We start from the raw sequence: 133,026 nt of genomic DNA, 5'->3' as shown, positions 1-133,026 counted from the left end.
TTTCTGATAGATATATGCAATTTAGATAATTTCTGATAGATATATGCAATTTAGATAATTTCTGATAGATATATGTAATTTAGAGAATTTCTGATAGATATATGCAATTTACAGAATTTCCGATATATATATGTAATTTAGAGAATTTCTAATAAATAAATGTATTAATTTACACGGTAAGGAGAATGACTACGTTGATACGCAGCCACAACTCTACCATTGGCTAGGTAGGGCTAAGCCTTTATATCTTTTTATAATTGAATTGAAAAGTATTCAATGGCGACCCAGCCATATGAAAAAGGGTGCGTGATATTATTAGCCCAGGGGCGCCTGAAAGCTACGTGGCGCGAGTATCACGGTCGAATTGACCCGACTGGGGGGAATGAAAACAATCGCCGGCGGAAAGACGTCAGTTTCAGGGAACCAATCAGATACCGGGTTGATTTGAACTTTTTTAGGAGGAGCAGTAATACTGTTGGAGCGTACAGGGGCTGAAATAAGGATTTTTTAGAACTGCCCAAATACAAACTGAACCCCCATTTGATTTCTCGAGATTCGCTCCGAATCTGTCTCTGACGTCATAGATCTCGCCCCAATCGACTAGAGTAAAACTGCAAATGGAACATTCCATCAAAGATAATTTAAACTTCGTACCCTAGATTCGAAATCACTCTCTCGCGCGTTGCCGATAGCGTTTACCCACTTCCCGCCGGAACTCGGAAAAAATTCGCTCCAATGGTGGCGTACTATAGAAACTAATTTTTTTTTTGGAAGTTGCGGTGCGTAATTTGACGCGTTTTGCGTTCAACTCGAAGTTCTAAAACATGGTGGACCACAATTAAAGCACTAAAAAAGTTTCAAATCGAAAGAAAAAACCTAGACTTACTAAAGGTGAGTAATATAATCTTACAATCGATTCAAGCATAATTTGACTAAACTTAATAGTTCATTCAATTTCATTTACCATTTTAATAGGGTTCGTATTTAACATCGACATTCTTAAGGAATATTTGCCTGAAATTTTAGAAATTCTTCAAGATTGGCATCATTACCGAAAGAAGATATTCAAGCACCAGAATTACCATTTGTTAAAGTAAGTTTTTATTGGAAATATATGATTTACAATTAAGCGTGTTTCTATAAATACTCTTGTTTTAAATAAAACAAATCTAGGCCTAAATATGGCGCCTTACCGCAACCGATGGAGCCGATTTTTCTGAGGTCACGTGCCGGAAGAGGGTAAACGCTTCGTAACAAAACCGTGAATGGGAAAGCTCTCAGTATTCGAATCTAGGGTACGAAGTTTAAATTATCTTTGATTCCATGAACATATTCCCGCGCTTTGTTTTTCGTCTGCTAGTAATATGAATTTTCGCGTCTTGGTCTGCCATTTTGCCAAAAAATCTAAAAGTAACACTCAAAAATTTGCTCGATCTCGATTCGTTGATCTGTCGATATCGGCAGATCGGTTTTGGGCGATCTCGGAGCACCCGAGAGCGGGAAATTTAACACGCGAAACTTGATCGGAGCAGATCCGAGCACGCAAATGGAACATAAAATGTTGATCGGAGCGATTTAGAGCGCTTGAGAGCAGTCAAATTCTGAGATAAAAAAGGGCTGTAAATAAGTAACTTATAGTTCAGCAAAATGGGCGGCGTTGGTCGATATGTACCGGAAAGACCCGCAACTGCGACATCTCCCATTAGTTAATCAGCTATTTTAAATTTGTCATACTTTTTTGCGATAAATAGCACTGCCAAAATCCGAATTTAGAACTGCAAATCAGAGTTTTAGAACTGCCAGAACTGGCCACTATTTTAGGCCTTCATGGTAGCGTAGTCTTTCTCCCTAAGTTGAAATAAATACATTCTTAGATATGCTTAAGAGAAAATACGGTGTTTATTCACGCGTGATAACTTGGTCAATGTCGATGCGAAAGTGCACAGGCCCTGGGGTATCCTGAAATGTTGGGTCTCTCTCTCACTCTTTTTGTAGCGTCTAAAAAAGCGTCATGTCCAGGAAAGTATAACGGAAATGTAGACTAGTAATTAAAAGGCGGTGATGGAGGAAAAAGTGGGCTAATTATTCGATTCAGCGAATAAAAACGACTAGATAAATATCGCAGTCACCGAAACCAGACTCGCGAGAAAAAAAGGGAATTGTAGCGCGTTGGAATTCCTACTATGATAATGTAGGAATTGGACTTAAATTCGCGGTTTCCCCCTTACGCGTGTATTACGGGCGTGTAGTTTTTAATTGACACGATAGTGGACGTACAAGGAGCTGCGATATAATTAAAAAGTGACCCATTGATACACTTAATGTCCTGGCAACTGAATATTCGCTGAAAAACAAAACCTGGCGATACAATGGATTCAAAATAACACTGAAATTTCGTGATTTGCGAGTGAAAATGTTTAATTAATATTCAAAAGGCGTAGAAATATCAAATGTTTTAGATTGTTAGATTATCCGTTGCGGTGAATTTTTTTCAATTAATTTCTGGCATTTTAGTTTCGACAATTATGGTCAATAGGTGTTCCCTTATCTGGAACCCGTTGCCTTTGCAATGGCAACGGTTTTAGCTACTTTTAAGAGTAAAGACCCACTAAAAATATGGCGTTGTTAAGTTCAAAATGTTGTCTTTATAACAAATTTGAGGTGCAATAAACGTTTTTTAGCTTCTTTAAAGAAGTTTATTAATTTAATTAATAATAATCAGCTAGGCTTATACCGAAGGCACCACCTTAGGCTTAAGTCATCAAGCAACTTTTAAAGCCAATTATTAATTACAGACCTTTAAAATAACGTAGGCAACGGATTATATGGTATTTTCAGAAGTATATAATATATATCTTTTGAGAGAAGTATTTTCGCAGGGTTGAGGTAGTTTCCAATGAGCGCGAATTCACAGCATCGACTCAAAGGTTACGTCGTTTTTTTGTTCGTTTAACGACGTAAAATGTCAAAATTACACCACGTAGGAATGTGCTCTTATTTATTCAATCATATTTTCTCAATCGAATAGTTTAAGAAACTCAATATTCGGTGTTTCCTCGTAGCTAGGCCCCGCCTTAAAACGGCCGCCATGACATTATTTCTCGTCAAGGATCACGAGGCCAAACGCAAACCGATCCCGCGAAATTATCAGGAGACCATCATGGGCATCTTAATGTCATGGCCGACCTAAACGTGTTACCATGGCAACGAACACAGGCCACAGCCCGAGCAAGCTAAGAATATGATGTATTTAACCTCACACGCTACTTTTTTCTGCAAAACTCTTTTGAAAATCAGCGGAAGCTTACGAAGTTGCATGTTTCAAGCGAATAACATCTCGTAACCGATATGATATATTTCCGAGGGGTAAGACACTCTCCGAACACTTCCGTACCTTTGACAGTACTAAATGGAACTCGCGAAATCTTGAAAATACGTACCTTTAACAGTGCTAAATGCACGAACTCGGTGTACAGATTATCTGAGACTGTCTTACCCCTCGTATATTTCTGCTATTCGCAAATCAAGTCTCAAAACAAGTTTCGCCCGTTTCCTGAAAACAAAAAATATTTCTGTAAAACAAATTACCTACTACAAAATCTAAATGATTTTCTGCTAGATTTTGTTAAACCTAAGCTCCCTTTAAGCGAAAAATCGCAGACCTACCAATAATAGGATGTAAGTACGAAGTCTAAACATAGACGGGTAACCTCAACCCAACGCGTGAATCTTTTTCTCGGTCGATTTTACGATAAACTTGAAAATCTTGTTTATAAATATGGAAGCTTAACGAGATTCTATTCGGTTCATTGATGAAATCGCCACTTTGCGACAAAAATAAACAAGCAAATATCTCGGATGAGGGGGTAATTAACTAAGATTTATGCCGAATTGATAATTTAATTGGCCCGGATCTGAATCGATCAAGTGGGAATATATTTAAAAATCGGAGCGCGCCGGGGTTTACTAACCCTAAAAATCTCGAAGCTCCGAATATATTCATTAATAAATATATTCCTCGTTTTTCAATAAATAAACGAGTGAGAAAGAAACCTTAATACGAGAAATGCAATTAGACTATGAAAGGCCGCTGATTTCCGATTTAGTTAAGCGATAGTTCCTTCCTTTCGACGGCGGCGTATGGCCCCAATTCCAAGGCGAATCGACCAAAATCGAAACCAAATGATCTGGAAATGATGACATCGATACGCTGCACCCCCCACAGACGCGAACAGTATCATTCTATAAGTCTATCGACGCCAAATTATTCCGGACCCGAGAAAGGACAATCTTTTCAAATGATACTTTTATCACTTCAAAATTTGCTTAAGATGTCGGCCACGCTTCAAAGGCAGGGTTAGATGGTGAGAATGACGTAACGTTTACTAATATCGAGACAAACGGGGTTTTCCGTGTTGCCAGGCTATTAGGTATAGCTCTGACTTTACTAAATTTTCACTTTAAAATAAAATTTGCTTAAAGGGAATATGAACTTAAATGTTTATGGTGGATCAATGAATTTTGCATTTCTGCCACCAGGTATAACAGACGCTAGGGATGATTGGCGCTAGTTACGTTGACAAACAAGTTGTAGTGAGTGTTAGAAGGCGATTTTTCAATTTAGTTGATAATTCCTTTAAGATGTCGGCCACGCTTCAAGGGCAGAGTTAGATGGTGAGAATGACGTCAATTAACTTTACTAATAACGAGACAAAGGCGGGATTAGGTATACCTTTGACTTTATACATTTTCACCGCGAAATTTGCTTAAGATGTCGGCCACGAAGAGATATGACTCTAGGCTACCGCTATAGATATTTTTTCGTCAAGATAATGCTACCATTGCTCTTTTCGTTTATTAATAACAATTCTTATTATTAGAGCAGGTTAAGCCAGTAGCCAAAAAACCACGAGAAAACGTGAACGGGGGAACTTGTAAGAGGTGCAGGCTGTACACACAAAGGTACGACTACACTCGTACAAGTTCCCCCATCACGTTTTAAGGCGATCGGCTTAACCTCTCTATTTTGAAGCTCGTGTTTATAATCCCCACATGATTCAAGACATCGCGAGATGTGAGGTCACCAGAAGACTAAACAAAGGGAGGTTAGCTTAGATGTAGTTTTGAATGCGCTTAATTGTTACCCTCCTGAAATTGAACATAGCCTACTGGAGGTCACTGACATAAATACAGTCCAGTCACGGAAGTTTAATCGCGGCCACAACAACAATTTCATTTCTTTTCAACCTTCAGCAGCCTAAAGTCGCAAATATTTTACGGAAACAATTTTCGTATCGGTACCACACCAACAAATCATTTATGAAATTGATTACAAATAACAGTCGATTCGTAATTAAATTTATTGAACATGCCAAAAAATAAGCGCCATCAAACGGTAGAAACGTTAAACAAATCTTTAAAAGTTTAATTTTTAAAGAAAGTCATACGTAAAATTTTTTGGTATGTTATGTTTTTATATATTTATACTTTTTTAATAGAAAAAATATTAATTTATTAAACTTAATTTAATATTATTGTGATAGTGTTATTAATTCTCCGACTAGAAAATTGTAAAAACAATTAAATACTTAGACTAGAACACATTTTTAACCTAGGCTTAGTGAAGAAGCCCTTATGTTTGGACCACGGCCCACCTCGATCGCGGAAGCGCGTTATAGAAGTTGGCAGTGCTATGACGAATTTCCGGGAACATTTTAACAACTTAGCTAAGTACAAAACAATTTATGTCATCGCCTATTCAGCCCAAGAAATATTAAAACAATTTATTCTGAACTAAATAACTACACTCAAGCCTTAACTAAATAACAGCATCGCGTTCTTATCAACCCATTTTCTCAATTGAAGCTTCTCTCGCGAAGCATTTGGAAACAATGTTAGGACCAAGAATATATTGATTTATACTGTAGAGGGAAGTACTACGTGGAGACGATACGCGGCCATCATGATCCAATCCCCCCCCCGCCCCGAGAGGGAGGGGGCGCTTCAATCGCGACGGAAGACGTCAGCTTTAATTAACCAATGAGATACCGGGCTAGTTTGATTTCTTAAGGGGGGAGGAGACTACAGTTAGAGCATGATGGGGACAGGGAGCCACGCTAAAAATCGTCTCAACGTAGGCATTCTCTCTAAGTTTAAATAAATACGTTCTTGGTAAAACAAAGCGTGAAAGAAAACAAAAGCTCCGCAACGAGAAACTCGGCCGAAACAAAAGACACCTCCGTAAATATCAAAAGAAGTGATTCATGTCTTCATTGTTACCATTCCCAGCGCAAAATAGGGGAAGCCGGAAAAGACCAAATCCACATTTCTCTTACAAGTTAGTTATCATCGTAAGTAACGTAAAAGAGTAAGTATGTAAGTTTTTAAATTTCTTTCAATTTGTTTAGGGTTTAGCTTTTTTTCCCTTTTCATTATGGACTAATGTACTTATTCGCTAATTTTATCATCCATTGCAATGCGGTCCATAGCCGTGGTTTCTTTTAACTTAACGTTTCGTATATACTATTTTCCACTACTCTCCCACTATTCGGCTTTCCGTTGCTACGCAACGCGTTTTGAAATTTTTAATGTTTAGGCTTAGTTTTTCTTTCCGATGTTTTGACCGATTTCAAAATTACGTTTTTGCACGCGACAATACCTTTACATTATGAGGTATAGCAGGCTTATTTACTAGCTTTTATACCCTAACATGGCGGCGTATTTTCACGCGCAAAATGAATTTTAAAATCCACCAATTGTCGCAAGCCAGATTTCCTGCACAGTACTGATGAGTCCCAAATAGGACGAAACAGGTCCATCGTTGGAATTTCCGCTATTTTATTTAATTTAATTTTTCACTCGAAGATCTATTTGGTCCGAGTTTCGCGTCTTTTTGTTTGCTCGAAGACCTATTGGTACGAGCTATTTGTAAGTTTTTAAATTTCTTCAAATTTGTTTATAGGGTTTAGCTTTTTTATCCCTTTTCATAATGGACTAATCTACTTATTCGCTAATTTTATCATCCTTTGTAATGCAGTCCATAGGTGGTTTCTTTTAATATAACTTTTTAATGATAGTCTGTTTCGCCAATGACCATATAAATCATTACGTAGCTTCGGATTGAGAACTATGGTTTTTGGGAGTGTCGGGTAACGGGGTCGCCGACGACCGCCTATTTTAAAGAACCGCCAAGGCTTACTGCAAATTGAAACGCTTTCAGCAGTAGAAGTTATTTTAGAATTTGACACCCACACCCGTTTTCGTTAGAATTTATCGCCATCACAGTAGCCTGACCGAAATTTTGCTAACGAAGATAGTAAGTAGGCTGTGTGATTTTCCTATTCCGAAATTCCGTGACAAACTACCATTAACCGAGATCCTTCGTGCTTACGTTTCTTATGTTACTTATGGTTATAGAAATAAAGCTAGCGTTGTTTTCTGAATCTTTAGCCGCCAGACGAGGCTGAAGGTTTTATTATAAGTTTGGATACTTCCTGAGCAGACAACCCTGCTCGAAAAACTGTTTTGTAAGGACGACTGGTAACAATTTTCAGCGCAGACATGATCTTCATGCAGGAGCGGCGCGTAATCGGAATTGAAATATTGAAATTAAAATTAATTGATGCGGGTTAAATTCAGTCCCCAAATTTTCAAAGTACTCACCGCCGTTGACACTGACCGACTTCGTATTTGGCCCTTGTGATTCCGAGATTAAGCCTCACGTTTCTCAATTTGAATCTTGGCTTTTATAAGTGTTAGTTCAAAGTCTTCAAACGGGGAGAAAAGCCTACACGTTTACGTACAGAAACGTGGTGCTTAATCTTGTCTTATATATTGGCGTGTAAAGAAATTATAGTGTCATTCTTTAAACTAATACCTCCAAATCATTTCTCACACTCAAAATAATTTTAGTATTGTTTTTTATCGAAGTCAAAACATTTAGTTGTGGAACTACAACCGTGTTCGCAATATACTCTTAAGAAAGAAGTATTCAGTTCTCTATACTGTTAGTGTTATTGCGCGTGAACCATGTTCCTTAGCAGGTTTCCTTTTGTCATTTTATAAATCCTTCAGGAAGTCGAAGTAGTGGCTCAGGGTGACCACCGAATATTTTAAAATCCATTAAAGAAATTATTAGGAAATGTATCAGTGACATATAGGAAGAAAATTGGGGGGAAATGGGGAAAATAGGAGAAAATTAATTATACAATAAGAGAAAACGGTGGTAAAAATTGTTTGAAGGCGGTATAACATTAAAAATAAAGATAGAAAACTATCGGCGAACAGTGAACATTGGAAATAAGCATCTTTAAAAACTAGGACGTGTTAAGACTTGTTAGGGTAAAATATCAACTATTTTTATTTCTTTAGACTTTTGAGTTAAAATATAGGGTATTATAGGAAATTTAATGAAATTATAGGAGAACAAGTTGGCAAGCCAAAATATACCTCTCGGGTTCGAATCCCGCCCGATAGTAACGCAAATTGGAAAAAATGTGTACTACACCCAATGACAAAAAGAGGGCTCTTTTGGACAAAACCTTTTCCTTAATTCCAAGAAACTGCGTACGCAGCGATTACATTTTGCCCCGAAAACGCGTACGCGTTCGCAGCCCAGACAGACAGACCCACAGACACACACACCCACCGACAGACATAGTGATTGTAAAACCCCTCCTACGGGAGTAACGGGACTATGTCCCCTCGCGGAGAGGTAAAAAGGGAGGACGTTAAATTATAGGAACTGTGGGCACCCTGAGTACGTCATGTAGTACGTTTCTTAAACTATTATACCGGGAAAATATGGTTTATTCCTACGCAATGTAATGTTTAATTTTTACATCGTTAGGATGTGATGACGAATTCACATCTTCGGTTTTTCGAGTAATTCGTGGTCATTGGAAACTGCCTCAATCCTACAAAGTTACGCGTTTATTGTTTTAAGGCCTTTAGACACGAGTAATTTTAATATTTGTCAATCGAATTTTGGTAGCTCTATATGTCGTTACAATACTAATAACAGCAATTTTTAAACTGAATTTTTGAAGAAAATTAAAATAATTTCCAGGACCAGTTATTTAGACAGCACCGGGTAACGTGTACGGGGAACTTTTCGTTAGTGCAGGCTGTACACACAAAGGTACGTCTATATATATATATACTCTTACAAGTTCCCCCATCACGTTTTAAGGCGCTGACTGAACCTCTCTATTAATCTACGCGTTTCTTTTGGTGTAGCGAGTTCTATTTTCCATTTCGTTTTGAAGTGGGGGAAGGAGGCGAATATTTGTGTTCAGTGTTACACGATGGAGAGTGAGTAGGTACGGAGGGAGGCTAAGGAAGGCAACGCGTGGACCAGAACTTCCAGTATGACGCCGCTGGCAAAGTGAATGCTCGGAAACTGTGTCAAAATTTGGCCCGCTAAACACACAACTATGTATACGCTGGGCCTTCGAGAGCGCCGACAGATTTGAGAGAGAAAAAAAAAGATATTTAAGCGCTTTAAAAAGCGATTAAGAGAGATGTTAGAAGAGAAGGGGAAGAAACGCGCGTTCAAAACTTTGCTTGGAATCGTTGTTCGGGGATTACGAAAGAAATTCGCGCGTTTGGTCCAGATTTACACAATATAGCCGGGAAATTTTAAAAAATGAAAGCAATGATTAAAAAAATGATTTATATATGTATTTTTTAACCGTCAGCTTCACCTGTCACGGTGGAATAACTTCCAAATCGTTATTAGCCGTTGAGCATCCTTAGCGGAGAAAAATAGCTATTGCCAAGAGATAATTCTGAATTGGTCACATTTTTAATAGCATAGAAATTCATAGTATTTAATTTCAAAAGAGAATTCTATTGACAATGACATTAATAAAATTCATTAGAATGATATCTATATGTCAATAATAGGTAAATAACACGACGAATATTTCGTGGTTTTAAAAACATTTTATTTTAACGTTCCAATTTTAAACGTTAAAGTTCTAAAATCTTCGAAGCCCCTTCTCAAGCGACTTAATCTGAACTAAATTTTACAATCCACTTTAAAAACTTTTTCAATTCCCTTATCACCAACTCCTTTTTGCATTCATTGAATTTTATCTAGATGTATTTTAGAAATTTTTACAACAGATGTCTTGCGTACATGACGTAAAAGAGAATCACTGAAAAAATGAATATATTTGCGCGCATCGCTAAATTCACGTTGAAATTAAATTACATTTAATTTTAGCTGTTGAGTTGCTAGCAGCGGCGGCGATCGGAAAACATGCCTGTGGGGGCCCGGGCCATTATTTTTAGCTCTAAATCTTTATTACTATGTATATTTTTTAAGTGTTCTTGTTCCGTCAATGAAATCATTGATAACAAAATTTAAGTCGCTGTTTTCAGAAAAATCTGGGTACATGGCTAATTCATTAAGTCTAGGTATTTTAGGCTATCTAACATAAATTGGGTAAAACAGGGTACAAGACGAGTCGATTTTCTCTTTGGACGAATCTATCGAAAATTTAATGTTACTTGCCTCTTCAATATCAAAATAACTTCAGTAAAAAGACTAAATTTGAACGAAAATAAAAATCAGTGAGATGAGAATTTTTTTCTCCGATTGTTATTTCTCCTAAATTTAATTTCTGTGGAGGCTCGAGCCTCAGAGCCTCCACGGGATCGCTGCCACTGGTTGCTAGTGTATTTAGCGTCTTCAACTGGTCATCACCATCCAGATTGTGATCTTGAACCATTGAGCTTGCGAGGGATTATTTGCCGCGTTGTTCGCGTTATCAGCACACTCCTACGCGCGGATGGCATTGGCACTAAAGTAGTTCGACGACTTAAGACTTGGCGTATAACGAAAATTGAGCTTTTGTCGAAGTTATTTAGATCGAAACAACCGCGAAACACGTGAAGTTTGAGTTGAAAATTCTGGGAGCTCGAGCCATTTCGGGATGAAATTTTCCTCGTAGGAAGAAAAAATGGGAGCTGGACCCATATTGGTCCGCGTTAACGGAATCGCTTAACGAAGACCTTTAAAGAATCCGCATCCAAGCGTACACGACGTCAACTCGATAGCACGCAACACCCCCCTTCCCGACAAATTACACGCGGATTACTCTCCCCTCCGTACAATAATTATCGTAATAAGATGGACAGCGTATCGTAGTCCGTCCGGCGTGGAATACGTACAAAGTGTAAAATTGGGGTCACGGCAATCACCTACTTAAAAAAACGCGATCTATGTCCGCCATTTTGTCAACTGGGTGAAACCGGGTCTATTCGAATGAGGAAAAAAACACGAGAAAAAATCTAGGAAAAGGGAGTGAGTGAGAACGATAAAGCAGAAATTTACGAAGACGCGTGCAGTTGGTTGCGCGAGGGAGATAAATTCATCCTTGGTTTCTGGTTTAAGGTGATCGAAAGCGAGCGGTGGTATTCGGCTGGCAGCCTGAGCTGGGCTAGAAAGTGCGCCTCTTCCGAGTCTCGCTGGTTCATTTTGCGACGCGCTCTGGTCGGACACGCGCGCTCTCCTACGAAGATCGCACCCCGACACTTTTTCGACAAAACTTCTGACAGAGAAAAAACTTTCAAACACACGCGTTCCGTCTCTTCGAAAAAGAAGATTTTTTATTCGTTCATTGTGTTTCTTCTATTTTGATCTTGGATATTTTTGGGATTGTTTCAAACTTGATTTGATTTACAGAGGAGGTGATCATGAATAGGTAAGTTCGAAAAACGAGCGCTTCTTTACTTTCATTTCATTTGAGTTTATTTCAAAAAAGTGTTCGAAATAATTTTAATTTTGTTTAAAACAATGGTTTGAAATAATTTTAATTTTGTTTAAAACAATGGTTTGAAATAATTTTAATTTTGTTTAATGGTTTTAAATAATTTTAATTTTGTTTAATGGTTTTAAATAATTTTAATTTTATTTAAAACAATTGTTAGAAATATTTTTTAATTTTATTTAAGAAGATTGCACGACATAATTTTAATTTTATTTAAAACAATTGTTCGAAATAATTTTATTTTTTATTAAAAACAATTGTTCGTAATAATTTTAATTTTCTTTAAGAAAATTGTTAGAATTATTTTTTAATTTTATTTAAGAAGATTGCACGGCAGAATTTTAATTTGGTTTAAAACAATTGTTCGAAATAATTTTATTTTTATTTCAGAAAATTGTTAGAATTATTTTTAATTTTATTTAAGAAAATTGCACGACATAATTTTAATTTTGTTTAAAACAATTGTTCGAAATTGTTTTAAATTTACTTAGGAAAGTGCTCGATAGAATTTTAATTATACTTAGGAAAGGGCTTGATAGAATTTTAATTTATGCTGAGGAAAAATTTACGATACAGTTCAATTTAACACAAATAAATTTAAATTTGATTATAAAGCCTCGTGATAGTATTATAATATGAATTTATAAAAAAACTCCTAACTAAACACATTGGGTTACTTTTGTTTATAGGACAATATTTTGTCACTTAAGGACCTTTTCTATGAGTATAAACCGATTTCTTCGTAATTTTGTTTATTACAATTTTTTTATGGTTTTTTCCCATTTTTCGTACATTTAATGCGAACAAGATCAGAATCGTTTTTAACGTAATACGCGACTCCCATATAAAGAAAAAATAAAACACCGCTAAATGCTTTAAATCGTGGGACGTTCGAAAAGTAGTTAAATTTCATAAACAGCTTCTTAAAAAAGAAAGCTCCTTAATATGATTGTAGTCAAAAAGCCGAAACAATTTGCAGACAGATTTAAAAAGCTGGTAACTATATATACTTAAATATTATAGATAAAAAATAACACCTCGAAAGAAAGCAATTATTCTATCTATAATGGTTTCAAGTTCTATTCAACCCGGACTTCTCTAAATAGTTTCAGCCCATCCACCCTCGCGCTCGCAAGATCATCCCGAAGAGAAATACTTAACCTTTTAGCAAAAAACCCGACACGCTGACCCACTATAAATATAGGTTCTTTTCTCTCAACGTGGAATAATTTCACTTCATTACGTCCGAAAATATGAGGCAGGCTTGTTTTGCACGATACATCGTTAACCCTTCTGCATTCTTTATTATGTTTTAAATATTTTTCCGAGAAATTCATAACTGTTAGGCGAACATCGAGTATAACGGGTGAAACTGGTCACTTATTAATGCGTATATATAATGAAAAGTGGGAGATAAAACAGAAAAAATAGCTTCGATGGAAACCAGACGAACCAGTTTTTTCCCGAGCATTAAATCGGGATAAGAAAGAGTTTTATTTTTATGTTTATTATTCCGATAGTAAGAAACAGGCGTTAGATACGACCGGCAGCGTGGTTCGCGTACCGGTACGGCGGTTAAAAACTGGTTATCGTTCTCCAGACTAAAAAGATTTATTCGTTATCTTGATGTTTATACATTTTTTGTTAAAGTTAAGATTCGAGCCGAAACGTAAATTCGGAACGATTTGAAATTCTACATTGAACAGAAATATTCGGTTTTTAAGGCCAATAGACGTTTTCATATTAGTTAGAGCCATTTATTGGTGGGTGTAGAATAACGGCTAAAATACGGTGAATTCTGTCAAAACACGTCAATAAACTTGTTATTAGACTATGCGGCTAATATATTATTACTATAATAAAGAGGCAATTGGGAGTTTGAACCCACTAAAAGACTGCGCTTTCAGTTTTCGTATTCTTAAAATAAGCCCAAAAACATTTTATTACCAAAGGCACAATAAATGGTTTTTTCTTGAGGTTTGTTTATTACGACGTCGTCTAATTTCGGGGGCCCCTGAACAAGTACGATTCCCCAAAATTATGTTTTATCAAGAAAATTAGAGATATAAGCCCTTGGTATAATAAAAGTCTTTCAACATTTTCAGAATTGACTTAATTTTGTTTATTTGCCTTTGTTCAACAAACAGTGTAACATAATTAATTACGTTTAAAAGAAATTCAGCTTTATATTTAAAATCTGGGTTATTTGATTTAAACCAATTTGATTAAAATTTGCGATTTTTTTTAAATATCAATGTTCTATATACTTATGAAAATGTACAAAAATAGTTTCTGTAACAATGGCCAAATCATAGAAAAATAAATTACAAGTACAATATTATTTTAAATTTAAATTTACAATGTACGAAAGTTTTCCTGGAAAAATATAATATATTTAAAATTTATTTATTATAAATTTTATTAAAAAAATCAAATACAAATTAGATACAAAATGTGTAGGAATTTACAATATGAGCGCAGTGTCTCTATTTTTAATTTATTTAATTTTAAACGAATAGTTTGTAACGAGGGAATACGGACGCCACTGAACGATCGCTTAAAACCGGCATTATCGGGCCAGTTAAAAATTGGGACTCTAAAAATAAAATAAGAACGCGTAAATAAATAGGAAATGGCGAAGTTATTAAAAGAAACATCCAACACACGCAGTCTTAGAGACAATGTCGTCGCCTTTCCTTACGACAAACAAAAAGCCGAAACGAAAAGCTAAAACCTACGGTTCCGGAGTGGGTTTTGCAACATCGTTCTAATGACTATCTGATAAATAATACCCACGTAGTTTCCGAGAAAATTATAGGAAAACATTGCTACGTAATTCAGCCCAAAATGAAAGCGATAGTCGAGTAAAGTTCGAAAACTTGGGACGAAAATAAAATATTAAAACATCCTTTGGGCTAAAAACCGAAAGATATTGCGAAACTTGAAAAATCAGTTCTCTCTCTGTCTTGGAATAAAATAATCTTCCTGGCTTTTAAGTTGAGGACAATGTTAGCCGCGGGGGCTTCCGAATTACTAGCAGAAAGCAAAGTCGACTTAATTAATCGAATCGCCGCCCACCCCCTTTTCGCGAAATATTTTAAAATATTACGTACGCGCGCAGAGAGAGGAAACGATACGCGATTTAAAATTAAACGAGAAAAACACGTAGCGAAATCTCTTTATCGGAAGGAAATTTGAGGTTTTCTGGTGGATTAAATCGCGCAGTTTCCGCGAGACGCGGAAAGAAATCTCGATCCTCGGGCGACGAAACTAGCAATACGTGTAGAACAGGAAGCTACATTACCCGTTGTTTCTTTTTTTGTGTTGAGTAACTAGGCTTCTAACCAATTTTGGGAAAATTATACATTTTTTTTATCTTTTTCTCTAATTGATTGAGAAAAAAACTCACATTTTATGAACGTCACGAGAGTAAAAGAGAGTTTAAAGGCCCATCCACACTCTCCAACTTTAGTCAGCTGACAACTTGGAAGATTTTTGTCGGACGAACAAGGCGGGTAATGTGAACGTGTCAGTTGGTTAGTGTGAATGCCAAATAAGTGAGGCTGACTAGTCTGCCTAATTTGGTCAGCTGACTAAAGTTGGATAGTTAGAATGAGCCTTAAGCCCTACAAGGGGGATTTCGATTACGCGCGTAGACCTTTCGGTTTATATTTTTACCTACCCTTTGTGTAGACCTTTAGGTTTATGTTTTTACCAACCTTGTCCGTAGACCTTGAGGTTTATGTTTTTAAGAACATTGTGCGTAGACATTTCCGTCTATATTTTTACCAACCTTGCGGTTTGATCCTTTCAGTTTATATTTTTACCAACCTTGCGGTTTGATCCTTTCAGTTTATATTTTTACCAACCTTGCGGTTGGACCCTTTCAGTTTATATTTTTACGAACCTTGCGGTTGGACCCTTTCAGTTTATATTTTTACGAACCTTGCGGTTTGACCCTTTCAGTTTATATTTTTACGAACCTTACGGTTTGACCCTTTCAGTTTATATTTTTACCAACCTGGCGGTTAGACCCTTTCAGTTTATATTTTTACCAACCTTGCGGTTTCAGTTTATACTTTTACCAACCTTGCGAATTTACGCGTAGACTTTTTAGTTTTTATTTTTAACAATCTGGCGCGCAGACCTTTCAGGTTATATTTTACCAATATTATGGGTAGATGTCTCAGGTTATGTTTTTACCAGCCTTGCGCGTAGATCTCTCAGTTTATGTTTTTATCAACCTTGCCAGTAGAACTCTCAGTTTATGATTTTCTCAACGTTACGAAGTTGCGCGTATACCTTTAGGTTTTTATTTTTAACAATCTTTCCAGGAGACCTTTCAGGTTATATTTTACCAACATTGCGCGTAAACCTATTCTTTTTATATTTATACCCCAACCTGGCGGTTAGATCCTTGCAGTTTATATTTTTACCAACTTTGAGCATAAACTTATAGTGTAAGTACTAAATTTAATCTGCTATGACAGTAATTTACACGAGGGATCGGACATATACCAAAATCCCGTACACTTTGTCTAAAATCTCAAAATCTTTTAACTCTCTCTATGGTAAATTAGCATTGAAATCCCAAAATCACTTCAAAAAGTAATGATAAAATCGCCAAAATCTCTACGAAATCCCAAAATCCCGTACAAAATAATGGCAAGTGTCCGACCCCTCGAATTTACAGCAGGTTGAATTTAAAGTACATTTTTGTACTTCTTTTAAAGTATTTATTTATCTTATTACCTTAAAGATTTGTATGTTTTCCGCAACCAAGGGTGGGATCGTCTATTCGTCTTATTGGTCGTTGGATTATGTCGCGCGGATGACGTAAAGTGTGACGAGTGCGCTTCGTCCAAAAGGTGCATTTGCGTAAGGTTCCCAAAGCCTAAATGACTGTCGCTTATTTCGAGTGAAATAAAAGTAGATCAGTGAAACGCGTCTTTGTCAAAGAAACTGGCAAAGAAAGAAGAATCGAGGCCGTGGGTCGTTCGTTCACACTCCCTCCGCCGCAAGAGGATGTCTGCGCAGCGTGGTTCCACCGACAACATCCACGAGAGACCACACCATTAGAGAGAAATAGAAAATCCAGAAGAAAAACGATGTGGCTTTTTCAAAAGCGGTTCCCCAACCCTGCTAATTTTACGACGGTATTACCAAAACGGATACCTTTTATTTATATTCGACTTTGAGGACGCGCAACCCGAATAAATATTACAGAGATTAAGCACGTGTAAAAGAACGCGTACGACCTAGAATGAATTCGGGTACTTAAGAATATGAGAAATCAAAGATTCTAAGCCCATCTTCGCGTAATCTGTAGCGAAAGTTCGTCCGCTTCCGATTTTTCGTGACACCCTTTAACACTGACAGTCACCATCTATGTTGGCGTCTTGCGATTAAAAAGCGGATGAACTTACAATACGAACTATACAAGAATGCTACCAGACGCGTTCTTGGTAATGTGCTTAATCACGTACTATTCGTACTATACAATATTAGATACGTTAAGCCTGCCCCTAGGTAACGTGTAGGGGAAACTTGTAGATTGTACTCAATAAAACTAGGTCCAACAAGTTCCTTCCTAACCGTTATCTAGGGCCGGCTTAACCTCTCTAATGGCTGCAAGTTATTCTGTACGGGGTTATCTTTGGAAGTGCCGAGCCTGAAGAAATTACAATATTGTTTCGCGTGTAAACGCGTCTAAATTCACCGATCGTAAGCGTAAGTCCGTAACGGAAACGTACTCAGCGGGTTAACTTTTTCTGGCCAACTCAAGAGGCCTCGAGCCAGCGGTATCCGCTGGTTTATAATACCCAACCAAACACGTAAATATCAAACAGGGAAACATGTCTAAGAAAAACTATCAAAATGCATATTTTAAATTCTTCTTTTGGCCGGTGTTGGAACGTCATAAAATAGGTCAAGGAGGACAAGATACTCAGGCCAAACACCGTGCCCAAAACAATCATTTGAATTACTTCATTATAATTAACCACGTTATATTTAATTCTACGGTATTTAAGTCGTAGAGATTGACGTTATCTTGACTACGGGTATTGTGGAGATACAAAGCGTATACCCCTTTATGCAATAAATCGCTCGGGTACCCGGTCAGACAAAGGTGACCCAGATATCGCGAAGAGAGTACAAATAGCGGTTATCCGTTGAGGGCAAAGGTCAGTGGGCTACAGGGAACGCGGTGTTGTAAATCGCGAACAGAAAGGTTGCGAGGATTGAAATTGGAGACTAGAAAAAGTGTACGCGACCCAATTTTCCAGATTGAGCTTCCCTGGTTTGACGAGGTGGAATTCCTTTGAGCCCGTGTAAAAAGTGGGCTGGTTTTCGATCGCACGTACTAGCATCGCGGATTAAGAGCGATCTGGAGAGAGAGAGAGATAGAAAAGGGTGTAGCATTAACCTTCTCAAGGAGAATGAAGGTTACGAGACACCATGTCGTTTGGCTGCGCGCTTATTAATTTCTCGACAGCAATCCGCCCTTAAAATTTTATTATTATTCTTCCGTTTATCCGTGATATAGTTTGGAAAAATCCTTCGTTCTTTTTTCAAGGTCGTAACCGCGATTTAAAAGGAGAAAAATCAGCATAACACGGAGTCATGCAGATCGAACGAGCTAAATTTATTTTCTACACAGAGATCAGGTTTGGTCGGTTTACTGATAAATATCAAAAAGTTTAAAATAATATACTCATATTATATCGATAGATATGTGGCCATGTACTAATTAAAACAGATAATACTTTGGTTGCCAATGGTTGCTAGGAGTCTATAAAATATGCTTTAAAAGGTCACATAATCATTTGAAAAATTCGACCCGAGTTTCAAGTGGCCTTCCTCGTGATAGCGGATTCCACTAATCAAATTCTGGAGAAATTACGGAAATTCAAACGATTATGTGTCCATTTAATTGAAGTTTTACGGCTCGTAAAATCTCCATACCAGAATCTCAATTAGGTATAAATAGGACACACCTGAAAACGTAGCTGTGATTTTGACGACGACTCGCTTTCCGGTGATTACTACAAAATTGCTACTTTTTCACGCGTTGGCTGCTTAATCGTATCAAACTACGGCTGTAGCGTTAATTTATTAATTTAGTTTTGAGTGAAATTTCATTTAATTAATTAATTAAGCATTTATTTCGCGGTAACATAATCGAGTGAAATAGACGTATATCTGATATTTTTGTTCTTGTGTAAATCAAAAGATATTAAGTTGTTTAAGCATTCTTCCTCTCAGAACGAGACGCCACTTGGTGCAAAAATAGCAGTTCCTGATATATGAACTACAGTATACGGACACAAATATATCTTCTTTATTAATAGTAAAGGCGTATTCGGGTAGATTTCTTATCGACTCAATTTGAATATTAGAAAGAGTGTCACCATAAAGACAACCACGCTACCTATCTTCTGAAAATGTATTTTTCCTCGGTGACCTTTGCACCTCGCGCGAGATTTACGAGGACACGATAGTATTTCTTCCCTGTTGAGAAAACTATTTAGGTCTTCTTTGGAACATTTTTTCGAAAGTTTAAGGGAACTTCGCCATATCCAATTGAAAAAGTGACAAAAGAAAATAGCGAGTTTTCACGGCACCCAGAAAAAGTTACAAACGGGTTAATGACATTCTCACACCGCGTTTTTCGAACGCCCATAAAACGGGAAAAAAGTCCAAAATTTAAAAAAAATTCGAGCGTTATTTTAAGATTACATTTAGAAAAACATTTAGGTTTATTGACATTCGAAAGACAGACACGGAGAGATATATTGTGGGATATCAAATACACGCGGACGTAGTGGGTGTAAAAGTCTTTCCCACAACATTGGGCCGTTACGAAAAATGACAACAAATTAAAAACTTTCGAAGGGCCTTTTACATTTTAGACGCTTCCCGCCCAATGACAGAGCTGTTCGGGTATATAGATCCATATATATTCAGGCATACGCAGGATTACCACAGATTTTTCAGATTCAAATTCCCTAACTTTCCCTGACCATTTATAGAGATTTAACCTGAATTATTTTAGCAATTTTTTTACCTATATTTTAGCAAAGATAATATAGAACTCCGTACCCTACATTCGAGTTCAGAAAGCTTTCCTATTTACGGTTTTGTATCGTAGCGTTTACCCACTTCTGGTAAGTGACCTCCGAAAAATCGACCTCCGTTGGTAGCTGCCATAGTCCTATCACGCCCAACTTTGAGACGCGCCGTTGCGTGAATAGCGCGTCATCAAAGTTGGCCGTTGTCTTATCTTTAGTTTGTCACCATGGTAGCTATGGAACTTATTTTTTCTGAGTTCCGGCAGGAAGTGGGTAAACACTATGGACTGACGCCAGACAGTTATTACGAATCTAGGGTACGAGGCTTATATTATATTTGATTTTAGCAAACGTTTTCCATTGGCAACCAAAATGAATTTCTCTGACTTTTAGATCCATTTTCAAATTAACTGATGTTTCACTGAATTTTAGATCCAGTTTCAAATTCTCTGAAGTTTCACTGAATTTTAGATCCAGTTTCAAATTCTCTGAAGTTTCACTGAATTTTAGATCCATTTTCAAATTCCCTGAAGTTTCCCTGAATTTTAGATCCATTTTCAAATTCCCTGAAGTTTCACTGAATTTTAGATCAATTTTCAAATTACCTGAAGTTTCACTGAATTTTAGATCAATTTTCAAATTCCCTGATGATTCCCTGAATTTTAGATCCATTTTCGAATTCCCCGAAGTTTCCCTGAATTATATATCCATTTTCAAATTCCCTGAAGTTTCCCGGAATTCTAGATCAATTTTCAAATTCCCTGACTTTTCCAGGTACTATGGGAATCCTGAGTATATTACATACGTTTCACATTATTTAAGTCGTTTCCTTTTTACTGTTTTTGGGATGCCCTCGGAACGTTGGTGATCTGGTAATTTCAATTAGGAACAGAACATGAAATATAATACTTAATAATCTTAGAAATCTCCGATACCACAAAAAGAAAAGGACACAAAAACATTACTTTTTTGAATCTGTCCTCTCAAGGGTCAGAAATTAAGCCTACGCTAAAAACCGTGAGACAAACTGTACGCAACAAAGCTACACTGCCGCACGATTTTCTTTGGCAATTTCTTAATCCCTCCGGAATAACACGTGCACTCTGTATTTTTTAAGAAAGTAAAACGGGGGTTAGTTTAGACACGTGATCCCGTTCCCCGGGACGATTAAACCCTCCGGGAAAAACATTTTTAATTGATTCTCGGTAATACGCTCTTATGCCAGGTTTAATAAGTCCAAGTTAGTTTTTAACTATCACCGTGTATTGTTTTGGCATTAAAAACATTGGATCGTCAGAAGAGCGTATAATTTGTCTCTTGGGTGTTTTAATGAATTTCACAATTCCGCCGACAGATTTAAGAGAACTTAGAGGTGATGGACGCTAGTTACGTTAAGAACAAGTCGTAGCGTTTGTTAGCGGGCTATTTTTGTATTTAGTTCATACTCCCTTTAATGAGCGGATTTCGGTCGGTCGGTTCAGAACGGGAAAACCGAACCAACCCCAGAAATAGTACTTAGGAGATTTCCACACGGGCTTGGTAAAACGCCCAAAATTTGCTTAATCGCGGCATGTATTGTTTTTAGAACTCTACCGTGAGAAGTATTGTTTGGCGTTCACTGATAGATTAAGGTTGTGCCCATTCCTCGAGGCGATCCCCGGGATGTGTAACGAGCGTTTTAGGGCTGAATAATGAGCATCGGCATTGCAAAAAGCGAAGCGACACAAAGAGAGAAAGTTCACCTAGAAATGGAAAACAGTACGCGGGGAAACACCCGCGATGGGTATGCTTTTACTCTCTGAGTCAGTGAGTTTTTCCAAATTCTCACACCCAAAGCCTTCGTTTTAACACAAATTTCTCTCCGGGGGTGGTTTTCCTAAAGATCTCATAAGTATGTAGGTTGGGAAAGTCGTGGGTCACGCGGGGGTACCGGAAACCCAAGGAGGTTACTCGAAGATAATACATATCTGATTGGATCAGATGCTCGGCCAACTCTGGAACGGGTTAAGAAATAATGTTTTTATTTTAATTATTATTGGTCCTCTAGAACCAGTTTCCAATAATAGAACTTGATGCTTGGATACTAGCTAAATGGGTTTTCCCTCGAGTTCTTCGGTTTCCCCTTTCGATAAAAACGTGCCGCAGTTAACGGTAATAGTAAGTGTAGGGAGCTGTTCGCTCGTATGCCGTGAAGGGCTTGCCACCACCCTCCTACGCGTTATAACCCGGCCACCTCGGATAAAGGCATTAAGAGTCACTTGGGCCTAAGGTGGTGTTATTAGCCTAGCTGATTATTACTATTATTATCAATAACGAAACGAAAATTTTAAGCAGTGGCCTTTAGTTTTCGAATAAATAAACTGGTTATTAATAGAGTTGATTTCTATCCTAAGAGAGCATCCCAGCCGACTCGGTAACGTAATTAAACAATCATATTCGAACTAGGAATATAATGCTTTTAATGTTAAATAAAGGATTAATCGGTGTTTTAGGAAATTTGGTATTTTGACGCTACGGTAAAATTTTGCGGGAAGTCAAAGGTTTTTTTTTAAATATAAGCTATTGTAGCAGGACTAATGTAGGTCTTAAGTTCAAGATCAAAATTTAACGCCGAGTAACCGCTGTCTTACAATAAAATAAATAAAGAGAATAATGTAAGAAAAGCTACTTGGTTTTCCTCAAAGCAACCGTGTATTTATTGATACTTAGTTAGAATGACTATATGTTGCTAGCATTTCTCTCCGTCCATTTCAAGCTCTAACGGCAAGCTCCTCCCCCGTAAACCCAATCAAATCAGACAGGTATCTCATTGGTTCCCTAAAACTGACGTCTTCGTTTTTAATCGCCTCCTCTCGTGAAGGAGGAAAACTAACCCATAGTACCCGCGCGGATCGTCTCAAGTACAAATTAATTAATTCTTACTCAAAAGAATACCTTTTTTTAATTTGAGCAAAGTAGAGTCGCAAGTTGAGAAATTTCAAATAGTGGTGACATTACTCCAGCGTGCGTGACATTATTAGTGCTTTCATAAATTCGGATATTGGAAATAAAATTGTCGATGTAGGACCTAATCAGCTACGAAACAAGCAGGGTGATTAGAGATAAAATGGTCAATGTAGGACTTAACCAGCTACGAAACAAGCAGGGTGATTAGAGATAAAATGGTCAATGTAGGACTTAACCAGGTACGAAACAAGCAGGGTGATTAGAGTACGGAGTATAAAGAGACTATAGTAGTCGTCACGCATTACACGCTTCTTAGAATCCCTATCAAGAACTAATAGTTCTTTCGGTAACTCGAGCGTAGAATAGTTGTCAGAAAAATTCGTTGGGTTTTGGTTCTTTTTTCAACGGTAGAAAATAACGCAAAAAAAGGCCTTTTGTTGGCGAAACAGAAATCAGCTTCCGAACAGCGTTCGTAACGATTCGTTGGATGATTTAATGGACTGCGAGAGCTTCCAAATTGTGGGCGAAAAATGCCGGAATGATCGAGTTTCTACTTGGAGGTCATTCTGGAGGTTTTTGCGGTACGTTCCTAATAAGAACGCTTACCATTCTCTTTTAATTGGGTCGAAATTATTAGATCAGAAATCTCCCCCAAAAATTCCAATAATATTTCTGCGCCTGAAAGATAAAATTGGAAATCCCATAAAGAAAGGTTGTTTGTTTTGACAGTTTATTTAAAAGGCGGAAAATATGATTGATGTGTAACTAACAATTACGTTATTACTGTATAATGGAGAGGTTAAGCAACGTACTGTAGACGATTTAAAAGGTAATGCTTTAATAGCTCTGCTTGGAGTAAAGTCTGTAACGCAGTCTGTGAAATCGTAGACGTACCCGTTGGCGTCGGTTGATTAATCTGTTTAATTCGAGTGGTTTCGAGAGGAATTAAGTACAGCATGGTACAGTCCCATATGTATTTTGTATCCCATTTAATTATTCGAAATTGAAAATTGTGCTTTATTTTGCGCGATTTTTAAAAACGTTGAATGGCAAATTATTGTTCCCTTTTCTGAGAGTCTTCAGATTTCCGAATTTTTCGATCTTTTAATTTTGAGATTCAGGTTGACCAAATGAAAATTTTGTGAAATATTTTTCTTTAAATAATTCATATAAACAAATACACCATTTTTGAGAATGGAGTGGACGAAAAGTCAAGTGTCAACTTTTATCCTCCCCTGCCTTGTGCAGTAGATCAGAGAAGGCTGAAATGCGTACCCTTGAGATGTTCTACAAGTGACTGACCTATTTTGATCTACTCTTAAGATCTTTGGATGGTGCGTTATATTCAATTGCTATAATGGTTCGTTTTATAAAATAACCTTGGCCATCTTGTTGAAATGTTGCCTCCCCGCTTTAGCTGTGGATCCGTTTTATCTCCCACTGAAGAGTTTATGAACTCATTCTTAGGCATTGGCTGAACTATTCCAGGGCAACATTTCAACAAGCTGTGCAAGCGTAAAGACATTTTATAAAATCAACTATTGACTAAAATGAAAATATATATTTAGGGCGAGACATTTGAAAATTTTGTGTATGTAATTTGAAATCCCAGTGATTTCAGAAATGAGAAAGTGATTTAGAGATTTCAGAGCACGATTTTCGTGTCAACTTTTAGATTTTTATTCTGAATTCGAGATTTTGGAACTGATTTTCCACCAGATTTCAAGATTTATAAAACTATTTTTCTCTAGAGTGTACGGTATTTGTACGAATGCCAGACCCCTCAATTTAGGGTCACTCACTTTAAAATTTCTATTTGATGACTTAGGCCTAAGGTGGTGATTATTATTATTAATTAAGCCTGAAAAGGTACTTGTTTCAAACGAATAACAGTAGCGACCGCCATGACATTATTTGACGTAACAGCTAGATCACGAGGCAAAACACAAGCCGATCCTGCGAAATAAGCACGTGACCACCATCGGCGTCTTATTATCACGGCCGAACTAAACACTTTACCATGGCAACGAGCACAGGCCACACCTGGTTTAGACAGGCTAAGCCACCCTTTTAAAAACGTGTAGCCTAGGTGACTTTGTAGGATCGTATAATGTGCAAACGTTTTCGATGGGTGGCTTAGTTTGTCCAATAAGCTTCGAGCTTAGGAAATATAGCACCATCTGCTTTAATATCCGTCAACTAAATATGTGTAGAAATAGCAGACGACTTTTGAATATCAATGTTTTTCGGTTGAAATTTTAAGCTGTCGTGTAGAGAGAATTTCTAACAAGCAGATAGCTTTCATATATTCAATTTAAAACTCGGTCAGAAGGCGGCGATACTTGCGACCAAAATTTTAACTACGTACGAAGCCTATATATACTTCTCATAAAACAATGTTTCTTAAATTAAACAAAGATTTCAATTGTTTCGACTGGAGGTACAGACGACATAGAGGAAGTAAATAAATCTAATGATCAAATATCCTCTAAAATGTCAGTTTCTCTGTACGTATTAAATCACGGATTAATAAACTAAGTTCGTTAAAAGATGTACCTCAAATTGTAGATCTCTACACCGAGTTCGCGTTGATTTTGGTGGCAACGCTGGATCAAACTATCTCTGTTCGTAACTATGATGGTTTTGTTGGTTACAAAAAAATCAGGCGTTCGTAACAGAAAGCTATAGCCTATTTTATGGCTTTGAGGCAGGGGCGTAGGAACCAGGGGGGGCAGGGGGGCAATGCCCCTCCCTAGAATTTTTGCTAGGCTCAAATTCTCATTTTAAAAGCATATAAATCGTATAGAACCTCAACTGTGTTTAAATTTCAGTCTTTTCCCGTCAATTTACACAGTAGTAAAAAGTACACATGCATTCGAAGAAGGTACACTCCATTAAAAATTCAAAATCATTCTCCAGACCAATTTTCGTTTCTCTTGGCCCCATCCAACTTCTAGAACGTTCCTACGCCCCTGCTTTGAGGTATATCAATTTAGTTAATTAATTCATGTTGTGTATGTCAAATTTGTACGGCAATTTTCCAAGTCCGAATAGCGGTATCATTTTTATTTCCGTTAAATGCCCTCACTTTCAATCATTTATAAAATATGTAAAGAGGCAACAGCGTAAGCAGACACGAGAGAGAGAGAGAGAGACGAAGGATGGAGGCCTACAAATTGACGAGTTCCTGGTATCAACTGAAAATGCCCTTCGCTCGCAACAGGCGCGCGAACCTGTTCTCTCAATCGAATAAAAACCAGTTCCATATAATTTGGCCTACAATACAAGGCCCGAAATATTACCGAGAGAGAGAGAATATAAAGGTTCGATCGGAGAAATATCCAAGAGGCAATTAAGGAGTGTGAGCGGAGCATTCTTCCCCTCGATTCCCCAAAAAGTGGGTCAGTGGTGTATTTAAAAACTTCCGTAATTGACTGGAGAAACTTGTTTGAAACATCCAGAATTGGCGTCGCTCCCAGCGGTCTTACGTCGATTTCTCTCGATAACAATTATGATATCGCCGCAGTTTCTCTACCAGCGAAAACGTCCTCGGCTGATAGTTCCGACAAAGGCGGCCCGAACGAAGTATCAGCCCGCGTTACTTTTACGTTAAAACCAGCTTTTGTACGTACTACCGAGTAACGAGGGTTGAATGTGGTACCGTTCGAAATTGGAAAGTCACGCTGGGTGGATGCTATCGGGGGGAAAAAGGGGTTTTTAAAACATTTGTAGAAAATGATTATTAAAAATGTGGACAACGCCTCTATCGTTTCCCGAGAAATTCCCGCGGGACAAAGTCGCCGTAAAATTACTTTCGATACATTCCGATGTATTTTCCACTTCCGATCATTTCTTTTCTTTCGGGAAATTTTCCTTTTTTTTTAGTATTGAAATTATTTTGAAATTACTTGACGAGTATGGAGCTAAAGAGATATTTTAATTTGAGAAGCGAAGAGTTAAAATATGAAAGCAAAACAAGCTGGAAGCAGGGGTGTATCTCACGTGAAAGAAACGTGAAACATTTAATCTCGCTAATAAAAATACATTTACAAGTTTAGAACAAGCACCAGTAACAGTTTACGTGGTCTACCAGTATAATCTTCACGTTTTTGTTTAAATCTTAATCTCACTAATAAAAATTCATTTACACGTTCAAAACAAGCACCAGTAACAGTTCACGTGGTCTACCAGTATAATCTTCACGTTTTTGTTTAAATCTTAATCTCACTAATAAAAATTCATTTACACGTTCAAAACAAGCACCAGTAACAGTTTACGTGGTCTACCAGTATAATCTTCACGTTTTTGTTTTAATCTTAATCTCACTAATAAAAATTCATTTACACGTTTAAAACAAGCACCAGTAACAGTTTACGTGGTCTACCAGTATAATCTTCACGTTTTTGTTTAAATCTTAATCTCACTAATAAAAATTCATTTACACGTTCAAAACAAGCACCAGTAACAGTTCACGTGGTCTACCAGTATAATCTTCACGTTTTTGTTTAAATCTTAATCTCACTAATAAAAATTCATTTACACGTTCAAAACAAGCACCAGTAACAGTTCACGTGGTCTACCAGTATAATCTTCACGTTTTTGTTTAAATCTTAATCTCACTAATAAAAATTCATTTACACGTTCAAAACAAGCACCAGTAACAGTTTACGTGGTCTACCAGTATAATCTTCACGTTTTTGTTTAAATCTTAATCTCACTAATAAAAATACATTTACAAGTTTAGAACAAGCACCAGTAACAGTTTACGTGGTCTACCAGTATAATCTTCACGTTTTTGTTTAAATCTTAATCTCACTAATAAAAATTCATTTACACGTTCAAAACAAGCACCAGTAACAGTTCACGTGGTCTACCAGTATAATCTTCACGTTTTTGTTTAAATCTTAATCTCACTAATAAAAATTCATTTACACGTTCAAAACAAGCACCAGTAACAGTTTACGTGGTCTACCAGTATAATCTTCACGTTTTTGTTTTAATCTTAATCTCACTAATAAAAATTCATTTACACGTTTAAAACAAGCACCAGTAACAGTTTACGTGGTCTACCAGTATAATCTTCACGTTTTTGTTTAAATCTTAATCTCACTAATAAAAATTCATTTACACGTTCAAAACAAGCACCAGTAACAGTTCACGTGGTCTACCAGTATAATCTTCACGTTTTTGTTTAAATCTTAATCTCACTAATAAAAATTCATTTACACGTTCAAAACAAGCACCAGTAACAGTTCACGTGGTCTACCAGTATAATCTTCACGTTTTTGTTTAAATCTTAATCTCACTAATAAAAATTCATTTACACGTTCAAAACAAGCACCAGTAACAGTTTACGTGGTCTACCAGTATAATCTTCACGTTTTTGTTTAAATCTTAATCTCACTAATAAAAATACATTTACAAGTTTAGAACAAGCACCAGTAACAGTTTACGTGGTCTACCAGTATAATCTTCACGTTTTTGTTTAAATCTTAATCTCACTAATAAAAATTCATTTACACGTTCAAAACAAGCACCAGTAACAGTTCACGTGGTCTACCAGTATAATCTTCACGTTTTTGTTTAAATCTTAATCTCACTAATAAAAATTCATTTACACGTTCAAAACAAGCACCAGTAACAGTTTACGTGGTCTACCAGTATAATCTTCACGTTTTTGTTTTAATCTTAATCTCACTAATAAAAATTCATTTACACGTTTAAAACAAGCACCAGTAACAGTTTACGTGGTCTACCAGTATAATCTTCACGTTTTTGTTTAAATCTTAATCTCACTAATAAAAATTCATTTACACGTTCAAAACAAGCACCAGTAACAGTTCACGTGGTCTACCAGTATAATCTTCACGTTTTTGTTTAAATCTTAATCTCACTAATAAAAATTCATTTACACGTTCAAAACAAGCACCAGTAACAGTTCACGTGGTCTACCAGTATAATCTTCACGTTTTTGTTTAAATCTTAATCTCACTAATAAAAATTCATTTACACGTTCAAAACAAGCACCAGTAACAGTTTACGTGGTCTACCAGTATAATCTTCACGTTTTTGTTTAAATCTTAATCTCACTAATAAAAATACATTTACAAGTTTAGAACAAGCACCAGTAACAGTTTACGTGGTCTACCAGTATAATCTTCACGTTTTTGTTTAAATCTTAATCTCACTAATAAAAATTCATTTACACGTTCAAAACAAGCACCAGTAACAGTTCACGTGGTCTACCAGTATAATCTTCACGTTTTTGTTTAAATCTTAATCTCACTAATAAAAATTCATTTACACGTTCAAAACAAGCACCAGTAACAGTTTACGTGGTCTACCAGTATAATCTTCACGTTTTTGTTTTAATCTTAATCTCACTAATAAAAATTCATTTACACGTTTAAAACAAGCACCAGTAACAGTTTACGTGGTCTACCAGTATAATCTTCACGTTTTTGTTTAAATCTTAATCTCACTAATAAAAATTCATTTACACGTTCAAAACAAGCACCAGTAACAGTTCACGTGGTCTACCAGTATAATCTTCACGTTTTTGTTTAAATCTTAATCTCACTAATAAAAATTCATTTACACGTTCAAAACAAGCACCAGTAACAGTTTACGTGGTCTACCAGTATAATCTTCACGTTTTTGTTTTAATCTTAATCTCACTAATAAAAATTCATTTACACGTTTAAAACAAGCACCAGTAACAGTTTACGTGGTCTACCAGTATAATCTTCACGTTTTTGTTTAAATCTTAATCTCACTAATAAAAATTCATTTACACGTTCAAAACAAGCACCAGTAACAGTTCACGTGGTCTACCAGTATAATCTTCACGTTTTTGTTTTACTCTTAATCTCACTAATAAAAATTCATTTACACGTTTAAAACAAGCACCAGTAACAGTTCACGTGGTCTACCAGTATAATCTTCACGTTTTTGTTTAAATCTTAATCTCACTAATAAAAATTCATTTACACGTTCAAAACAAGCACCAGTAACAGTTCACGTGGTCTACCAGTATAATCTTCACGTTTTTGTTTAAATCTTAATCTCACTAATAAAAATTCATTTACACGTTCAAAACAAGCACCAGTAACAGTTTACGTGGTCTACCAGTATAATCTTCACGTTTTTGTTTAAATCTTAATCTCACTAATAAAAATTCATTTACACGTTCAAAACAAGCACCAGTAACAGTTCACGTGGTCTACCAGTATAATCTTCACGTTTTTGTTTAAATCTTAATCTCACTAATAAAAATTCATTTACACGTTCAAAACAAGCACCAGTAACAGTTTACGTGGTCTACCAGTATAATCTTCACGTTTTTGTTTTAATCTTAATCTCACTAATAAAAATTCATTTACACGTTTAAAACAAGCACCAGTAACAGTTTACGTGGTCTACCAGTATAATCTTCACGTTTTTGTTTAAATCTTAATCTCACTAATAAAAATTCATTTACACGTTCAAAACAAGCACCAGTAACAGTTCACGTGGTCTACCAGTATAATCTTCACGTTTTTGTTTAAATCTTAATCTCACTAATAAAAATTCATTTACACGTTCAAAACAAGCACCAGTAACAGTTTACGTGGTCTACCAGTATAATCTTCACGTTTTTGTTTTAATCTTAATCTCACTAATAAAAATTCATTTACACGTTTAAAACAAGCACCAGTAACAGTTTACGTGGTCTACCAGTATAATCTTCACGTTTTTGTTTAAATCTTAATCTCACTAATAAAAATTCATTTACACGTTCAAAACAAGCACCAGTAACAGTTCACGTGGTCTACCAGTATAATCTTCACGTTTTTGTTTAAATCTTAATCTCACTAATAAAAATTCATTTACACGTTCAAAACAAGCACCAGTAACAGTTTACGTGGTCTACCAGTATAATCTTCACGTTTTTGTTTTAATCTTAATCTCACTAATAAAAATTCATTTACACGTTTAAAACAAGCACCAGTAACAGTTTACGTGGTCTACCAGTATAATCTTCACGTTTTTGTTTAAATCTTAATCTCACTAATAAAAATTCATTTACACGTTCAAAACAAGCACCAGTAACAGTTTACGTGGTCTACCAGTATAATCTTCACGTTTTTGTTTAAATCTTAATCTCACTAATAAAAATTCATTTACACGTTCAAAACAAGCACCAGTAACAGTTCACGTGGTCTACCAGTATAATCTTCACGTTTTTGTTTAAATCTTAATCTCACTAATAAAAATTCATTTACACGTTCAAAACAAGCACCAGTAACAGTTTACGTGGTCTACCAGTATAATCTTCACGTTTTTGTTTAAATCTTAATCTCACTAATAAAAATTCATTTACACGTTCAAAACAAGCACCAGTAACAGTTCACGTGGTCTACCAGTATAATCTTCACGTTTTTGTTTTAATCTTAATCTCACTAATAAAAATTCATTTACACGTTCAAAACAAGCACCAGTAACAGTTCACGTGGTCTACCAGTATAATCTTCACGTTTTTGTTTTACTCTTAATCTCACTAATAAAAATTCATTTACACGTTTAAAATAAGCACCAGTAACAGTTTTAGGTGGTCTACCAGTATAATCTTCGCGTTTTTGTTTTAATCTTAATCTCACTAATAAAAATTCATTTACACGTTCAAAACAAGCACCAGTAACAGTTTACGTGGTCTACCAGTATAATCTTCACGTTTTTGTTTAAATCTTAATCTCACTAATAAAAATTCATTTACACGTTCAAAACAAGCACCAGTAACAGTTCACGTGGTCTACCAGTATAATCTTCACGTTTTTGTTTAAATCTTAATCTCACTAATAAAAATTCATTTACACGTTCAAAACAAGCACCAGTAACAGTTTACGTGGTCTACCAGTATAATCTTCACGTTTTTGTTTTAATCTTAATCTCACTAATAAAAATTCATTTACACGTTTAAAACAAGCACCAGTAACAGTTTACGTGGTCTACCAGTATAATCTTCACGTTTTTGTTTAAATCTTAATCTCACTAATAAAAATTCATTTACACGTTCAAAACAAGCACCAGTAACAGTTCACGTGGTCTACCAGTATAATCTTCACGTTTTTGTTTTACTCTTAATCTCACTAATAAAAATTCATTTACACGTTTAAAACAAGCACCAGTAACAGTTCACGTGGTCTACCAGTATAATCTTCACGTTTTTGTTTAAATCTTAATCTCACTAATAAAAATTCATTTACACGTTCAAAACAAGCACCAGTAACAGTTCACGTGGTCTACCAGTATAATCTTCACGTTTTTGTTTAAATCTTAATCTCACTAATAAAAATTCATTTACACGTTCAAAACAAGCACCAGTAACAGTTTACGTGGTCTACCAGTATAATCTTCACGTTTTTGTTTAAATCTTAATCTCACTAATAAAAATTCATTTACACGTTCAAAACAAGCACCAGTAACAGTTCACGTGGTCTACCAGTATAATCTTCACGTTTTTGTTTAAATCTTAATCTCACTAATAAAAATTCATTTACACGTTCAAAACAAGCACCAGTAACAGTTTACGTGGTCTACCAGTATAATCTTCACGTTTTTGTTTTAATCTTAATCTCACTAATAAAAATTCATTTACACGTTTAAAACAAGCACCAGTAACAGTTTACGTGGTCTACCAGTATAATCTTCACGTTTTTGTTTAAATCTTAATCTCACTAATAAAAATTCATTTACACGTTCAAAACAAGCACCAGTAACAGTTCACGTGGTCTACCAGTATAATCTTCACGTTTTTGTTTAAATCTTAATCTCACTAATAAAAATTCATTTACACGTTCAAAACAAGCACCAGTAACAGTTTACGTGGTCTACCAGTATAATCTTCACGTTTTTGTTTTAATCTTAATCTCACTAATAAAAATTCATTTACACGTTTAAAACAAGCACCAGTAACAGTTTACGTGGTCTACCAGTATAATCTTCACGTTTTTGTTTAAATCTTAATCTCACTAATAAAAATTCATTTACACGTTCAAAACAAGCACCAGTAACAGTTCACGTGGTCTACCAGTATAATCTTCACGTTTTTGTTTTACTCTTAATCTCACTAATAAAAATTCATTTACACGTTTAAAACAAGCACCAGTAACAGTTCACGTGGTCTACCAGTATAATCTTCACGTTTTTGTTTTACTCTTAATCTCACTAATAAAAATTCATTTACACGTTTAAAACAAGCACCAGTAACAGTTCACGTGGTCTACCAGTATAATCTTCACGTTTTTGTTTAAATCTTAATCTCACTAATAAAAATTCATTTACACGTTCAAAACAAGCACCAGTAACAGTTCACGTGGTCTACCAGTATAATCTTCACGTTTTTGTTTTAATCTTAATCTCACTAATAAAAATTCATTTACACGTTCAAAACAAGCACCAGTAACAGTTCACGTGGTCTACCAGTATAATCTTCACGTTTTTGTTTTACTCTTAATCTCACTAATAAAAATTCATTTACACGTTTAAAATAAGCACCAGTAACAGTTTTAGGTGGTCTACCAGTATAATCTTCGCGTTTTTGTTTTAATCTTAATCTCACTAATAAAAATTCATTTACACGTTCAAAACAAGCACCAGTAACAGTTTACGTGGTCTACCAGTATAATCTTCACGTTTTTGTTTAAATCTTAATCTCACTAATAAAAATTCATTTACACGTTCAAAACAAGCACCAGTAACAGTTCACGTGGTCTACCAGTATAATCTTCACGTTTTTGTTTAAATCTTAATCTCACTAATAAAAATTCATTTACACGTTCAAAACAAGCACCAGTAACAGTTTACGTGGTCTACCAGTATAATCTTCACGTTTTTGTTTTAATCTTAATCTCACTAATAAAAATTCATTTACACGTTTAAAACAAGCACCAGTAACAGTTTACGTGGTCTACCAGTATAATCTTCACGTTTTTGTTTAAATCTTAATCTCACTAATAAAAATTCATTTACACGTTCAAAACAAGCACCAGTAACAGTTCACGTGGTCTACCAGTATAATCTTCACGTTTTTGTTTTACTCTTAATCTCACTAATAAAAATTCATTTACACGTTTAAAACAAGCACCAGTAACAGTTCACGTGGTCTACCAGTATAATCTTCACGTTTTTGTTTAAATCTTAATCTCACTAATAAAAATTCATTTACACGTTCAAAACAAGCACCAGTAACAGTTCACGTGGTCTACCAGTATAATCTTCACGTTTTTGTTTAAATCTTAATCTCACTAATAAAAATTCATTTACACGTTCAAAACAAGCACCAGTAACAGTTTACGTGGTCTACCAGTATAATCTTCACGTTTTTGTTTAAATCTTAATCTCACTAATAAAAATTCATTTACACGTTCAAAACAAGCACCAGTAACAGTTCACGTGGTCTACCAGTATAATCTTCACGTTTTTGTTTAAATCTTAATCTCACTAATAAAAATTCATTTACACGTTCAAAACAAGCACCAGTAACAGTTTACGTGGTCTACCAGTATAATCTTCACGTTTTTGTTTTAATCTTAATCTCACTAATAAAAATTCATTTACACGTTTAAAACAAGCACCAGTAACAGTTTACGTGGTCTACCAGTATAATCTTCACGTTTTTGTTTAAATCTTAATCTCACTAATAAAAATTCATTTACACGTTCAAAACAAGCACCAGTAACAGTTCACGTGGTCTACCAGTATAATCTTCACGTTTTTGTTTAAATCTTAATCTCACTAATAAAAATTCATTTACACGTTCAAAACAAGCACCAGTAACAGTTTACGTGGTCTACCAGTATAATCTTCACGTTTTTGTTTTAATCTTAATCTCACTAATAAAAATTCATTTACACGTTTAAAACAAGCACCAGTAACAGTTTACGTGGTCTACCAGTATAATCTTCACGTTTTTGTTTAAATCTTAATCTCACTAATAAAAATTCATTTACACGTTCAAAACAAGCACCAGTAACAGTTCACGTGGTCTACCAGTATAATCTTCACGTTTTTGTTTAAATCTTAATCTCACTAATAAAAATTCATTTACACGTTCAAAACAAGCACCAGTAACAGTTTACGTGGTCTACCAGTATAATCTTCACGTTTTTGTTTTAATCTTAATCTCACTAATAAAAATTCATTTACACGTTTAAAACAAGCACCAGTAACAGTTTACGTGGTCTACCAGTATAATCTTCACGTTTTTGTTTAAATCTTAATCTCACTAATAAAAATTCATTTACACGTTCAAAACAAGCACCAGTAACAGTTCACGTGGTCTACCAGTATAATCTTCACGTTTTTGTTTAAATCTTAATCTCACTAATAAAAATTCATTTACACGTTCAAAACAAGCACCAGTAACAGTTTACGTGGTCTACCAGTATAATCTTCACGTTTTTGTTTTAATCTTAATCTCACTAATAAAAATTCATTTACACGTTTAAAACAAGCACCAGTAACAGTTTACGTGGTCTACCAGTATAATCTTCACGTTTTTGTTTAAATCTTAATCTCACTAATAAAAATTCATTTACACGTTCAAAACAAGCACCAGTAACAGTTTACGTGGTCTACCAGTATAATCTTCACGTTTTTGTTTTACTCTTAATCTCACTAATAAAAATTCATTTACACGTTTAAAACAAGCACCAGTAACAGTTCACGTGGTCTACCAGTATAATCTTCACGTTTTTGTTTAAATCTTAATCTCACTAATAAAAATTCATTTACACGTTCAAAACAAGCACCAGTAACAGTTCACGTGGTCTACCAGTATAATCTTCACGTTTTTGTTTAAATCTTAATCTCACTAATAAAAATTCATTTACACGTTCAAAACAAGCACCAGTAACAGTTTACGTGGTCTACCAGTATAATCTTCACGTTTTTGTTTAAATCTTAATCTCACTAATAAAAATTCATTTACACGTTCAAAACAAGCACCAGTAACAGTTCACGTGGTCTACCAGTATAATCTTCACGTTTTTGTTTAAATCTTAATCTCACTAATAAAAATTCATTTACACGTTCAAAACAAGCACCAGTAACAGTTCACGTGGTCTACCAGTATAATCTTCACGTTTTTGTTTAAATCTTAATCTCACTAATAAAAATTCATTTACACGTTCAAAACAAGCACCAGTAACAGTTTACGTGGTCTACCAGTATAATCTTCACGTTTTTGTTTTAATCTTAATCTCACTAATAAAAATTCATTTACACGTTTAAAACAAGCACCAGTAACAGTTTACGTGGTCTACCAGTATAATCTTCACGTTTTTGTTTAAATCTTAATCTCACTAATAAAAATTCATTTACACGTTCAAAACAAGCACCAGTAACAGTTCACGTGGTCTACCAGTATAATCTTCACGTTTTTGTTTTACTCTTAATCTCACTAATAAAAATTCATTTACACGTTTAAAACAAGCACCAGTAACAGTTCACGTGGTCTACCAGTATAATCTTCACGTTTTTGTTTAAATCTTAATCTCACTAATAAAAATTCATTTACACGTTCAAAACAAGCACCAGTAACAGTTCACGTGGTCTACCAGTATAATCTTCACGTTTTTGTTTTAATCTTAATCTCACTAATAAAAATTCATTTACACGTTCAAAACAAGCACCAGTAACAGTTCACGTGGTCTACCAGTATAATCTTCACGTTTTTGTTTTACTCTTAATCTCACTAATAAAAATTCATTTACACGTTTAAAATAAGCACCAGTAACAGTTTTAGGTGGTCTACCAGTATAATCTTCGCGTTTTTGTTTTAATCTTAATCTCACTAATGAAAAAAACAGCCTTTACACGTTTAAATCAAGTATTAGAAGGATTTCACGTGGTCTACGAGTTTCCGCTAGACGTTCATTTGTGACTCGCTTAAACTCTCTTAATTATTTGTTTCCTTCCCAAATGTTCTCGATTCTGCGAGTTAAAAATCAGGTGAAAACCAAAACCAGAATGAAATGAGGGCTGCTATCTCCAAAGGTTTTCGGCTTACTTTTTACCAGGAGAGCAAAAAAGCGAATCCCCTTTGCAAATGTTGAAAAGGTCAACAGCGCGAGGCAACGCACGCTTTAGAGCCCCCGCCTACGCGACCCCTTCTTCTCTGTCAAAAAAACAATTTCAGCTTAGACAGTTTCGGAAAATCAAAAGTAGGACGGATAAGATTTCTGGGCTAAATTTGGGGGTTTCCACACCAATAATTATCGAATTTATCTGAAATTTCATCAAGCGCATTCGTAAAATTTAATTCCGGTATCGCTTGTTTTGAAAATTCGACAACATCAACCTGTTGTAATTTTCCATTGTGTGTTTTTTTTCTTACTTCTTGGTAATTATTTCGCGAAGTCGGTAGCCGATGCCGGTAGTTACGTGTAGATAATTCGAATAATGAATATTAAATTATAAATTATGGTAAATAACGGATGGATTTGGGTCATATCTCTTTTGGATTATTTCTTTTTAATGTAGCGTATCAATATTTTTAATTCCTGTCTAGGTTCAGCTGGAAAACGCTGCTTTGGGTGTTGTCTCTGGTGGTGCAGCTCGTCGTCTCGGCGCCCCAAGGCAACGGCCAATTCCCGGACAACTACAGCGTCTACGTTCGAGCCTTGCAAAACCAAAATCAACCGGCTGCGACTCCCAGCCCTTACTCCTCCCCGATTCAACCTCAGAACCACGGCGGTTACAGCCCGCCATTGATTCCCCAAGCTCAACCTTACAGGTGAGTTTATCGACAGCCCTGATTTCCGGTTACGATTAAAATGATATTTATCGTTTTGGTTTCGCGAAGGCCTCCTCTGATTCCTCACATCCAACCAGACTTCAACCACCACCAAGGCAACTACGGTCGTCCTCAACCCCATATTCCGCAGCCATCGCAGCAACAGCCACCGCAACCGCAAGTCAGGAACTTCCCCCAGTACCAACCTCCCCTCTCCAATCCTTACAAGCCGGCGCAGCCTTCCCAACCGCAACACAACCAGCATAACAATAACCAACAAGTGCGTTGAGCGAACGAATCGTATTACTATATCACGAATATTTATATTTTATTTATTCCGTATAGGTAATCTACGTTGGCGGTCAGCAAAGCCGTCCTTACAACCATCAACCTCCGCAACCATCGTCTAACGGCGGACAGGCGCCTCATCAGCACCAGCAGCAACCGTCTTCCAACTCGAATGGACAGCCCGTTTCTTTCTCGACGTCCTTCACTTCGGACGCCGCCCGACAGGGAAAAGTGGTTTCGGGGCAAGCTCCGGCTCAGGCTATCCAGAAAGCGCCGGCTTCCGAGATCCAGTTCGATAAAGGAGCGGTCGCCAAGGACAAGGACGCCAGCAACAAGAAGAAGGACGACGAGTACGTCATCTACTACTACTACTATTACGACGACGAAAACAAGAAGAAGGAGAACAACCTGACTCTAAATTTCGACGACATTCCCAACTTGGAGCAGTACGACAGCATCAACAAGACCCAAGGAGGAAGAAGCAACGTCGTGGCCAACGGAGTACCTAATAGTCTTCAAAGCAGACCAGCCGCTCCGGCCGCTTCCCATCAATCAGGGGCCGTTCATAACGTTTTGCCAGGTCACAACGACTACTTGACTACCGCTTCGCCGAGGTAGTATGCGATTGTTAAACTGCCGCATCGAGAAGCGTCATTTATTTTAATCGCTAATATTTTGCCATTACAGATCAGCTACCGCCGTATCCGTGTCCGTTTCCGTTTCGGAAGGACCCCAACAATCCCCGGTTCCGAATGTCTACCGTTATGGCAACAGCGAAATCCCCAGATCTCCCATTATCAAACACGGCTCCGGCGATCTTCGCAAGCCGTCGGTCTCGGTTACTAACGGAGTTCCAGTTGAAAACCACGCCAACACGGTTGTGTCCATCGAAACCAAGGCGCCTTTGACCGAAGTCTCGAGCACCACTCCGTCGGCCCTCCACGAGGACATTTCGGAAGTCTCTCTGGAGAAACCCGGCGAGGATGCCAACGACGTCGGCGACACCAAGAAAATCGAAATCAAGAAAGCCGAAACTTTGGAACCCGAAACGACCACCACTACCGAAGCCAGCACGACCGAAGAACCAACTACGACCACAGAAACTAGTCGACGACCCGGATACGGAAACAGGAGACGTTACGGTGGCGGATCCAACCGTATCTCCCCAACCAGGCGTCCAAGCACCACCTCGACAACCACCGAAGGCGCAGCCAGTTCCACAAGGCGCACCCCACGTCCTCGCGGAAGACGACCCGGGGAAAGCAGTCGCATCAGGCCAACTAGGTGAGTCTACATTGATTTCGAGAAAATTCCGTTGTCTAAGACTTACAGGCGTTCTTTTAAAAATAGGCCACGAGCCCGTACGACGCCAGCCCCGAAGGAAGAAGAAGAAGAAGAAGAGACCAACGAAGAAGCCGTGAAGAGCAGTTCGACCACGCAAGAGCCAGACTCTACCACCGCTACTTCCAGGAGATTCGGAGGATCCAACAGAAGATTCACCCCATCCAGATCGGGATCTCGATCCAGCACCACCCCAGCCCCGACCGAAAAGAGCCCAGTTAGACCTATCACCCCGAGACCAAGGCCCGGTGGAGTTTCCCCGAGAGGATCCAGCTTGTTCGGGCGTACTCGCCCTCCCGGAGGACGCATCCCGGGAAGACGCGCGCCCTTCTCCAGAGCCAAGCCAGTCGTCGAAGAGAAGACGGAGGCGGCGGAGGAAGAGGACAGGGAAGTCCCGGTCAGCAGCTCGACGCCCGAAGCCGAGGAAGCGTCCAAGACGACGGAAAGCGGAGTTAGTCAAAGCTCGACGCAAGCCACCTCGGCCGCCGCCACTCCAGAAGTGAGCGAGCCCGAGGAAGCCGACAAGGAGGAATCGGAAGCCACCGAAGCGCCGGTGTCCTCGACCACGGAGGCCTCACGAAGGAACCCCCTCTTCCGTACCAGAACCAGGGCTCCTCTCTTCAGCAACAACAGAGCGAGGCCCAACCCGCTCAGCAGAAGCCGCCCAACCCCGGCGTCCTCAAAGTGAACGCGTTAATCCAACACCTGACGAACTATTTTTCCGCGAGTACGAATACGAACGAATAGCGAGCTCCCGTATATCACGCGCAAGATTACTGCCAAGACATTCCACATTTATATATTTTTTAAAAGAAAACGAAATCGACGAGAGAGAAAAAATTTAATGTTTATTTTTCAGGGCTTCATCAGTTATAAAAATATTAACGGAGCTATAGACGCGCCATTTTTACATCATATTTTTTTACAATTTACATCAACCTCTCTCTGTTCTCAAATCTCTGCCATTCTTACCGTATAATAGAAAGCAATCTGATCGTATTTGTAACAATGAAAGAGTGAAATGATTTAACTGATGGGAAACCCGTGTTAGAAATCGTAATATTTTTCCCGGATAGGTGGTTCATTACACCGACAACAGCTATAAGGACTGTATCTTCAAATTAAGAATATTAAGCCCAGGGCTTTTCTACTTAATACTTAATAACGCGCCAAGCTAGATGGACAATTGATGGAGCCTGCGGTTAGTTTTCTACCATTTACCCAGATAGTTCCCTTAAATCCGTAACATTTAATAATAATTGTTATTTCCGTCCGAGACTTGTGTAAATATTTTCCGATTACAGTCGACATTTCTTTCTATTTATTCGATGAAACTACCAATTGTTTTTAAAAATTAAATTGACCAACATTTTCCCCAAAGCCCAAGAAAATGAACGTATTGTGTTGATAAAATGAGCTACGAAAAATTAGAGAGGTTAAGCCCACGGATGCGATGTTTTTTTTTTGTTTAATTATTCGCCCATCCAAAAATTAGCCAAAGGGTTTTTTACCGTCTCTGTTTTGTTTGTGCATTATTCTGTGTAATTCTTTTGATAAGTTTCATTAAATAAAGCGAGAAATATTTACATAAAAATGAAATGGTATTAACTATTTACTTTCAAAAACATTGAATCTCCAGAGTTGAAAACGCGTAAGAGAAACGTGTAGGGCAAACCAGCTGCGCGCAATAAAGCTACACGTTATCCGTTCGCATTTCCTTTGGCCTTTTTAAACACAATCTCAACGGGATTTGCGTGTACTGGGCCCAAGTTAAACAATTAGGTTTAGGCGAGGGGTCCGTCATTTCGAGGAATCGTATACGAGATTTCGAATTCAGGAATCTGCACTCAAGATTCTTGATTCTACTAAGATTCCGTGATTCCGTCATGATATCTTAATTCTACTCCGGGTCTAGGTCGCCAGGAAATATCATGCCCTACGATTTCGCTTGTATTCATAAATATTAAGTGAGATTTCTGGCCAATCCGCGGGACATCATAAATATTGTGGTATTTGAATTTCGTACCAATTGATACAGGCGCCATCTAACTCGTTTCGCTACTTAATTTCCAAAACCAGATAACTCTAAAAATTCGGATTGTCTAAAAATTAATTTAAATTAAGGCTTTCGCGTTTCACTACCTTATTTCCAAAACCAGATAACTCTAAAAATTTGGATTGTCTTAAAATTAATTTAAATTAAGGCTTTCGCGTTTCACTACCTTATTTCCAAAACCAGATAACTCTAAAAATTCGGATTGTTTAAAAATTAATTTAAATTAAGGCTTTCGCGTTTCACTACCTTATTTCCAAAACCAGATAACTCTAAAAATTCGGATTGTTTAAAAATTAATTTAAATTAAGGCTTTCGCGTTTCACTACCTTATTTCCAAAACCAGGTAACTCTAAAAATTCGGATTGTTTAAAAATTAATTTAAATTAAGGCTTTCGCGTTTCACTACCTTATTTCCAAAACCAGATAACTCTAAAAATTTGGATTGTCTTAAAATTAATTTAAATTAAGGCTTTCGCGTTTCACTACCTTATTTCCAAAACCAGATAACTCTAAAAATTCGGATTGTTTAAAAATTAATTTAAATTAAGGCTTTCGCGTTTCACTACCTTATTTCCAAAACCAGATAACTCTAAAAATTCGGATTGTTTAAAAATTAATTTAAATTAAGGCTTTCGCGTTTCACTACCTTATTTCCAAAACCAGATAACTCTAAAAATTCGGATTGTCTTAAAATTAATTTAAATTAAGGCTTTCGCGTTTCACTACCTTATTTCCAAAACCAGATAACTCTAAAAATTCGGATTGTTTAAAAATTAATTTAAATTAAGGCTTTCGCGTTTCACTACCTTATTTCCAAAACCAGATAACTCTAAAAATTCGGATTGTTTAAAAATTAATTTAAATTAAGGCTTTCGCGTTTCACTACCTTATTTCCAAAACCAGATAACTCTAAAAATTCGGATTGTCTTAAAATTAATTTAAATTAAGGCTTTCGCGTTTCACTACCTTATTTCCAAAACCAGATAACTCTAAAAATTCGGATTGTTAAAAATTAATTTAAATTAAGGCTTTCGCGTTTCACTACCTTATTTCCAAAACCAGATAACTCTAAAAATTCGGATTGTTTAAAAATTAATTTAAATTAAGGCTTTCGCGTTTCACTACCTTATTTCCAAAACCAGGTAACTCTAAAAATTCGGATTGTTTAAAAATTAATTTAAATTAAGGCTTTCGCGTTTCACTACCTTATTTCCAAAACCAGATAACTCTAAAAATTCGGATTGTCTTAAAATTAATTTAAATTAAGGCTTTCGCGTTTCACTACCTTATTTCCAAAACCAGATAACTCTAAAAATTCGGATTGTCTTAAAATTAATTTAAATTAAGGCTTTCGCGTTTCACTACCTTATTTCCAAAACCAGATAACTCTAAAAATTCGGATTGTTTAAAAATTAATTTAAATTAAGGCTTTCGCGTTTCACTACCTTATTTCCAAAACCAGATAACTCTAAAAATTCGGATTGTTTAAAAATTAATTTAAATTAAGGCTTTCGCGTTTCACTACCTTATTTCCAAAACCAGGTAACTCTAAAAATTCGGATTGTTTAAAAATTAATTTAAATTAAGGCTTTCGCGTTTCACTACCTTATTTCCAAAACCAGATAACTCTAAAAATTCGGATTGTCTTAAAATTAATTTAAATTAAGGCTTTCGCGTTTCACTACCTTATTTCCAAAACCAGATAACTCTAAAAATTCGGATTGTCTTAAAATTAATTTAAATTAAGGCTTTCGCGTTTCACTACCTTATTTCCAAAACCAGATAACTCTAAAAATTCGGATTGTTTAAAAATTAATTTAAATTAAGGCTTTCGCGTTTCACTACCTTATTTCCAAAACCAGATAACTCTAAAAATTCGGATTGTCTTAAAATTAATTTAAATTAAGGCTTTCGCGTTTCACTACCTTATTTCCAAAACCAGATAACTCTAAAAATTCGGATTGTTTAAAAATTAATTTAAATTAAGGCTTTCGCGTTTCACTACCTTATTTCCAAAACCAGATAACTCTAAAAATTCGGATTGTTTAAAAATTAATTTAAATTAAGGCTTTCGCGTTTCACTACCTTATTTCCAAAACCAGATAACTCTAAAAATTCGGATTGTTTAAAAATTAATTTAAATTAAGGCTTTCGCGTTTCACTACCTTATTTCCAAAACCAGATAACTCTAAAAATTCGGATTGTCTTAAAATTAATTTAAATTAAGGCTTTCGCGTTTCACTACCTTATTTCCAAAACCAGATAACTCTAAAAATTCGGATTGTTTAAAAATTAATTTAAATTAAGGCTTTCGCGTTTCACTACCTTATTTCCAAAACCAGATAACTCTAAAAATTCGGATTGTTTAAAAATTAATTTAAATTAAGGCTTTCGCGTTTCACTACCTTATTTCCAAAACCAGATAACTCTAAAAATTCGGATTGTCTTAAAATTAATTTAAATTAAGGCTTTCGCGTTTCACTACCTTATTTCCAAAACCAGATAACTCTAAAAATTCGGATTGTCTAAAAATTAATTTAAATTAAGGTTTTCGCGTTTCACTACCTTATTTCCAAAACCAGATAACTCTAAAAATTCGGATTGTCTAAAAATTAATTTAAATTAAGGCTTTCGCGTTTCACAACCTTATTTCCAAAACCAGATAACTCTAAAAATTCGGATTGTCTTAAAATTAATTTAAATTAAGGTTTTCGCGTTTCACTACCTTATTTCCAAAACCAGATAACTCTAAAAATTCGGATTGTCTAAAAATTAATTTAAATTAAGGCTTTCGCGTTTCACTACCTTATTTCCAAAACCAGATAACTCTAAAAATTCGGATTGTTTAAAAATTAATTTAAATTAAGGCTTTCGCGTTTCACTACCTTATTTCCAAAACCAGGTAACTCTAAAAATTCGGATTGTTTAAAAATTAATTTAAATTAAGGCTTTCGCGTTTCACTACCTTATTTCCAAAACCAGATAACTCTAAAAATTCGGATTGTCTTAAAATTAATTTAAATTAAGGCTTTCGCGTTTCACTACCTTATTTCCAAAACCAGATAACTCTAAAAATTCGGATTGTTTAAAAATTAATTTAAATTAAGGCTTTCGCGTTTCACTACCTTATTTCCAAAACCAGATAACTCTAAAAATTCGGATTGTCTAAAAATTAATTTAAATTAAGGCTTTCGCGTTTCACTACCTTATTTCCAAAACCAGATAACTCTAAAAATTCGGATTGTTTAAAAATTAATTTAAATTAAGGCTTTCGCGTTTCACTACCTTATTTCCAAAACCAGGTAACTCTAAAAATTCGGATTGTTTAAAAATTAATTTAAATTAAGGCTTTCGCGTTTCACTACCTTATTTCCAAAACCAGATAACTCTAAAAATTCGGATTGTCTTAAAATTAATTTAAATTAAGGCTTTCGCGTTTCACTACCTTATTTCCAAAACCAGATAACTCTAAAAATTCGGATTGTTTAAAAATTAATTTAAATTAAGGCTTTCGCGTTTCACTACCTTATTTCCAAAACCAGATAACTCTAAAAATTCGGATTGTTTAAAAATTAATTTAAATTAAGGCTTTCGCGTTTCACTACCTTATTTCCAAAACCAGATAACTCTAAAAATTCGGATTGTCTTAAAATTAATTTAAATTAAGGCTTTCGCGTTTCACTACCTTATTTCCAAAACCAGATAACTCTAAAAATTCGGATTGTTTAAAAATTAATTTAAATTAAGGCTTTCGCGTTTCACTACCTTATTTCCAAAACCAGATAACTCTAAAAATTCGGATTGTTTAAAAATTAATTTAAATTAAGGCTTTCGCGTTTCACTACCTTATTTCCAAAACCAGATAACTCTAAAAATTCGGATTGTTTAAAAATTAATTTAAATTAAGGCTTTCGCGTTTCACTACCTTATTTCCAAAACCAGATAACTCTAAAAATTCGGATTGTTTAAAAATTAATTTAAATTAAGGCTTTCGCGTTTCACTACCTTATTTCCAAAACCAGATAACTCTAAAAATTCGGATTGTTTAAAAATTAATTTAAATTAAGGCTTTCGCGTTTCACTACCTTATTTCCAAAACCAGATAACTCTAAAAATTCGGATTGTCTTAAAATTAATTTAAATTAAGGCTTTCGCGTTTCACTACCTTATTTCCAAAACCAGATAACTCTAAAAATTCGGATTGTTTAAAAATTAATTTAAATTAAGGCTTTCGCGTTTCACTACCTTATTTCCAAAACCAGATAACTCTAAAAATTTGGATTGTCTTAAAATTAATTTAAATTAAGGCTTTCGCGTTTCACTACCTTATTTCCAAAACCAGATAACTCTAAAAATTCGGATTGTTTAAAAATTAATTTAAATTAAGGCTTTCGCGTTTCACTACCTTATTTCCAAAACCAGATAACTCTAAAAATTCGGATTGTTTAAAAATTAATTTAAATTAAGGCTTTCGCGTTTCACTACCTTATTTCCAAAACCAGATAACTCTAAAAATTCGGATTGTTTAAAAATTAATTTAAATTAAGGCTTTCGCGTTTCACTACCTTATTTCCAAAACCAGATAACTCTAAAAATTCGGATTGTCTTAAAATTAATTTAAATTAAGGCTTTCGCGTTTCACTACCTTATTTCCAAAACCAGATAACTCTAAAAATTCGGATTGTTTAAAAATTAATTTAAATTAAGGCTTTCGCGTTTCACTACCTTATTTCCAAAACCAGATAACTCTAAAAATTTGGATTGTCTTAAAATTAATTTAAATTAAGGCTTTCGCGTTTCACTACCTTATTTCCAAAACCAGATAACTCTAAAAATTCGGATTGTTTAAAAATTAATTTAAATTAAGGCTTTCGCGTTTCACTACCTTATTTCCAAAACCAGATAACTCTAAAAATTCGGATTGTCTTAAAATTAATTTAAATTAAGGTTTTCGCGTTTCACTACCTTATTTCCAAAACCAGATAACTCTAAAAATTCGGATTGTCTAAAAATTAATTTAAATTAAGGCTTTCGCGTTTCACTACCTTATTTCCAAAACCAGATAACTCTAAAAATTTGGATTGTCTTAAAATTAATTTAAATTAAGGCTTTCGCGTTTCACTACCTTATTTCCAAAACCAGATAACTCTAAAAATTCGGATTGTCTAAAAATTAATTTAAATTAAGGCTTTCGCGTTTCACTACCTTATTTCCAAAACCAGATAACTCTAAAAATTCGGATTGTCTTAAAATTAATTTAAATTAAGGCTTTCGCGTTTCACAACCTTATTTCCAAAACCAGATAACTCTAAAAATTCGGATTGTCTTAAAATTAATTTAAATTAAGGCTTTCGCGTTTCACTACCTTATTTCCAAAACCAGATAACTCTAAAAATTCGGATTGTCTTAAAATTAATTTAAATTAAGGCTTTCGCGTTTCACAACCTTATTTCCAAAACCAGATAACTCTAAAAATTCGGATTGTCTTAAAATTAATTTAAATTAAGGCTTTCGCGTTTCACAACCTTATTTCCAAAACCAGATAACTCTAAAAATTCGGATTGTCTTAAAATTAATTTAAATTAAGGCTTTCGCGTTTCACTACCTTATTTCCAAAACCAGATAACTCTAAAAATTCGGATTGTCTAAAAATTAATTTAAATTAAGATTTTCGCGTTTCACTACCTTATTTCCAAAACCAGATAACTCTAAAAATTCGGATTGTTTAAAAATTAATTTAAATTAAGGCTTTCGCGTTTCACTACCTTATTTCCAAAACCAGATAACTCTAAAAATTCGGATTGTTTAAAAATTAATTTAAATTAAGGCTTTCGCGTTTCACTACCTTATTTCCAAAACCAGATAACTCTAAAAATTCGGATTGTCTAAAAATTAATTTAAATTAAGGTTTTCGCGTTTCACTACCTTATTTCCAAAACCAGATAACTCTAAAAATTCGGATTGTCTAAAAATTAATTTAAATTAAGGCTTTCGCGTTTCACAACCTTATTTCCAAAACCAGATAACTCTAAAAATTCGGATTGTCTTAAAATTAATTTAAATTAAGGTTTTCGCGTTTCACTACCTTATTTCCAAAACCAGATAACTCTAAAAATTCGGATTGTCTAAAAATTAATTTAAATTAAGGCTTTCGCGTTTCACTACCTTATTTCCAAAACCAGATAACTCTAAAAATTCGGATTGTTTAAAAATTAATTTAAATTAAGGTTTTCGCGTTTCACTACCTTATTTCCAAAACCAGATAACTCTAAAAATTCGGATTGTTTAAAAATTAATTTAAATTAAGGCTTTCGCGTTTCACTACCTTATTTCCAAAACCAGATAACTCTAAAAATTCGGATTGTCTTAAAATTAATTTAAATTAAGGTTTTCGCGTTTCACTACCTTATTTCCAAAACCAGATAACTCTAAAAATTCGGATTGTCTAAAAATTAATTTAAATTAAGGCTTTCGCGTTTCACTACCTTATTTCCAAAACCAGATAACTCTAAAAATTCGGATTGTCTTAAAATTAATTTAAATTAAGGCTTTCGCGTTTCACAACCTTATTTCCAAAACCAGATAACTCTAAAAATTCGGATTGTTTAAAAATTAATTTAAATTAAGGCTTTCGCGTTTCACTACCTTATTTCCAAAACCAGGTAAATTTGAAAAATTCATTTCATATAAATTAATGTACAAGATGATTGAAAATTTGTTGAAATTTGAATTTTATATTTAAAATATATTTAATACATCGGGGGGATGGTTTGTACTTAAATGTCCGTGACATCTTGTTAACTTTCTATTTTACTTTTATCACAAGTTAAGAAATTTTTACGTTAGTATAAAGGTTATGATTTAAAAAAATATTAATTATTAATTATTGGTACGTTTACAAAACCATAGTTTTTTTAGATTACCATAAACAAACAATTCTTTTAATTTCCTTACAAATTCTTAAAATTCCTCGACTTTTTAAGCCTTTTTGAAATTACCTATCAAAAATTCTAGAATTTGGCTTTTATAGACATTATAAATGGTAAATCCAAAAATGAAAATCAAAAATCCAGCACGCCACATGTCCGACCACTCAATTACACCCGTAACATTGAGTATTTGCAAACTTCGTAACAAAGACTATGTAAGCTAGAATTTATATAGTCTTTGCTTCGTAAGCTGCAGCAGCTCTCCCTCGACACTCGTGAGAGATGTTTGAAGGATATATATATCGGCTGATGGAGACTAAGTCGCCATCTGTTGGCCAAAATATTGTTGTTTATTCTCTGGCGTTGCAGAAAACGAAACGGGATGCCAAAAATCCATAGGGACGGAGTATTTGAAACGCAAAAAGATACGCCACTAGTTTTAATACTATGATAGGTAGTACAGTATAGGTATTTCTAAAAACAAATTAAAATTTCCGTAATGATATAAATTTTTTGTTATTTCCAAAGCAATCATCGTAAATTTCAAACATTAACTTTTAAAACTATATCGATTTGACTTCCTAAGCGTAAAATTATCATATTTGTGTAGATAAAGATTTTGCGAAATGAGGCATTCGCGCGTCGTCCTGCCTTATCTGGTCGAAAATGATGAGCCGTTACGCAGTTAATCTTTGTTAGGCATAATACGCCGCAGTCAGCTATCGCGCGTTTAGAATCACCGCCTCTACATCCTCTGCCATTGATATCAAAGAAGAAAGGACACGCTGGCTTCTTCAATAATAAAAATTGATCGTCGTTATGTCTCTTTATATTAAGGATTCTCGAAGAAAAAAGTAGTTAAGGAGCGAGGATCCATCGGGCGAGGGCTGCTTCGTCCGTCGCCGCTATTTCACGCTATACCGCGAGCGCCCGTTTGGGCAACTTGCCCAAAATTTCGCATCCCGCGGAACGAAAAAGAATTAAAAATAGCTCTGAAAGAGAGGAAGATGTCGGAGTTGGCCAAATGCGAGGAAGGATGCTGCGAAGAGCAGGGAGGAGACGAGAGAGAGAGGATGATAGTGATAGAAATAGCATCGCGGGGACATCATCCAAAAGTTGATCTTGAAGCTACTCCGTTGCCAGGAAGGGGCACCCATCAGGACCATGACACTATCCAACCACTAACGGATTACGTAAGTACATTTAATCGACGAAATTATCCCCGTATTTCGATGATTTTAATATCATAAATATTCAAAATTAACGAGTATATAACGCGTTTTTTTAAAATTAAGTAATAATTAATAACCGTAAACTTTCCGGTTGCCTATGATGGGAGTGTGGACGGGCTTGGAATAACTTTAGTCTCGGAGATATCGATTTAGCTTCTACACGCCTGACGTCTGGATAACAGGCACATCTCGCGCGACTTAACGGCTTAGAAGCTTATATCAACACCCCTCATTTGTCCATAGACTTTTCAAAACTAAAACTCACGTCCAAGTATATTTTTCCCAATTAAGGGGGTCTTAGGAATTATTTTGCAAGCGCGTTTTAGAATTTCTGACACGATGTTGTTTACACCTTGTTTCGCGCTTAGAGAATCTCTATTCAAACCTCGTATAAACCTTCTTTCGTATCTCGATAATAGATAAAAGAATTTATTTCTGATACTTATGATAAAATGTAACGATTATAACGGCAGTTGAAACCCGCGGAAGAGACGCCTTATAAAAAACATGGGTAGCGAGTCCGACATGGAGTTCGAACCCATCCGGGTGATGGTACCCTACGGGGTACTGGCTCTCAACACCATCCTTTTCCAATTAATTCGAAGAATCAGCCGCCTATTGCCGTTACCGAGGGGATTAGCGACGATTATATTGGAGTTCTTAGCGACCGTGGAACTTATCACCGATTGTGCCGAATTAGGTACGTGTTTCCAGTGACAGTTACGACGATAACCGTTGGAGGTCGAGTTACGAGTCAACCCGAATATTTTACAGACATAGTTTACGAGTTGCACGGGGCTTGGGCGTACGGCGCTGTTCTGTTCTTTCTCTGTTTCTGGTGGGGCCGATGTTGGTGCGGGGCGGATGCCTGCCCCAGCGATTTCCTCGAAGGGCACATTTTGGACTACGACTACAGCTACATCACGACCATTTGCAAACTCATCGGAGAAATGCTCGCTGCCCGATACGCTTACTCGTTAGTTACCACGTGGGGGAAAAGTAAGGAGTCGTGTTGTAAAAGCATTTTTAAGCGTCACCGTCACGCTAGCGGAAGAATGGTGGTTGACAAAAAAGTGGCAAACACCGCGTCTTTATCGCCCGTAAAGCATTAATATGACGCCCAAGAGAGAACGTTAACCATACGTTCATCAGAAACATCGAATATTAATCGATGTCATCATTTTCTAACGTATGCCTTTTGCGTTTCCAAACTTCAAAGTCAACTAGAAGATATACATTTTTTGATGGTATGACATCACACGCGTTGTTGATAGATTTTGCTATTACACGCGCGGAAAAAGACCAGGTGTCCCCTCTCTGATACATTAAAATTGTTTTACAGCACGTCACCTTACTTAACTCCATGATGACATCTTTTCACAAATGTAGGCATAAAGAATTATATTTAAAAGTTTACTTTGAATTAGGTACACGCAAACCATTTGGTCATACGGAAGCATGCCGCATCATTTGAGGTACCTGAGGGGTGGCTGTGACGGCTCTCTCCAGGTAACATAAGTCTGCCATATTGTACCATAAGTATGCCACTTAGTATTCTTCAAACGCAAAATTGTTACTGAGAGTTATTCGCCGCCTATAGCGGGTTTGGTCAACGTTATGCGTCGGTTAGCTCACGTATTTGACCTTGGACTAATAAACTATAAGGACGTTTCGTTGATACTGAATTTCCTCAGCTAGAGCAAACACTTATACCCATCCCTCTATCGGGAAATATAGCCCTTACAGCGATTGCGCATGTGCGAAAGCATCACAAGGAGCGACCACGTTTAAAACACAAATGTTACCGTAAAGAGTTGCTTCGTGTGATGCCTTGGCACAAGCGCGGAGATAGTTACCCATTTTTTCGTCGGTAGAGGGATGGGAATGAATATTTATTCGTTTTAAGGTAACCAAAACGTCCCTATAATTAAAGGGAGTATGAAGTTCCATGTTTATGGTGTATCAGCAAATTTACATTTCTATACCACCAAGCTTTAGCAGAAGCCAGGTGTGAGTGACGCTAGTTACGTTAAACACAAGCAGTTGAGCGTGTAATTAGTCCAAGCTTTGACAGTTCCTCGCTAGAGGGTGATTTTCTTTCCGTGATGACGCCTTTCTGTAAAACATTTCAAAAGAGGCTTACCGAGGGGATAATCACTGTCAGATGGCCTGTACACCGATTACGCGTCCTCAACACTGATAAAGGTACAGACTCTAAAGATAACGCGTACTCTCATTAGTACAGTCAAAGGTACGGCCTTGTACACCGATTACGCAATGTGACTAGCCCCTCGTCGCTTACTTTTGGAACAATATTATAGACTTACGAGGTAATAATAGTTAAAATATTTGATATCGCCTTTAACGGATTTGCGTTTTTGTTCGAAACGTAGGTATCGATTTTGAAGGGAGCGGGTGTCGAAGGTTTCATTACGTTCATCAGTCGCTTCGTGGCGCTCAACTCCGGCTACCTCTCCGACCGAATCGCCAATCCGGTCAACGCTCTGACCACCGTCATCTTGGTCTTATCAGGTACCGTATAACTCCTCGACCATTTGAAAAAGGTGTCTGACTTACCCTTGATCTTGGACAGCGGCTTCCTCAACCGGCGGATTCTTCAACCCCATTCTGGCAGCGGGCCTCAAGTTCCAATGCGAGGGTCTCTCCAACTTGGGTCATATATTCGTTTACTGGATCGCTTCGTTTGTTGGTGGAATCGTCGCTCGATACCTGCATTTGTCTATCAAAGAGATCAGGGACAAGAAATTCCTTTAATTCACACTCAAAAAGCATTATTAATTATCAATATGTCTTCCATTAGCCAAAGATTTAAAGCGAGTGGCCGCTCCAATGTAGTACCTGGATGGTACGATAGATAGTAACTGATGTATATTTGAAATGGGGTACGTTGCGTTGCTATTCAAATGCTAGCATCATCTTATCATCGAGGCTTAACCTCGAATTTTAATCGTAAATTATAGTAAACATCGTTTCGATTAAACAAAAATAAGTTAAAATCATGTTTATCAACAGAGATTGTACTAGAGTACTTATTTTGCAAAGAGTTACAAAATTCAGTTTATAAGATTAAAATATTTCGCGGTGCGGTTACGATAGGGGGCGATATTTTACGGGGTCTTTTTGGTGTAATACGGAAAAGCATCAAAGGGGATTTCTTTGGAGCCACCACTTGCTTTAATTTAATTCGAGCGCCAGAGCATTATTGATATTCGTATCCATATGTCTTCCATTAGCTAAAGAGTTGGCCCCCACCATTGCCATCTCAAATTGTAATTTTCGACTAATTCTGGCAATGGTGGGCAGACTTCTAAGCATATAAGCGCCTAAAATACTGCCATATTGCGTGCCTTAGATCAATGTTACTTCCTGTTTTACCATATAAATTTATGCCAAAAATGTACATCGCTATATCCATTATTGGCGGACTTAAAACGCTAGAGAACTTTAGAGGGAGTGAAAAGTTCCACATTTAAGGTGGATCACATAATTTCATATTTTCTGCCACTGGAGAAGCTAGGGTAGCTGGCGCTAGTTACGTTGGAAACAAGTTGCAGCGCCTATTAGCGGAAGAGTTTACTTCCTTTAAATTAACATTTTATTGTACGAAACAAAATAAATTCGTTTACGTTTTTTGTTATACAATAATGAGTTTTTTTTCATCTGCGGAATTCACTATTTTTCGCGTCTTTCTTTGGCAATCGTTCGTCCGCCATTAACTGCGTCCTTCGATGGGGTCTTCAGTTTGCGGTCTTTGGGTGCAGGATATGGAAAATGGGGTTACAAGGGGGAAACCCGAGAGGCTGATCACTCACTAGCTGTAATCGTCGTACAATCCTGTAGCTTTGCCTGTACTTGTAGAATTTGCTATATTTGCGGGATTCTACCAGACCGCGGGAGAACTTTTGGTTCTACGCTCGCTACCTATGCTATAATTAGACTGACTATAGTTTTTAATAATTTTATATTTTTATAAATTTTGAGGGACTACTATGAATTACTCTATCGCGCATTACGTGCTATGACTATTACTATTATACTATATTCTAAAATAATACTACAAGGTGGTTTTAAGTTTTAAAGTTTACTATTTTATTTTTTTTGCCCTATGGTTGGGACATTTTCTGTCCCCATAGACAATATTGTCTATGCTGTCCCATGACTAACCGCTCCCAGATCTTGTTTTAATCTGCTATACATTTCTCGCACGAAACCCAAGTCGTCCTTTTGGCGCGTAAATGGTGGTCAGCGCGCTCGGGAAAACCAGGGCGACTTTGGAAATTTTCCAAAACGCACCTGCGTTTCCTTCTATAGAGCGCTTTCGATACGACCTGGGTTTTTTCTACATTGTCTGAGAACGGATATTGGAATTTTACAAAAAAATACAAAACTTGGAAAATACATACATGAAAATACTATTACAATACTAAAATTATTATTAAAATACACTAAAAATATTACACATTGAAATTATTCATTTTATACACTATTTTAAGTTTTAAATTTTATTAGCTCGTTGGCTAAGTTTTCTACAGTACTAAAGTGACTACGTAATCAAATTCAGACTTTGCACTAACAAAGACTGTACTCGCTATACCGAAATTAAGGAAGTGGTTAACTCCTCGGGGGGAAATTTAACATAGACGCGCTCAAAGAATTTCGATTAAAAATAGTGTAGAACCCAGAATGCATTTATTTAAAATTATAATTTTTGTATTATTTTAATATAATATACAGGGTGTCCACTAAAAACAAAATATTAAAAATAACTGAAAACTTGTGTAAAATTAAATGACCTTGAACCATGTCTTCAAGGTCATTCAAAATATATCTCGAGAACCGTTGGGTTTACGGATTTGGTTTCAATAGGTCTTTCAATAAAAGTTACGTCCCCCTTCCATCCCGCCCGGCGCGTAAAACCGGAAATAGGTGATTTAATTTCTGTTATACGGCTGTAACGGCTACCAGATTTTATCGGGTAGTTGTACAGCCAACCCTCTTTGAAGCAGCCAACTTCAATCCAAGATTTCGCTTTAAACTGTAAGCCGCGGCACACGCGTTACCGTTCTCTGTGGTCCTTCGTTAAGATATTTAACGTTGGGTAAGTTAAAATTTTAATTAAATGAAATAAATCTAATGTAAATAACTTAATAATTTCTAGTTTTCAGTTAAATAGAGAAGATATGGAGCCACTAGACGGTAATAAAACCCCAAAACCAGCAAAAGTACAGTTAATGCTCAAACCTCCGAATATATTGAAGGAAAATTCAAAACGAGAAAAACTGATCCCATTAGAACTCAACGTATTACTTTCACAATCCGGAATGCAACAAGTGTTTATTTTAACCCACGTAGCTTTTTTAGGCATTTTAGAATAATGAAATCCCGACTTATTATCTATATCTATGATCCCGAATTCCAACTTAGGCCTAACGTTTACAACGTTAAAAATATTTCCTTATTTCAGGCAACAAGCGACCACAAGTGACAAAGACTATACAAAAAGGGGTCTGTTAGTCCAGGCGCGGAATGTTAATACTCCTTGGCGAGTGCTAAACAGGTTTCATTGAAAGGCTTATTATAAAGTTTTTGCTCTAGTCTTATCTGGAAGATTTGTTATAAAAAACGACAACATATCAAATGGGGTGGCGGAGTGGTTAGCACTTTCGCCTCGCAGCAAAAGGAGCCGGGTTCGATCCCTGCTTGTGGCACTGGGTGAAAACTCGGAACAACTCCTTCTGCGTTCAGTTTGCAAGTTCTCTTCCCACTGGTTTAAGGGGTTTTCCCCCGAGCTCTTCGGTTTCCCCTTCCGTAAAAACTTGTTGAGGTTAACGGTATTAGTTAGTGTAGGGAGCTGTTGGCTCGATCGCGTGGCATGCAGGGCTTGCCACCACCCTCCTACGCAGTGTAACCCGGCCCCCTGAATTAAAGGCTTCAAAAGTCGCTTGATGACTTAGGCCTAAGGTGGTGCCTTGGGTATTAGCCTAGCTGATTATTATTATTATGAATAGGTTTATAATGGTTAAAATATAAAATTTCCATAGACGTGAGCTATAAATGAAAATACTTCAGTTCAGAAACCGAATGTATTTATTCGTCATATGTTCAAACGTTCGTTGAAATTGATTAATTAGTTCTATATTTACTCATGAAAAAAATTACATAAATAATGAGTGAAGCATGTTCATTTGGGCTTCACCGAACTTGTTTTGTTTCTATAGAAACCTTTTTGTTGTCGTTTGGCGCTACCTTGAGTGAACTTCATCGTACGATTTGGTTTCGTACTTTTGATTTATATGTTTTTACGATGTCAACACAAAGTAATTTAAGTAAATTACATGTCCGGTTTACGTAATGAAATAGTTTTGAACGGTCAAAAAATACTAAAAGAAACGAATGAGCCTATCACTTTGGATAAGAAAGGTAAAGTCGATATGTATATTAAAAAAAGCACAAGGCCTAAGAATCCGGCAAAAGCCAGCACGTAAATTTTGAATAACATAATTTCGCAAAGAAAACATTTAATAGTAATTGAGTACATTTTAATTGAAACGTCTAACTTACCACCCAATATAAAGATTTGCACTGTTTCTCCTTTTATTTTGCTGTCTTTATGCACTAACAAAGTAACAAGGAATGACGATTTTAACTTTACAAAATTATGGCGCCTTTTTTCCAAATTAATTTACGTTCTGCTACAGATTCTGCTTCTGAATAGTAATCTTCTCTTTTTAATTATTTTTAATCGAAATATTGATACAGTTTTATAAACAGCTTTACTTAGGTTATTTGTAAACATAATTCAATATTTTTTTTAAATTACCGGAACAAATTGTTACGTAACCATGGTAGATGTCAGCCATTGCGAAATTATAAAGGCATGAACACAGCGGGAAATTTGAAACCAACTTTATAGACTTTAAACTAGAGTTGTTAATTTTCCGGAAAAATTAAATGCGGAACATTTTCCGCAAATCTTAAATATCAAAAATTGAAACATGTATTTCTTTTTCATGGCTTTTATTCTAGACTAGTCTAGAGGTTTAGTTTTACTTTGGGATTCGATAAAATGAGACGAAATTTAAGTTTGCGAACAATATTAGGCTAATCATGGAATTTAATAAATTAGCTCGAAAAATTTCCGGAAAAAAGGCCTTGGTTATTTTCCGACTTACAACTCTACTTTAAACTATATGCATTCGAAACGTGTTGCTATCATTTACGGAGATTCCGTGGGGACTCAGGGGCTCGAGCCCCCACAGGGAAAAACATACGGGGGCACCTTTTAAAGAAATATAGTAAAAAATATTTAGAGCTGTACATTTTCTATCACAGGGATGAGGGGTGGAAATGAGGGAAGTGAATTTGCACTACTTTCTTTGGTGAACGTAGCCAAAAAAAGAAGTTTGTAAAGCGGCCGCTATGCCCAAGCACTTAAGACTATCAGCGCCAAATTCTTACTGTGGATTTTTGGAAAAACATAAAAACCAAAAACTGGGCCGTTTTCTTTTCTACCCCTCATCCCTGTGATGGACCCCTTTAAGTTTTAAGTATAATTAATTTTGGAATTAATAATAATAGCCTGGGCCCCAACGGGAATTTTTTCTGATCGCCGCTGCTGGTTGCTAAGATATATACAATTTTTTTTAATTAGAAATCTTACATTATGCTAAATACTTGGGAATCTGTGCTGATGAAGAACCGCATCTTTTATGGATAGCTACCAAAGGGTATTTGAGTGGACTTCCTCCAGAATGGCTTCCCATGTAATATCAATGTAGTTCGTAAGTTTGAAAGATAAACGTACCTACTTAAAATTACTTTTTTGGTGCGTATTTAGCGAGGATGTAAAGGGGAGAATATATTATTATAATATCTCAAAAAGTGTCTCTTCGTGGATTCATCCAGCGGACATTGAATGTAAACGGTTACTGAAAAAATCTAGAAAGAATCCATCTTCAATTATCAGAGATTTCGAACACTTTAAAGATTTTATAGTAGGCGATTTAATTTTTTTTATTAATTAATTACGTTATAAATACATTTATTTTCAGCGAAATAAATACCCCGATATGAATTCCGAAAATGCTCAAAAAGTGTGTATATATTGCAAGTGCTGGTTAACTTAAAACTAAGACTCGTAAATGTTCTATAGAAATTTGTATCTGTACATGAAAAACGTTCAGTCCGTTTTGATCTGGATACTACCAAAGTAGAGGTAATTAACTGATTGACAAACTAATCCCTTTGGACTATAAAATTTCGATGTAAATTATCTAAATTATAGTTTTCATACGAAAGTGAAACTGGATCAGACTCTGATATGGACGATTTGGCGGATAAATTTGGGCTCATGGATGCTGAAAGTTTATCTCCCGCTTTCGTTAGATCGCCAGAGGTTTGATAATTTATAATCTGGATCCCCCAATTTTAATTTCAAATAATTAAGGGTGATTTTAATTTTTGAACTTCAGCCCGACGAAGTTAATTCCCTGTTAAGATTAACTAGTATGGATCCACAACCTATGAAATCGTTGATTCGAAGGTATGGGCTAAACGAGTGTGCGTTTTAATCTTGGACGAATAAACTAGTGCAGCGGTTCCCAAAAGGTGGGTTCCGCGGAAGGGTCCCAGGGGTTCCGAGAATTCGCAGCGCGGCCATCTTTGTTTGTGTCAAGAGTTTAAGATGAGTAAAAAAAAATGAGTTGGGGTTCCGCGAAAATTAGGTGGATAATTTAGGGTTCCATAGAAAAACAAAATTAGGAACCGTTGAACTAGTGAACCAGAATCTACATTGCGCGCTTAGTTCTTTTAGAGCCACGGTGTTCGATATTGAAAATATTTCCACCCAAAATGTTGTGGTGGAGTGGTTAGCCAGTTCTCTCCTCACATCCTCACTGTTTGAAGTGGTTTTCCCCCTTCTATAACAACTACTTGTTGAGGTTAACGTATATATGTAGGTAATAGTAAGTGCAAGGAGCTGTAGGCACCGGTGGCATGAAGGGCTTGCAGTATAACCCGGCCACCGAAATTATTCACATTAAAAGTCGCTAGAAGACTTAGCCTAAGGTGGTGCTTAACTGTTGATTCTTATATTATACACGTGTGCAACAATGTTAATTAATATGTTTAGCTCTAAAGTTTTTATGCACGTGGGTGGAAATATTTCTCGATTATCTCGGTAGGTGCGCTAGTGGGCTATGCTATGAGAATAATCAGGGCCGCCTTATCCATAAGGCAGACTAGGCAAAGTGCCTAGGGCCTACGATTCCATATAATAGGGCCTACGAAGGTCCGAACAGTCGGTAAATGAGAAATTTTTGCAAGACCTACGGAAAGGTTAAAACGGCCCTGAGAATAATATGGATTTTCCTTATGATTCGGGCGCAATAGTTTATTGGTCCAAACTTTAATAATATTGAAGTGTTAATGTTTGCCAAATGTGAATAGCCCTAGCTCTCTTAGTCCGTTACCATCTATGGATATGTCTGAAAAACGGATGAACTTTCTGAAACCTCTTTCGCCAATCGCCAAATTGCCGACTCAAAATTCTCCTAAGAACGACCTGTTAAAAGTCAAAGACATTAAGACCATCGAGGTTATCGCTGACCCTTTACTGTCCACTTTGTCCGATTCAACAATGAAACAAACTTTGGCGAAACCGCCGATGCCGCAAAAGTTAAATTCGGTCCAAAGACCGACTCCACCAAAATCCAATCCGACCATTCTGAAGACTACTATGGAACCTTTTCAATTATCGGATGAAGAATTGAAATTAAAGTTAGAAAAATTTCGTATTTAATGATTTACTTAATGGGAGTTTAAGATTTTTTTATTCATTATCTTTCGCAGAGTGGATCACGAAATGGCTCTAATCGATATTAGAAATCGTTACGAAGATGAAAGAGAAACGGAAGAAGAGAAGTTGCAAGAAGAACTTGAAGAGTACAAAGCGCATTTAGCTGAAGAGCAGGAAAAGCTTCAGGCCGAGTACGAAGCTGATCTCGCGAAGATAAAAAAGGAGTTGGAGATCCATAAAAAAGACGTTCGCATTATTATATATTTCTTTAAAACTATAAAAATTAATCACTCTTACAATAAACATCACACGGAAAACGCGCAATTGATACGTTATTCATTACGTTAATTAATATTATCAATAATTTATTTATTTCTACTAATTAGGGACCCGATTTTTAGTGATCATCAAAATTCCACTATTGCTCGAAGGGTCAAAAAATAAATAAAATCAGCCCGGTTACTCATTTGCTCCCTAAATCTGACGTTTTCGGGCGCAATTGAAGTACCAGCCGGTGACGTTTTTCCTTCCCCCCTCTCGTGTCGGGGAAAATTTCGACCATGATGCTCCCCGATCGCCTCGAAATAGTATTTAGAAGCAATTCTCTTAATTTACGTGTACTCCCAATCTCCCTACTCGTAGGTTGCTCGTGGGTGTGGCTTATTTTCGTTTCCACGGGAACAAGTTTACGTCCGCCAGGGCCGGCGTTAGGGCAAGGCGAGCGTAGCCTGCGCTTTCCGGGGGGGCTGGGGTAACTTTCAGTGTCTCTTTCTGCAAACAGTAACGACGGGCCTACTCTGTGGTAACATTAAGACGCCCATGGTGGTCACGTGGTTATTTACGAGATAGAATTGTGTTGTGTTTAGTTTTGTGGTCAGTTATACGTTTTATAATTTTATTATTAGCTACCACTTAAGACCTTCGAGCAAGCCCCGAGCTCGTTTTAATATCGGAATTAATAGAGGGGTTAAGCCAGCTCTAGGAAACGAGTGGAGAGAACATGTAGGAGTGTAGACTACCCTTACAATCCTGTACGTTATCCCTACACGTTTTCTAGAGTGGGCTTAACCTCTCTAATCTCCCTAATTTAGTTTTTTAATTGATCGAATTTGAAGCGACACTACTACTACATTTCTTGGGCAAAGAGTCTTACCTGCTTTTTTCACCTTAAAATTTTAATCCATAAAATGAAAATTAACAGCTCTTAATTAAGTAAATTTATTTCAGGAAATTAAAAAAATCGAGTCCCAAAATAATTCCGATTTGAAGAAGATTCTAGAAAATTGTAAAAATGAAGTCACCAAAGATCATGAAAAAGTAATTTAAATAATGCTTTAATTATCGCTTCTAATTCAAGAGATATTTTCGTAGGAGATTGACACTTTGAAAGAGAGTTTAAAGAAGAAGCACAATGAATCTTTATCTAACTTGAGAAACGAACTTGAAAAGGAATTCACTACGGTAATTTAAATAACTGGCGTAATTTACAAAACATTTTGGTTTACCGTTGCCCGTTTTATATCTAGAATAAAAGAGCGATTGATAATGAATATTCCGCAAAGAAAGACGAGCAAAAAGGTCTGCACGAGAAAGAAATGACTGAAATGAAAAAGAAATACACAGTAGAGCTAGCCAAAACGAAATTAGACGTAAGCCAAAAACTATTATCATAAGTTTATAATTATTTTTCACGTAAGTGTGTCAGTTTCCTATCGTCCGCGTTGGAAATATTTCACCTGATTTAAAAAGCAGTAAACGTAGCTAGCTGACTTGGGCCTAAGGTGGTGCCTTGGCTGTTTAATGAGTGCCCCATAAAATCGTGCCAATTATTAATAATTTGTTTTAAGTGGGGGAGCTTATCGTTCTGAATATGAAGTAAATTTTACGTCACTCCAAACAGCTAATTATTTAGTAATACACTTATACTAAATCGAAAACCACCTCTTCTGGCATGCCCTGTAGGTAAGTTGCGCCAATAAACCTAGCTTCTATTAAACCTGGTGGCGGAAATGTGAAATTAGGAGATACATCATAAATATATGGAGCTATCTTTAAGGAACATAATTATAGACTTATGCTATTACCGAAACTCTTATAGTTAAATAATGGGTTTAACTCTTTAGCTCGAAAAAGACCTCCATAAGAAAATAGCCGATATGAAGAAAGAAAATGACGCCCAAATTAAAGCTCTTGAGAAAGAACTGCAAAAGACTCAGAAAACTGCTGAACAAGAAGTTACACAAAAAGTAATAAGAATTTTGTAAGCGCCTAGAATTTTCTTACGACTCGAAAAATTTGTCAACTAGCTCGAAGAATGGAAGAGGAGTGAGGAGGCGAAACTAATAGAAGCCGAGCTACAATCCCTCCGCGATCAAATAAAATCGAAGACGAACGAATTGGAACTACAAAATCAGAAAGTTTCGGAACTGGGAAAGACAAAGGAAACTTTGGAGGGCGAAGTGAACGCGTTGGAGTTGAAAGCTAAGGCTTTATCCAAAGTACCCGAAAACGTGATAGACGAAACAGATCCCAAATCTGAAGAAAACTTACAACATCTTCATGAAAAAGTTGACAGCTATATCCAGTATGTTTCTTTAAAGGGCTCCACTGGGGTTTGAATTTTACGATATTTAAATTAAATTATTACATTTCAAAGAAATACTTTGGGCCTTTTATTTTTTATTTAGTAAGTACAATTTGCAGATTTAAACTAAATCTTGCTTATATTTTTATCTTATAGAACATTCAATGAACAGCTACAATCCCTATATAAGATTGTCGAAGCTACTCAACAACGCGAACACTCGGCTCCGGTACATTCAAAGAGTCAATTGGAAGAAAATTACAATTCTACTTCTACGGACTCAATACCCAAAACCTTACGAGCTGCTCCATCTGCTGATTTCTACGCGGAAGAGTTTTCAGACTTGAAAGAGCTTCTCAAACATTGTAAACAGAAGTTGAGAGATTTAGAGCGGAAACGTTTCGAAGTCCACGCTTATGAAGCTTTCGACGTGACAACTAACCCAGGCTCTTCTTCCGCTTATAACAGGTTGCAGCATGAATATGTTAATGTCTACAATGAATATCTAATTGCAAGGATGGGCCATGGATGGATGGGCGGTATCGTTCTACTCGTTTTAAGCCAATGAGGCAGATACGTGAAAGTGACGAACGCAGGTTAAAAACATTGCGTTCGAAGAAACGTTCCCGGGATTTCGCGCATTAACTGGTAAAAAAAATGGTACCAAATTTGTTGATTACCAATAATACTAATAATCAGATAAGGTATTACCCAAGGCTCCACCATAGGCCTAAGTTAACTAGCTACTTGTAGAGCCAATTACCGGTGGCCGGGTTTGAACGCGTAGGAGGATGGTGGCAAGCCCTTCATGCCATGCGAGCCAACAGCTCCCTACCCTAACTATTACCAAAAGTAGCATAAGACCCAAAAGTGTGTCAGCTGTAACTTCGCACCTATTAAAATTTCTAGTGAGACCTAGTCACACTATAGACTGCATAACCTACTAGTTGGAATAGTACTAGCAACTTTATATTTAGTCTATAGTCTGGCGTGATTGTCTCTCTTCGATTTACTCGCCCGTAGACATACGTTCTAAAACGCCTCACTCGGCGGCGCTGGAGTACCTCAATTTTGATGACGTATTTTCCAACCCCCCTTCGTTTCCCTTTTTTACTTTGCGACAAACTCTCATTAACTACTATACCGTTTTGACACACTTTTGAGTCTTATGCTACTTTTGCTATTACCGTTAACTTCAACAAGTTTTTATGGAAGAGTAAATCGAAGATCTCGGGGGTAAAAGAACGATTAAACTTGAAAAAGACGGACCCGTGAAAACTTCTGCACGGTCCTGGGGGGTGTCACAAAACACTGCCGCCGCCCCGGGGACCCAGCCTTCTTAAGCCGCCACTGGGTACACCCCTTTCACTCAACGAAGAAGGAGTTGTTCAGAGTTTTCACTCAGTGCCAAGAGCTGGGATCGAACCCAGCTGCTCTTGCTGCGAGCCTGCGAGGCGAGAATGCTAACCACTCCGCCACCCCACTATACAAACGTATAATATTCTAACTTAGTTTTGTTTAAAATTTTACAAAATAAAATTTTTGCAAAATCGCTTTGGGTCGCAACAATGAAGTAGTGGTCAGACTACCTAGTGCAGTTAGATATTCATAGTTGCAGTGAATTGTTACAAAACAGTTATATTAATGAGCGTAGTTTCATCTTAAAGTTATTGGAATGAGAGTATGGCCAGGAAGAAGGCATCTTTGAAGAAAGCCCAAAGATTCTTGGGCATTAGTACTGCTAAACGGAAAAGACATCTCCCACGATATCAATACGGAGATTATGGTCAAGAGGTAAATAGTAAAGTCAACAACATTATTGGTTTCTAGTTCGCCATTTCAATTGGAGTAATGTTTTAGAGTATTAGCATTGCGAAAATGGCCGAGAAATTGACGAAGCAGCTAGATCACGAAGCTAAAGAATTACAAAAAATGGAAGCACATTTGAGAGAATCTTGTCAACCCGAAGTCCTCATGGTAGTATATGACGCGCTTATAAGTATGAACTGACTTAATTTATGACTGTAATTAGAGAAATCACGAAGATTCAGAAAGTAGTGGAGCCAGTTCCAGCAGTTCCAGCCAGTCTGGAATAACGGAAGGTTATAATCGAAAATATTTACGGAGTAAAGTGGTATACTAGTATTTTCTAACTTTTGAAAGCATCTAATTTTTTCCATTCGCAATAGACGAGGACGACTTCTACCAACCGTACATTCCATATGTGCCTTTAACAATTCAATTAAAACAACATCAACAAATGCATTCCCAACATTTATCACCCCAAAGAAATGATAAGCAAATGTTTAATGTTGAGACAAGAGTAAAACAAGCGTGGGCGGAATGTTTCGGGGGTAACTTCGAAAAAATTACGTGTCTTTTAAGTTATGGTATAAAGTATTTTTAATATTCCAGAACGGTCTGCCCCAGTAATAGCTCGAAATGTTAACCAGAGTAGTGAAGAATTACATGGAACAGATCACGCAAAATGGATGGAGAAAATAAGAGAAATGAAACAAAGGATACAACAAACAGATTCCAAACACAGGGATAAAAGGTTTCCGAATAGGTGAAATAGGACCAATGTGATCAATTCGAAAAACTGTTATTGTTATTGACCAATATGTTTGGGTTGTAAAATCTCTAATAAAACGTCTGCATAATACGTGTTCTTTACGCGTTTAAGTTTTATGACGCGTCATAAATCGTCCAATTACTCAAGTAATCAGCGAAAACATCGAGGAAATTAGATTTTATTGCAGATACACTCAAAACGCTACAGACCAAAAATTGCTTTTTGATCAACTTACAGCGTGAAAAACTCCAACTGCTTCGATTTGGCATTGAACCTTTTGGTTACCGTCCCAACGACACTACCACTGGACTAGCTAGGCTACCACCAATCGACTCCTACAGAGCTCTGATCGCCCGAGGCCTCGATAATCCAATCATAGTGGCGTTGGAAAGGTAACCCAAAGGTTGGTGGTTCAATTCCACCTCAAGGCAATTGAAGTTATGAACGAGTACGTGAAGTGCAGAGCTCTCTTTATCAAAACAGATATTCAAATGAAATCATTGATGTCTTGCAAGGATATCTTTTGACGGGTAATAAAAATAATTTTCGGTCCGGGAACCTTAGTCTCCGCGGGTGTAAACAGGCGCAGCGGGTATTATTAGATCCAACTTCTGTGACAGTGCCAACTCAAATAATCTATTTATAAATCGTTGCGTAACGCCGCGAAAGCCAGAAAATCTAGCCAATCCATTTCTTTTAAAATCAAGAATAATTAAAAATTACTTCCCTATTCGTGTAATACCTGACGCGTTAATTTATGTTATATAAATGTCAGATAAACTAATTTAGTAATGATAAGGTAATTATATAACGATGAGTACGTTGTAGCTGGGATTTAACCGTTGTGTAGACAGACGACGGAGATATAAGATGTGGGCCTACTTGCCTGATGTGCTGTTGGAGGATGTTTTTTCTCATCTTAATATCCTCGACCGCTACACTGCGTCTCAAGTAGGTGGTCTTCAACATTTAGATGCCGTTCTCTAGATGGGTTACTTTAGGATTCGAATCTTTTAAAAGGTATGCCGAAATTGGTACAGAATTTTTCACTCGTCCCGTGTGTGGAGATGCTTTCAATTCAACGATCGAACGCTGACGCGGCGACGTTTCAACTACTATCTGGGTTACCAATATATCCTTGACCATGGACGTACTCAAATTTGTTTGCACCGAATGGGTCGAAACTTCCGCAGAGTTATTCTGTCACCCGTCAACAACTTTTTCAACCTCTTCGAATTCATGAACATGCTCTCTTACTTTTCAGAGTTTTACGACGATAATCCATTAGCCATGGTAAACTAGTTTAAAATCGATTTACGTTTCAATATTAATTTTCACATATTACAGGTGTACCAGTTAGACTTTACGTTCGCTTGCCATTTACCGGCAGGTGCTTCGGAACAGGACCTGGTCTTTGGAACGGGTGGCAAGCTTTTAGGGTCTTTAAAGCGTTTGATGCGGAATTTACCAGGACTTCGGCACTTGGCACTCCGCGACTTGCTATTAGAACGAAGTGAAGCCATGTACTTATTGGATGATATCGTAGAAAATTGCGGGGAAAAACTGGAAACGTTAGTGGTCCTGAATTGTACCAAAGAACCATATCCTATTTTGCACTTTGGGGTCTTCCTTAAGTTGAGAACTCTGGTCGTTTCTCCGCAGCAAATTAATGAAGACGTTCTGCTTCTATTGGGGTATACAACTCTACGCGATTTGCACATAGTTCAATCACAGGTATTTTGTCATATGTCCCATATAGAGTGCGTGGTATTGTCAAGGTTAAGTAACCTGTTCAGAGTTTAATTTAAGTACACGGAAACGGCGATATCAATACCGACAGCCTCGTGGCGAGAATGCCGAAAGAACTCTCCGAAACTTCGAGTCCATTTGGCAATCGAAGGAAGGGTTAAAAAGGAGGTACTGAAATAATATAAGGTGTAAACTTTGTTATTATAGAGTCAGGACTGTTATATATTTCAGATTATATGGCAAGACGGTGCTCCAGTGAAAAGCATCGTTTATAATTCTCCTTATAATCGCGTGACGATCGAGTCCGTGATGATGGCAGCCACACTTTATCCAACTTATTTGGAATCGTACATCTACTGTGGTCTTCCACGATTTCATATGTCGAAACAGTTTCAAGAACGCGGAGATTCTCCTGTGGCACGTATTAAGGATTAAGTCCTCATTGTTTATGTAATTGTTATTAATCCTCCGCGATATTTACAGGTTCTCCTTTGCCGAAACTGTCCCAATCTCAGAACTTTGGTTATAAGGGAGCTCATATCTACGGCTACGGTTCTTTTGATCGCGACCTTGTGTCCGAAAATAGAACGTTTCGTGGTTCGTAAGAATGGGATAATTAAGAAGTGCGATTGGCCGAGAAATGTCGGCTGGACCGATGATTTCTACATATGGTTGAAGACGGCTTCACGTTCCTATGAAACGACCGCTAAAGAGGTGTCTTCCATTCTCGGTTTCAACTGGTCACCCATGACAGATGAAGAATTTAAACTCCTTAAGTTACCCGACGCGGTTTCATGGTCTGTTTAATTCCCTTCCAGAGTAACAACAATGAATAGACAAATGACAACAAACCATTAAAGAACAGTCGAGAAGGGTGGTCTGATGTACATACAATCGTACTTTTAATTAATGAATCATATCGGTCTCCCATTTCGAGTTCAAGTTCCAGCCTCGACCTTTTTAGGTCCTAGGCTAAGCCAGCCTCTAATTTGTTTCATTAGCTGATGTGATTTTACTCAACGCCATTCCTCCACATGCCTTTGGTACAAGTAACCCCTCTCTTAGTATACCTTTGATCTTTCGTTTTAAAGCGATTGGAAAGTTTTTTAGCCTTTTTGTTATATTTATTAACGTCTGTCTTTTCACTGGCCAAAAAAAAACGAAAGTTTTGTCTAAGAAATATGTTGTAGATAAACACATACCTGCATTATATGTTGAATATTTTTAAACAATAAATATTTGGGAAATTTATGACTACCATTTTATGTAGATGGGATATTATAAATTTAGACAACACTCAACAGGTAACCAGGCTTGCTCATATCCTATGTATTCCTCCCCTACCAGAGGTGATGGTAAAAGTGGACAGTTAACCTGCTCAAATTCAAGCACAAAACTTTCGAAACTATTCAACCTAAGTATTGAACGCCTTTTATAGCGATACCAGAGTTGAATTGTGTAAAAATATATTTTGTTGACGTCGCTAGAGGGTTGAAGTAAAATATTTACAAAAGTTACTCTTATAAGTAGTTTATTTGTAAAGAATAGGCTATGGAAATATTTGAATATCCAAATTAGTGATGTAAATAACTATTAAGCAAACCAATGGGCACCCATACATTCCCTTGTCCATTCTGATTGGCAAACCCAACACCAATGATAACAACATTGGGGTCTACTACAGACCATATGCATACAACCACCTATAAGATCAAATAGAAAGTTTACACTAAATATCATGACTTAAAGGAGAACAAAAGTGGCATTTGGAAAGCTAAGTTACAGAATGTACTGAAACTGCACTGGAAGACTGAACATCATACTTCTAGTGTAGAACAAACACTTAGAACTACATTCTTCAGTTTCCCCTTTCTTTGGTGACACTGTCATTTTAGCAGTTCTGCAATGTAGTTTTACCAACTATTGTTGCCCTTTAATGAAAAACATTTACCATCTTTCTCGGTTGGTGTACGACACTTTGGACATGGTTTTGTTGTTCCTTTTATAGTGTTTTTGGAAGCAGTTTCTTCCCACCTTGACATTTCTCCTAGGGCTCCATTTACAAAAAAGTCATTCTGGTTTTTTTAGAGAAAAAAATTGTTTTTTTTTTCTGGATCTTGGTACACCTACTTTTTAATAATAATGCATACTTTGCCAGTTGTGTTTGAATCACTCAAGTACTCTTCTACACATTCTCCAATGTGATAACCTTGTAAACAATTTCTACAGAAGACAAACTAAAAAAAACAAGAAAAATTGTAAATCAAACAAATTTGATAATTTTTAGTTTAAATGAATATTTTACCCCACATCCTTGTCCTCCTTGTTCTCTACCCACACAAGTAATTTTTCTACAGTCAGGGTCTGGAATAATTCCCTCACCACAACCTATTTGAGGGCACAATACTCCTCCCAAGGCTAAAAGGCACTCTTCGGCTCCAAATTTTTGGAATCTTTCGTACTAAAGATAAAACAACTGTCTAGGCTGATAAAATAATTTTATATTTTTTTTACCTGATCTTGATCTAAAAGTTTAAAGTGATGAGGTTCACTAATGAAAGAGTTTTCACACTGAACTAATACAAAATCATTTTTAAAATAGAATTAACCAATATACAAAATACTTGGCTTACTTGGGCAAGAAAGAGTGTAGCCGTAATTTTCTGATAACACAAAGCTACGTTCCTGTAATCGAGAACTGCAAAAATCTTGAAAACAGTCTAAGCATATGACATGTCCTTGTTCACAAGGAAAAACTAAAATAACTTGACTGAAGAAAACAAAAAAAATATGAAAAACCTGCAAATGTTTTTGGTATAAACATAAGATTATAATTATGTTTCACATAAGTATGTCAATTTCCTATCTATTGCAAAATGTTTACTGATATGTGAGAGGAAATGACAACACATTTTTAGTCATTGTCATACAGAGAGAGGTGCCAAGGCGTAAGACCACCGTATGGTTATTGATTATTAAGTTGCGTAATTTTATCACTAGAGGCATGTTATCTTTCTAGGTATGATGGATATTCACTTCACTTATCAGATATTATTTCCACAAGCTGACACACTTACTGAACATAATTAAAAACTTATGGTACATGTTTAGTCTAAACATGTACCATAAGTTTAGAACTTATAATCAATACCTTATATCTGTGCAAGCTAAACATGGCACTGATTTAAAATTATTTTTAATGTGCTGTAAAGGTATACATTTTCCTTCTTCAATATTCATTAAGTTTGAAGAATTATCTTGTTGATGATAAGAAGCACATTTGAAGTAAAATTCCGCAAAGTTCCCATCGCAGTGTTCACTGTGACAAATTCCATCAATTTTCAAAGGATTTAAAACATCATCCCAACAATCAGGATCCTATATACGTTAAACAAATTCCTATTTATTTGTTGATTATTTAATTCAAGCATATATTAAAAGAACTTGCCTTATTAACTGTTAGCGTTCCCTGTTTGCATTTATTACACCTTACTCTTAGCTTACCAGGGCAAATTTTGTTACATTTTGTATTACTACAATACACAAAAAAGTGTATTTTCTTAGGGTCTGTAAAATTTTTTAGGTGATTTAGTTGAATGCAATATAAGTGATCAATAGAAAAGACTACCATTTAATTTTATATCGCTTCTTTCCTCATCAGTGTGCTGTAACCTAAGAACTGACTCGACTAGAGGGTGAATACATTTTAAAGTTTCTTCAGAGTCAAATTCAGTTTGACTGGTACTAGGTTGATCAGTTTGATTGTTTGATGAATCTGTGTGGTTTTTCTCTTTGGCACAAACAGCATTTAGAATGGTATGGTTCCCAACATCGCATTCCTATAATTGAAAATATCTGCACTATAGTCTTGAAAAATAGCTAAGGCAGTTTAAAGTAAGTACTCTTATATACTTGAATTTGAAGAGAGTCGTCAAGCTGTTTGCCTGCAAAAATGATTTTTAACTGTCCAGCAGGTACATTTAATTCCGATTGGAGATGTTCTTTAACCTCTTTCACTGTCCAATGTGGTTGAATGTTAAGAGAAACAACTTTTAATTTCCCGTACTTTATATTAACTCGCAATCCATTTTGAATTTGTTTGTTACTGTTTGTGGGCAAAAATAACGACATAATTCTATTAAAAACACTCACTAAAAAAGAAAATATAGTCATGCTAAACTATATGGCCTTCGCCATTAAACATGTGCTTATGTTTATTGTTTATGTTTGGAATCGAAGAAAAAATCCAATGAACGACTAGACAAATTGAAGTAACCAATAATTAAGCCAGGAGTAGTGGCGTACTCCTGTAATCCCATGCGTCTGGGAGGCCGTGTCAAGTATACTTGTTTTATTCCTCCAAGGCCGTGTGAGGACGACCACTAATACCCCAACGGGTGGTTGTCATACTTCCGCCACGGGTGTCCCGTCCATATCCCCAAATATCCCCCTGTTGGCGTGGCCGAAACCAGCCTTGGAAATAACGGTTTATTAATTGCCCAGACCAGTTTATTTATTCAAAATTTGGGGGGGGGGGGGGGGCACTGGTCACCGTGTCCAGTTTATTAATTCGAAATAATAACAAAAAAGTAGAAGGTGACCAGTTTAATAATTCCAAATAATATAAAATCATTGAGTTGGGAATAAATTCAAGGAGGATAGGAAGGGAGGCGAAGTAGGAGGGATGAACGCGCCAGCATCCTTGTAAGAAGTTTAGCGCGCGCTCGGCTCGAAAATTTCGGAAAAATGGCGGCAAGAGCGCTAAACTTCTTACAAGGATGCTGGCGCGTTCATCCCCCCTACTTCGGCTCCCTTCCTATCCTCCTTGATAAATAGAGATACAACTAAATCTGGCTGGCGCGGGACCAATTTCGTTCAATTTGGAGACTTTTTCAACTATATCGTTCAACCGTGGCGGCATCTGTCTCTAGTGGTGGCAACTATATTGCAATTGAATTTTTGCGCGAATCATATAACTTTACAAAATATAGATGGCGCTACCGCCTAATTATAAAGATGAATTTCGTACAGTCTTCTCAGAACAGGTCCCGCGTAACCATGGCAACCGAAATCGTAATTGTAATTCTAGCAGTATTATTCCCAATTCAATGTATAAAATAATAGGAGATGACCAGTTTATTAATTCAAAGATGCTATTAATTTTGATTTCCCTATAAACCGGATTTCTATGTACCGCGGCTGCACGTCGAGGCTTTATGCAGAGTCCCTCACTCGCATCCCACGAACGAGTCGAAACTGTCGAACCCCCTCTGCCCTCAAAGCCTCAATCCTCTAGTTCCCTTTCCCCCGATTACGGTAGGCTACGCGGTAACGGACCGGGGACTCTGGAGCTACGGGGCCTAGAGTAGAGAGAGAGATAATACGGTAAATTACGAGGTTCTTCTAGGCTATGGCAGTAGTCTTAGGTGAGATAGTACTATATTGTACTATTCTTGTGATACTCATAAAATAAAGTTAACTATTTTGAATACGTGTAAAATTAATGTTACCAACATAATCTAACTTCTAAACATGTAGTATAAGTTTTTTAAGCTTATAAAATGACCTTAGAACATTTTGTATGAGACCAGTTTAATAATTAATAAGCTAGGGGGTCACTGGTCACAAGGACCAGTTTAATAATTAATAATCTAAGGGGTCACTGGTCATAAGGACCATTTAAAAAAATAGCTTATTTCCAAGGCTGGCCCAAAGACTATCTATTACATGTAGAGTACCACTAGCTTCCTTAAGGTCAAGTTATGACAGCAATGCTATTTAAATTTAAAACATGTTTTTTTAGTAAAAGAGTCAATTCTAAGTTTTTCTCGAGTATAAATGGCAAAGAAAATAGCCATTTCTCAAAATTTTGCGAAAAATTAAATAATCGCAGTGTGTTAGAAGTTCGTGGTAATGAAACTGCAACTTTTCTGCAAGGGTTAATAACAAATGACATACACCATTTGACAAATGGTAACAAAAGTAGCGTTCAGTTACAATGTATTTACTCTATGATGTTAAACACCCAAGGTCGTGTATTATATGACATTTTTCTTTACAAAGATAAAGAAAATCCGCAGAATAAGTTATTTTTAGAATGTGATAGTCGTATTAGTGAAAATATAGTTAAGCATCTGAAAATCTATAGAGTTCGTAAGAAAATAGATATTTATGTTAGTCACACCTTAGATGTGTGGTCAATGTCCAAGGATGTTACTGATAACTTTGACAAATACCAGGATATATTAATAACCAAAGATCCCCGAATTCGTTCATTGGGCTGCAGAATCATTGCTCCTAAAGAGATAGATATACCAAATATTTCAAATTTACCCCAAGTTAAAGGAAAGTACACGCAGCATATTTATGAAGCGGGAGTTGGTGAGGGTATTGATAATCATCCCCCTGGAAACTGTTTCCCATTGGAATGTAATGGAGATTATCTTAATGGTGTTAGCTTTTTTAAAGGCTGCTATATTGGACAGGTATTCATTTTATAAAATATTTTTTAATTTAAAGTAATTATTTCTATTTGTTATTACTTAAGGAATTGACCAGCAGAGTGCATCATACCGGGGTTGTTAGAAAAAGAATAATGCCTTTCACTTTAAACTCTGATTCATCGCAAGCAATCAAAAATATAAATAATATGAAAACAGAAATTCAAAATGAATTGGGCAAAAGTGTAGGAAAAGTTAGAGGTTTTGTTGGAGGTGTTGGAATTGGTTTGATGCGAATAACTGAGACTCTAGCCTCTAAAAGTCTTTTTTTAAACACTGAAACTGAAAAAATAGAAATAGTAGTCAAAAAGCCTTCATGGTGGCCTATTGAAGTTGCTAAGTAATTTAAATTCATAAGTAATGTTGATTTTATTGTCATTTAAAATATTTTGCCCAGAACTCATTTAGGTTACTATTGTATAATAAAAATAAGTTGCTTAAAAAATTGTATTTGTAATGTTTAGTAATTTTGAGGTATTTTACTTGGGGTGGAAGGTGAGGGAAGTAGTGCAACCCAGTGTTGCCAATGTTTGAGGAGCGAAAATCCCACAGCCCAGTTACAAAATTTTCAGCCAAACCCCCTCCCAAAACTCAGAGCAAAACTTGCCAAATATTTTTGAGTTTCGTAGACTAAAATACTTTTAGAAATTACAATTTTTTTTATTCAATTTGATTCCCAAAAAAGCTAATAGTCAGTTAATATTCGAGGATTTCGAATAAATTGTGTCTAGCTATGTTTAGGCTAGCACTAGCCTAAGGGGCGGCTGCCAGCGTAGAAAAATGTGGTTTTTCAAGGTCAAAAATCCCACAAAATCAATGACTTTCGCTTAAAAATCGCTTTATCCCACATAGCAAAAAAAATCGTTAAACCCACACATTGGCAACACTGGTGCAACCCAAAAGTGTGTCAGAAAGGTAAATCTTTCAGTCAAGGATACTGTATTTTAAAACACAGTATCTTTGGTTCAGTGGGAGCTTGCTGCCAGGGGGAGGAAAAATGGCGGCAAGATTGCGGCCGCTACGTATTTTTATCTACGAACCTTGCCGCTACGCTACGTGTTGCCGCCATTTTTCCGAAATTTTCCCGCCGAGCGCGCGCTAAGCTTCTTACAAGGATGCTGGCGCGTTCGTCCCTCTTACTTCGCCTCCCTTCCTATCATAGAAATCTCATAGGTAACTAGAATGCTGCCGCCTACGGCCGAGCTTGACGCCAGTTCGCCTTGAACCTTCAGCCAATGAGAGGCCGTAGAGTGGTTCCGCCAAGGAGGATAATAATCCTCCTTGGTGTAGGGTTCTGAACAGTATCTTAATGATTGTATATTTAAGGTGGTTTTTTTTTCGCTTGTCCGGGGACAAAAAGTGTAAACTTTTTACCCTAAAACGTTTTATTCGCCTGTTCTCGGGGTAAGATTTACCCTGTCCCGAATTTTGTTCGCTTGTTCCGGAGTATTAGGGTTACACTTTTTACTCCTCCTCGAAAGGAGGTGTAGAGGGAGTAATCTAGTTTTGTCGTCTGCTTAAATTTCGTTTCACGAAAATATGATGGGAAACTTTTTATTAATAACCTTTAACCTTTAAAAACTCTCTTTCTACTCCAACTCGTTTTTTTCGTCAAGACAGAATTGTAGTAAAATGACGTCATATGGCTACACTTTTTAACCTGCTCAAAAAACCCAGAACAGGCGAAAAAAAACCACCTATAGATAGGCTTATTATTGGCCCTGTTATTTTGGGACAGAAATATTAGCAGACGCCGATAGTTGGATTTGGAGTTTTAGTTTTAGTTTTAGATCAGATTTTGGAACAGTACAAAAGCCATATAACGGAGATGAATAAAATTAGTGTTTACTTTAAATCTCACTCATGTTTATTAAACCGATAAACATTACAATGGCGACGGAGATGTTTTTTCTTGCTCGTCCTGGGGAATGTATGTAACTTTATCTGTATACGACGTACGACGTAGATATTGGACCGGCAGTTTATCACACCACTCAGAGGTTGCATATAGAGTATTTTTGCCTTTTGATATTTTATTATGGCTTTATCGTTACCGGCTGTATTGCCATTTGACACTCACTCCGACCCGGAAAATCTCAATGCTGCTTGGAAGAAATGGTGCAATCGTTTTGATAACTATCTATTAGCTTCAGGAGTTCGAGATACCATTCGTCAGAAAGCTCTGCTCCTTCACTGCGTGGGTGAGACTGTCGAAGTTATTTTTTATGCATTACCTGGTAGTAGTGAGGTTACGGTTTATGACCACGCCAAAACCTTATTGACTGACTACTTTGCGCCAAAACATAACGTAGATTATGAAATATTTAAATTCAGAGAAGCTAAACAAAATCAAGGTTAATCAATCGATGAGTATCACATTCGCTTACGCACACTTTCTACCTTCTGCGAATTTGAGGACTTGGATCTGGAAATAAAACGGCATATTGTGCAAACGTGCTCTTCCAAAAGCTTACGTCGTAAAGCTTTACAAGACCCTACTTTGAATCTCACCAATCTTTTACAAAAAGGACGATTAATGGAACAATCGGAATCGCAGGCTAACAAAACATTGAAAAAACAAGCCATCTCGCTACCACCAATAAGGAAGATACTCTTTTTGTTCGATCTAAACGTGGCTTTCGACAAACACAGAGTTCTGCATCCAACCAATCAAAATCATCTTATAACAGCAATCGCAATTCTAACCAACAAACTGTTAAATGTGGATTATGTGGAGGTACCTATCCGCACCCTCAAAATCGAACCTGTCCAGCCAATGGGAAAACCTGTCACAACTGTGGGAAACCAAACCACTTCAGCACCGTCTGCCGCTCAGCTCATATGAAACCACTTCCGGCTAAAAAGAAGTTTGGCTACAAATCTTCGTCTCGAGTCAATACCGTTCAAACTCAGCAACTCAACCAGAGTCCCGATGATGTGGAATTTCTTTTCAGTCTCCTGTGTCACCATGGCACTATAGAATATCTACCAAGCTCTAGTCCTTTACCTCGAGTAACCATACATATAGGTACTAATCCTATTGCGTTCATATTGGACACTGGGGCAAGTGTCAATATTTTAAATCAACCAACCTACCACGCGCTAGTCAATAAACCATTTTTGGAACGAACGAAGCTTGAGATATTTCCATATGGTTCTAAAAAGCCGTTACCACTACTTGGACAATTTACCTCTCCTGTTTCAATACCATGTAGTCAAACCCTAGCTACTTTTTATGTGGTTCGGACTTCACATACAGTATCACCATCGATCATTGGCTACAAAACATTACGCGAATTGAACATTCTACCTAGTGACGCCTATCTACGTCCAACTATCAACCTATTGACGTCTCAAGCTATTGTTCAAAGATATCCAAAGCTGTTCACTGGCATTGGCAAAGCCAAAAATATTAAGGTTAAACTCGCTATTGACGAATCCGTCCAACCAGTTGCTCAACCCCATCATCGCATTCCATTTCACCTCAGGGAAGCACTTGAAGAAGAATTAGCACAACATTTACAGGATGATATTATTGAACCGGTCACTGGACCTACACCGTGGGTGTCCCCGGTTGTGATAATCCTAAAGAAGGCTACTTCTGAACCGAATCTCGATGTTAACGGTCGAATTGATTTTGTTGCGAATACCGCAATAATCAGAGAGCGCCACGTGATGCCTACCATCGATGACATAGTACATAAATTAAATGGCTCAACGGTATTTACCAAGCTAGATCTTAACAAAGGATATCGCCAATTAGAATTGGATAAATCGTCGAGATCGATAACGACTTTTAGCACCCACAAAGGTCTATTTCGTTATAAGAGACTCAGCTTTGGAATAAGCTCCGCTGCAGAAATCTTCCACCACACCATACGACGCCTAATTCATGACATCGATCAATCCGTCAACGCCACAGACGACCTCTTAGTATTCGGAACAAGCGACGCCGAACACGACGAAGCCTTAGAAAAAGTCCTGAAACGACTTGAGGAGAACAACATTACCTTAAATTTATCTAAGTGTCTGTTTAAACAACCTGAATTGCAGTTTTATGGACATGTGTTTAGTCGTGAAGGTGTAAAAGTAAACCCCTCGAGAGGCACTTCATCAAATCAAAACACCAACAACGCCCGATGAAATCAGAAGTTTAATGGGCCTGGCAACTTACTGTGAAAGGTTCATTCCTAATTTTTCGGATGTCCTTGAACCTTTGAGAGCGCTAACAAAGAAAAATGCAACCTGGGCTTGGGGTAACCAACAAGATCACGCTCTACAGTTATTGAGAGGTCACTTATCCAAGGAAACGGTGTTAGCGTATTTCGACCGCAACAAGACCACTGTTCTCTATGTAGATGCCAGTCCAACGGGTTTGGGAGCGATTCTAGCTCAAGTTGATACTCCAGGAAATCATTACATCATATCATTTGGAAGCAAAGCCTTAACCGATGTCGAAATGCGGTATTCACAAACCGAACGTGAAGCCCTGGCGGTAGTGTTGGCCTGTGAACATTATCATTTGTACCTTTATGGTGCTGAGTTCAAGGTAGTAACTGATCATATACCGCTTCTAACATTACTCGGAAAACCACAAGCTAAGACATCAGCACGAATTGAACGATGGAATCTGAGGCTTGCTCCTTACAACCTAACCCTAGAATACCAACCGGGAAAACTAAATCCAGCCGATTATCTATCCAGACATCCGTTACCACACACATCACAAAAATGTTTGTCACCTGCCACAGAGAGTCATGTTCGCATGTTGCTCATTCATGCAATTCCCAAGGCAATCACTCACGAAGAGGTTGTTAAAGCGTCATCCCAAGACACCACGACTCAGTACGCAGTAAGCTGTTTAATCAAGAACCGTTGGGAATTTGACCCTTTATGTCAGAACAAGAACATTGACTGGGATACCATCAAATCCTTGGCGCTTGTCAAACACGAACTGACCGTCGTGGATACAGTAATTCTGAAGGGCCATCGCCTTTACTTACCCCCTACCCTACAGAAACGTGCAATTGAAATTGCACATGAAGGGCATCTCGGTCTTGTAAAAACGAAGCAACTGTTGCGAACGAAAGTTTGGTTCCCAAAAATGGATCAAATGGTAGAGAAAGTAGTACGCTCGTGTATGTCTTGCCTAGCCGTAACACCTCAATATGTTACTGAACCACTGAAAATGACGCCGTTACCTGATAGCGTGTGGACTCATCTTGCTGCGGATCACTTGGGACCATTCAAGAATGGAAAGTATCTGCTCGTTGTAATTGACGAACATTCCCGGTATCCGATTGCTGAAGTTGTATCGTCAACATCCCTTGACGTAAATATCAAAGTATTTGCCCGCATATTCGCCCTCTTTGGCCTACCTACCGAACTGAAGACAGACAATGGCCCGCCTTTTAATTCTTATGCTTTTTCCAACTATCTATCGCAACTCGGAATTCATCACAGGAAAATAACCCCAATTTGGCCAAGGGCTAATGGCAATGCCGAAAGATTTATGGCGTCTCTCGACAAATGTCTTCGTATCTCAGAAATCACTGGGGGAAATTGGAAGGATCAACTTCAAACATTCTTATCCGACTATCGACTAGCTCCTCATCGCACCACGGGTATTCCTCCGTCCCAGATCATGTTCGGTCGCTCACTTCGGAATAAACTCCCTTCGTTAGTTCAAGAGAATGCTTCCACCAACCCTGATTTCACTGCGTTGCACGCCAAAGATGCCGCATCCAAAGAGAAGATGAAGACTGATCATGACCGAAAAGTGTTGAAGTTTTGTAGCAGCAGCGCTTCGCAGTGATGATCAAGAGACTCGAATAAACGATAAACTGGTTATATTTATTAAAATAATGAGAACAAGTTACATGATTGAAAGCTGGTAAATTAGTGACACACTGATACGCAGTGTAAAAGGTTTTTATATTAAAAACCGAGCGGAAAACATTTAAAAAACATATAAAATAAAGCGGAGAGATAAAGTAAAGAACATCTCTCCGTGGTTTTGTTCTCTTTCCCGCTGTGTTGGAAAACAATCTTCGTCGGTTATCTTCAACAAAAAGCAAACGTCAAACACCGAAATCTGTCTTTCGGCGACAAGGTTCTTGTTAAAGTACAACGTCAGAATAAACTATCTCCGTACTTTCAACCAGAACCATTCAGCATTATCGCTATAAATGGACCTATGGTCACCGCTGAACGCGATGAAAAAACTATTACAAGGAATGTGTCGTTCTACAAGGCAATACTTACTTACTTTACTTTAAATCTCACTCATGTTTATTAAACCGATAAACATTACACTTGGTTCCGTTACTATAGTGGGAGATAGGTGACGTCATTCTCTCCGGTGACATTAAATTCTTGGCAGAACCGCTCTTTGAGCTCTGATTGGCTGAGATCTGGCTTCGTCTGCCACGGCGTTTGGGCCATTTGCCAGTTACACGGCAGCATTCTAGTTACCTATGAGATTTCTATGCTTCCTATCCTCCTTGACGAAATCCCGTGACCTCTCGTATTTTATATAAAGAGCTATTTGAGGGGGGGGGGGGAGATAAAAGTGACATACGAGCTACGTCATCAAAATTTTAAATTTTCTCCACTCCAGCGCCGTCGAGTGAGGCGTTTTAGAATTAGGACGTATGTCTATGGGAGAGTAAATCGAAGCATGAAGGAATAGTCCTTTAAATATAACATCATTCATAGCCGATTATAGAGTTTGTGCTGCTGCGACTGGTCATAAAGCATGTTTGTCTATGGTTTCTCTTCATACTGCCTATGGTGAGAATTTTCTATGCATAGATCTGCTAGCATTTTTCAACAGGACGGCAAGACAGTCAGAGAGGGGTTTATTTATTATTTAAAGGGCAACGCAAGTGAGCTGGCATTTGTGTGAATATGTATGCAAAGTGCGAAATTTACGGTAAACTCTGCGTGGTCTCGCCAGTACTGAGGGGGGTGTAGGGGGTTAAAAAGCACGTTACTTTTTCTTTATTTTGCCACAGAGCTTGCGTTGCCCTTTAACCGCCTATTCCTTCCAATGAGGTAGAATAAATAGAGATCCAAACAAATCTGAAATTCGCGGGACACGTTTTTATTGAGTAGGAGAATTAGGATTAAAGGCCAACGCAAGTGAGCTGGCATTTGTGTGAATATGTATGCAAAGTGCGAAATTTACGGTAAACTCTGCGTGGTCTCGCCAGTACTGAGGGGGGTGTAGGGGGTTAAAAAGCACGTTAATTTTTCTTTATTTTGCCACAGAGCTTGCGTTGCCCTTTAAAGGGATCCCTCACTCAAAACAGGGGAAGGCATAGGGGTCACCAAAAAATTGGTTTTGAAGCACACTGCAAGTCTGGATTTTATGTTACCCCTATGCCTCCCCCTGTTGTGAGTGATGGATCCCTTTAAGTTTCAACTTTATCCAATCGTGTTGGCTCTATCTGTTTCTACAAGAAGACACTTTTGCGAAATATATTAAGGTTTAGTTTTTCAATAACACGATAGATGATGCCAACACGATTTAATTATGTTCAATTACTAGGCCCAACTCTCCAACTCAATAAATACTGTCCCGCGATCGGTAGGTCCTGGAAGGCGGATTTGGATCTCTATTATTTTATTCTACCTCATTGATTCCTTCAAAGAGTCAAAATCGCCCCAGACCATAGACTAAATATAAAGTTGCTAGTACTATTCCAACTAGTAGGTTATGTAGTCTATAGTGAGACTAGCTCTCGCTAGATGTTTTAGCAAGCGATAAGGTATAATTTACTCACTTTTTATACTTATGTGACTTTTGGTATCACACATAATGAGTGTGGAGTCTGTGGACTGTTGGATGCATAACGAAGCTACTACACATCTCCGAATTCTCCTTTCTCCGAATTCCCATATCACCGAATTCCCCTTTCTCCGCATTCCCATATCACCGAATTCCCTTTTCACCGAATTGACATATTCTTGCTTTTACTCCGAAAGCTCATATCACCGAAGTCCCATTTCTCCGAAATGTATTTAGTTACATTATACAGAGATAAACCATGGACTCTATTAGGTATAATAGAGTCCATGGATAAACCTTCTACGTGTCACGCCCGCTTGTGGCTAAATCAAGATTATTTAAATTAAATAATCTTGACTAAAGTTTTCCCTTTATTTTAATTTTTGGTCGTAATTAAATATGATGTTTTATTACAGTATAAGAAAATTGTTTGCTAGCATATTTTATTGTTACAATACAAATTCTATAATGTAGATGGCGTTGTGTTTTCCGTCCTCTGTCAGAAGGGAACAGAAGAATGAATTTTTAATATAAAAAACACATATTAAGCTTTCAATATCCATGTCAGCTACATAATTAGATAAAAGCCGGAGCCGCGGAATTGGGGGGCAGGTAGGGCCAAATGCACCTCATTTAGCATGGTAATGTAGGGTTCTTTATGCTTAAGTCGTAGGAGCCTAGGAGGAGCTAGTCATGGAGCACTTCCGCGGTTACTGAATAAAACAGCTTTTAAAAAAAAAATACAAAAAATGTCAATGTTTTGCAAATATAATATGTTAAGGCAATATAAATTGAGGTAGATAAATAATTTTAAATAACTACGACTTTTTTTAAATCGCGCGAGCAGACTGCCGTGGCTCCTGACAATCGTACCTTTATAGTACCGGAAAGTGGGAAACATGCATTGAAACAGGGTCAATCGATAAATTTAGTGAAATCCAAAGTTTCCACATACTATAATTAAATAATTTGTTAACATTTCACTGTTTAAATAGTATGAAGCGCTCCTCTACGAATTCTTGTCTATCACACGTTTAAAGAAGATAAAAAATCACCATTTTGCCTTGGCGACCTAAATTACAAAAAAGCCGAGCGAAAAAAGCTACATTTTAACATAACGAGTAATACTTTAGAACGTAGTATATTTATCTACCATATTATTATTGAGAAGTATATTAGCCTTAAAAAAGTAACATAATTTTAGTTTATAATTATAATTGCAATTTTATATTAATACATAATAACTATAAGTATGACACGTCCTATTCTCCCAATGCTACGTTAGTTAGTGTCTCGGCAATTACTTTAATAGTTGTTGTTCCGAAGCTGGTGCGTGCATGAGCGACCCTATCTCTCGCAATTAGATCTTCCGCGGATCTTTTGAACTTGCAAGATAACATCCCTAGTATTTTCAATTGGGGTGTGGCCAACAACATTTCCCTCAATATTAAAAAATGCAACTTAACCGTGTGTACTCTATGAAGATTCTCGGTGTCGTCTTTTCAAGAGATCTAAAGTGGACCTCCCACATTAATTACGCTAGCAATCGAGCTCGCCGCTTATGTGGTCTTATTCGTAGAACCATTGGTTTTACGGCTGCATCTACCACTCTCTTTCGTTCGATGTGCTTGCCAGTGCTGGACTATCCGTCTCCAGTTTGGAATCCTTATCTCAAGAAGGATATTCAGCACTGGAACGCGTGCAGTGTAATTTCACGAGTTACTACCTTAAGTCGCCTCGGTCTTATTTGCCTGCTCATATTCCTTATAGCCAACGCTTACGAAATCTTCACCTTTGGCCACTCTCCGTTCGTAGAAGTGTTTCGGATATGGTCACACTCTTGAAAATTGTCAAGTCACCGACCTTTAATACAGATGACAAAATGACATTATGCACCCGGAAGACCTGCCCTACGTATAATCTAAAGTTTGCTAGATGCTTTGCTTTAGAAAATTCCTTCTTCTTCAGAAGTGCACGGACTTGGAATCTTTTGCCAGCTGACATCCGGGAGAATGCCACTTCTCTTTCAATTCAACATTTTCGATCTTTGGTCTCGGAGTTCTTCTTTTCGGATTGGCATCTTCAAAATTCTTAATTTATTTATAATTTAATTTATATCTGGTATAATTTATATTGTGTATTTGTTTTTTAAATTATTTATTTTAAATGTTTGTACTGTTTTGGTAACCACCCTGTATAGGCTTTGCCTCTGTGGTTGCCTGCAAACTTTGTGTTGCGAAATAAATATTATTATTATTATTTATGATTTTTAAGGTCATTGTTGAGACAGACTATCATTAAGAAATTTATCATTGGGATAATAGGAAGTGTCATACTTACAGTACTATGTTACTTATGGTATTACTCAGTATGTGAATATGTAGCTTTTTTATAAGTTTGGTCGTCATTTTCCAAAATGGCGAATTTTTTACTCTTCTTTAAACGTGTAATCGAAGAGCGCTTCGTACTATTTAAACCTAGGAGCAACAAACACAAGGAGAACGCAGCTAGCCTTTAAACACGCTAACGAAGGGTTGTGTACGAATTTCATTGGACGAGCGTCACGAGCTTCCGAATCAAGGAATCTGGAATCAAGATTCTTGATTCTGCTAAGATTCTAGATTCTAGCCAGGTTCCGTGATTCCGCCATGATTCCTTAATATTCCGTGATTCCACTCTTGATTTTTTTATTCTTATTTGATTCCGTGATTCTTGTTCGATTCCGTGATTCTTGTTCAGTTCCGTGATTCTTGTTCGGCTACACACTTGTACAAGGTTCCTTGATTCATCTATTCGCAACCAAAACCAATCTAGCTGTTCGAATATTATAGAAAAGGCGGTGTGACTAGGCAAATGCCCAGTTAAAAATTGTCTAGGTCAGTTTAAAAATGAAATCGAAGGTTTTCAATTGAGGGGTCAGGGGTTCACTGGCCCAATTAATAAAAGGGTCCCACTGGTGTTTGATAATCCAGCCCGAAAATCGAGTAGCAGGTGACTTTTCATTCCCTACGTCATAATTTCGCACCGGAAATTGTAATAATTTGAAGGCCGGTGTGGCCTTTAATTCCACTTGGCCTACGGATACATATTATGGATTAGCTCAGGTATTTCAGGGCACGGGGTCGAAGGCTAAGTCGATGGTCATTGCCACTCACTGGTTCACTTTAAAAAGTTCCTTATTTCCCACTCTGTAAAGGGGCTTACTTTATTTTCCGTCTGCTTGAGATTCAAACCTCACCCTTCAAAGTTCCAAATTCGAGCCAACGCCGGGAGTAGTGGCTCACTCCTGTAATCCCAAGCGTCCGGGAGGCAGAGTTTGTGGATGGCCGTGTGAGGACGACCACCAATCCCCCAACGGGTGGTCGGCTTACTTCCGCCACTGGTGTCCCCACCCTTGTTTCCACGTATCCCCCGTTGGCGTGGACGAGAGGACTGAACTATCCCACACGTTACAATCGAATAAAAACCAATTCGAGGCAACCAAATGGTAATCGATTGTAATACGCCCGAGAATACGACGAGCTAATACCGAGGCTAATACGCTTGGTAATACGAATACGATTCAACTATAGCCACGTTCACACATACGCGATACGTCTAAAAAGGTTTCGAAGCTCTTCAAATCATTTTCGACCATAAGTGTGAACCTAGTTAAATCAGAGGGAATTTATAATATTATAATATTATAATTCATCTCTGGTTAAATCGCCTAAAACCGTTTCAAATCAATAAAAAACCGTTTTCGGGAATAAAAGCAAGTGTCGGTTAGACATAAAGTAGCTCTTTTTTCAACAGATGTCTTTATCGCAGACGCCAAAACAAGATAGTTAAGTGACATTTTGACCCAAAAGGCGATAATTATAGGTACACCTCGCGTTGATTGGATCACTTGTAAATTGGTGAATAACATAAATTACAGCAATTATAAACAATATTTTTACATGGGATATATAATTTAGGTTATAATACAGCGGCTCTCTGACGCCTTAACATTGGAGGGGGGGGGGTGGCGGATTAATGTGTAAAAGGTTGGTGTATATGGCTGGAAGCCTTCACATCATGCACACAGGAGAGGGACTCATTCACTACAATAGCATCCAGTAATACAAAAAGCCCAAACAAACGTCCGAAAAGAGTTATAGTCAAGCTTGAATGGTTTTACGAAAATGTCTACTAGATTGGTCGGCAGAGCCCTAGACGTAAGTGCCCGAAGAAGAAAAGCCCGAGCCGTCCGGCGCGATGGACAAGCGAATAAGGCGTGTGAAGCGTCATCCACTGCGACTCCACCGTCTCCACGCCGAGCGCAGGAAGCCGTGGGACTTAGATTAAAGCGATGGAGAACCGCCCTAGTGGGAAGTCTGCCACAGCCGAGGCGCGTGAGTAGCGTGTCATCCCGCCGCGTTAAAGTTATCCGCATAATGGCTTGAGAGCCAGGAAAAGGCTTCGCGTCCAGAAGAGGCCATTGTGTCGTAGTTACTTACCACTCTTGAGTCCATGCTGATGAAATTGCCGCGAGGAGGAAGTACACCTTTGGTGGGCGTAGAAGCTTAGTAACTCCCGCCAGACGGTCCACCATTTCATTGCCCGGAACTCCAACATGAGCCGGACATCACAGGAGAGTTATGGGCTAATGGTATCCATCACAAAGGTCGTGAATGGTGGTGACCAAAGGTTTCGTAGAACGAGAGTGAAGCTGCGTGAGAGTGCTTTTCGAATAACCAAAATGCCTTGGAGGTTGACCGACGCGTAAGACAAAGCCATTTGAATAGCGAAGAGTTCAATCCTATTTATGGGATGACCGGAATCCACAAGACACGTCGCGCCGACATTGATAGCCGGGATCACGAAATCCGCACCCGTCACACCCGAGCCCTCAGCCAACGAGCCGTCGGTATAGATGACTGTAGCGTTTTTTCCATGAGGTTCTAGAGCCGCGAGGAAAAGATGTCGCAGCATATCCGAACTGTTGTCGTCCTTAGTGGTAGTGAGCCAAGTCGAGAGAATCGTCGCGACGGGCTGTTGCCAGGATGGCGAATCCTTGAAAGACAAATGGCGATGGGAGGTATTGAAGAGCCAGCTCAGGTTGTTAGCCTGTGCCAAACGCCAAGCCCTGAGGAGGAATGGTAAACGTCCCAACGGGAAGCGATGTTCCAAAGTCTCGATAGGAGACAATCCTTCCCTCAAAAACGAGGTCTAGTAAGCAGTGTGTCAGAATTTATAGCCCGGTGTACCTAGTAACAGAGACCATACCACCGGAGGTCTATCATCATAGTGTCCTACGCCAGCGTCCACCGAGCCCGGACAGGTGACAAACCCAGCATGGGTAGTAGTACCCTACTACTGATGGTCGCACCTTTGACGCAAGCCACTCAACCCAGCAGAAGGTGCAGCAATGGGTGGACCATTTCCCACTTCACACACAGCCGTGGGATTAAGAGTGGATACTGTAGCAACTGCAGCCAACACCCCACCTACGTAGGTAAAGAGGCAAACCCTTTGGAGAGAGCTCCTAAAGGGGAACGACGAGCACACAGCAGTCCTAGTAACCCGGCACAGCTGGCACCGGAGATCCCGGTGTGACTCCAAAAAGCCGCGAAACAGGACCTCCATGCCCTCATACGGAGGCCCACCGCCCCACAGCAGGCTTCCCAATCTGGAATAATCCATCCTGGAGCGAATGAGATGGGTATAAAGCAGTCTAAGGACTGCTCCTGCCGGCCCCCCAGCCAGTCGCCGAAACCGCCTTCATAAGATTGAAACGCCCCAGAGAAGTCGAGATCAGCCCGTCAATCTGGGCCGCCCATGAGAGACTGTCGTCTATAGTAACCCCTAGCTATCTTTATTACGTCACCCTCGAGTCTCGACAGGATATTGCATCCTAGCTGAAGTTGATGAGCGTCCGGAATCTGGTTGATCATGGATAGAACTATGTATTTGCATTTCAGCGGCTGGAAGTTTAGGCCTCATCTTACGCCATAGGACGAAACATTGTCCAGGGCAACCTGCAGGGTCGTATTTAGACGCTCAAAGTTCCTACCGCATATCCAGGCGGCGATATCATCTGTGTGTTCACCTTGGTCGACTGCCCTGGGACATAGCAAGGGAATCCCCTCCAGCATTATTCTGAAGAGGAGGGGACTTACCGAGCGGCCCTGAGGGATGCCCTGCTTAACCGTAAAAGATGCCGATATCTCTCCGTTGACTCGCACTTGGGAGGTACGATCTGTTAAGAAGCTTTCCACCCAGCTGAAAAGGTTGCCCTCGAGGGCGCAACGTTGGAGCTAACAGAGGAGCGCTTAGTGATGAACACCGCCGAAGGCGTCTTATAGATCCAGGAACACCGCTAGACAAAATTGTATGGTTGCTAGGGCACACTGTGCCGCCGTAGTCAACCGGAAAGCATTATCCGTCGCCCACCGACCCTTCCGGAAATCCGATCGGTCTTGAGGGATAATATGATTTTTCTCCAGGAACCAAACCAGACGGCCCAGTACCAGTGTCTCATAACGTTTTCAGGAGGAGAGAGATATCTCTGTAGGAATCAGCAAAAGTGGGGGACTTGCCCGACTTTAAGATCGGATGGAGGATGGCTTGCTTCCACCTCGACGGTATGATGCCCGCCTCCCACAGGCTGTTGTAGAAACTCAGAAGTGCTTGCTTAACGCCGGAGTAATATTTTTGATAATAAGGTTAGAAATGTTGTCCACACCCAGAGCCGTATTGCGTAACCCGGAGATGACCCCATATAGTTCCTCTGCCGAGAATGGGCCATTGGCGGGGGATGTATGTCAGCGTCAGCTGAGGATGCCAAACACTCCACAACCCCTTTCTGGTCAGTGAGTATTTCAGCCCCATTATGGAGTGTGAGGAGCTTCCTGGAGCGGATCCCTGTTTTGAACCACCTAACCTGGTTCCAAACTTGAGGCAGGGGCGTGTGTGCATGTAGCCTGTCGCAATAGGCCCTCCAACTAGCACGCTTCGTGTCACTAATCAGTCGTTTATAGACAGCCTTCTCCTTATGTAAGCAGCCTGGTCCAACAGAATGCCTGACCGCTGGGCCCTGTGACGGGTCTGACGGACTTCCTTGGCCTTGTCAGAACCGCGTTCATCCCACTATGGAGGCTGACGAGGAGACGAGCCTCCCCCAGAGGTGGGCATTTTCCGAAATGGTTCGTTTTGAAAAAAATTCGCTCACCGAATCTGAAGCGCATTATAACGTTTCACGGCAGTCGTTCGCGAGCGAGAACTGATTTACGAAGGGGATTTCCGAACAAGAGCGAACGTTTCTATAGAACGAGCTTTGGAATAAAAGTTCGTTAAGCGAACCTCTCTAGAAGGAGTTTTGGAATTATAGTTCGGGAAGCAAACTTGTCTCTAGAATGAGTTTTGAGTAATAGTTTGTCAAGCGAACGTGGGCTAGAACGAATTTTGGAAGAATAATTCGATAAGTTAACTTGTCTCTAAAATGAGTTTTGAGTAATAGTTCGTTAAGCGAACGTGGGCTAGAACGAATTTTGGAAGAATAATTCTGTAAGTGAACTTGTCTCTAAAATGAGTTTTGAATAATAGTTTGTAGGGATGCAACGGATAACCGCAACCGGCACCGGAACCGAGAAGAACCGCGTAAATTCTAGGAACCGGAACCGAAACCGGAACCGATAATATAAAAATTTGATAACCGTATCCGGAACCGGAACCGATATTAGAGAGAAGGATTACTTACCCCTGGGGGATTGAGATAATGAATCTGATATCTTATCACAATCCCCCAGCGGTAACAACAAGATTTTCTCTCTCTCTGCTTTCCCCCTTTCATCCCCTAATCCCCCAATGGTAATCGCAAGATTTTCTCTCTGCTTCCCTCCGAGTTATTACAATCCCCCAGCGGTAACAACAAGATTTTCTCTCTCTGCTTTCCCCCTTTCATCCCCCAATCCCCCAATGGTAATCGCAAGATTTTCTCTCTGCTTCCCTCCGAGTTATTACAATCCCCCAGCGGTAACAACAAGATTTTCTCTCTCTGCTTTCCCCCTTTCATCCCCCAATCCCCCAATGGTAATCGCAAGATTTTCTCTCTGCTTCCCTCCGAGTTATTACAATCCCCCAGCGGTAACAACAAGATTTTCTCTCTCTGCTTTCCCCCTTTCATCCCCCAATCCCCCAATGGTAATCGCAAGATTTTCTCTCTGCTTCCCTCCGAGTTATTACAATCCCCCAGCGGTAACAACAAGATTTTCTCTCTCTGCTTTCCCCCTTTCATCCCCCAATCCCCCAATGGTAATCGCAAGATTTTCTCTCTGCTTCCCTCCGAGTTATTACAATCCCCCAGCGGTAACAACAAGATTTTCTCTCTCTGCTTTCCCCCTTTCATCCCCCAATCCCCCAATGGTAATCGCAAGATTTTCTCTCTGCTTCCCTCCGAGTTATCACAATCCCCCAGATATCTTATCACAATCCCCCAACGGTAACAGCAAGATTTTCTCTCTCTGCTTCCTCTCCCCATTCGCCGAAATATAATCGCCAAGATTTTCCCTCGTGCAGATTTCTGGAGGATGGAATTTACCTCTCTCTACTCTTAACCCCACCGAGTTAACCATAATTTCCACTATCGCTTCCGAACCCCTTAATTTCTAATCTCTAGGCAATAAGCAATTAAAAACAAGAAATATACATTTCCAATTTTATTTTACTTTTAATTACATGATAGCGTAAAACAGGTTCTAATATTAGACCGACAATATAAATAACGCGTTTAAATCGTATTTTATCAATATACCCATTCGCTATAAATCGCAGCAGTTTGCCAGAATTAGTTTTACCTCACCGAAATAATTCATGTACCCAAAATTGGACCGCAAATTGTTTCTTTTTAGGGGAATCTCTATGGGAGTTTAACATTACATTAAAGCTAAAAGGTCCAGTTTGGGGTACTTTTGGTCCGAAATGGGGTACATAGGGCCGAAAATGGTGACTTTGGTCGTTTATAGGGTACATTTGGTCCATTTTGGTCAATTTTTGGGTACACCAGAAATGCAGTTGGAAAAGCGAAGAGCCGTAATTTTTTCCACCCATCCACAAATTTAAAGTTCTAACTTACGTATTTGTAGTTTTTAGCAGCAGTATCGTCTGACATACGAGGGACAGTCACAAACGTCGTCTTCTTCGGGTACAGGTGAGATGCATTTGTCAGAGACCGTAGTTACTTTTGGCGTCGGGGGAATGTCCCATTCTAGCGAAAGGTACTTTTTTTCCGTTGGTAAATTATCCTTCGACGGACAGTTTGGAAAGCATCTGGCGGGTTCAAGTTCTGGTACGTCTCCTGATTTCCAGTGTTCTAAGATTCCATGGCATTTGTAACATCGTACTTCATCACCCCGTTGAATATAGTAGAATCCAGCCTTCGCTAGTTGTTCCTTAGTGACGTGTGGATTTCTCCAGTGACGAAAAGTTTCAAGTCGATACGCTTCGATGTCCATACTGTAAAACTGATAGTTTCTATAAGCTATTGCAGACATTCTTAAGCCTAATTGGTTAAGCCTAAATTTCAATAAATTATGTTTTTCTATTTATTTTGGTTAGACTCTAAGACTATTTGACTAGAATCTAAGTCTATTTACTTCAAATACGCTACATTTTCAATTTAAACAAGGCCTAATTTCCCTCTACAGTAAAATAATAAAGTCACTTACTTTTACGGAAATCCTTAAGCCTTTGCCTGTAAATAGAGTCGAGAGGTCGGCGTACGGAGCGCAAAAATCTACGTGTCTCTTCTCGAGGGGGTCCAGGAACTAAAAGAACGCTAGGTCGTATATCTAGAGATCAAATAACACTCGAAACTACAAGTAAATCCTGATTTCTCCTTGGCTGAAACAAATTGACGTCACGGGAGATTGTAAAGCATAACCAAAAATAAAGGTTACTGCTCATTGGCTGGCGATAAAAAATTCGTCACGTGTTAAATTAGGCAAATTAGAATAGCTGAAAATACATTGCGCTTACTTCGCCCAAATTTACTCCTGATACAACTTTGATATGGTAAGCCTAAATTTCTCACTAAGCCTACATGCTAAGCGTAATTTTCTGGTTAGACTCTAAGACTATTTGGCTAGAATCTAAGTCTATTTACTTCAAATACGCTACATTTTCAATTTAAACAAGGCCTAATTTTCCTCTACAGTAAAATAATAATAAAGTCACTTACTTTTACGGAAATCCTTAAGCCTATGCCTGTAAGTAGAGTCGAGAGAGAGAGAGAGGGCGGCGTACGGAGCTCGAAAATCTACGTGTCTCTTCTCGATGGGGGTCCAGTGAGCGCACAGAAAAATGAGCGAGTCACGTGAGAATTGGTACGTCACCGGAAATAGGGGAAGTGTCATCACTTGAGCCCTTTTATCAATATATTTAATTAAGGATTATTTCAAAGTTTAGATGGCGCCATTTTACTAAATACAGTAACCCCAAACTAAAATATGGTAATAGTATGCAATAAAGAACACAAAACGTATTTAAAGGCTTTATTATTTTCGATCGCGTTGGTTCTTTTTCCTCTGATCTCCTAGTTTCTGCCTCTGTCTTTAGTATTTATAAATATTTTCCTATCCATAAACCATTTCCTAACTGGTGGACTTTGATAACACTAAAATTTTACTTATAATAATACGCTGAAATACATTTTCCAATACGCAAAAAATTAAAGCTAGACCTAAAAACCTGTAAAGTGTAAAAAGCTAAGACTAAATTTCTAAGCCTAACCCATGAAAGTACATTTTCCGTAAATCATATCCTAACATGAATGCATTTGTTAAGAATAAATGTTTTTTTAAATATGCTAATTAATTTCGTAAGCAAGCATACATTTTAGTTCGCCCTTCCTCCAAAATATCTAATAGAGCTAGTACATTCTCAATAAATATACATGTTCTTGGGGAATAAGAGACTTTTTTATCAAAGATAGTATGAATCCGGCGATTGTTATCAGATCCATGCTGCCTGGTGTATCTTTGTACCAGCCTGATGTCGCTAGATCCTTCAACGAATAAATATTTCACATGGTACTATGAAATTCTACGTGTAAAGATCAGTTATCTTATTAAACGTGAGCGCGCACAGAAAAATGAGCGAGTCACGTGAGAATTGGTACGTCACCGGAAATAGGGGAAGTGTCATCACTTGAGCCCTTTTATCAATATATTTAATTAAGGATTATTTCAAAGTTTAGATGGCGCCATGGTACTAAATACAGTAACCCCAAACTAAAATATGGTAATAGTATGCAATAAAGAACGCAAAACGTATTTAAAGGCTTTATTATTTTCGATCGCGTTGGTTCTTTTTCCTCTGATCTCCTAGTTTCTGCCTCTGTCTTTAGTATTTATAAATATTTTCCTATCCATAAACCATTTCCTAACTGGTGGACTTTGTTAAGACTAAACTTTTACTTATAATAATACGTTGAAATACATTTTCCAATACGTAAAAAATTAAAGCTAGACCTAAAAACCCGTAAAGTGTAAATAGCTAAGACTAAATTTCTAAGCCTAACCCATGAAAGTACATTTTCCATAAATTATATCCCAGAAAAAACCTGAGGACGGCTATAATATGAACATATACCTAAAAAAATCGGGAATTAAACAAAAACAACATTAAGTTTACTATTTTTATATTCACACGTCCTCAATTATGCAAATTTTATATTAACATTTCTACTATACATATTTCATAAATTATATTTACATAAATAATTATTTTTTATATAAAATCGTACAATTCTATCAGAACTTAAACCGGACGATTCAGGCATATAATTTCCAAATACACAAACTACATTTGGAGTACTAATATTTATACTCACACAATTATATTTCGTACTAACAATTTCACCATCTTTTAAACTTTCAAATACTGCCAAGTGTTCGTCGCATATTTTTGTACTTCTCAAGGTGTTAAAGAAAAAGTGGTTCGCACCAGAGCAAACTTTTTCAATTGAAAAAGCATTTCACACCCCGAAACTGTCACTTGCTGACAATGTGTAAAATTGGGCTTACGGGATTTCAAGTAATTTTCCTTCCTTTCCATCTTTTCCTATTACAAATATTCTTTTTCGGTCTGAGAGAATTAAATGTTCCAATAAACGTTTCTGCCATGGTCTAAGTTCTATATATTTGTTTATTCGTTTAGTGGTTTTCATTTGTTCGACCCAAGCACTTGTCAAATTTCGAAAGAGATGCGATGCGATGGTAGTCCAGATCAAGCAACGGCTTCTGCGCGGACTCGTTGTTTATCAATTTCCGCTTCTACTTTGCCTAAGTTTACTTTGTGAGGGTTTAGACTGAAACGTCTAATATGTCGACTCAGTTGTGATTTAAACGATTTATTGCACGTTGTACACGATGTACGTTTACATTTATGGGTTCTTAATCTATAGCTACGTATTCGTTTCTCGCAACTTGGACACTGAATATATTTGTTTCGACCCATTTGGAATATATTCAAAGGAGACAAACACGTACTTTTTACTCGAACCGAGTCTATTCATAAACTGTTCTCGATTTTTGGGGGATCTCCGTATATAAAGTTTAAAATGTGTGTTCTGAGGGTAGAAATAATATCAGCCCTATTTTGATTTTCTTCCAAGTTAAGTGTTCCAGATAACGTTTACTTATTCCGCACCTTCCATCCATTTTTTCACATTAATTTGATATAACCTTGTATCTTCCTACAATTCAGTTTTATGCTATGTACAATTCCCTTATTCATTACATCATTCCAAATTTAGTCTAATTTATTCACGGGCGTTGATCTTCTGAAATGGATATTCCAATAAAACCTTGTTCTTATATCATCGCTTCTGATTAATCTGAATGTTGTAAATATAAAAACATCATATGCTATATTTAAATATAAAGGATAAACGCTGCTTAGGTTAAGGATAGATTGAAATGGAATATTTAAGTAAATAAGCATAAATTTCTGAGGGCCTTTTCCTCCAAAATATCTAAAAGGGCAAGTACATTCTCGATAAATATACAAGTTCTTTGGAAGATAAGCCAAGTTTATACCTTATTGTCATTAGTTCCATAACAAGAACCACGTTGTAACGTGATAATGGCTACCCCTATCGAGAATTTTCGGCACTAAGAAATTCTACGTTTCTATGTATTATACGGGTTTTGACAGATTGATATTTTAAATATCCGTGAAACGTAAACTTATCAGAATAAGAAATGGCATACAATGAGATTAGATAACTAGATAACGATCATTGATAATAAAATTCTAATCGTGTAAATCTAACATATATTTTTTTACTAATAATAAAAATATTTAAGAAACATGCTATTATAAGACAATTTTTTTATTCACTATATAATCCATTTTTTTTCAAACTTAGAAGTTAGTTTGTATGAAATACTTACTAATACCTGAAAAATAGACTTTAGAGTGGATAATTAAGTATTTTCAATCCTTTTACCTATATTTACATATTCGAATTGTTACAAAAGGTTCTTTTAAACATTTATTTTGGAAGTTCAAAACGTATTAAGAGCCCTTCAGAGTACTATAAAAGGATTTCATTTACAAACTAAATTAATATTTTCTTCAAACTTTCAATTCGTTATAATTTGAATTTAAATGAAAACATCATGGATTATAGGTGCGTAATCTACTATTAGACCGAACGGATTAAAAATACTTAAAGTAAGTGGTTTTACTGATAACCTCTAAAGGAATTTTGGAATTTTCTAGAATAGCAAAGTAAAACTAAAACGTAAACCAAGTTTAAAACGAAACTAATAACTGGGAGAAATTTTTGAGTTCCCTATATTATTATAAACTAAATTAAATATAATTTTTGAATATTTGTGATAAAAGATCTGCGCCCTCCCCGTCGGTGCCTCGAGCCCCCGTCGACGTCTGAAATGGGGCACCGACGGGGCTGGCGCGGACGCTGGGGCACGGGCGCCACCCGCGTCTCAACGTCTGACTATCATCTGGCAGTTCCATACTGGGCTATTTGACCATCAAAATGACCAAATACACGTATATTTAAACATTTCCTAGACTACATGACTGAAAAATTGTTTAAAGGTCCATCTACTTGGTTTCAAAATTTGTTAAATACTTGGCTTTAAGGCCATCTAAATTAAAGTTAGAAGAAGCTAGACAAAGAGAAATTGTTCTGAAAAATAAAATTAAAGATATAAAAACTAACCAATAGTATTTCGAATACCAAATAATTCGACGTATTTGTTTTTGAAATAACTAAATAGTTTGCATATTTGTCAAAAAAAACTAAAAAAGTAATTGAAATTACTGTTAATTTTACTTGCAATAGTAAAATACTAAACCAAATGTAAAATTTATATTTTATTTTATTTAATAAATTTAAACTATAATACTAAACTTTTTCAAAAAAAACTTTTACAAACAAAATTTAGCGACTTTTTTTTAAGTAACTACTATCTACAATTAAAGGATCTGCTATATTTTTCATGCTTTGAAAACAATTCATTAAAATCTCGAGTTTATAAATATATGTAAAACACGAAGGAGCAGATCTTTTATCACAAATTTTCAAAAATTATATTTAATTTAGTTTATAATAATATAGGGAACTCAAAAATTAAAAAACGAAAAATCAAAAAAATTACTTACTTCAACCTTTCTCCCAGTTATTAGTTTCGTTTTAAACTTGGTTTACGTTTTAGTTTTACTTTGCTATTCTAGAAAATTCCAAAATTCCTTTAGAGTTTATCAGTAAAACCACTTACTTTAAGTATTTTTAATCCGTTCGGTCTAATAGTAGATTACGCACCTATAATCCATGATGTTTTCATTTAAATTCAAATTATAACGAATTGAATTTAGTTTGTAAATGAAATCCTTTTATAGTACTCTGAAGGGCTCTTAATACGTTTTGAACTTCCAAAATAAATTAATGTACTAAGTTACGTTTAAAAGAACCTTTTGTAACAATTCCAATATGTAAATATAGGTAAAAGGATTGAAAAATACTTAATTATCCACTCTAAAGTCTATTTTTCAGGTATTAGTAAGTATTTCATACAAACTAACTTCTAAGTTTGAAAAAAAAATGGATTATATAGTGAATAAAAAAAATTGTCTTATATATGTTAAAAATAATAGCATGTTTCTTAAATATTTTTATTATTAGTAAAAAAATGTATGTTAGATTTACACGATTAGAATTTTATTATCAATGATCGTTATCTAGTTATCTAATCTCATTGTATGCCATTTCTTATTCTGATAAGTTTACGTTTCACGGATATTTAAAATATCAATCTGTCAAAACCCGTATAATACATAGAAACGTAGAATTTCTTAGTGCCGAAAATTCTCGATAGGGGTAGCCATTATCACGTTACAACGTGGTTCTTGTTATGGAACTAATGACAATAAGGTATAAACTTGGCTTATCTTCCAAAGAACTTGTATATTTATCGAGAATGTACTTGCCCTTTTAGATATTTTGGAGGAAAAGGCCCTCAGAAATTTATGCTTATTTACTTAAATATTCCATTTCAATCTATCCTTAACCTAAGCAGCGTTTATCCTTTATATTTAAATATAGCATATGATGTTTTTATATTTACAACATTCAGATTAATCAGAAGCGATGATATAAGAACAAGGTTTTATTGGAATATCCATTTCAGAAGATCAACGCCCGTGAATAAATTAGACTAAATTTGGAATGATGTAATGAATAAGGGAATTGTACATAGCATAAAACTGAATTGTAGGAAGATACAAGGTTATATCAAATTAATGTGAAAAAATGGATGGAAGGTGCGGAATAAGTAAACGTTATCTGGAACACTTAACTTGGAAGAAAATCAAAATAGGGCTGATATTATTTCTACCCTCAGAACACACATTTTAAACTTTATATACGGAGATCCCCCAAAAATCGAGAACAGTTTATGAATAGACTCGGTTCGAGTAAAAAGTACGTGTTTGTCTCCTTTGAATATATTCCAAATGGGTCGAAACAAATATATTCAGTGTCCAAGTTGCGAGAAACGAATACGTAGCTATAGATTAAGAACCCATAAATGTAAACGTACATCGTGTACAACGTGCAATAAATCGTTTAAATCACAACTGAGTCGACATATTAGACGTTTCAGTCTAAACCCTCACAAAGTAAACTTAGGCAAAGTAGAAGCGGAAATTGATAAACAACGAGTCCGCGCAGAAGCCGTTGCTTGATCTGGACTACCATCGCATCGCATCTTTTTCGAAATTTGACAAGTGCTTGGGTCGAACAAATGAAAACCACTAAACGAATAAACAAATATATAGAACTTAGACCATGGCAGAAACGTTTATTGGAACATTTAATTCTCTCAGACCGAAAAAGAATATTTGTAATAGGAAAAGATGGAAAGGAAGGAAAATTACTTGAAATCCCGTAAGCCCAATTTTACACATTGTCAGCAAGTGACAGTTTCGGGGTGTGAAATGCTTTTTCAATTGAAAAAGTTTGCTCTGGTGCGAACCACTTTTTCTTTAACACCTTGAGAAGTACAAAAATATGCGACGAACACTTGGCAGTATTTGAAAGTTTAAAAGATGGTGAAATTGTTAGTACGAAATATAATTGTGTGAGTATAAATATTAGTACTCCAAATGTAGTTTGTGTATTTGGAAATTATATGCCTGAATCGTCCGGTTTAAGTTCTGATAGAATTGTACGATTTTATATAAAAAATAATTATTTATGTAAATATAATTTATGAAATATGTATAGTAGAAATGTTAATATAAAATTTGCATAATTGAGGACGTGTGAATATAAAAATAGTAAACTTAATGTTGTTTTTGTTTAATTCCCGATTTTTTTAGGTATATGTTCATATTATAGCCGTCCTCAGGTTTTTTCTGGGATATAATTTATGGAAAATGTACTTTCATGGGTTAGGCTTAGAAATTTAGTCTTAGCTATTTACACTTTACGGGTTTTTAGGTCTAGCTTTAATTTTTTACGTATTGGAAAATGTATTTCAACGTATTATTATAAGTAAAAGTTTAGTCTTAACAAAGTCCACCAGTTAGGAAATGGTTTATGGATAGGAAAATATTTATAAATACTAAAGACAGAGGCAGAAACTAGGAGATCAGAGGAAAAAGAACCAACGCGATCGAAAATAATAAAGCCTTTAAATACGTTTTGCGTTCTTTATTGCATACTATTACCATATTTTAGTTTGGGGTTACTGTATTTAGTACCATGGCGCCATCTAAACTTTGAAATAATCCTTAATTAAATATATTGATAAAAGGGCTCAAGTGATGACACTTCCCCTATTTCCGGTGACGTACCAATTCTCACGTGACTCGCTCATTTTTCTGTGCGCGCTCACGTTTAATAAGATAACTGATCTTTACACGTAGAATTTCATAGTACCATGTGAAATATTTATTCGTTGAAGGATCTAGCGACATCAGGCTGGTACAAAGATACACCAGGCAGCATGGATCTGATAACAATCGCCGGATTCATACTATCTTTGATAAAAAAGTCTCTTATTCCCCAAGAACATGTATATTTATTGAGAATGTACTAGCTCTATTAGATATTTTGGAGGAAGGGCGAACTAAAATGTATGCTTGCTTACGAAATTAATTAGCATATTTAAAAAAACATTTATTCTTAACAAATGCATTCATGTTAGGATATGATTTACGGAAAATGTACTTTCATGGGTTAGGCTTAGAAATTTAGTCTTAGCTTTTTACACTTTACAGGTTTTTAGGTCTAGCTTTAATTTTTTGCGTATTGGAAAATGTATTTCAGCGTATTATTATAAGTAAAATTTTAGTGTTATCAAAGTCCACCAGTTAGGAAATGGTTTATGGATAGGAAAATATTTATAAATACTAAAGACAGAGGCAGAAACTAGGAGATCAGAGGAAAAAGAACCAACGCGATCGAAAATAATAAAGCCTTTAAATACGTTTTGTGTTCTTTATTGCATACTATTACCATATTTTAGTTTGGGGTTACTGTATTTAGTAAAATGGCGCCATCTAAACTTTGAAATAATCCTTAATTAAATATATTGATAAAAGGGCTCAAGTGATGACACTTCCCCTATTTCCGGTGACGTACCAATTCTCACGTGACTCGCTCATTTTTCTGTGCGCTCACTGGACCCCCATCGAGAAGAGACACGTAGATTTTCGAGCTCCGTACGCCGCCCTCTCTCTCTCTCTCGACTCTACTTACAGGCATAGGCTTAAGGATTTCCGTAAAAGTAAGTTACTTTATTATTATTTTACTGTAGAGGAAAATTAGGCCTTGTTTAAATTGAAAATGTAGCGTATTTGAAGTAAATAGACTTAGATTCTAGCCAAATAGTCTTAGAGTCTAACCAGAAAATTACGCTTAGCATGTAGGCTTAGTGAGAAATTTAGGCTTACCATATCAAAGTTGTATCAGGAGTAAATTTGGGCGAAGTAAGCGCAATGTATTTTCAGCTATTCTAATTTGCCTAATTTAACACGTGACGAATTTTTTATCGCCAGCCAATGAGCAGTAACCTTTATTTTTGGTTATGCTTTACAATCTCCCGTGACGTCAATTTGTTTCAGCCAAGGAGAAATCAGGATTTACTTGTAGTTTCGAGTGTTATTTGATCTCTAGATATACGACCTAGCGTTCTTTTAGTTCCTGGACCCCCTCGAGAAGAGACACGTAGATTTTTGCGCTCCGTACGCCGACCTCTCGACTCTATTTACAGGCAAAGGCTTAAGGATTTCCGTAAAAGTAAGTGACTTTATTATTTTACTGTAGAGGGAAATTAGGCCTTGTTTAAATTGAAAATGTAGCGTATTTGAAGTAAATAGACTTAGATTCTAGTCAAATAGTCTTAGAGTCTAACCAAAATAAATAGAAAAACATAATTTATTGAAATTTAGGCTTAACCAATTAGGCTTAAGAATGTCTGCAATAGCTTATAGAAACTATCAGTTTTACAGTATGGACATCGAAGCGTATCGACTTGAAACTTTTCGTCACTGGAGAAATCCACACGTCACTAAGGAACAACTAGCGAAGGCTGGATTCTACTATATTCAACGGGGTGATGAAGTACGATGTTACAAATGCCATGGAATCTTAGAACACTGGAAATCAGGAGACGTACCAGAACTTGAACCCGCCAGATGCTTTCCAAACTGTCCGTCGAAGGATAATTTACCAACGGAAAAAAAGTACCTTTCGCTAGAATGGGACATTCCCCCGACGCCAAAAGTAACTACGGTCTCTGACAAATGCATCTCACCTGTACCCGAAGAAGACGACGTTTGTGACTGTCCCTCGTATGTCAGACGATACTGCTGCTAAAAACTACAAATACGTAAGTTAGAACTTTAAATTTGTGGATGGGTGGAAAAAATTACGGCTCTTCGCTTTTCCAACTGCATTTCTGGTGTACCCAAAAATTGACCAAAATGGACCAAATGTACCCTATAAACGACCAAAGTCACCATTTTCGGCCCTATGTACCCCATTTCGGACCAAAAGTACCCCAAACTGGACCTTTTAGCTTTAATGTAATGTTAAACTCCCATAGAGATTCCCCTAAAAAGAAACAATTTGCGGTCCAATTTTGGGTACATGAATTATTTCGGTGAGGTAAAACTAATTCTGGCAAACTGCTGCGATTTATAGCGAATGGGTATATTGATAAAATACGATTTAAACGCGTTATTTATATTGTCGGTCTAATATTAGAACCTGTTTTACGCTATCATGTAATTAAAAGTAAAATAAAATTGGAAATGTATATTTCTTGTTTTTAATTGCTTATTGCCTAGAGATTAGAAATTAAGGGGTTCGGAAGCGATAGTGGAAATTATGGTTAACTCGGTGGGGTTAAGAGTAGAGAGAGGTAAATTCCATCCTCCAGAAATCTGCACGAGGGAAAATCTTGGCGATTATATTTCGGCGAATGGGGAGAGGAAGCAGAGAGAGAAAATCTTGCTGTTACCGTTGGGGGATTGTGATAAGATATCTGGGGGATTGTGATAACTCGGAGGGAAGCAGAGAGAAAATCTTGCGATTACCATTGGGGGATTGGGGGATGAAAGGGGGAAAGCAGAGAGAGAAAATCTTGTTGTTACCGCTGGGGGATTGTAATAACTCGGAGGGAAGCAGAGAGAAAATCTTGCGATTACCATTGGGGGATTGGGGGATGAAAGGGGGAAAGCAGAGAGAGAAAATCTTGTTGTTACCGCTGGGGGATTGTAATAACTCGGAGGGAAGCAGAGAGAAAATCTTGCGATTACCATTGGGGGATTGGGGGATGAAAGGGGGAAAGCAGAGAGAGAAAATCTTGTTGTTACCGCTGGGGGATTGTAATAACTCGGAGGGAAGCAGAGAGAAAATCTTGCGATTACCATTGGGGGATTGGGGGATGAAAGGGGGAAAGCAGAGAGAGAAAATCTTGTTGTTACCGCTGGGGGATTGTAATAACTCGGAGGGAAGCAGAGAGAAAATCTTGCGATTACCATTGGGGGATTGGGGGATGAAAGGGGGAAAGCAGAGAGAGAAAATCTTGTTGTTACCGCTGGGGGATTGTAATAACTCGGAGGGAAGCAGAGAGAAAATCTTGCGATTACCATTGGGGGATTGGGGGATGAAAGGGGGAAAGCAGAGAGAGAAAATCTTGTTGTTACCGCTGGGGGATTGTAATAACTCGGAGGGAAGCAGAGAGAAAATCTTGCGATTACCATTGGGGGATTGGGGGATGAAAGGGGGAAAGCAGAGAGAGAAAATCTTGTTGTTACCGCTGGGGGATTGTAATAACTCGGAGGGAAGCAGAGAGAAAATCTTGCGATTACCATTGGGGGATTGGGGGATGAAAGGGGGAAAGCAGAGAGAGAAAATCTTGTTGTTACCGCTGGGGGATTGTAATAACTCGGAGGGAAGCAGAGAGAAAATCTTGCGATTACCATTGGGGGATTGGGGGATGAAAGGGGGAAAGCAGAGAGAGAAAATCTTGTTGTTACCGCTGGGGGATTGTAATAACTCGGAGGGAAGCAGAGAGAAAATCTTGCGATTACCATTGGGGGATTGGGGGATGAAAGGGGGAAAGCAGAGAGAGAAAATCTTGTTGTTACCGCTGGGGGATTGTAATAACTCGGAGGGAAGCAGAGAGAAAATCTTGCGATTACCATTGGGGGATTAGGGGATGAAAGGGGGAAAGCAGAGAGAGAGAAAATCTTGTTGTTACCGCTGGGGGATTGTAATAACTCGGAGGGAAGCAGAGAGAAAATCTTGCGATTACCATTGGGGGATTAGGGGATGAAAGGGGGAAAGCAGAGAGAGAGAAAATCTTGTTGTTACCGCTGGGGGATTGTGATAAGATATCAGATTCATTATCTCAATCCCCCAGGGGTAAGTAATCCTTCTCTCTAATATCGGTTCCGGTTCCGGATACGGTTATCAAATTTTTATATTATCGGTTCCGGTTTCGGTTCCGGTTCCTAGAATTTACGCGGTTCTTCTCGGTTCCGGTGCCGGTTGCGGTTATCCGTTGCATCCCTACAAACTATTATTCAAAACTCATTTTAGAGACAAGTTCACTTACAGAATTATTCTTCCAAAATTCGTTCTAGCCCACGTTCGCTTAACGAACTATTACTCAAAACTCATTTTAGAGACAAGTTAACTTATCGAATTATTCTTCCAAAATTCGTTCTAGCCCACGTTCGCTTGACAAACTATTACTCAAAACTCATTCTAGAGACAAGTTTGCTTCCCGAACTATAATTCCAAAACTCCTTCTAGAGAGGTTCGCTTAACGAACTTTTATTCCAAAGCTCGTTCTATAGAAACGTTCGCTCTTGTTCGGAAATCCCCTTCGTAAATCAGTTCTCGCTCGCGAACGACTGCCGTGAAACGTTATAATGCGCTTCAGATTCGGTGAGCGAATTTTTTTCAAAACGAACCATTTCGGAAAATGCCCACCTCTGGGGGAGGCTCGTCTCCTCGTCAGCCTCCATAGTGGGATGAACGCGGTTCTGACAAGGCCAAGGAAGTCCGTCAGACCCGTCACAGGGCCCAGCGGTCAGGCATTCTGTTGGACCAGGCTGCTTACATAAGGAGAAGGCTGTCTATAAACGACTGATTAGTGACACGAAGCGTGCTAGTTGGAGGGCCTATTGCGACAGGCTACATGCACACACGCCCCTGCCTCAAGTTTGGAACCAGGTTAGGTGGTTCAAAACAGGGATCCGCTCCAGGAAGCTCCTTACACTCCATAATGGGGCTGAAATACTCACTGACCAGAAAGGGGTTGTGGAGTGTTTGGCATCCTCAGCTGACGCTGACATACATCCCCCGCCAATGGCCCATTCTCGGCAGAGGAACTATATGGGGTCATCTCCGGGTTACGCAATACGGCTCTGGGTGTGGACAACATTTCTAACCTTATTATCAAAAATACTACTCCGGCGTTAAGCAAGCACTTCTGAGTTTCTACAACAGCCTGTGGGAGGCGGGCATCATGCCGTCGAGGTGGAAGCAAGCCATCCTCCATCCGATCTTAAAGTCGGGCAAGTCCCCCACTTTTGCTGATTCCTACAGAGATATCTCTCTCCTCCTGAAAACGTTATGAGACACTGGTACTGGGCCGTCTGGTTTGGTTCCTGGAGAAAAATCATATTATCCCTCAAGACCGATCGGATTTCCGGAAGGGTCGGCGGGCGACGGATAATGCTTTCCGGTTGACTACGGCGGCACAGTGTGCCCTAGCAACCAAACAATTTTGTCTAGCGGTGTTCCTGGATCTATAAGACGCCTTCGGCGGTGTTCATCACTAAGCGCTCCTCTGTTAGCTCCAACGTTGCGCCCTCGAGGGCAACCTTTTCAGCTGGGTGGAAAGCTTCTTAACAGATCGTACCTCCCAAGTGCGAGTCAACGGAGAGATATCGGCATCTTTTACGGTTAAGCAGGGCATCCCTCAGGGCCGCTCGGTAAGTCCCCTCCTCTTCAGAATAATGCTGGAGGGGATTCCCTTGCTATGTCCCAGGGCAGTCGACCAAGGTGAACACACAGATGATATCGCCGCCTGGATATGCGGTAGGAACTTTGAGCGTCTAAATACGACCCTGCAGGTTGCCCTGGACAATGTTTCGTCCTATGGCGTAAGATGAGGCCTAAACTTCCAGCCGCTGAAATGCAAATACATAGTTCTATCCATGATCAACCAGATTCCGGACGTTCATCAACTTCAGCTAGGATGCAATATCCTGTCGAGACTCGAGGGTGACGTAATAAAGATAGCTAGGGGTTACTATAGACGACAGTCTCTCATGGGCGGCCCAGATTGACGGGCTGATCTCGACTTCTCTGGGGCGTTTCAATCTTATGAAGGCGGTTTCGGCGACTGGCTGGGGGGCCGGCAGGAGCAGTCCTTAGACTGCTTTATACCCATCTCATTCGCTCCAGGATGGATTATTCCAGATTGGGAAGCCTGCTGTGGGGCGGTGGGCCTCCGTATGAGGGCATCGACTGGCTGGGGGGCCGGCAGGAGCAGTCCTTAGACTGCTTTATACCCATCTCATTCGCTCCAGGATGGATTATTCCAGATTGGGAAGCCTGCTGTGGGGCGGTGGGCCTCCGTATGAGGGCATGGAGGTCCTGTTTCGCGGCCTTTTGGAGTCACACCGGGATCTCCGGTGCCAGCTGTGCCGGGTTACTAGGACTGCTGTGTGCTCGTCGTTCCCCTTTAGGAGCTCTCTCCAAAGGGTTTGCCTCTTTACCTACGTAGGTGGGGTGTTGGCTGCAGTTGCTACAGTATCCACTCTTAATCCCACGGTTGTGTGCGAAGTGGGAAATGGTCCACCCATTGCTGCACCTTCTGCTGGGTTGAGTGGCTTGCGTCAAAGGTGCGACCATCAGTAGTAGGGTACTACTACCCATGCTGGGTTTGTCACCTGTCCGGGCTCGGTGGACGCTGGCGTAGGACACTATGATGATAGACCTCCGGTGGTATGGTCTCTGTTACTAGGTACACCGGGCTATAAATTCTGACACACTGCTTACTAGACCTCGTTTTTGAGGGAAGGATTGTCTCCTATCGAGACTTTGGAACATCGCTTCCCGTTGGGACGTTTACCATTCCTCCTCAGGGCTTGGCGTTTGGCACAGGCTAACAACCTGAGCTGGCTCTTCAATACCTCCCATCGCCATTTGTCTTTCAAGGATTCGCCATCCTGGCAACAGCCCGTCGCGACGATTCTCTCGACTTGGCTCACTACCACTAAGGACGACAACAGTTCGGATATGCTGCGACATCTTTTCCTCGCGGCTCTAGAACCTCATGGAAAAAACGCTACAGTCATCTATACCGACGGCTCGTTGGCTGAGGGCTCGGGTGTGACGGGTGCGGATTTCGTGATCCCGGCTATCAATGTCGGCGCGACGTGTCTTGTGGATTCCGGTCATCCCATAAATAGGATTGAACTCTTCGCTATTCAAATGGCTTTGTCTTACGCCTCGGTCAACCTCCAAGGCATTTTGGTTATTCGAAAAGCACTCTCACGCAGCTTCACTCTCGTTCTACGAAACCTTTGGTCACCACCATTCACGACCTTTGTGATGGATACCATTAGCCCATAACTCTCCTGTGATGTCCGGCTCATGTTGGAGTTCCGGGCAATGAAATGGTGGACCGTCTGGCGGGAGTTACTAAGCTTCTACGCCCACCAAAGGTGTACTTCCTCCTCGCGGCAATTTCATCAGCATGGACTCAAGAGTGGTAATTAACTACGACACAATGGCCTCTTCTGGACGCGAAGCCTTTTCCTGGCTCTCAAGCCATTATGCGGATAACTTTAACGCGGCGGGATGACACGCTACTCACGCGCCTCGGCTGTGGCAGACTTCCCACTAGGGCGGTTCTCCATCGCTTTAATCTAAGTCCCACGGCTTCCTGCGCTCGGCGTGGAGACGGTGGAGTCGCAGTGGATGACGCTTCACACGCCTTATTCGCTTGTCCATCGCGCCGGACGGCTCGGGCTTTTCTTCTTCGGGCACTTACGTCTAGGGCTCTGCCGACCAATCTAGTAGACATTTTCGTAAAACCATTCAAGCTTGACTATAACTCTTTTCGGACGTTTGTTTGGGCTTTTTGTATTACTGGATGCTATTGTAGTGAATGAGTGCCTCTCCTGTGTGCATGATGTGAAGGCTTCCAGCCATATACACCAACCTTTTACACGTTAATCCGCCACCCCCCCCCCTCCAATGTTAAGGCGTCAGAGAGCCGCTGTATTATAATTAAACAATTTATACTCTATTTAGTGGACTTTAACCTAAATTATATTTCCCATGTAAAAATATTGTTTATAATTGCTGTAATTTATGTTATTCACCAATTTACAAGTGATCCAATCAACGCGGGGTGTACCTATAATTATCGCCTTTTGGGTCAAAATGTCACTTAACTATCTTGTTTTGGCGTCTGCGATAAGGACATCTGTTGAAAAAAGAGCTACTTTATGTCGAGCCGACACTTGCTTTTATTCCCGAAAACGGCTTTTTAGTGATTTGAAACGGTTTTAGGCGATTTAACCAGAGATGAATTATAATATTATAATATTATATTATAAATTCCCTCTGATTTAACTAGGTTCACACTTATGGTCGAAAACGATTTGAAGAGCTTCGAAACCTTTTTAGACGTATCGCGTATGTGTGAACGTGGCTATAGTTGAATCGTATTCGTATTACCAAGCGTATTAGCCTCGGTATTAGCTCGTCGTATTCTCGGGCGTATTACAATCGATTACCATTTGGTTGCCTCGAATTTTTTTTTATTCGATTGTAACGTGTGGGATAGTTCAGTCCTCTCGTCCACGCCAACGGGGGATACGTGGAAACAAGGGTGGGGACACCAGTGGCGGAAGTAAGCTGACCACCCGTTGGGGGATTGGTGGTCGTCCTCACACGGCCATCCACAAACTCTGCCTCCCGGACGCTTGGGATTACAGGAGTGAGCCACTACTCCCGGCGTTGGCTCGAATTTGGAACTTTGAAGGGTGAGGTTTGAATCTCAAGCAGACGGAAAATAAAGTAAGCCCCTTTACAGAGTGGGAAATAAGGAACTTTTTAAAGTGAACCAGTGAGTGGCAATGACCATCGACTTAGCCTTCGACCCCGTGCCCTGAAATACCTGAGCTAATCCATAATATGTATCCGTAGGCCAAGTGGAATTAAAGGCCACACCGGCCTTCAAATTATTACAATTTCCGGTGCGAAATTATGACGTAGGGAATGAAAAGTCACCTGCTACTCGATTTTCGGGCTGGATTATCAAACACCAGTGGGACCCTTTTATTAATTGGGCCAGTGAACCCCTGACCCCTCAATTGAAAACCTTCGATTTCATTTTTAAACTGACCTAGACAATTTTTAACTGGGCATTTGCCTAGTCACACCGCCTTTTCTATAATATTCGAACAGCTAGATTGGTTTTGGTTGCGAATAGATGAATCAAGGAACCTTGTACAAGTGTGTAGCCGAACAAGAATCACGGAACTGAACAAGAATCACGGAATCGAACAAGAATCACGGAATCAAATAAGAATAAAAAAATCAAGAGTGGAATCACGGAATATTAAGGAATCATGGCGGAATCACGGAACCTGGCTAGAATCTAGAATCTTAGCAGAATCAAGAATCTTGATTCCAGATTCCTTGATTCGGAAGCTCGTGACGCTCGTCCAATGAAATTCGTACACAACCCTTCGTTAGCGTGTTTAAAGGCTAGCTGCGTTCTCCTTGTGTTTGTTGCTCCTAGGTTTCCACATATTACAATTAAAGATTTTGTAAAATTGGGATGTTTAAATAGTAAGAAGCGCTCTTCGATTACACGTTTAAAGAAGAGTAAAAAATTCGCCATTTTGGAAAATGACGACCAAACTTATAAAAAAGCTACATATTCACATACTGAGTAATACCATAAGTAACATAGTACTGTAAGTATGACACTTCCTATTATCCCAATGATAAATTTCTTAATGATAGTCTGTCTCAACAATGACCATAAAAATCATAAATAATAATAATAATATTTATTTCGCAACACAAAGTTTGCAGGCAACCACAGAGGCAAAGCCTATACAGGGTGGTTACCAAAACAGTACAAACATTTAAAATAAATAATTTAAAAAACAAATACACAATATAAATTATACCAGATATAAATTAAATTATAAATAAATTAAGAATTTTGAAGATGCCAATCCGAAAAGAAGAACTCCGAGACCAAAGATCGAAAATGTTGAATTGAAAGAGAAGTGGCATTCTCCCGGATGTCAGCTGGCAAAAGATTCCAAGTCCGTGCACTTCTGAAGAAGAAGGAATTTTCTAAAGCAAAGCATCTAGCAAACTTTAGATTATACGTAGGGCAGGTCTTCCGGGTGCATAATGTCATTTTGTCATCTGTATTAAAAGTCGGTGACTTGACAATTTTCAAGAGTGTGACCATATCCGAAACACTTCTACGAACGGAGAGTGGCCAAAGGTGAAGATTTCGTAAGCGTTGGCTATAAGGAATATGAGCAGGCAAATAAGACCGAGGCGACTTAAGGTAGTAACTCGTGAAATTACACTGCACGCGTTCCAGTGCTGAATATCCTTCTTGAGATAAGGATTCCAAACTGGAGACGGATAGTCCAGCACTGGCAAGCACATCGAACGAAAGAGAGTGGTAGATGCAGCCGTAAAACCAGTGGTTCTACGAATAAGACCACATAAGCGGCGAGCTCGATTACTAGCGTAATTAATGTGGGAGGTCATCTCTAGATCTCTTGAAAAGACGACACCGAGAATCTTCATAGAGTACACACGGTTAAGTTGCATTTTTTAATATTGAGGGAAATGTTGTTAGCCACACCCCAATTGTTATCTTGCAAGTTCAAAAGATCCGCGGAAGATCTAATTGCGAGAGATATATACACACAGAAAAATATTATTGTAAATTTTAAAAATACAGCAAGATAAAGTTATATTTACCGAGTATTGCTGTTTATTTAACCTTCATTCCAGACGTATTTAATACGTTAAAAACATGCAGTTTTTACAGTAAAATCCAATGTTTGTAAAATTCCAGTGTTTGCCGTAGTTTTAGTTATCAAACGTATTTAGTACGGAACCTATTCACAACCTTAAAATTTCATCAATAATTTTACGGATCAAACCATTATCACATTAGTTTAATTAAATTGCAATATTTTATTAATCAATTCATGATAGAAATATATAATAAAATTTATCAATTATTAAAATTATTATAACAAAAACTTAGACAAAATATTTTCATAATCGAATAGATATATTTAATCGAAAACATCATAAATGACTACATCTCTAGTTGATCATGTTTAGCTCGAGCCTTTGTAATTTAGAGTTCTGGGGAAAACCAAAGGAAAGTATTAACTTGGTTTCAAATGATTAAGCACACGATGAACAAGGGTTGTAATTAATATAGCATTTTGCGTGGGATGCTACTTATACAAAAGAGTATATAAAAATATTTTTATCGGATATTATTATATTTAAAACTAAAATGAAACTTGTGCGATTTTAAAAAATGTTTTGACAACTAAATAATAATTAGTTGTTTTATATACTAGCGCTTGCCGTTTATAACAGAAAAAACAGCAACGTGTGGTAAATTTTACGCATTTTTGAAGTAAAACGTCAACCACGGTTCCATATTGTTCATTTTAATATAACTGTCATTTTAAAAACAGTACGAATATGAATTTTTACAGTCGCTACTGTTTTCTTCAAAATACAGCAGAAAGCTGTAAATTTTACGACAAACTGCAGTTAACCCACTTCAACTGCACCTTGCTGTAAATTATAAACCGTATTTGCTGTTTTTTCAACAGTAAGTTTTGAGTGTGTCGCTGTCATCCGCATACTGATATAGAGAACATTTTGAAGTCAACACAGATGGCTGATCAGACACAAAGACGTTGAGAAGTAATGGCCCCAAATCGAGCCTTGAGGTACTCCAGAACGCACTGGAAGGTACGTGCTGAATTCACCACGATATTTCACTCGTTGAAAGCGATTGGATAAAAAATCCCGAAGCCAAAGCAATACCTCTCCAGTGATCCCGATTCTTTGAAGTTTAAAAATAAGCCGCTTGTGGCAAACGGAGTCAAACGCTTTTGACCAGTCAAACGACACTACGTTAATGTCAGGTGGGTTACGCTCATCGAGAAAGGAAGACCATTCGTGGAAATACTTCGGAAGCTGGTGCGTGCATGAGCGACCCTTCGAAATCCATATTGCGGGGTAGGTATTAAGGAACTGCCTTCCAAGAACTTATTCAGCTTCTCGTAAACAATCGATTCCAGTAGTTTTCCAACGACAGACGTGAGTGATATAGGTCGATAATTTTAAAGATCATTACGCTTTCCCGACCCTTTGAAGACTGGCACAACATTAGCAAGCTTCCAACCAGAAGGCAGAGAAGACATCGATAGTGATAAGTTAAACATTTTCACCAGTGGGTCAATTATGGCAGGAGACGTCAATTTAAGAAGCCTAGGATGTAATAAGATCCGGCCCACAGGCCGATCAATTCTTCAAACGTTTCAAGGCCAAAGCAACATCTGATGCGTCAACAGAAGCGATGGAAAATGTTTTTTTCTGGTGTCGAAACGGATGGTAGAGTTAAGGCAGTGTCTGGCGTAAAAAAGCTTCAGTAGAAGAATTCACCAAAGGCCTTAGCTATGTCCAAACTTTGAGCGGATGAAACTCCAAAACCTCTTAGGATAAGTAGCAATGGTATGATTGGTATCATGCAAATTTAACACAAATATATCATATGCACCTCTAGTCTCAGTTCTCGAAGTGTTGTTAAAATCCCGATACTTCTTCCAATCAAAATCTCTTCCCAACTTTTGGCCTTCCTAAAAAGAGAATTCTTCACGTGGCTCGAGTTAAGAAGATCAGCCGTAATCCAGGGCGGACGCTTCTTCCCATGAATGGTTATACTCGGAACATTGTCCCTAACGCATGCCCAAAAGATATCAAGCCAAAGTTCCCAAGTCCCATCAATATCACTTGAAGAAAAAACAATTTCCCAAGGAGCGTAGTACAAAGTGTCTGCAAGATCATTTTTAGACAGATCTTTGTAATTGAGAATAGTTCGATGAATTCTCTGAACAAAACGCCGAGGTAAATTCAGGCTTCCAACAACCGCAAAGTGATCACAACCTGGTAGGCTGTCTCTAGTGTGAATCTCAGTGAGGAAACGTTAGTCATTTGTGAAAACCAAGTCAAGGAAGTTATTTACGCGTGTGGGATTTGTTACCGTCTGTTGAAGTCCGAGGCCAAACACAGTATCGCAAAAAAATTTCTCCTGGGCTGTACGAGGGGACGGATTCGACCAGTCAACATGTAGGTTAAAATCAACCATTAAGAAGAAAACATCGTGCGGTGGAAGAGTTGTAGCCTTTGCACACATCAGTTGTACGTATCGGGTCTCGGGAAGCTCCTTTAAGGAGGAAGGAGCCAAATCATGTAAGGACTACTACAATAAATTATGGCCCGGGTGCTCGCTCAACTTTCACTATTGGGGTTGGCGAGTTAACATAAGGAAATTACGATATATGGTCAGTTTGATGTCTAGGGGATTTCATTTAAATTAAATTAGCTTAATAGATACTAGTGAAGACTCGGATTGAGGTTTGCCATGACAATGTTTAATAAACAATTAATCATAGATAAAGTAAAACAGTTAATAATCGATTAAATCAAATTGAACACTTTTAGAAATACATACCCACACAAGTGGGGGGGGGGCGAGCAGTAGCTGCGCAGCTTTATAGGGAACTTAATAATATTAACATCTTTAGTCTTATTTACATGTTTACATACATGAAAGCTAGATTACGTAAGTCCAGGTGGCGCTCATCAGGATAGCGTTGAGTTCCAACGGAGATTGGTGTGGTGACGGTGGCGCTCATCAGGATGGCGTTGAGTTCCACCAGAGATTGGTGTCGTGACGGTGGCGCGAGAAATGGACACGCGGCCACGTTGGCTACGGATCCGAAGCCGTTTCTTTTCTCGTGGTAACTTTTCGGAAAAACACGCACTCCGCGTCGTCGGGACTAGAACCCTAGTCCGACAAGTTGCGCGCGAACCGCGGTGTCTTAACACCCGTCTTCAATTTTATTCTCCCAAGTCTCTCCTCGGTCCATTGGCGTAGCTAGGGATTTTTCCTAGGGGGGGCCATAATCGGCCGGCCACGGCAAGGTGGTCACTGACTATCAGCGCATGCGTAACTTCCTAATTTTTACCTTCTTAGAATATGTACAGGTTTTGGAAAATAATTAGATAAGTAGCTAATTAAACTAATCAATTCTCAAAAACACGCACATGAACGGACTTTCTTCCGAATTCCGAATAACTATAAAGATTTCAAAATTATATTTTCCCATCTTATCCTACTTAGATACTTAGCATTATTGAGAACAAACACGGATTATATACAACGGTATATTAGTATTACCTAAACAAATTTTTATTTTATCTTCGGTGGTCGTTCACCCTACTACATAAGAAAAATATCGAACGCTCGAGGGAAACGATAGTTATAGTTTCACTTTGTATTATTTAATTTCAACCCTGGTTGGATCTTTCGATTTTAAACGGTTAATTCATGTTGTTAAATTTGTTAACCAATTACAATATGTGTGAAATAAAAACAGAAAAAAACGAACTTACGTTATAATCCGATTTCATTAGGGGTAATATTCAGACTGAACACACTCCGATAAAACGGACTTCTACGGTCTACCTCACGGTCATTGCTACGTTAGTAGCCGTCGGACTGATGAAGCAAAATTCGTATTTTATTTTTATTTTATTAAAAGCAAGATGGAACTGACGCTTCTTTTTTTGTAGACTTGATCATCCAGGACTTTGTTTTAGATCTTAAAAGATAAGATTCGCCCGGTTGGATTAGCCTATCGAAATCGCACGTTCTAGAATTTTCGAAATGAAAGTGAAAATAAAACCTATCACCTCTAACCTTTTTACTTTCCCAGAGACAAACAGAATGAGGAAGGGTATTTTTCTAGGGTGGGCCCAAAGTTTTTTAGGGTGGGCCCGGCCCACCCTGCCCCCCCCCCCCCTAGCTACGCCTATGCCTCGGTCGCACTTGTAAGACTCCTTCAAAATAGTTTGAGTCCAGTTTAAATATGAGTGGGGTCACGTGGTCTCTTGGAATTGCATCCTTTTTGGACCAATCAAGACCCGTGCCCCTGGGAATCCCGGGACGAATCCCTACCCACGACGTTATTTTTGGGATCGTCACCAAGGTCCGGCATCTACAAAAGGATAAATCACCACCACCCGCATTTCGCGCAATCGTTCACTTTCAAAGTTGGTTTGGCGAAAGACGCCAGCTGTCCGCCATAAAATGAAACACTTTCCACCCATTCGGGGTGACCACCATAAAAGAAAACACTTCTCACCCATTACGGGTGAGCGTAAAATCCAAAAATAGTAATACAACAAGATTGGTAACGCGTACACAAATAAATCTAAGAAATAAACATCTGTTGGCAAAGTCGGCAAACCTCAATACGTTCTTTGTCAATTCGACAGGGGTTATAAAACTAAAAGGGGCTTCTTCGGCAGCCCCACAGAGAAGGAGAGCGAGTTGGATAATTGGGCAACGACACAAAGATGAAATGAAGGAAGGCTCGGTGGAAATGGAGGAGATCTGGCCAGTTACAACCCCCATTCCCTTTTCTGGTTATCAAGCACCATCTTCATTTATTCATTATCAAAATTATCTTGAGATTTAAAATAATCCAAAATTTAACGTTTCAGAGTCTCGTGTAAGAAACCGAGAAGGTCACTTACATCCTAATGACTGACAACTCTCCACGAGTTGAATCGGAACCTATTTTAAACTTTATTTTTGTTTCTGAAGGTAGTTTTGTTCGAATTTGAGACCCAAACCTTGCCCAAACGTGCTTTGGCTCGTATATACAGCCGTAAAGATAATCTTTAGACAAATTTCCGGTTTCAAATCCTCCGATTACGCAATCACCCCTCGATAGACCATCATTAACATCATTAGCCGACGTTTTTCAGTGTCATACTTATGGTTATTATGTTAGTTATGATATTATATTAAATGGTATATTTTATTTTTTATAATAAAAATATTTTGGTACGACCTTAAAGCGAAGAGTGTGTATGTAGTCTCAGGGGATTTTACAATTGTTCTCTTTCTGTAAAATGAATAGCATCGCTCTTCGATTAGGAAAGCCTAACAATTTGTCATAATTTAGAAAAAAGGCTCCGTTGAAAATTCGTTGATTTTAGGTTTGGCCCGTGGGGCAGTTCACTCCCATGATTAAATCTGCACTCTTGGTTGATTGAATCTGATTAAATTTGATGTCTGTAGCTTTGGCTGTATTAAATTTAATGTCTGTAGCTTTGGCTGTATTAAATTTTTAACCTTGATTACTTCTGCACTCTACGAAGGAGTGAACTGCCCCTCGGTTTGGCCCCGGGTTTGGCCCCGTTGGGCGCATTTCATTTCGCCGTCTAGCTTACCTGCAAAAAGTTCCGATTCCTCGTCTGCTTTTTTTTTGTTGACGTGCTTCAGTAAAGCTAAATTGTATCCAAAAAATTCGAAATTCGATTTCCAAGAACAAAAAAAAAATTAAGACCGGATGCAATAAAGTGAATTAACGACTACAGGCCAGCTCTTATTTTAAAGGAGTCGGATTCTACCTAACCTAACGTACATAATCTCAGAGTGTTATAGAATTTTAGGAACGTGTGAAAAGTATGGGAGACGTCACACTGATACTACTCTATTTCCCATTCTCTGTATTTCTGCTTGAAATACTTTAACACAGTAATAATAATCTAAACTACTAACGCTCCCATTTCAAGTGAAAATGGACTGCAATTTCCTGAAAATAATATAATAACTTACGATTCAAGTTAGTTCCGCCATTTAGATCCCCAGATTTAATTTTCATAAACCATGGCAACCGAAAATGTTTTGACCACTTAAAACATAAATTAGATTTTTTTCCTAATTTTACCCAAAAATATTTACAACTTTAACCCAAAAATGTTCAAATTTACCCAAAAAATTTCCAATTTATCCAAAATTGATGAAATGTACCTAAACGTCGTCGAAACTACCCATTTCGTGATTTTAAATTTTTTTTTAAATTTTCGTAGGTAAAACCGAAAACATTCCATGCTTTTGAAAATGGAAATTTTTTGTTTAAAGTGGTCAAAACATTTTCAGCTTCCATGGCAAATCGAAAGGGAAGTGCAACGTCTCCTTTTGGGAAATTTCATATCTCAGATAGGTCTACATTATACGAGGGGTCCGACACTCGTCTACAATGCGTACGAAATTTGAAAATCTTCAAATCTTTCGTCCAGATTTGAAGATTTGACCGAAATTTCATAAATTTCCAAAATTTGTAGAATTTCCAAATTTTATGTGTGATTTGCAAATTTCAATGAGATTTAATAGGGATTTGAAAATTTGGATGAGATTTGATAGGAATTTGGAAATTTTAACGAGATTTGATAAGGATTTGGAAATTTTCATGAGATTTGATAAGGATTTGGAAATTTTCATGAGATTTGATAGGGATTTTAAAATTTTCATGAGATTTGATAGGGATTTTAAAATTTTCATGAGATTTGATAAGGATTTGGAAATTTTCATGAGATTTGATAAGGATTTGGAAATTTTCATGAGATTTGATAGGGATTTTAAAATTTTCATGAGATTTGATAGGGATTTTAAAATTTTCATGAGATTTGATAAGGATTTGGAAATTTTCATGAGATTTGATAAGGATTTTAAAATTTTCATGAGATTTGATAGGGATTTTAAAATTTTCATGAGATTTGATAAGGATTTGGAAATTTTCATGAGATTTGATAGGGATTTTAAAATTTTCATGAGATTTGATAGGGATTTTAAAATTTTCATGAGATTTGATAAGGATTTGGAAATTTTCATGAGATTTGATAGGGATTTTAAAATTTTCATGAGATTTGATAGGGATTTTAAAATTTTCATGAGATTTGATAAGGATTTGGAAATTTTCATGAGATTTGATAAGGATTTGGAAATTTTCATGAGATTTGATAGGGATTTTAAAATTTTCATGAGATTTGATAGGGATTTTAAAATTTTCATGAGATTTGATAAGGATTTGGAAATTTTCATGAGATTTGATAAGGATTTGGAAATTTTCATGAGATTTGATAAGGATTTTAAAATTTTCATGAGATTTGATAGGGATTTTAAAATTTTCATGAGATTTGATAAGGATTTGGAAATTTTCATGAGATTTGATAGGGATTTTAAAATTTTCATGAGATTTGATAGGGATTTTAAAATTTTCATGAGATTTGATAGGGATTTTAAAATTTTCATGAGATTTGATAAGGATTTGGAAATTTTCATGAGATTTGATAGGGATTTTAAACTTTTCATGAGATTTGATAGGGATTTTAAAATTTTCATGAGATTTGATAAGGATTTGGAAATTTTCATGAGATTTGATAAGGATTTGGAAATTTTCATGAGATTTGATAGGGATTTTAAAATTTTCATGAGATTTGATAGGGATTTTAAAATTTTCATGAGATTTGATAAGGATTTGGAAATTTTCATGAGATTTGATAGGGATTTTAAAATTTTCATGAGATTTGATAGGGATTTTAAAATTTTCATGAGATTTGATAGGGATTTTAAAATTTTCATGAGATTTGATAGGGATTTTAAAATTTTCATGAGATTTGATAAGGATTTGGAAATTTTCATGAGATTTGATAGGGATTTTAAAATTTTCATGAGATTTGATAGGGATTTTAAAATTTTCATGAGATTTGATAAGGATTTGGAAATTTTCATGAGATTTGATAGGGATTTTAAAATTTTCATGAGATTTGATAGGGATTTTAAAATTTTCATGAGATTTGATAAGGATTTGGAAATTTTCATGAGATTTGATAGGGATTTTAAAATTTTCATGAGATTTGATAGGGATTTTAAAATTTTCATGAGATTTGATAGGGATTTTAAAATTTTCATGAGATTTGATAAGGATTTGGAAATTTTCATGAGATTTGATAGGGATTTTAAAATTTTCATGAGATTTGATAGGGATTTTAAAATTTTCATGAGATTTGATAAGGATTTGGAAATTTTCATGAGATTTAATAGGGATTTGAAAATTTGGATGAGATTTGATAGGAATTTGGAAATTTTAACGAGATTTGATAAGGATTTGGAAATTTTCATGAGATTTGATAAGGATTTGGAAATTTTCATGAGATTTGATAGGGATTTTAAAATTTTCATGAGATTTGATAGGGATTTTAAAATTTTCATGAGATTTGATAAGGATTTGGAAATTTTCATGAGATTTGATAAGGATTTGGAAATTTTCATGAGATTTGATAGGGATTTTAAAATTTTCATGAGATTTGATAGGGATTTTAAAATTTTCATGAGATTTGATAGGGATTTGGAAATTTTCATGAGATTTGATAAGGATTTTAAAATTTTCATGAGATTTGATAGGGATTTTAAAATTTTCATGAGATTTGATAAGGATTTGGAAATTTTCATGAGATTTGATAGGGATTTTAAAATTTTCATGAGATTTGATAGGGATTTTAAAATTTTCATGAGATTTGATAAGGATTTGGAAATTTTCATGAGATTTGATAGGGATTTTAAAATTTTCATGAGATTTGATAGGGATTTTAAAATTTTCATGAGATTTGATAAGGATTTGGAAATTTTCATGAGATTTGATAAGGATTTGGAAATTTTCATGAGATTTGATAGGGATTTTAAAATTTTCATGAGATTTGATAGGGATTTTAAAATTTTCATGAGATTTGATAAGGATTTGGAAATTTTCATGAGATTTGATAGGGATTTTAAAATTTTCATGAGATTTGATAGGGATTTTAAAATTTTCATGAGATTTGATAAAGATTTGGAAATTTTCATGAGATTTGATAGGGATTTTAAAATTTTCATGAGATTTGATAGGGATTTTAAAATTTTCATGAGATTTGATAAGGATTTGGAAATTTTCATGAGATTTGATAGGGATTTTAAAATTTTCATGAGATTTGATAGGGATTTTAAAATTTTCATGAGATTTGATAAGGATTTGGAAATTTTCATGAGATTTGATAGGGATTTTAAAATTTTCATGAGATTTGATAGGGATTTTAAAATTTTCATGAGATTTGATAAGGATTTGGAAATTTTCATGAGATTTGATAGGGATTTTAAAATTTTCATGAGATTTGATAGGGATTTGGAAATTTTCATGAGATTTGATAGGGATTTTAAAATTTTCATGAGATTTGATAGGGATTTTAAAATTTTCATGAGATTTGATAAGGATTTGGAAATTTTCATGAGATTTGATAGGGATTTTAAAATTTTCATGAGATTTGATAGGGATTTTAAAATTTTCATGAGATTTGATAAGGATTTGGAAATTTTCATGAGATTTGATAGGGATTTTAAAATTTTCATGAGATTTGATAGGGATTTTAAAATTTTCATGAGATTTGATAAGGATTTGGAAATTTTCATGAGATTTGATAGGGATTTTAAAATTTTCATGAGATTTGATAGGGATTTTAAAATTTTCATGAGATTTGATAAGGATTTGGAAATTTTCATGAGATTTGATAAGGATTTGGAAATTTTCATGAGATTTGATAGGGATTTTAAAATTTTCATGAGATTTGATAGGGATTTTAAAATTTTCATGAGATTTGATAAGGATTTGGAAATTTTCATGAGATTTGATAGGGATTTTAAAATTTTCATGAGATTTGATAGGGATTTTAAAATTTTCATGAGATTTGATAAGGATTTGGAAATTTTCATGAGATTTGATAGGGATTTTAAAATTTTCATGAGATTTGATAGGGATTTTAAAATTTTCATGAGATTTGATAAGGATTTGGAAATTTTCATGAGATTTGATAGGGATTTTAAAATTTTCATGAGATTTGATAGGGATTTTAAAATTTTCATGAGATTTGATAAGGATTTGGAAATTTTCATGAGATTTGATAGGGATTTTAAAATTTTCATGAGATTTGATAGGGATTTTAAAATTTTCATGAGATTTGATAAGGATTTGGAAATTTTCATGAGATTTGATAGGGATTTTAAAATTTTCATGAGATTTGATAGGGATTTTAAAATTTTCATGAGATTTGATAAGGATTTGGAAATTTTCATGAGATTTGATAGGGATTTTAAAATTTTCATGAGATTTGATAGGGATTTTAAAATTTTCATGAGATTTGATAGGGATTTTAAAATTTTCATGAGATTTGATAGGGATTTTAAAATTTTCATGAGATTTGATAAGGATTTGGAAATTTTCATGAGATTTGATCGTGATCGTCATTTTAATATTTCGAAAATCTATAGCTCTTTCGAGCTCGGTTCACATTTCTCTTATCTATATTATAAGTCGGCCCAGGCCGTAATATAAGTTCCACATCAGTGTATTAGAGTGGACAAACATATACACCCTTAGTAGACACAGGTAGGCAAACTAATACAAAAGCTAATGAGGCTACGTGATTTATTATCGTTTGATAAATAAATTGCCACCCTAAGTTAAAGAGTGGATGCCGCCCACCATCAGCTGACCCGGGTGGGCAAACTAATAAAAAATCTGTTGGGCCCATGTGATTTCCTATTGTTTGATATAAAATTCACCATCCTATGTTAAAGAGTGGCCACCGCCCACCCTCATGAAATCCCCTTTTTTTTCCGGTAACTCTCCCTTTAAGGGGGTTGGTCGGAGGGGGCGGAAATTAACGGCACTGCGTGCGCCTTAAAGAGTTCTATCGAATGAGACCAATTGGTTTTTTTCGGTCACTCTCCCTTTAATAAGAAAGTGCCACACTTATTTATTACTTCTGACCATACACGGTTTCGATAAGAAAGTGCCACACTTATTACTTCTGACCAAACACGGTTTCGATAAGAAAGTGCCACACTTATTATTATTATTATATAATATTATATGCTCTCTGCTGCAATGTCTAACGGATCTATCTATCCTGCCTTTACGGGCACTACTAGTTAACAATCTACTTGTACCGCTATAGAAAGTGCCACACTTATTTATTACTTCTGACCATACACGGTTTCGATAAGAAAGTGCCACACTTATTTATTACTTCTGACCATACACGGTTTCGAAGTGCCACACTTATTTATTACTTCTGACCATACACGGTTTCGATAAGAAAGTGCCACACTTATTACTTCTGACCAAACACGGTTTCGATAAGAAAGTGCCACACTTATTATCGCCAGTCCGACCCGCAGACCGCACCGTCAGCGGGGCCTCGCGATTCAGGGGCGAGGGAGAAAATTGACGGGCGAAAAAGCCTATGTGATACGAAGAGAGAACGAAACAAAAACTGTTCAACCGTAAAATTTCAAGCAAATATATACTGAAGACGGCGTGGCTCGGTTGGTAGGCCGTGGGATTTTAGAGATAGCAGTACCCGCAGCTATCTGTGTTCGAGTCTCGGTAAGACCACTAATATAAATTATAATAATAAATTATTTTTCGCAGCTCCATCTACCGTGTCGTCGCTTTCCACAACAAACACACAAACAAACAACACTTAACGACATTCCGTCCATAGCAATAGTCCCACTTCGATATATATCTCGATGTGGAACTAAAAACCACTTCGTCGTCGTCGTCGTCGTTCGAGCTTTTGGTTAGTCAGTAAGGAAGGTGAAGGCGGGCCGGCGAAAAAAAATCGACCCGCGGGACAGAGGGAAACCGAGACTGCCTTCCGCTTTGTTACTGAGGTGGTTCGACTATCTATTTCGAGCTTTTGGTTAGTCAGTAACGCAGGCGAAGGCGGGCCGGCGAGGAAAAAGCCTTTCACTGAGGTGGCTCGACTATCTATTTTCTCAAAATCTGTCGCCCCTGAGAGTTGTGCCGAGTTTGTCCCAACCCGCAATACACCCGAAATATTCTCTCTGTTTCCGCCGCGAATTTCGGAGGGGGCTGGGGATCGTATGGGGTAGTTTCAGAAGGCCTGTGAGTTTCAGCAAAAGTAAATACGGGGAGAAAGTCCAATTGGACGACGTCTTATTTGAGGGGTGAAATTTTTGTACTTCGGAAATGACTTCCCCTCGCCTCTTTACAGGGTCACAAAGGTACCGGTTGTACTCCGCCACGATGAAAAATAGTTATCTATAAAATACGTGAATATTAAACTTTTGCTTTCGATAATTTGGTTAATTTAGTTCCTAAATAAAGTTGATATATGATAGAAACTAAAATGCGACATTTTAAAAAGTATAACACCGTAACACGACTTTGGCCATTTATTTCCTAAATGAAGTTGATATATGATAGAAACAAAAATGCGACATTTTAAAAATAATAACACGACTTTTGAAAAGAAATAAACCGTAACTAGAATAACGCTCACTTAAATCGTGGAGAGCGTGGCGCCATCTAAGAGCAGAGATCGGGACTAATTGGTATATCTACGATGTTAAGGCCTAACAATTTGCAAGTTCAACTGAAATAATAGATATAGCGACGAGCTTTTTTTGTTTATTTTACAATTGATATAGTAATTATTAATTAAAATCAACGGTTATCGAAGGAAATAATGGTCAGCATTTGACAGAGAGACTATTTGAATTAGCGAGGCGGTGACATGGTTGCCAGGGAATAAAATTCAAAATTTTCATCTTGAGCGCTGACCGGAATACCACAAATGCACTACTTCGCACGTAAAGCGCAGCTATCCTTATTGTTTAGAAATATCAAGTGATCACTAGCTCTTTAAAAAGGGTGTCAAGCATGGTGGAAGGTAAAATCTGAAGGCAGTGATATACTTTCTCCCCCTATTTACTTTTGGTTTCGGTAACGGTGGGGGGTTTCGGGGTCGTTCCGATTGAAAGTCCCGTGGCTCTCTCGGCGTATGTTACTCCCGTGGCCTTTATGCATCAGGCATTGGATACAGGGGGTTTAAAGGGGTACAGGGGGGTTTGGTACGACTGCGAGTTTGAAAAGGGTACCACTGAAATTCTCGCATTGGAAAGGGGGAGAGGGTACCACGGTAATTATCACATGGGAAAAGCGGAGAGGGGGTACCACGGTAATTATCACATGGGCAAAAGGGGGAGGGTAACCCCGGTAATTACCACATGGGAAAAAGGGGGAGGAAGGGCCTTACTGGGGTGGTTCTACTTTGGGGAAAAGGGTACCATGGAAATTATCGCATGGGAAAAGGGGGAGGGGCCTTACGGCGGGAGGTTGAATATGGGGTTAAGGGTTCCATGGAAATTATAGCATGGGAAAAAAGGGAGTGGGTCTTACTGCGGTGGTTCGACTATGGGGAAAAGGGTGGCACGGAAATTCTCGCATGGGTAAAAGGGGTAGGGTGCCTTACTGCGGTGGTTCGACTACGGGGTAAAGGGTGGCACGGAAATTATCCCATGGGAAAAAGGGGTTAAGGGGCGTACTGGGGTGGAGTTTCTCGAAACACTCAACTAGCTGAGGGCCCGCCTGTAAGGCGGGCTTCTCGGCTAGTTATCTCATATCGACCGTTTTCGTCAAAGTCTAGTGTTAACGCGACTCAAGTCGTGTGCACACTAGAGACTTTGAGAACCGTTTTCGATCGTTTTGAGAAATCAAAATTAATTTTGAAAAGTATAATTTCATTTTTCAACGATCACCCTATCGAAATGGCTAAAAAAAATCAAGTTGACCATTCCAAAACAGTCGAAAACGGTTCTCAAAGGCTAGTGTGAACCGCGTTAATTATCTTCAAACCGTTTCAACGTAACACCGTCAGTAGCGGCGCTAAGGGTGGGCTGAAGTGGGCTTTAGCCCCCCTGCATTTCTGAGGGGGGCCACATATTTTTATTAAAAGGGCCACATATTTATGATTAAGAGGCCACATATTTCAATTTATGATAGAAGACCATAAACAGATAGAAAAAGGGAGCAGAAATTGAGAGAAAGTTAAATGGACAATGGAAAGAAAAGAAAAGGGCTGAAGGGAATTTAGGGAAATACCCCGGACATTCATGTGTCCCGTCCAGGACGGATACAAGGTCAGTAGGGGGTCCAGTAAACGCGATGAGAGCCGCAACAATAAAACGACCTTGCTCTTCTCGCTTCCTGGATAATTTTGGGACTTTTCGATTTCACCACTTTTGCGAAGTTATATAGTCTTTGGTTCCCGCTAAGCTGCTTATTTTTTTAAGTTTCCATTTCGTTTTGAGCTCCAGAACGAGGTAGTTTTCTTTTGCAAGTCTTTCTCGAGTTATAAGTTGTTGTTTAGTCTTTTTTGTTATATTATTTTAGCAAGGGCGGACTTCTACCTCGAGGTTTAAAGAAGCCTTAATGCGCTTGTTTAATGTATAAACTAGTTAATAATATTTTATTTTTTAAATTATTTCAACAGCCTTTTTCAAGGCTAATTAACTATTAGTAGATATACACTATTTCGGGGCGTAGTTTTAGTATACTTAATAGACTCGAATCATTTTAAGAACAACTATGTCTGAAAATCGATTAACAAATTTAGCCTTGCTCTCTATAAATAGAGATTTATCTAATAGCATATGTAACATAATTACTCATAAGTATGCCAATAGTTCTATTTCTTCACTAACGGTTTGTTTCACAGATATTGCGTCATCCGTACCCTACGTAATATTTGACGTCATATTTGATGTCATATTTGACGTCATCGAATCTCAAATGCCGATTATGTCGTCGTATAATTAGCTCTACGTCTGATAAACCGACGGCCATTATTTTAATAAAAAAACCGGTTTGAACAACCAAGGCTTAGGAGCTAAAATGAACTACAATATAGTGTCAAGTTCTATTAATGTAATTAATTTGCAAATTAACTAAGTTCTCGGAGACTCACGTTCTAAAATAAATTTGCATTGTCAAATAAAAGAAGCAGGTTTATTGGAAAAAATAGTTGAAATTCTTTTTGAGCTTTTCTGGCGCATCTATAAGGTTAGAGACTTTGCAGATTCTTTTGATCCTACGCCTAACTCTTCTAGGCTTGTTATGGGTTTTAATAACGCTGGTGGAATATCCCGCTTCGACGACTTGTTCCATTTTCGGAAAGCGATCACTTATTGGTCATTTTCCCCAACCTTTTATTTTTCTAAATTACTCATAATTTAACTTCATCCGCACAAACCGAGCGAGTTTATAAATATCAATAAAGCTACATTGGGCTGACTAAAATTCCGACGCAAAAAATTCTTTTTCAATTTAGAGGTTTTCCATTGGCTTAAATAAATATGTTAGTAGCCAATAGTGTGACTCCCAAAATTACTAGGATGAATAAAAAGGTTAAAATCTAACGTAGTCCACCTTTTTACTGGTTCATGGTGAAACAAACCGTTAGTGAAGATTTTTGAATGGAATAAAGGTACAGTGGCATACTTATGAGTAATTATGTTACATATGCTAATAGGTTGAGAGACAATAAAGAATCCTTGGTTGGTTCTTGACGAGTTTAGTAAAAAAAAAGAGAAGAGTGCAATTTATACTTCGAGTTAAATTTTTAAAGATGTATACGTTATAAAAGACATTTGGGAGGGCAAGCCCCAAAACTATAAGGGGTCACTAAAGATGTAAGGGCCACAAAAGTCTTAGCCCACCTGTGAAAAAACCTTAGCGCCGCTACTGAACACCGTCCTTCCAAAGTAGTCCAAAACCGTTTCGAAATCGATTCCAACGTGTTACCAAAGCTTATGAGAAACGCAATTTTTATATAATTTTAAAGCACCGAAGCCAGAGTATTTCTTTAAGGGATATCTAAGCTTTTGAATTTCCAAAGCTGTGTTAAGAGACCAATTTTATTGAATTTACTTAACTAATCAATCTAAAAGTGTGTATTACGCGGTTTATTATGACTAAAGGGTAGTACATCAACATTTCGATATTACCAACATGTCCGGGATTTTACCGCTCAGATTTTACCGTAATATTCAGGTAGTATTTTTTCGATAGACAAAGAGTGTAACAGTAACAGTACTTTTAAATTTGTAAATTCGATGAAATATCTTTAATTCTGGACCGAGCGAGAAACAACAAGACGTACGACGGTCAGAATACACACAATCCTTCTAATGGGTTAAGTTTGTTTGAGCTATTCACAGCAACCTGCAACGCCGGTTTCACAACTAATATATATCCACGGTCACACATAATTGTATTTACACTTATTTGTTACTTCTAGTTATACTTTGAAAACATCGAAGATTCCTTCGATCAGTGTCACTCTTATTTTTTACTTCTGATCACACTTATTTGTTACTACTAGTCAGCCGTTGAGTGTCACACTTATTTCTTCTGGTTATACGACAAAGACTAGTTCGATCAGTTTCATACTTATTTGTTACTTCTGATCACTCTTATTTCTTTCGTTGAATATCACACATATTACTTCTGGTCATACGCCGAAAACTAGGTCGATCAGTGTCATACTTAATTGTTACTTCTGGTCATACGCTGAAAGCGCCGCGCACTCTGAACGGCCTTGAAAAACGCTAGAGGGAAACGGGCGCGTAGACCTCGATAAACACGTGGATTTACAATGTTGGAAATTGCGGGGGTCCGTATACGCTTAACAAAAAACCTTACTTAGAATTAAAATTAAGGAACGTATTTGCAACTCTAGGTTATATGTAAACTACAGCTATTGAAAAATATAGCTTTCATAGAAATCGGACTTAAATTAAGGAACTGTATGTAGATTTTTAGGCCAAAATATAAAACCACGAAAATTGGCGTCCCGTAAATTACCCTGAAAACTATACTTCAATTTAATATTTACTGATATAACTGAAGTTGTAGGTCCGCTGAATCCTAACCCATACAATAATTTTTTTTAACGTTATCGGACTTAATTTTAAATAAAATATCTACCACATAAAGCGAAACCACCGAAAATAGTAAATTGGGCAAATGCCCAACTTCTAGGGCTCCGATTTGAAAACTTTATGAAAGACTATCAATGTATGTATGTACATTCGAACGAGATATCATTGACTCTTCTAGCCCTAACCGTTGAAGAGATATGCGCGACACGGCGGCATCGGCTACACTGTACGTGAGGGTAATACACACAAATCCTTAGGATTGTGTGTAAAAACGAGCGAACAACTGAGACAAAAACCAAAAGGGCCAAAATTCAAGGTCGATGTATAGGTGGGTGAAGTAGAACTACCATTTATACAAAAACAATGCTAGACTAAGTTGAGCGCTCGAAGTTGATGGTAGAAATCCCATTTGTTTTACAAATATGTAGTATGTGAACGAACACTAGGCAAACCCTATGGTAGATCCGAAGGCCGACCCCATTGACCCAACCTCGGACCCACCCTATAAAGCCGAGCTCGTATATTGCCTCGCCGCCTCGGATATCTTAGCGAACGCGAAGATAATTTTTGAAAATTTGTAAATTTTGAAGATTTCTTAAATTTCCCATAGAAATTTATGAATTTTCTCCAGATTTACTAAAATTTCAATTCAAATTTACAAATTTTTGCAAGATTTCATAAAAATTTGCGCAAAACCATCAAATTTCATAAGATTTATTAAATTTGAGAAATTTGTCGGAATCGATAAAAATTTGAAAATTTGCCAAAACATTTGAGAAATTTGAAAAGATTTTCTAAAATTTATTCAGAAATTTGAAATTTGGAAATTTTCGAATCACTGGCGTGTACGAAATTTGATAGAGTGTCGGACCCCTCGGAATTTTGTATTCGGGGTTTTGGTTCGAAGATATGAGAATTCTACGTAATGGGAATTCTGAGTTATGGGAATTCGGCGATATGGGAATTTTGTATTCGGAGTTGTGATTTTTCGAAATTATGAGTCGTTTATGATTTGGCAACGTTAACGTGTTTATTGTCGTCTTCATGTGCGGTATTCGTTTGTAAAAATGATTTTCTATCTATTCATATAATATGAAAATGAAAAGGAAAAACAAGGAAGACAACTATAGTGGTATTTATTGACTTTTCATATAAAAAGCGGAGTTCATTTCATTGCATGTACTACAAATAATGGTACTGAATCTTCAGTGCTTTGGCTAATGCTTATGTACATCATGTTCAGAACATGCAAGTTAGCTTATGTTATTTATCAAATCAGGTATGCAACTGGTAACAGCAGAAATATATGTTTATGGTAACAGTCATTGGCAATCAAAAGATAAAAAACAACCAATGGTCACTATATTTCAAATAAATCACTTAAATCATAACGGAATATATCTACATCATATCTTGAACGGTGCTTTTGTAAAATAATTCTTAATTAATAACTCTCCAGTTAAAATGGTTTCCGTTGCATGTCATTGTTGTAAAACCAACATTATTATTAATTTGATAAACCATGGTTTTGTGTTTAAGTGCCTTTTTCCCCTTCACTGCATATACTTTTTAAAAATTTCAAATTGGGTGTCACTAGCTATTGACTGTAGTTATGCATACACTTATCTTTTTTTTCATAGGTGTCCATTTAGTTCCAGTAGAAATACTGAAAACTTCCAAATTTTTCGATCTTTCATCTATGAGATGGGAAGTCCCATCAGTTGAAGATGTTGGGGTTGAGAGGTATCCATTGAACATAGATAAATTGATAACTTTTGTTCGGTAATAAACAAGCAGAATGTTTTTTTGTATTGTAGTAAATTAAACTTAATTTGTTGCTTATACTTGTATTATAGTCAAGTTCAGTCCAATTCCGTTATTAAAGTGTCAATACCATTAGACTGTGGTATACATTTAAAAAGTAAAAGTGAAGAAGTAAGAACCAAAGTGGCATGGTTTTTAGAGTTATTTTTCATATACGATTTCATATCCTAGTGTAATCCAGAAAATGATACTTTAAAACTGTTATCAAAAGGAAAACCTGAGGATGAGTATGCGTTACCCAAAACTGGAAATATTAATAAGAACAATTTTGAAGAGTTATTTACTGACAATAAAGACAATGGTTTTGACATAAAGAGTGAAAATATTGCGAATAATGAAAAATCACCGAAGTTATACGATTGTGATCAGTTTCTGATCTCAATTGAGGAAACTTCAAAGCTTAGAAAAACTCCAACTCTCTACCCCTCATCGAATACAAGTGATAGTGGCCAATCTGAATCGACGGTGGAATTGAATCATAGTGACGAAGAGATGTGCCAATTTGATGTTAAAACTGAAAATGAAAAACTTAGGGTGGCAGAGTATTTAAAAAGGTCACAATTTCATGAAGAAATAAGCGATCATTCTGAATATTCAGATACTGAAGAAGGGGAGGTTTTTAGTGTGGAAGAATGTTCACCTGATAAATTAATTCAAATCAAAGATTGCCTCTCAGAGAATATGATTAGTTCTAGAACTGTTACAGTCGATGATGATGAAGAACTGGATTATGAGCCAGGGGAGGAAAAAGAAGTTAAGTCAAAACCTGAAATATCTACAATTGGTAAGTCTAATCATCCATTAACAAAAGATGAAATTGGTAGTCAAAATGTAATGATAATCCAATTAAAAGATGAAAGTAGTGATCGCTGCACACTTGGAAAGTCTGAGAGTACCGTTAGTCATTTAACAGAGAGCTCCGATGAAATAGAGCTAGAAGCGGACACGAATGATATCCTCTATGAAGAATGTAGCAACAAATTTTCATTGTTACCCCAAAGGTGAAAAAATCATAATTATAACAACGTCTTTATTGACGGAATTTATATAATTTTTTAATGCAGTAATGATAAAATGGTTGTCTCAAATTCTTGCAAAATTGGCTTGGAAAAGGTCACATATTTAGAACCGGAAAAAAAACAGGTTTTTTTTTAAATTAATTTTTTAAAATTGTAGAAGAAAATGTACTGACAAAATATTTTCCCAGAATCTCTTAGAAAAGGTGAAATGTGCTTTATCTTCGGGAATCCTTAAAAAAGCCTTGTGGCTAATAGAGGAAAGTGTGGAGTTGTCATCAGTTGGCGAAGCGCTTCAACTGGTGATAACTCAGGCAGGAAATCTGCCTGAGTTACTTCATGAAACTTTTCTCTGTTACCGAAAGGTTTTTAAGAATATCAAGCCCCTGAAAGTCCATTCTGATATAGTGAAAAAGCTTTTTTTATGCAGCAAAGAACACAGTAGTGTAAGAGCTTAAATGGTTATTAGTCTTTTTTTTATTGTATTTATATTTTCCTATTTATAATAGAACATTGGAAATATGTATAGAAGTCTATTAGACCTTATACATAGTAGTAAATATAATATAACAGTGCCGTTTGACACATGTGAGGTTTTATTGCAATCTATGGTCAATCAAGCTGCCTGGCCCATGGTCATAAGGGTACTTAATTATTCTTTGGATACCTGCAGGTAAAAATCTGGTATATATTATAACTAACTCCTCTATATCTTATTTTAATGTATATTTTAGAAATAAACCTCATGTTAAGCATATTAACACTGTCCTTCAAGTGGCATCTGAGATCCCAAATTCAAGCCATTTAATTGCAAAAATGTTTGTGAAGGTTAGCCAACTTGATAAACGCTTTCTAAATAACTTTCAACAAAATGATTTGGAGAATTTATACCAATTGTTGAAGAAGTATAATAAAACTGCTGACGCTGAAAAACTAGGGTATTGGTTTTTATTATACGCAACTTGTGTCTTATCTAGCCATACATTTTAAAGAATTCATATTTATTCAGGGCCATTATATCTCTTCATTGGAGATCTTCCTCTAGCATCCCAACATTTAATTCATTTGGCAATCAAGGGTTAATAGAGCATAACCCAACCAATTTTTCTGTACCGCCATTAATTTCATTGCAAACACGTAAGTGTTGTTTTGTTAAATATATTTTGAAATTTATATTAAAAACAGTTAATGGTAGTTTTCTTTAAAGGTAATCAGTATTATAACAAGCCTAGCAACCAATTTTTGGTTAATAATGACAAATACAATGAGTTGAGTGTCTTTTTTACTCAAGGTATTGAGTTTTCAAATAAAGAACTGATAAATAACGTATTCTGGGCTTTACGTAACCATAGTTATCCGAGTCAAGCCTATGCACAGCTACTATCACAGGTAAATTTCATCTTCCTTGTAGCTTTAAAATGGACTAGTTTTTAAGTTAGCTTATTATTATTATTCCTTTTCAGATGCCATGGAAACCAGCAGGTACTATAATGCTTTCTTGGCAGGTTACGTTACTTGGGCAGATTGGAATTTGCTTATTTTTGGATCATTGTTACGAAAAACAATACGATGCTGCCATGCATATTATAGCGACTCTTCATAAATTTAACATAAATTATTATGATCTGCAGAAAAATATATCAGTTTCTCATTTTTTGCGTACAATGGCTGTCAGTGCCAATGAAGTAGCTCTTATGGCTGTGAGTGTAGCCGTACAAATAGAAAATCCATTTTTTGCCATCCAAATTCTCAACGGTATTGTCATAGAATTATGTATAATATTTATTTTTTAACTTGCGTTGTCAATTATTAGATTGCAACTGGATTGGGCTCTCTGAGAATCAAGCTTCATTCACGACTCAGGAAGAGCAGAAGCAACAGGAAGAAATCTTCAATTCACTCTTTGCGCTCATCATTCGCAAACTATCCAGCGATGCTGTACAAAATTCAGTCGCTGTAACACTTGAACTTTTAACCAAAGGTTTAAAATTTTTAGTGGTGTTGTCAAAGATTAATTCAATGAAACCTAATACTGGTAATATTATTTAAGATAACTAGTCCTTTTTCTTTTGAACTTAATTTTTGTTTTAACTCTTTAAATAGAGGAGCTTTTTAGTAAGTATTATGCGTTTCTGCTCAATATGGAAATGTATTCGGAGTGTGTTCAACTGGATAAAGTTTTTAAAAATCCGCAACCAAGTCTGCAACGTGGGTTTTTATTACTTCTTAAGAAAAAACAAAGGGACACTAAATATTTATTGCAGCAACTAGTCCTAGAAGGAGTTTATTTCAAAAATAATGTAATACTTTTGTAATTTTTCATTAGTGACATTTTTATTGATTTTACAATTTGTATTGTAGGTGCAAGAAAGAACTGTCATTTTAAGTAGTCATTACACCAACAATGAGTTTGAACTCATACTTTATAACTTCTTTGATAGACTCTACGATGTTACATGTAAAAATTTAAATACAAACTACAGCATTCAAATAATTTTGGAGGTATTACTAATAGTAATTTAATATGATCAAAATTGCATAATATTTTCTACTCATTTTGATAAACTAGCACTGCGATGGCAATGTGGACAATCCTTTTGGACTCAAGTCATTGATTTGCAGTGTAGATTTAGTCAGCAGTTTTGACCGTTTGAGATATGTCTTAGAGCAATTTGATCTAAAAATTTCTTGCGTAAATCCAGGTCAGACTAAATACACTATAGCTATAACTCAGTCATCCGTATATAACTATTTGAACGAAAATTTTAAACATCTAAGTAAATCTTTACCAGTAAGTCTCAAGATTTTCCTGTGGAGCTATACTATTTAAAATTAATACTTTTATTTAAATTCAGCCTTGTCAACCTTTCTTTGGAAACCAATCACATTGTTTTGGAGGATATGAAACTTCCAATGGGAGTAAAATAGGAGTTATCAAGGGGATTAAGAAACTGGACTCTCCCATTATTAAAATCCCTGTATTAAGACCGTCTAGCACTTTGTCAAGACCTTCCAGTGTCTTGAAGAGGCGTTTAGGTGACAAGCAGAGTGTTTCTCGTCGGATAAAAAATAAAGCCATTTTGTTCCGACAAAAAAATAAGTTACAACCAAAAAACTATGAGAACTTCAAAATTACCAACGTATTTGTTCCAAAAAGCCCCCAAACTCCTCCATTAGATACTCCTACTCATATTTTTAAATCGCCAAAATTAATTTCCAAGTCATTAGGCTCCTCAGCCCATTCAAAAGATGTTCCTTTTTCGTGTCATATCCCCAACACAGTTCAAATCAAAATAGAAAACTTTTTGAAGTCCAAACTTTGTTCTTCTAGTAAAAATCCATTACAAAGCAAAGATTTAACTAATGCCTTTATTCAACTTATAATTAAAAAGTTTGAGCTCACTTCGATTCCAGCACTCAATGCGTCTCTGCTTAAAGAGCTCAACAAATTTGCTTTGGAAAAAATAAAACCTTAAAACTGTATCATGTTTCTAATTTTAGGGCGTATTGAATATAACCTCAACTTCATACATTGTTACTTTGTTTTAAAATTTCAAGGGAAATAGTTATCCTTTGAGGTGATAATTGTCCAACTGAATTCATGAATCATTTTAATAAATCTTGTTTTGTAATATAATTGGCATAGTGATTTAATAGTAAAAAGAGAGAAACATCAATTATCCCCTTTTGTGTTAAGTATATCTTGCATATTAAATCTGGAATAACAACCCAAGACCAATTTTTAACTCAACCACCTTGTACATTAAGAACAATATGTACTAGTAGGGTAAAAGTAAGCAAAAAGTAAAAAACCCTGTCAAGATCATTTATTTTTTGTGGAAAAAAAAAGATCAATGTTAATGTTCAATCAGAAAGCTTGTTTGAGACTACATCTCAAACAAATGTGATTGATGTTACTGAAAATAAAACTCAGATTTTCTCCATGTTATGGAGATGGTTGAATTGAAAGCGAGAATGGATAAATCTGAAGAATTCTTCAAAACAAGGATGTATCTAGAATTTTATTTCAAGTGGGCTTTAAACTGTGCATCCCCTTTAAGACCCTACTTCAAAAAAATTGAAAAGTTTAACTACAAGATTTAAGAGTATTCAATTCATTAGAAATTTTTAATTATATATTTTAAATTATGAAATTAGAAATTTTTTGAATCAAAATTAACTTAAGGAACTACATTTGTTAACGATGAGTGTCGTACAAAGTTTTTTACAAGACTAGAAAACTCCAAGTAACATTTATCTAAGCCAATGATGAAAGCATTTTGGGTGCCCATTACGTCTGCAATTTAATTATATATTTTAAATTATGAAATTAGAAATTTTTTGAATCAAAATTAACTTAAGGAACTACATTTGTTAACGATGAGTGTCGTACAAAGTTTTTTACAAGACTAGAAAACTCCAAGTAACATTTATCTAAGCCAATGATGAAAGCATTTTGGGTGCCCATTACGTCTGCAATTTAATTATATATTTTAAATTATGAAATTAGAAATTTTTTGAATCAAAATTAACTTAAGGAACTACATTTGTTAACGATGAGTGTCGTACAAAGTTTTTTACAAGACTAGAAAACTCCAAGTAACATTTATCTAAGCCAATGATGAAAGCATTTTGGGTGCCCATTATGTCTGCATGAGCAATAACCCAGCAGAAAAGTGAGTCATCTTGTAATAATAATAAATGCAAAACCAGTAACAGG

General features: G+C 37.1%; 7 protein-coding genes across 12 annotated transcripts; 6 read left to right on the top strand and 1 right to left on the bottom strand.

Annotated features, from left to right (window-relative positions):
* The first annotated feature begins 11,514 nt into the window (after positions 1-11,514).
* On the top strand, positions 11,515-40,771 carry LOC149932228 (uncharacterized). The gene is made up of 6 exons (XM_090156362.1): positions 11,515-11,711; positions 37,347-37,571; positions 37,641-37,851; positions 37,917-38,473; positions 38,547-39,143; positions 39,210-40,771. The coding sequence occupies exons 1-6, from the start codon at positions 11,704-11,706 to the stop codon at positions 39,886-39,888; spliced, it is 2,277 nt and encodes a 758-aa protein (XP_090012488.1). The 5' UTR covers positions 11,515-11,703; the 3' UTR covers positions 39,889-40,771.
* Positions 40,772-49,027: 8,256 nt separating this feature from the next.
* On the top strand, positions 49,028-53,083 carry AQP (aquaporin). Its single transcript, XM_090156491.1, has 6 exons — positions 49,028-49,378; positions 49,891-50,117; positions 50,192-50,393; positions 50,845-50,926; positions 51,811-51,949; positions 52,011-53,083. Exons 2-6 carry the CDS (start codon positions 49,925-49,927, stop codon positions 52,190-52,192), a joined length of 798 nt encoding a protein of 265 aa, XP_090012617.1. The 5' UTR covers positions 49,028-49,378; positions 49,891-49,924; the 3' UTR covers positions 52,193-53,083.
* A 2,641-nt stretch (positions 53,084-55,724) lies between these two features.
* On the top strand, positions 55,725-65,306 carry LOC149932226 (uncharacterized). Of its 3 annotated transcripts, XM_090156186.1 has the most exons (20): positions 55,725-55,858; positions 57,090-57,201; positions 57,276-57,432; positions 57,490-57,653; positions 57,723-57,833; positions 57,910-57,980; positions 58,886-59,215; positions 59,288-59,480; positions 60,462-60,551; positions 60,606-60,695; positions 60,761-60,883; positions 61,358-61,480; positions 61,541-61,818; positions 61,975-62,286; positions 63,486-63,612; positions 63,679-63,795; positions 63,851-63,944; positions 64,008-64,172; positions 64,234-64,387; positions 65,244-65,306. In XM_090156186.1, the coding sequence occupies exons 5-20, from the start codon at positions 57,759-57,761 to the stop codon at positions 65,260-65,262; spliced, it is 2,361 nt and encodes a 786-aa protein (XP_090012312.1). In that variant the 5' UTR covers positions 55,725-55,858; positions 57,090-57,201; positions 57,276-57,432; positions 57,490-57,653; positions 57,723-57,758; the 3' UTR covers positions 65,263-65,306. The 3 variants fall into 3 exon arrangements, with proteins under 3 accessions (XP_090012312.1, XP_090012313.1, XP_090012311.1); XM_090156187.1 differs by lacking the exon at positions 57,090-57,201; XM_090156185.1 differs by lacking the exons at positions 55,725-55,858; positions 57,090-57,201; positions 57,276-57,432 and having other exon boundaries at positions 57,501-57,531; positions 57,591-57,653.
* On the top strand, positions 64,623-67,388 carry LOC149932225 (uncharacterized). Its single transcript, XM_090156188.1, has 6 exons — positions 64,623-65,344; positions 65,414-65,686; positions 65,741-66,127; positions 66,203-66,310; positions 66,374-66,559; positions 66,626-67,388. The coding sequence occupies exons 1-6, from the start codon at positions 65,264-65,266 to the stop codon at positions 66,947-66,949; spliced, it is 1,359 nt and encodes a 452-aa protein (XP_090012314.1). The 5' UTR covers positions 64,623-65,263; the 3' UTR covers positions 66,950-67,388.
* A 260-nt stretch (positions 67,389-67,648) lies between these two features.
* On the bottom strand, positions 67,649-70,617 carry park (E3 ubiquitin-protein ligase parkin). Of its 2 annotated transcripts, XM_090155524.1 has the most exons (11): positions 70,448-70,617; positions 70,055-70,247; positions 69,771-69,981; positions 69,591-69,709; positions 69,294-69,520; positions 68,776-68,912; positions 68,657-68,718; positions 68,448-68,603; positions 68,293-68,379; positions 68,094-68,217; positions 67,649-67,845 (listed from the first exon to the last, which is right to left on the bottom strand). In XM_090155524.1, the coding sequence occupies exons 1-11, from the start codon at positions 70,459-70,461 to the stop codon at positions 67,736-67,738; spliced, it is 1,440 nt and encodes a 479-aa protein (XP_090011650.1). In that variant the 5' UTR covers positions 70,462-70,617; the 3' UTR covers positions 67,649-67,735. The 2 variants fall into 2 exon arrangements, with proteins under 2 accessions (XP_090011650.1, XP_090011649.1); XM_090155523.1 differs by having other exon boundaries at positions 70,055-70,617.
* A 1,269-nt stretch (positions 70,618-71,886) lies between these two features.
* LOC149932223 (iron-sulfur cluster assembly factor IBA57, mitochondrial) lies at positions 71,887-73,069 on the top strand. The gene is made up of 2 exons (XM_090155934.1): positions 71,887-72,627; positions 72,690-73,069. The coding sequence occupies exons 1-2, from the start codon at positions 71,905-71,907 to the stop codon at positions 72,984-72,986; spliced, it is 1,020 nt and encodes a 339-aa protein (XP_090012060.1). The 5' UTR covers positions 71,887-71,904; the 3' UTR covers positions 72,987-73,069.
* A 53,429-nt stretch (positions 73,070-126,498) lies between these two features.
* Positions 126,499-131,891, top strand: LOC149932222 (uncharacterized). 3 transcript variants are annotated; one of them, XM_090155395.1, is made up of 17 exons: positions 126,499-126,598; positions 127,107-127,248; positions 127,323-127,401; positions 127,462-128,074; positions 128,144-128,291; positions 128,355-128,433; positions 128,498-128,752; positions 128,816-128,979; positions 129,041-129,244; positions 129,316-129,443; positions 129,598-129,695; positions 129,770-130,061; positions 130,120-130,341; positions 130,410-130,606; positions 130,668-130,808; positions 130,876-131,097; positions 131,162-131,891. In XM_090155395.1, the coding sequence occupies exons 1-17, from the start codon at positions 126,559-126,561 to the stop codon at positions 131,780-131,782; spliced, it is 3,645 nt and encodes a 1,214-aa protein (XP_090011521.1). In that variant the 5' UTR covers positions 126,499-126,558; the 3' UTR covers positions 131,783-131,891. The 3 variants fall into 3 exon arrangements, with proteins under 3 accessions (XP_090011521.1, XP_090011519.1, XP_090011520.1); XM_090155393.1 differs by having other exon boundaries at positions 129,514-129,695; XM_090155394.1 differs by lacking the exon at positions 126,499-126,598 and adding an exon at positions 126,681-126,745 and having other exon boundaries at positions 129,514-129,695.
* Positions 131,892-133,026: the final 1,135 nt, after the last annotated feature.

This window comes from Leiobunum rupestre, chromosome 8 (genome assembly GCF_980474605.1).
Source record: "Leiobunum rupestre chromosome 8, qqLeiRupe1.1.hap1, whole genome shotgun sequence".
NCBI classification, from domain to species: Eukaryota; Metazoa; Arthropoda; class Arachnida; order Opiliones; family Sclerosomatidae; genus Leiobunum; species Leiobunum rupestre.
The sequence above is the reverse complement of the archived record's forward strand: the minus strand, read 5'-3'. Positions and strand labels throughout refer to the sequence as shown.

Coding starts and splice junctions, on each gene's coding strand:
- LOC149932225 (XM_090156188.1), top strand. CDS start 65,264: ATGTGGGCCTACTTGCCTGATGTGCTGTTGGAGGATGTTTTTTCTCAT. Junction 66,128..66,202: donor TGCACATAGTTCAATCACAG/GTATTTTGTCAT, acceptor GTTTAATTTAAG/TACACGGAAACGGCGATATC. Junction 66,311..66,373: donor AAGGAAGGGTTAAAAAGGAG/GTACTGAAATAA, acceptor TATATATTTCAG/ATTATATGGCAAGACGGTGC.
- LOC149932223 (XM_090155934.1), top strand. CDS start 71,905: ATGACAGCAATGCTATTTAAATTTAAAACATGTTTTTTTAGTAAAAGA. Junction 72,628..72,689: donor AAGGCTGCTATATTGGACAG/GTATTCATTTTA, acceptor TTATTACTTAAG/GAATTGACCAGCAGAGTGCA.
- AQP (XM_090156491.1), top strand. CDS start 49,925: ATGGGTAGCGAGTCCGACATGGAGTTCGAACCCATCCGGGTGATGGTA. Junction 50,394..50,844: donor GCTGCCCGATACGCTTACTC/GTTAGTTACCAC, acceptor ACTTTGAATTAG/GTACACGCAAACCATTTGGT. Junction 51,950..52,010: donor CGTCATCTTGGTCTTATCAG/GTACCGTATAAC, acceptor GATCTTGGACAG/CGGCTTCCTCAACCGGCGGA.
- LOC149932228 (XM_090156362.1), top strand. Junction 37,852..37,916: donor AGCATAACAATAACCAACAA/GTGCGTTGAGCG, acceptor TATTCCGTATAG/GTAATCTACGTTGGCGGTCA. Junction 39,144..39,209: donor AGTCGCATCAGGCCAACTAG/GTGAGTCTACAT, acceptor TTTTAAAAATAG/GCCACGAGCCCGTACGACGC.
- LOC149932222 (XM_090155393.1), top strand. CDS start 126,559: ATGAAAATGAAAAGGAAAAACAAGGAAGACAACTATAGTG. Junction 128,292..128,354: donor TTTTCATTGTTACCCCAAAG/GTGAAAAAATCA, acceptor TTTTTAATGCAG/TAATGATAAAATGGTTGTCT. Junction 129,696..129,769: donor ATGCACAGCTACTATCACAG/GTAAATTTCATC, acceptor ATTCCTTTTCAG/ATGCCATGGAAACCAGCAGG.
- LOC149932226 (XM_090156185.1), top strand. CDS start 57,508: ATGAATTCCGAAAATGCTCAAAAA. Junction 60,696..60,760: donor TTGAAAAGGAATTCACTACG/GTAATTTAAATA, acceptor TTTTATATCTAG/AATAAAAGAGCGATTGATAA. Junction 63,945..64,007: donor TAATCGAAAATATTTACGGA/GTAAAGTGGTAT, acceptor CATTCGCAATAG/ACGAGGACGACTTCTACCAA.
- park (XM_090155523.1), bottom strand. CDS start 70,315: ATGACTATATTTTCTTTTTTAGTGAGTGTTTTTAATAGAATTATGTCG. Junction 68,913..69,293: donor TTAGCTTGCACAGATATAAG/GTATTGATTATA, acceptor TGTTTTCTTCAG/TCAAGTTATTTTAGTTTTTC. Junction 68,380..68,447: donor AAGGAGGACAAGGATGTGGG/GTAAAATATTCA, acceptor TGTTTTTTTTAG/TTTGTCTTCTGTAGAAATTG.